The sequence below is a fragment of the Aotus nancymaae genome, unplaced genomic scaffold, assembly GCF_030222135.1.
Source record: "Aotus nancymaae isolate 86718 unplaced genomic scaffold, 86718_ANA_hifiasm-v0.15.2.pri h1tg000008l, whole genome shotgun sequence".
NCBI lineage: Eukaryota > Metazoa > Chordata > Mammalia > Primates > Aotidae > Aotus > Aotus nancymaae.
Genome location: NW_026988419.1, coordinates 46,264,306 through 46,408,484, shown reverse-complemented (window position 1 = coordinate 46,408,484; position 144,179 = coordinate 46,264,306). Strand labels below are relative to the sequence as shown.

General features: G+C 37.1%; 1 protein-coding gene across 1 annotated transcript; it reads left to right on the top strand.

The window, feature by feature from the left end:
• The first annotated feature begins 34,236 nt into the window (after positions 1-34,236).
• Positions 34,237-132,315, top strand: ITGAV (integrin subunit alpha V). Its single transcript, XM_064373276.1, has 30 exons — positions 34,237-34,704; positions 46,908-47,035; positions 69,263-69,354; positions 71,718-71,832; positions 76,862-76,923; positions 79,296-79,341; positions 82,309-82,434; positions 83,285-83,329; positions 84,481-84,524; positions 84,611-84,667; positions 87,336-87,388; positions 87,841-88,043; positions 92,725-92,916; positions 95,333-95,378; positions 97,482-97,589; positions 99,560-99,618; positions 101,135-101,289; positions 104,251-104,388; positions 115,278-115,345; positions 116,000-116,147; positions 116,619-116,711; positions 118,440-118,519; positions 118,893-118,973; positions 119,414-119,519; positions 120,467-120,625; positions 121,442-121,555; positions 127,054-127,167; positions 127,271-127,378; positions 128,275-128,397; positions 128,667-132,315. The coding sequence occupies exons 1-30, from the start codon at positions 34,520-34,522 to the stop codon at positions 128,760-128,762; spliced, it is 3,144 nt and encodes a 1,047-aa protein (XP_064229346.1). The 5' UTR covers positions 34,237-34,519; the 3' UTR covers positions 128,763-132,315.
• The last annotated feature ends 11,864 nt before the right edge of the window (positions 132,316-144,179 follow it).

The following is a 144,179-nucleotide window of genomic DNA, read 5'->3' as shown; positions in this document are numbered from 1 at the left end:
AAGCAAAAGTGATGAACAGAAAACTCATTAAAAATTAAATGCAAATGATCCACAAACGTATGAAAAGATACTCAGCCTCGTTTGTAACCAGAAAAATGCACATTGAAAAAACAATGAGACGTATTTTTTTTATACCAGATTAGCAAATACTTAAAAGTTTGATATTATTAAAATATGGGTAGGAAGTAGGGGAATCCTTAGTTTTTTAATATACTGCTAGTGAGAGTGTAAAGTTACCACTTTACAAATGGCACTTTACAAATGCCATTTGTAAGTATCTGCGATGTGTAAAATGTGTGCTCTTTGGAAGCAAATCTATGTCTTCTTTTCATCCTAGAAAATACTTCACATATGCATAATGAAGCATTTACAAGGCCGCTAACTGCAGCATCATTTGTATGACAAAATATGGAATAATACTTCTCTGCTGTCTTATTCTCCAAACTGAAATCAGTAAGTGCTAGCACCCTCACGTTCTAGAGGGATCCACTAATGACCCCAAAACTTGCTCCCTAAGGATACCTAAAATTGCAGGCATATAATATGGGGAGCATGATGGAAAATAGCCTAAGAGGGACAAGCAAACAAGCAGAGAAAGAGTCTGAGTCTTTCAGGATATCATTAAGCCAAAGATACTAAACTCTGAAAGCTGTACTACCTGGGGATTTCCTTTTTTAAGATCGTTGATGTCTGTTGCAGCCATTTTTATTAGGTTTCTAGCCTTCCTTACCTAGTCATCCACTAACCTCTAAACCTGATACCTTCTTCATTGACTTTTATGCCCCATTCACAGTCTTCCTCTCCACCTTCACCCATGTCAGTCTCCCATGGATAAACACTGACATATGAATCATGAAGATACTGAAAGTAACACTAAATAATAAAAACTAGACTTTGAGCCCTGATTAGGTGTCAGGTGTGAGACACTTCACATACATTATCCCATTTAATCCTCACAACAGTTCTAAAAGCCAGAAACTAATATGAACTTCATTTTATGCATGAGAAATCAGACATGGAAAAGTTTAGTGACTTGCACAGGGTCACCCAACTAGAAAGTGGTAGAGCTGGGATTCTGACTGCAAAGCTGACGTCTGTAAACACTGCGTCATATTCCTACACAGTCTTTTCTCATTGCTTTCTGGACTTCCTGAAATGGAAGCTCCGCACCTGTAGGCAAGACACACCTAGACTTACTTGATGTGATTTCACTTCCAAGATTTTGATCTCTGGAAATTCACAGTCTGACTTCAACTTAAAATACTTCATTTCTTCATGATCACTGAACTTGTTTTTAATCCTACTAGTGTTCGTTTGTGTCTTGAACTCTCTCTTTCCTTCAGGTTTTCCTCCGTTTTCTGGGTTTATTTTTAATATGAATAATATGCCAATTCATGAAGATATTGATACATCATCCCATTTAATTCTCACTCTTCACCACCACACAGCACCTTCAACACCACACAGTATCCCTTGCCATTTTCTTTCATTCCTGTTGTAGCATTTTCAAACTCGGTATAAAGAAAAATATGCTTTCTCTACTGCCACTTTCTGGACATTTAACATTCTTAGGGAAAGCGAATATGCTGAGTCTACCGCAATTTCAAGTGTCTAATTTTAGCTAAATCTAGCTCTCATTACTGCCCAGAAATTATTATATTCAGGTACAGTCAACTGTCAGCCTTCCATGTGGCCCTCCTGTCCTTCAGCTTCCACTCTATTTCTGGTCATTTCTCAGAATATACCAATCACTTTCTCGTTTCCCGGTAAGAGTCAACATATCAGATGTAGAAGTTGTGCAGCTTCATTCTCTCCATCTCAGTGTCTCTTGGTAATTTTAGTCCATTCGCCCCTTTCCTTTACTCTTGCCTCTAATGATGATGGAAGTCCTGCCTTTGTGACCTTCAACTTGGGCTCTATTCTCATTCTTCTTCATTTCCTTTAGGATCTTATTCCACCAAGGGCCTCTCTTGATGATGTTTTTATTTGCTCTCCGTTTGAGTTTCTAAAAATATTCTCTCTCCTTATAAAGATCCTTCCTTTGACTTTCTGCCCTCTCAGTTATTGCCCTGTGTTGTTTCTTCTCTTCTTTGGAAAACGTCTTTAAAAAGTAGGCTACCATCATAGCTTCCATTTTTCCTACCACCCACTCATTCCTCAGATCCTTGGAATTTTAACTCCACCCTTGGTTCTCTTTCTAAAACTATTCTCTTAAAGGTCAGCAATTACCCCATAATTGGAAAAGCCTACAGTTTTTCCCAGGCCTCCATGTACCATTCAGCACTGTTGAACATTCCCCTGTTTCTTGTAACTTCTTCCTTCTTTAGTACTGTGACTGGTATCATTCTGGATCTACTTCTGGATCACTAATCTTTCCTTACATGTCCGTTCCTGTCTTCTCTTCCTTCTTCCATCTGCAAAGCACAGACACCTAGTAAGGCTCACCCGTGCACCTTTCTCCCTATGTTTCCTCAGAATTCTTAAGAATGATCTCTATGCATACCATTCTAAATATACCTAAGGTCGCACGCAGTGGCTCATGTCTGTAATCTAAGCACATTGGAAGGCCCAGGTGTGTGATTCGCTTAAGTCCAGCAGTTTAAGACCAGCCTGGGCAACACAGAGAGACCCTGCATCTACAAAAAATAAATTCATTTAAGCTAAATTTTAAAATATATATATACTTAAAGCCCAGACACCCCTAAGTTCCTGATAGACATAAGAAACCACCCTCTATATATCTTCAGTTTATATTTTAAAATATCTATATCTAGCTATCTAATATCCAATTTTCTAAGTGAGATAGGTACTGACAAGATTCTTTAAAGAACCCATAGTGAATGGTGAGATGAGAGTCAATTATCTATCTAATATAATTGTAGTAGTTGTAGTAATTACAGCAATGAGAGCTAACATTTATTAAATTTTGGAATATATGCCAGCCATCAGGCTAAATGCTTTATATTTAAGAATTTATTAAATTTTCACAACAACTTTATGTGGGAGTTCCTAGTACTAGCCTTTTAAGAGGTTCTACACACAGATATCTCACAAATCATTACAACAACCATTACAGTAGTTATTCTTATTATCCTCATTTTGAAGATGAGCAAATCAATGTTTAGAGAGATTAAGTATCACATATCTGGTAAGTGAAGGAGCCAGTATTTGAACCTGTCTCAATGAGGATGATGACGATGGCTGTAGCTATTATTTCTTAGCACCTACCAAGTGCCAGGGCCTGTGCAAGGTAAGTACATGTGTTGGCTAACATTCAGAAATCTATGGGGTTTTCCTTTTGACATAATAGGAAACTCAGGCTAAGAAAGGTTAAATTAAATGTTCTAGGTTATAGAGCAAATAAATTGCAGAATTGGTGTTGTAGATATTAAAAATGGCAAAAAGAAATTATTTGCAATTCTTGCCACGAAAAGGTACAGTCTATTTCTCCACCACTAGAAGGATAGAATGGAGCCAGAAGTGGCTGGAGTTATTCACTAGAATCTCCCACTGGCATTTCAAACTCAGTATCCAAGTCTGAGCTACTTGTCTTAACACTTCCGTTGGTTATGTTTGTGTGTCAACCTGACTGACTACAGGATGGGCAGAGGAGGCATTACTTCTGGATGTGTCTATGAAAGAGTTTCCAGATTAGATTACCATTTGAATCGGTAGACTCAGTAAAGTAGATTACCCTTCCCAATGTGCGATGCATCACCCAATCCACTGAGAGTCTGAATAGAACAAAATGTGGAGGAAGGAGGAATTTTCTCTTTTGCTTCCTCCTGCCTGTCTGCTTGAGCTGGACATCTCACCTCATGTTCTCTGGTCTTTGGCCTAGGATTTACACCATCAGCTGCTGGTTCTCAGACTTCCAGACTTGGACTGAATTATACCACCAGTTTTCCTGGTTCTTCAGTTTGTGGTCATTCTCAACCTCCAAAATTATGTGTATATACATGTGTGAGAAAGTAGGAGACATGTATCTGTAAACTAATAGACACATATCCTCCTGGTAGTGTTGTTTCTCTGGAGAACACTGACTAATATATTTCTCTAAAATAAATCTTTTTTATGTGCTTTATTCTGATATATCATGGTTCAGAATTAAACAGATAGGGAACTAAATCTCTGCGGTACACCAATTATTCTCATCCCCCAGCCTTCTAAGTGAATCTGTATTATATACCCTTCCCTGGCTGATCTCCATTAAATGCAACTCTAAAGTTAGTGCCCTGTTCAAAATCTTTCTGTGGCTTTCCATTATATTGCCCAAACATGTCTAGCCTCTTCCCTACTACCTTACTTAAATTCTACGTTTCAGCCAGAATGAACTACTTGTTTCTCCACAACTATCTCCCCACTACCCTCCCTTCCCTAACATACATACTCACCCTTTTCTGCCTTAGTGGCATTGCACTTTGCTACTCCCACCCCATTTTAAATATCCTCTGTTTTAGTCTGTTCTGTGCTTCTATAACAATACCATAAATTGGGTCATTTATAATGAATACAAATTTATTGGATCATGGTTGCAGAGGCTGGGAAGTCCTAGATTCAGAGGCTGACATCTTGAGAGGACCTTCTTGCTGTATCATCCAATGGCAGAAAGGCAAAGGCCAGAAAGACCAAGAGGGGATTGAACTTACTTTTATAATAAACTCAAACTTCCAGGATAATGACATAAATTCATTCATGAGAGCAGATCCCTCGTGATCTAATCACTTTTAAAGGTCCCACCTCTCAATACTGCTGCATTGGGGTTTAAGTTTCTAACATATAAACTTTGGGGGACACATTCAAACTATAGCATCATTTCTTCCATGAGTTCTTTCTTTTTTTAAATTGATACTTAATAGATGTACATATTTTCAAGGTATATATGATATTTAGATACATTCATATGATTTGTAATAATTGAATGAGGGTAATTGAGATATTCATTATTTTAAACCTTTATCTTCTCTTTATGCTGGGAACATTCAAATTATTCTCTGCTATTTTGAAATATACATTAGATTACTCTTTACTATAGTCACTCTACTTATTTATCAAATACTAGGTCTTATTTTTTCTATGTACCTGTAGTTTTTTCTTTTTTCTTGAGACAGGATCTCACTCTGTCACCCAGGCAGTGGCACATCATGGCTCACTGCAGCCTCAGTCTCCTGGGCTCAAGGGATCCTTCTGCCTCAGCCTCCCAAAGTAGCTGGGACTATGCTCATGCACGACCATGCCTGGTTAATTTTTTTTTAACTCTTTGTAGAGATGGGGTCTCACTATGTTGACCAGACTGGTTCTGAACTCCTGGCCTCAAGTGTTCCTCCCTGTTCGGCCACCCAAAGAGTTGGGATTATAGGAGTGAGCCATCACACCCAACCACTACTGTAATTTTGTACCCATTAATCAACCTCTCTTCGTCCCCCTCATTAGTTTTTTCTTGATGTCTCTGGATGGCAGTCATTTCTCCTCTTTTTGAATTTTTCATAACACTTTGTTTTGCTTTTCTTGTTTTCATTATTCATCTTGTGTTAAAGGTATTTATGAAAAGTCATATATTTTACTAGATATCCACCTCTATATTGATATCTTAATCATTAGTGTATCATCTATAATAACCTCTCAGAACCGTATACACAATAGGTTTTGAAAATTTGGAAACCCAATAAATAAAATATTATTTTTCTTCTAAGTCAAACCCAACTGAGGAAAACATATTAAAGTCAGATTTATAGAGAAATATCAGTTTTATTACTGATAAAAATTCAATTGGAAAATGTGATTAAATGACTCAATATTGTAACTCTGAAAAAGTAGGCTTATCATCTACCCTGTCATGGAAGAGATAGACAAGCCAAAGTCTCCCCTAAGGTCCAGACCTGCCTGCCTGGTGGAGATCCAGACCAGAACATACCTGGTCAGCACAATGACAGGTCCACTGACCACACAGCCCAGTTCCTTCCCCCAAATCCATCAAAATAAGTCACCCCTCTTCTGAAGAAAAGTGAGTGACATGGGAGAGAGATCTGAGGTAATGGTCCAGCTGAAGTCCCTCCATATAGAAACATAAGGATTGGCCTTGATGAAGATAGTGAAACCTGAAAGGACAGTCTATCTTCAGCTAATATCCAACCAGATTTATGGAACAAGGAATAGATAAAAAGTGATTTAATCTAGAGATGCACATTAATGTAAAATGATGATAGTGATGGTGGCAACATAATTTTACATGAGTTAGGGCATCTAAGCCTTTTCATTATATTAACTCAATTATCACCCTATAACTATGAAGCATGTACTATATTATTATATCTTCACTTTATAGCAAAAGAAACTTGGATAAAGAGAGTTTAAAATTTATTCAAGTTCACACAGCTAATAAGTGTGAATTCAAAAACATTCTTCCTCTAGAACCGTTGTAAGCTGAAAATATTAATGACCCTTTTCAAATGTCTGTGCTGTATAAACCTCCCCAGCCCACACACCACTTCCCTGTCCCCAGCAATTTCAATAATTCAAGGCTTATCTTTGTTATAAGTAGGTTATTATTGCTTTGATAGTTTGCAAGTGAAGAATGTTATTATGTGGCCAACCCTTAGACAGTTGCATCATTAATGAAAACCCCAGATGCTTTCCAGAATCTAGATAGCCTTCTGTAAGTAACAAATAGTATCTTCCAGTTCTATTTTTCATTGACTGTTTTTCCATCATAAAATGTGTATTTATTTTAAGTGATAAAACCATCTTGTTTTCTGTTGCCTCTCTCATTCCCCAACCCATGTCGTATTGGTTTTATTTTCTAAAAAGTTCAGTGTACTACTAAGACTTTTGCTTAGCTAAGAAAACATGAAGAGGCTGTAGGGAATGAAGGTATTAACACAGGAATTTTAAAAATTCCCTGATGATTAAATTCAGGCCTTGAAGACTGAAGTGATTGTCTCTTGGGACACACTGAGTCAGCACTAATCAAGAGCGACTTGTTATGAAAAGAAGTACATACATGTAATAGTGATTGAGGCTGGTTGCCTGCTAAGCTGCTACCAGTACAAAGCTCCAGAAATTCACTCCACACGTGTCTAACACCAGGTAATAAATCCCCCCAACATTGATGCAAGTGGAGGATATGTGATTACATGCATTCTAGAAATCCCAGAGTACCCTGAATAGGGTGGGGTATGGTAGAGTAGGGGAAGCCGGACAGGGTGGAGAGAGCAACACACACAGACTTTTTATAGTGCCACAGTCATTCAGTTGCATTTTGATAGCTACTTTAATGAAAAGTTTAAATTATCTTTGGAAGTTGGACAAAATCTGGGCAGAATCCCTATATGCCTTGCTACATTTTAAGAGCCCCTTCTCAGCCACAGCCAGGGCGTTGGACACCCATAGGAAGTTAGCAATTTCACTTAGCTGCTCAGGGAATGTCTCTTGGTCTGACCCCAACCCTTCATCCCTTATTCCATTCACTTTATTTTGGCAAATCCAGTGTCATTATTATTCAACAGTATTTATTGAACAAGGGCCCTACATAAAATAATTATAGATTCTACCTTCATTAAAGCTGTAGTCTCAGAAAGGAGAAGAATACATTTTTCTGTATAAAGCACTTATCTGGTGCTTAGTGCATAGTAAGTGCTATATAGATATTAGTAACAGTAATAATGTTTCCTATTTTACTTGCCCAGAATCAGCCTTTCTTCTTATTTCTCTTAAATTCATGTCTTGGTTGAACTCAGATTTTGCTCCTTGGCACTTTCCTGTATCCCCTAAACTCCATGTTTTTCAGACAGTTGGCCAATTTCTGTCATTCTGTTTCTCAGTGTTCTCTCTCCCTGTCAAACACATACATAAACACACACACACACACACACACACACACACACACACACACACCCCTGCCTTCAGGATCAGAGCTCAGGTTCAGTGCCTCAGATTTAAATAGATACTTCTCAACATTTAAATTGGTGAGTTCACAAGATGGATAAAAGATTTAAATGCAACCCCCAAAACTGTAGAAACCCTAGAAGACAACCGAGGCAATACCATTTTGGACATAGGTCCTGGCACAGATTTCATGATAAAGACACCAAAAACAATTGAAACAAGAGCAAAAATTCACAAATGGAATCTAATTAAACTTAAGAGCTTCTACAGAGCAAAAGAAACTACCAATAGAGTAAACAGACAATCTACAAATGGGAGAAAATATGTGCAAATTATGCATCTGACGTAGGTCTAATATCAAGCATCTATAAGGAACTTAAACAAATTTACAAGCAAAAAATAAACAACCCCATTAAAAAGTGGGCAAAGGGGTCAGGCATGGTGGCTTGTGCCTGTAATCCTAGCACTTTCGGAGGCCAAGGCAGCTGCATCACCTGAGGTCAGGAGTTCAACACCGGCCTGACCAACATGGAGAAACCCTGCCTCTACTGAAAATACAAAATCAGCTGGGCGTGGTGGCAAATGCCTGTAATCCCAGGAGGCTGAGGCAGGAGAGTCACTTGAACCTGGAAGGCAGAGTGTGTGGTAAGCCAAGATTGCACCATTGTACTCCAGCCTGGGCAACAAGAGTGAAACTCCACCTCAAAAAAGAAAAAATTGTGCAAAGGACATGAACAGGCATTTCTCAAAAAAAGATATACATGCAGCCAACAAGCATGTGAAAAAAAAAAGCTCAACATCACTGATCACTAGAGAAATGCAAATCAAAACCACAATGAGGTACCATCTCACACCAGTTGGAAGGGCTTTTATTTAAAAGACAAAAAATAACAGATGCTAGCAAGTTTGTGGAGAAAAGGAAACACTTATATACTGCTAGTGGGAGTGTAAGTTAGTTCAATCATTGTGGAAGACTGTGGTGATTCCTCAAAGACCTAAAGACAGAAATGCCCTTTGACCCAGCAATCCCATTACTAGGTGTATACCCAGAGGTACATAAATCATTCTACGGTAAAGATACATGCACATGAATGTTCACTGCAGCACTATTCACAATAGTTAAGACATGGAATCAACCTAAATGCCCATCAATGACAGATTGGATAGAGAAAATGTGGTACATATACACCATGGAATACTATGCAGCTGTAAAAAAGAATGAGATCATGTCTTTTGCAGGAACATGGATGGAACTGGAGACCATTGTCCTTAGCAAAATAATGCAGGAAGAGAAACCTAAATACCACATGTTCTCACTTATAAGTGGGAGCTAAATGATGAGAACACATGGACACAAAGGGGAAAAACAGATACTGTTTGAGGGGGTGCTACTTGAAGGTGGAGGATGGGAGGAAGGAGAGTATCAGAAAGTAAATAACTATCGGGTACTGGGCTTAGTACCTATGTGACAAAATAATCTGTACAGCAAATCCCATGACACAAGTTTACCTGTATAACAAACCTACGCATGTACCCCCGAACTTAAAATAAAGTTTAAAAAATAAATTTAATGGAATCTTGTTTGTATAATACAGATTAACTTCATAAAGATTACATAATGATCTGTTACCACAGGATGTTTTAGGTTTGTAAAGTTATGCTATTGATTTGAACTATTCGTGTTTGCATAATTTTTTAAGGTAGATATATCATCACTAATGTAATTGATAGGTTTTTTCCTTGCATATGAGTTTATACCTATGTTCAAAGATTTTTGTTTACAAGCTAAAAGAAAATATTTAAACTTAAAAAATAAAACTAAATTCGTGAGTTTACACCTTAGTTATAACTGAAAGTGAAAAAAAAAAACACTTTCCTGTTCTGGAAAAATTATCTATCTTCAAAAGCATAGTAGTATTGGCCTATCTGCTAAAAACACACTGGTAAACGATCACACTTAATTACTTGAAATTTTGTTTCCATTTAAAATGCAGGTGCTGAATGAGCAATTGCTCTGTTGAGGGATTATATACATCTTTCCAGTCAGGAGGATGTTGTTCAAAATATGTTTCTAAAGAACATGAGTTATGATGATTTCACACTTGCCAAAAAGAATTATAATTCCTGTTTGAAAGCTACTGGAAGCTCAAATGCCTCTGACTGTGTCGGATCGGACTGGAAACAGAGCCCTTAAATGAATGAATCATTGAATAAAATCCGTTATTAATACTGACATTTCATCGGGAACTCAGCTAAACCCTTGCCTTACAGCAGCTTGCAGTATAATGAGGCGCTAGGACAGATGTATATATAAGATGAACAATACCGGGCGCGGTGGCTCACGCCTGTAATCCCAGCACTTTGGGAGACCAAAGCGGGTGGATCACTAGGTCGGGAGATCAAGACTATCCTGGCTAACATGGTGGAACCCCTCTCTACTAAAATTAGCTGGGCGTGGTGGCATGCACCTGTAGTCCCAGCTACTCAGGAGGCTAAGGCAGGAGAATTGCTTGAACCCGAGAGGCAGAGGTTGCAGTGAGCTGAGATCATACCACTGCACTACAGCCTGGGTGAGAGAGGGAGACTCCATCTCAAATAAATAAATAAATGAAATTAAAAATAAAGACGAATGCTAAAAATCAGCCTGGGTTATGTGCCAAATAAGTAGCATAGCCCAGTACTGCTGAGATATCTAAACTGGAGTGTGGAACAATTATTAGCACCTTTTTACCCATAAGGAAATTTCACACCTAATGGCAAAGCAAGGGCATGTTTTCTCAAGATTCCCACTGTGTATAACGTAGCAGCATTTCAGCAATGCCTACAACACATGGCAAGACAAAATTATGGGAAATTCAGTAAACTTATCCAATATCTGTTTACAACTTACACTTGGGAATTAACTCCCTCTCTACTTTCAGGCTATGCAGCTAATTTCCTAAGCAGCTAATTCCACTTCTAGCCCTGAAGCATGTTATGTGATACAGACGTGGCCAAACAGAGTATCATTTTCTATGGTGTTCATTACTAACTCACAAGCAGGTCAATCATAGTAATGAAACTGTCCCACTGTGTTAGAGCCATTAAGGTAGCAGACTCCTTTCCTGCTGGACTCGAACCAGAAAGATTGTGAAGATGAGGCTGTTGCAGCTCTCTCATCACCACAAGGAGTCTTAGAATAAAGCCTGATTGTAACATGAAGATTAAAGTTGAGCCAAGAGATGGACAGAAGCCAAGTCCTTCCTACTTCTGCATTTTTCAGTTATGTAAGCGAAGAATTAATCTCTTTCTTAAGCTTGTTTGTGTTTGAGGGGTTTTTGTTTTTGTGTTTTGTTTTTGTCTCACATAACTTGCAGGTTTGGTAAGTTTTATCTTAGGCAAACAGAGGCTAATTCAGGAGCTGGACGTTAAGGAAACTCCCTTCCTCTCCAATCTCCTTCTTCTCAGGAACCCATGAGTCAGGTGCCTACAGCCTCACTGGCAAAAAAGATCAGTGTGCCTGCCTTAATGGAACTTACACTATTAAAGTATATATTATACAAATAAGTGTTAATTTACAATTGAGATAAGTGTTTCAAAAGAGAAACTGATGGTCCCATTGATAAGGACCTATGACAGGAGAAGTGGCCCAGTGAGGGAGGCCAGGGCAGCTTTTCTTTAGGGGGAGACTTGAAGGAGGGTAGACATTTCCTAGATGAGGAGGGGTCCTGTGAGAGAAGAGGACACAGCACGGCCGAGGTTCTCAAGGACAGTGTGGCTGTGACACAGGCATCGAGGTTTGTAGGATCGTGTGGGACCTCAAAAACTACGTTTAGGATTTCAACATTGCAGGAATGAAATGGAATTAATTTGATTTCTGTTTTAAAGAAATAGGTTTCATTTATATCCCTGTTTCTGATCTTACTGTAACAGCTTTGAAGAAAAGCTTATGTTTGTTTCAACTAAGATTATCCAGTTCTTGATTCTATAATGTATCTGAGTACAAAATAATTTAAAAGAAAGAAGGAAAGAAGGGAAGGGAGGGGAAGGGAGGGGAAGGGGAGGGAGGGGAGGGGGGATGGGGAGGGGAAGGAAGGGAAGGGAGAAAGGGAGAAAGGAAGAAAGAAGAAAAGAAAGAAAAGTGGGGGTAGACAGAGGGAGAAAGAGAGGGAGGAAGGAGGGAGGGAGGAAGAGAGGGAAGGAGGGAAGGAGAAAAGGAAGGAAGGAAAGAAGGAAGGAAGGAAAAGAAAAAGAAGGAAGGAGGGAGTAAACGATATGTGTTTTAAGGTCAGTTATTTAAACCTTTAGTCCCCACATTTGTCTCCATCCAGATACTCCCCTACATTATTTTCTTTCTCATTCTCAACTTCTCAACTTCTTCATGGCTTCTACCTTGAATGCCCACACTCTCCCACAACCCACCTACATATACTGCCTAAGCCTGCCCTTCCTTACCGTTTGCTATGCTCTGAGTCATTCTCCAACTCTAGGTCCCAATGAAAACATATATATCTGTGTCTGATTCCTCAGGCCTTATTCAATTTTATAATCATATAGTTGTGATCACATTGTATAGATGTGGCAAAGACTGCCAGCTGCCTAGCTAATGTTCACTGGTCCCTTCTTTCTAAGTAGTATAATCCTCATTTTATTTGATTTATTAAGGTGAATCCTCTCAAACCCTGCTGCTGCCTTCTCAACTTTGTGGAATATTTTAATTTTTTTGTTGTTATGTCAACAATGTTCACAGCATCTTCATCAGGAGTAGATTCCATCTCAAGAAACCACTTTATTGCTCATTCATACGAAGCAACTCCTCATCCATTCAAGTTTTATCATGAGATTGCAGTATTTCAGTCATATCTTCAGGCTCCACTTCACATTCCAGTTCTTCTATTTTTACCACATCTGCAGTTACTTCCTTCACTGAAGTCTTGAACCCCTCAAAGTCATACACGAAGGTTGGAATCAACTTCTTCCAAAATGCTGTCCTCCCATGAATCATGAATGTTCTTAATGGCATCTAGAATGGTGACTTCTTTCCAGAAGGTCTTCAATTTACTTTACCCAGATCCCTTAGAGGAAACACTACTTATGGCAGCTATAACCTTACAAAATGTATTTCTTTTTTGTTTCTGAGATGGATTTTCGCTCTTGTTGCCCAGACTGGAGTATGATCTGAGCTCACTGCAACCTCCACCTCCCGGGTTCAAATGATTCTCCTGCCTCAGCCTCCAGAGTAGCTGGGATTATAGGCATGTACCACTACACCCAGCTAAGTTTTTGTATTTTTAGTAGAGATGGGGTTTCTCCATGTTGGTCAGGCTGGTCTCGAACTCCTGACCTTAGGTGATCCACCTGCCTAGGTCTCCCAAAGTGCTGGAATTACAGGCATGAGCCACTGTGCCCTGCCATATTTCTTAAATAATAAGATTTGAAAGTAAAAATTACTCCTTGATCCATGGACTACAGAATGTATGTTGTGTTAGCAAGTATGAAAAAAACATTCATCTACTTGTACATCTCCATCAGAGCCCTTGGGTGAGTGATTGCATTGTCAAGATCAGTAATCTTTAGAGAGATACCTTCCAGCAGTATGTGTTAACAATAGGCTTTAAATATTCGGTAAACCATGCAGTAAACAGATGTGCTGTCATACAGGTTTTGTTCTTCCATTTATAGAGCACAGGAAGGGTGGATTTAACATAAAAGGGCCTGGGATTTTTGAAATGGTAAATAAACATTAGCTTCAACTTGCAGTCACTAGTTGCCATCACTCCTTCAAGACAGTAAGCCAGTCCTTTGAAGCCAGTAATTAATTTCTTCTCTTTAGATAATAGCTATAATAATAAGTCCTAGATGACATCTTCTTCCGACATAAGGCTGTTTCTTCTACATGGAAAACCTGTTGTTTAGTGTGGCCACCTTCCTCGATGATCTTAGCTAGGTCTTCTAGATAACTTGCTGGAGCTTCTAAATCACCACCTGCTGCTTCACCTCGCCCTTCATGTTATGGAGATGGCTTCTTCCTTTAAACCTCATGAACCAACCTGTGATAGCTTCAAATTTTCTTCTGCGGTTTCCTCACTTCTCTCAGCCTTCATATAATTGAAGAGAGTTAGTACCTTCTTCTGTATTAGACTTGGCTAAAGGAAATATTATGGTTGTTTGGTCTTCTATCCAGATGATGAAAACTTTCTCAATATCAGCAATAAGGCTGTTTCACTTTATCATTTATGTGTTCACTGGAATAGCCCTTCTTATTTTCTCCAATAACATTTCCTTTGCATTCACAACTTGGTTAATTGTTCAGCAAGAGTCCTAGTTTTTGGCCTATCTCAGCTTTTGACATGCCTTCCTCACTAAGCTTAATCATGTCTACCTTTTGATTTAAAGTGAAAGACATGAGACACTACCTTTCACTTGAACACTTAAGGCCACTGTAGGGTTATTAATTGGCCTGATTTCAATATTGTTGTGTCTCAGGAAATAGGGAGGCCCTAGCAGAGGGAAAGAGATGCAGGAATGTTCAGTCAGTGTGGTGGTCAGAACACGCACAGTGTTATTTGGTTAGGGTTCTTAGAGCCTCTAAACAATTATGATAGCAGCATCAAAGATCACTGATGACAGATCATCATAACTGATACGATAATAATGGAAAATTTTGAAATGCTGCAAGAATATTGCAAAGTGAGCACATGCTGTTGGAAAAGTAGCAGTGATAGACTTGCTTGATGTGGGGTTGCCACAAACCTTCAATTTGTTAAAAAAAAATGCAATATATGTGAAGTGCAATAAAGTGAAGCCCAGTAAAATGAGATATGCCTATATAACATCAAGTGTTCTTCCTGAGAATTCCTGTAGTGTGTTTTAGTTATGTGGATGAATTTTGCTTGGGTCACTTAGGTACCTGAAGTTTCTGGACTCTCAGGTATCTAACTCTAGGCATGATCTTTTGCAGGGAGCTTTCTCTTGTTCATATTTTGGAAATCCATATCCCACTTTTCCTGCTTGTTCAAAACTACTTCCCAGGAGCTATCCCCATTTCACACTCTACTTTGCCTTGTTTCTAGATGAAATTCCTGAAGTATTTGGGCAATGTGTCCTACTAGGCCATCATTTATACTTCATACTTTGAAAGCTTCTTCCCCTACTCACTAAATATGACTTAACTTTTATTCTGGCTTTTGGATAACTGGGCTTCATTAGAATAAGTTTGTAATATTGAAATTTAGTTTCTGATATCTGGCCCTTTATTCTGGAAACTAAAAACTGGTCCTGATTTACAACTAATCTTGCTAGCTTTTTACCAACTCTCTTCCCTCCCTTAGTGATTCATTTTGCTTATTCTCAATTTGTCACCTTTACAAGATCAGGGATATTGGTAGATCCTCGCCCTCCAGGTCTCTCCAGTTTGCTAAGAGCCAACCATGACAACCAGAACTGCTATTACATCTGGTAGAGAGATAATCGCCAAGTTAATTTAGAGTTGTAGCAGACGCAACAAATTGTTGATCTAATAAAATATTAACAGCCATGTCGGAGATTAGTTCTAAGAGAACCCTAACATCCAGACCATAAAGGCTGACATTTATTATGCAGTTACTTATGTAGTTGACATCTCCCTAAGCATTTAAATCTCTATCTTATTTAATCTTACCAAAACTATGTGTAGTACAGGCTATCATATTCTGTATTTCACATATGCAGAGATAAGAAAATGGCTTTTATCCAAAAGACAAGCGATAACACATGCTGGTGAGGATGTGGAGAAAAGGGAACCCTTGTGCACTGTTGGTAGGGGTGAAAATTAACACAGTTTGGAGATTCCTCAGAAAACTAAAAATAGAGTAACGTATGATCCAGCAATTTCACTATTAGCTATATACTCAGAAGAAAGCAACTACATTGAAGAGATATCTGCACTCCCATGTTTACTGAAGCACAATTCACAATAGCCAAGATTTGGAAGCAGCCTAAATGTTCATCAATAGATGAGTAGATAAAGAAAATGAGGTACATACACAGTGGAGTACAACTCAGCCATAATAAAGAATAAGATCCTGTCATTTGCAACGACATGAATAGAACCAGAGGGCATTATGTTAAGTGAAACAATCCAGGCACAGAAAGACAAATTTTGTGTGTTTTCACTGATTTGTGGGAGCTAAAAATGAAAACAATTGAACTCATGAAGATAGACTAATGGTTACCAGAGAGGGACAGTGTGTGTGGTGGGGGTAGTGGAGATGATTAATGAGTACAAAAATATAGTTAGAATGAATAAGATCTAGTATTTGGTAGCACAACAGGGTGACTATAGTTCACAACAATTTATTGTACATTTTTAAATCACTAAAGGAGAGAATAATTGGAATGTTTATAATACAAAGAAACGATAGATGCTTGAGGGGTAAATACCCTATTTGTCCTGATGTGATTATTACATATTGTATGCCTATATCAAAATATCTCACATATCACATAAGTATATACAACTACTAGGTACCCATAAAAATTGAAAATTAAAAAAAAAGTTTAAAGTAAATATAAGAAAAAAATCAAGAGTGCCTTCTTTCGAGAAGTGTCTGTTCATGTCCTTTGCCCACTTTTTAATAGGATTGTTTGCTTTTTTAAATTATTATTTAAGTTCCTTGTAGATTCTGGATATTAGACCTTTGTCAGATGACTAGATTACAAAAATTTTCTCCCACTCTGTAGGTTGACTGTTCATTCTGATGACAGCTTCTTTTGTTGAGCGGAAGCTCTTTAGTTTAATTAGATCCCATTTGTCAGTTTTTGCTTTTGTTACAATTACTTTCTGTGATTTTGAATGGGTCATGAAATCTTTGACCATTCCTATGTCCTGAATGGCATTACCTGGATTTTCTTCTAGGGTTTTTAGAAATAAAGCTCAATATCACTGATCATCAGAGAAATGCAAATCAAAACCACAATGAAATACCATCTCACACCAGTCGGAATGGCAATTATTAAAAAGTCAAGAAACAACAGATGCTGGCAAGGTTGTGGGGAAAAGAGAACACTTACACTCTGCTGGTGAAAGTGTAAATTAGTTCAACCCTGGGGGAAGATGGTGTGGTGATTCCTCAAAGATCTAGAACCAAAAATACTATTTGACCCAGCAATTCCCTTATTGGGTATATACCCAAAGGAATATAAATCATTCTATTACAAAGATACATGCATGTGTATGTTCATTGCAGCACTATTCACAATAGCAAAGACATGAAATCAACCCAAATGCCCATCAATGATAGACTGGATAAATAAAATGTGGTACATATACACCATGAAATACTATGCAGCCATGAAAAGGAACATGATCATGTGCTTTGCAGGGACATGGAGCTGGAAGCCATTATCCTCAGCAAACTAATGCAGGAACAGAATACTAAACACCACAAGTTCTTGCTTATAGGTGGGAGATGAATAATGATAACATACGGACACAGGGAAGGAACAACACACACTGGGGCCTCTCAGCACGTGGAGTGGGAGGAGGGAAAGCATTAGGAAAAATAGCTAATGGATGCTGGGCTTAATACCTAGGCGATGAGTTGATAGGTGCAGCAAACCACCATAGCACTCATTTACCTAGGTAATAAGCTTGCACACCCTGCACATGTACCCTCAAACTTAAAAATTAAAGTAAAAAAAATCATGAAACTAGGATTTTAAATGATCTTACACAGCAAATAAAACCTGTAGTCTTGTGTTTTCTGCTTTTGTGTTTTCACTCATTTAGTTTTCCTTTTTGTGAAGCAACCAGGTCCAGGAAAATTTAAGGACACTAACTAAAAGTGGGCCATCTATTTACCCAGGCTGTGTTCAGCAATAGCGCTGAGCTTATCATGCACTCAAGCAGTTCTGGAAAAGGGTCTCTGCAGATATAGTCACTCAACAAGAGAAAGCAGTTTGGTCATCCTTTCAGGCCGTAATTATATTCTAGTTCACTGAGCAGTGGTAATTAATTGTACTTTGTGCCCAGTGTTAAAACAAACAAACACAATGGGAAGTGCAGTGTCTGGTAAATGCCACAGGCATTCTTAGAATTTAAGCTAGTTTCTTTGAATGGTGTAAGGGGAGTTAATGTTTCACTTTCTCCCACAATAGACCCAGGTTTCAATAGGCAGCAGACCTATATAACAGCGCTTTCACCCCACCCCCAAGGGAGACTTGAAATTTGAGAGCTTTTGATAATAAAACTGAAACTTTACCCCAAAAAAAGCATTAGCATTGCTTATATTCTGTCAAAACATAAGTTATTTGTACAGACCTATACAAAGCTTCTCCTAGGTAAGCACTTTGACAGAAAGGCAAATAAATGGAAATAAATACAAATTTTTTTTTTAACTCTGAGAAGACTGCCAAAGGAAATTTAACATACACATTTCCATACTGATGTAGCTAGGAAAAAAAATGTACAAAGCATTGAGGATACATTGAGTGACTGAGTGTGGAATCATAGACTAAAAGGCTAGAAGAAACTATTTAATTTGTGTTTGTTTGCTTGTTTGCTTGTTTGTTTTTTGAGGCAGGGTCTGCCTGTGTCACCCAGGCTGGAGTGCAGGGCACAGTTATAGCTCACTGCAGCCACAACCTCCTGGGCTCAAGCAATTCTCTCACTTCAGCCTTGAGAGTAGCTAGAACTACAGTCGTGTACCAACATGACTGGCTAATTTTTGTATTTTTTGTAGAGAAGGGGCTTTGCCATGTTGCCCCAGGCTGGTCTTGAACTCCTGGGCTTAAGCAAACCACCCACCTCAGCCTCCCAGAGAGCTGGGATTACAGGCATGAGTCACGCGCCTGGCCAGGTCACGTGCCTGGCCAGAAACTAATTTATCCTTTATTTCTTGATGGAGAAACTGAATTCAAAGAATGTGTGAGAACCTTCCTAGGGTTAGTCAGCGGCAGAGCTTGGATCCAACTTTCAGCTTCTGAAATTGTGTCTAGCGCTCTTTCTACTTCATAATACTTCCTCCGAGGAAAGAATGAGAAATAACTGTTTTATACTCTAGAAGCCCTAGCACAGAATTCGGCAGCGCCTAACATTCTGTTCTCTTCAGGATTAAACTTTTTATTTCTTTTTTAATTTAAACATTTTCATGCAGCTAGTGGAATTATGACTCCAGAGTCTTCTAGTTTTTGTTCTTGTTGGGTTGTTTAAAGTACTCTAGACTGCGACCATTGGCATATTACTGGCATGATTTTTGACACATCTGCATGTCAACTCTACCATGTGCTTTAAAAAAAAGATATGTAGGCTGGGCATGGTGGCTCACACCTGTAATCTCAGCACTTTGTGAGGCTCAGGCAGGCGGATCACCTGAGGTCAGGAGTTTAAGACCAGCCTGACCAACACGGCAACTCATCTCTACTAAAAATACAAAAATTAGCCAGGCATGGTGGCGGGTGCCTAGAATCCCCGCCACTTGGGAGGCTGAGGCAGGGAGAATTGCTTGGGAGGAAAAAGTTGCAGTGAGCCAAGAGATCACGCCACTAAACTCCAGCCTGGGCGACACAGTGAGACTCCGTGAGGGGGAGGAAGGTATGCAAATATAAATTTTATTTAAAAAGGACATATCTTCATGCCTAAATAAACAACAAAAATCATTTGCCATAAATAGAAAATAAAATAGAAATGAACAAAAAATAATGTTACTGTTGCCCACTAAAGCTCCTCAGCCTAAGGCCTACCTTTATTTGTTAAAAGATTAGCAAGGATGAGTAGAGTTGCTAATTCAAGTTAGCACCAATCTGAGCCTTTTCTTTTCTTTTCTTTTCTTTTTTCTTTTTTTTTTTTTGAGACAGATCCCTGTTGTTGCCCCAGCTGGAGTGCAATGGCACGATCTCGTCTCACTACAACCTACACCTCCCGGGTTCAAGCAATCCTCCTGCCTCAGCCTCCCGAGTAGCTGGGATTACAGGCATGTGCCACCACGCCTGGTTAATTTTGTATTTTTAGTAGAGATGGGGATTCACCATGTTGGCCAGGCTGGAACTCCCAGTTTCACCATGTTGGCCAGGCCGGAACTCCTGACCTCAGGTGATCTGCCCACCTCGGCCTCCCACAGTGCTCAGATTACAGGCATGAGCCACTGCACCTAACCCAATCTGAGCCTTTTCTTTTGTAGTAATCAGAAAGACTAAGAGAATATTGAAAAGAGAATAAAATTCTTACTGTGATTCATTATTATGTAATATCAAGTTTGTGTAATACTTCAGATAACCTTTTTAATCAGTTTTGAGAAAACTACAGTTCATGCATTTACCGTCATTAATATCTAAAACCAGAGTCCTTTAGAATCCTGTTATTCTCCAAGAGAACTACAAAAGGCAATACAACATAGTGGAGGCCCTAGATATGTTCAAATATACAGTAGCTAAGCTCTCTCACTCAATTTGTTTGGATTCACATCCTGTCTTTACCACCTGATTACATGTGTGACCATGGGCAAGACATCATTCTCTAACCCTCATTTTCTAAAATAGGGGTTGTTATCAAGTTTTAAAGGTCTAACTGCATATAAAAATTTACAATGTTGAATAAACATTAGTTACTATTTTGTTACCATATTGTGAATTGTTCTGAGTTTTAAGAGACTGCGTATGACAGGTATGGTGACACATGCCTGAAGTCCCAGCTGCTACTCAGGAGGCTGAGGTGAGAGAATTGCTTGAGCCTGTAAGGTTGAGGCTGCAGTGAGTGGTGATTGTGTCATTGCATTCCAGCATTGGCAACAAAGCAAGATTCTGTCTTAAAATTATAATATGATACGACACGACACGACACGACACGACACAACACAACACAGAAACTGTGTATAAACTTCCTATGATGGCAGGAAAGCAAACTACCATTATTTAGAACAAAAACATTTTTAGGCGGCTAACTTTGTATGAAGATTAACTTTTCCTCCTCATCTTGGGAGACTCATGTTGCATAAGAGATGCATTCCACTTTGCCCTACATCAACTCCAAGCCAAAAGTTTTCCAAAAGGCCCCCTAAGGAAAGAACCCATAGTTAAATGTTTGCAAAACAATTTGCCACTCACCCCTAATGGTCTTGCTTTCCTCTTCTGAGTCACCTCTTCAAGTTGGCAGACTTTCAACCTGCTGATGGTGCCACCCAGTATCAGAGGCATGTGTGGACTTCTTAAGATTGTTTCCCAAGGCATGGTAGCAGGTGCTGGAGTTGGTAACGGGGGCAGGTCATTTAAAAAATCTGGTCACAGGGCCGGGTGCGGTGGCTCACGCCTGTAATCCCAGCACTTTGGGAGGCTGAGGCGGGTGGATCACGAGGTCAAGAAATCGAGACCATCCTGGTCAACATGGTGAAACCCCATCTCTACTAAAAATACAAAAAATTAGCTGGGCATAGTGGTGCGTGCCTGTAATCCCAGCTACTCGGGAGGCTGAGGCAGGAGAATTGCCTGAACCCAGGAGGCGGAGGTTGCGGTGAGCCGAGATTGCGCCATTGCACTCCAGCCTGGGTAACAAGAGCGAAACTCCATCTCAAAAAAAGAAAAAAATTTGGTCACAGATTCTAGATTGCTTGGACACTAAAATACAAGACTGGCCAGCCATTGTGGCTCACGCCTGTAATCCCAGCACTTTGGGAGTCCAAGGCAGGTGGATCACTTGAGGCCAGGAGTTCAAGATCAGCCTGGCCAACATAGTAAAATCCCATCTCTATAAAAATACAAAAGTTATCCAGGTGTGGTGGTGTGCACGCACACACACACACACACACAGACACAACCACACAACACAACAAAGAATGTAAAAACTAAGATAAAGTACAAGACTGAGTGGAGAAGAAATAGGGGGAGCAGGCTAAGAACATATGAGAGAAAAGAATATATGATGAATGACGTAGACAAAGAAAAATCAAGATAAAAAGAAAAGAAAGAGAAAGATTCCATGGTGCAGCTCCCCATCATAAAGTACGAGATACCCTAAGGCATTTCTCAGTCTAAACAAGACCACAAAAAGAAAAGACTGGTGTAAGGAAGATGGTATAAAAATGGATGGCACCAAAGTGACAACAATTAGAGGAAAAAAGAGGAAGGTGTTTGGTTAAGAAACAAGGCTTATATAGACATTTCTTTTTATATTGTGTGTAAGTATGTGTTATATACATGTTATGTTCATATCAGTAGCTTTGAAAGCATACTTTTATATTGCCGACATGTCTTTATGTGAAAGCAACAAGACTTAAGGATTTGATTTTCTTCCGTAAGCCACATTCCTTGACTCTAGTCAAGCCTCACAGAGTAACGGACAATAAATTCCAGCCTTTTCCACACCAGTCTAACTCTGAGGCGGTAGCTGTTTGGTTTCTATTAGAAACATTAAGAGAAATAAATGATTTTAGACCCATGGAAAAAGTACTTTCCAACAATCTTAGTGTCACAGATATAAAATTTCCAAATTTGGAAAGTATTTAGTGAAAAATATTTATTATAACAGTTAAAATAATAAAAATCTATTGCTTTCTTGCCCCTGAGCTTAAGCAAAGAAAAAAAATCTGTTGCTTTTCTCAGTTGCTTAGAAAGCATAACTGTAAGTGGACACACTGAAAAGACTGCAGTGGAGATCCTTCAATTTCAGCCTCTGGAGATTATAGTTACTTACCACATAAAATATTTATCTACTATGTAGCCACAAAAGTAAAAAATAAAAAAACTGAAACAAAGATTACAGTTACTATGTAACAACTAGCGTACTCATTTTTTTTTTTTAAACGGGATTGTCTCCCACTAAGGTGATAACAACAAATAGTAACCAGTGTTGCAGTGAACTGGTTGGTCAAAGGCAGAAGGTCTTAACATTGGTTGTGCAGAGGAAACAACTGAGGTGCTTTGAAAAAAAATGCTGACACCTGGCCACTCCCAGAGATTTGGATTTTATTAGGTGAGATGCAGACTGGGCATCTCACTGTGGGCATCAAGAGTTTTAAAGCTCCCCAGATTTTTCTAATGTACAGCAAAATTTGAGAAACACTAAAAACGCTGCTACTGACCAGTATGGTCCATGGACCAGCAGCACTGCTATTACCTGAGAGCTTGTTACAGATGCAGAATGTCAGGCCTCCCCTCAGGCTGATGAATTAGAATCAGAATTTTTTTCAAGGTTCCCATGTGATTTGGTTTATATGTGCATTAATGTCTGAGAAGCACTGCTCTAAGGGAATTCTTGACACTGATTATTTTTTCTTGCTCTGATGTTAGACAGTAATTCTACAGTTAATAAAAGATGAAAGAAAAACAACTGAACTTTCATTCTCTAAAACTCAGGAAAAAAAACTTTCATCTGTGACATTCTGTAGCATGATAAAAGGTTGTTCATGTGAAATAAGATCCATATATGTAGGGTTGCCAGATAAAATATGGGATAGCCAAGTAAATGTGAATTTCAGATAAATGATGATTTTTTTTTTTTTTTTTTAGTGTAAGTATGTTTCAAATATTGTACAGGACCTATGTATACTAAAAAAGTATTCATTGTTGATTTGAAATCCAAATTTAACTGGACATTCTGTATTTTTATCTGCTAAATTTGGCAACCCTACATGTATTCCCAGGAGCCTCTCTTTGCTCTCTAGGCTTTCCTAGTTTGAACAAAAAAAAAAAAAAAAAAAAAAAGGAAATGATACCATAAATGGCTAAGTGGCTGTCCCCTAAGCTGTCTAGACTGATTGCCTGTAATGTTGTTTCTCATCCAGCCCAGACACAGGACTCTGACTTAAGGAAGCCAGGCTGGTGACTCATCTAACTGGGAAATTTACTTGCTGACTCAGGAGGACATAGTTCTTGGCCTCAGTATAAACCAAAAGGGAAAAAATATATATATAAGAGAATGTTAAATATAGGCGAATGTATTAGAACCCTTTAACTTAAGGCAGCAACTTACTCACGTATTTTCTTTCAGTTGATTAAATGAGTTTTTCATGGTTTCCTTTTTTACCATAGCTTATCCTAAAGTGATTTTTGATAACAACACAAGGTTTTATTTAAATGTGAAAATGGTAGAGAGAATAAGGATGAACTGAATTCAGGTACAGAGTATGAAATTCATCTCACTCCAGGAGGAAAGCCAGAGATAGCAGACTTGCCCATGGTTGCACTCAAGAGTCTGTTGTTTTTCTTAAGAATTAACTGCTATTTAAGTCCTCTCAGAGGCCAGTTTCCAAGAATATGTTTTAAATCAATTTTCTCAATATTCCATGTAGCTTGTGAATACAGTAGCAAATTCTTGGAGCAGAAATGTAGGTGTGGCTTGGGTGGAAGCCCACCCTTTGCAAGCATGGTGGAAGAGGAAACTAAATTTACATAACCAGTTCTGATTTTTTCATATTTAAAAAGTTTTTCATGGGAAAAATCTGAATAAAATAATTGTGAATATATGCAATTCCATTATATTAACAATTTTTTCTTAAATAAGTCCATAGTTGTTTTTGAGTAGGTCCAAAATGGAAGTTAGATACCAACTCTTTCTTTTTTTCTTTTAAGCTTCTGAATCTTTTCGACTGAGGTTGGACTCTCAAATTTAATGACTATTAGCCATGACATTAACAGTCCTGGTTTTAGGACTGGAAAGCAAACCAACCCATTTCTAGCAAGTACAGACAGAAATTTTCATTTCGAAGCAAAGCCCATAAACAGCATATCCCATAAGTTTCATAAACACAACAATCCCTGCAGATATCATGGAGAAGATACTAAGTATTAAAAACTATGGTGTACAGGAAAAACAAATACAGCCACAAATGAATGTATCAAGAAATTGAATCTATTTTTTTCTCTGCTTTGAACTTGGTTTGGCCATCTCACTTGCTTTGACCCAACAAAATGTGGCAGAAATGATGTACAAGCAGGCCTAGGCCTCAGAAAAGCTTGCAACTTCCATCTTTGCTGTTTTGGAGCATTGCCCTGAGAAGCTGCTTCAGCCGACTGGAGGATGAAAAGTCACAAGAAGAACTGAGATGCCCTGCTAACAGCCAGCAGCACTGTCAAATACATGAATGTAGCCATTTTGGACCTTCCGGTCTAGCCATGCCTTTACAGAAGGATGCTGCTTGACTGAGCCCTGGAGATGCCAGAAGAGAAACTGCAAGTGAACCCACATAGAATCATTAGAAAGAAGAAATCATTATCTAAAGCTACTAGATAATGATTTATTAGGGAGGAGTTGCTATGTAGCTGTAGGTAACTAAAAAGATGGAATGCCCAAACTTCAGTGTGCATAAAACTCCCCAAAAGAAACCTTTTAAAAAAGGATCTCAGGTCTCCACCCCAGAAATCCTGATTTAATTTTATACAAAGACCCCAGATGGCAGTGGTCCTCAGACCACCTTTTGGGAAACACACCCTAGCAGGATTTTCTTCACTACAGAGGAGGCTTGAGGCAGGTAGCCACATAGCTGTGCACTGCTCCTGCAAAGGATGCCACTGTAGCTGTACAGTGCAAATCTGTATCACCATCATCCTACGTAGTGTTCCCAGTACCGACAGAGTATTTTTGTTTATACATATTTAATTATATAATGGAAATTGAATAGATTATTTCTATTCTTCTTCACTTACCTAATATGGATTATTGGAGAGGGGGTTGAATGGAAGAGCAGAAATAGCATAGCCCCCTGTGGAAATGGGCTTGGTGGAGACTTTGACTGAAATTGATATGGGCTAAACTCATGATATGGGCTACATAGCGAAAATGCAGCTGAGTTGAGGCAGAAGTGGGATAAAATGTGTGCAGATGTTTTTTGAGTATTATGAAAGGGAGAGAGGAGAATAGGGAAGGCAGATGCTTGGGGAGGTTTATTTGAGTGGAGAACCATATAAATTGCAGGTGAATATGCTGAAATCACTATAGAAAGATGATACACCTATTATGTTGCAGCTATGATGAGGGCATCTAAATAAGTAAAAGACTCAGTCATTTTTCTCAAGCAGATTCATTTTCATCTTAATATAGTGCATATACAGTCATATGAAAAAGAGAAAATTTTATTTCGAACTCTGGTGCCAGAATCCTTTTCAGAATAATAAAACATTTTAAACTTAGGTTTTCATTCAAAATTTTGAGTCTTACAGTGTAAGTCCCAAACATGGTCTGAAAAAAATAGGGCAAAACAAAGAGAAGTTTTAGTTGCTCAGTATGAAATTTGAGAAAGATTTAGACATGACTGCAGCCCAGAAGGAAGACACAGGGGCCTAGGAATGAGGACAAGAAAAAAAATAAGGTCTGGCAGCAAGGAGTACACACAACACAATGGCAGACCAGGAGGGTGAGAAGGAGACACAGTCAACGCAACATTCCCATAGTAGGAATGGCTGAGGGTTGTAAATATGTCTACTATTCAACTGTAAGTGGTTAGCTGGTCTCCACTGCATTACCCTAAAATATTACCCTCCACCATCACCATCAGACTTTCTACAGAATTCTGCTACATGCAACCACCCCACCATGCATTCAGGTTCCTTTGTGGAATAAATGTAAAAGGGACCATGTTCCATTTTTCAGTTTCGATGAAGTATGTGCAAGGTTGAGTAAATAAACCAGATGCAGAAGGTGAGGTGCCAGTGAGATTGGAAACTTAATGTTGGCTTAAGCCCCTGTGAGAATTCTTGGAACACTGGCAAGAATCCTGGCAATAGTGGGAATTATGCACAGCCCACACACAATCTCAGATGAGCAAGTAACATCACATTATTTACATTAAAATCAACTTGATCTGACTCAGTATCCTTATTATTCCTTCATGACCCCATCAATTTCTGTGGCTTTGCTCCTTCCAAGCAGAGAAATATCATCTGCTGAATCTGGAAGTTCCTGCATTTAGGGTTTGTTGTCCACAACCCGGTACCTTGCCATCACATTTGAAGATGAGACATGTGTCCCAGAGAAGAGATATTGAAGGCAGTCAAAAGGAAAAGCAAGGTCAAAAATATTGATGCCAGAGCAGCTTCTTTTTTTCTTCCACTGCACTTGGCACACTAATTCTGTGATGATTAAATTAATGAATAAATGAATTCCTAATATTAAAAATAGAAAAATGTGGTACAGAGTGGAGCAGTAATGGAGAAAAAGTTTTCTCATTTATTTTTGCTGCTATGGCAATATAAAATTGGAAGAGACTTTAGAATATCAAATCTGATTCCTTAACCTCTGTATCAACACCGTCTATAACTATACTGTCCAATTTGGGAGCATTAGATACGTATGGCAATGAAAAGTATTTTTTAAATTTAAATTTAATTTTTCCATCATACTAGTCACATTTCAAGAGCTCAAGGGCCACATATGGGTAATACAAGTATTCAGACAGTATAGATATGGAATATTTTCATCATTGCAGAAAGTTATAGTAGATAACACAGATTTTCTATCCCTATCAAATGATCATCTAGCCTTAGTTTTCATTCTTCTTAATAAATGTCATTTACTATTGCATTTTAGGCCAGCCATATTGTTAGGTTGTTCTTAAAGTTTCTTCCATATATTTATCCTAGATATTTTAGACGTATGAAAAGATTTATTCTGTGTAGAGAGTACTTCATTAAAGCAACTGTTTAGAAATTTTGCTAATATTAAAGATAGTCTAAACTGAAATAGTTAGAACAACTAGACAGAATTAAAAAATTAAGTTTCTTAAGGAATGTCCTATAACTAAAGAATAGAATTGATTCATGTAACCATCTCCATACTAGTAATTTAGTCAAAACTCAGAATAAAAGAAATCCAACTGTAGAAATATCTTTATGCTTCACAAAAATGCTGAAATGCATAAAACCTTTAATTTTTTTTGTTTCTATGTACTAAATCTAATGCAATTATGGAATTAAGAGATGTGTATCTAACATCTTAGTGAACATAATTATTTTCTATTAAATCCAAATATATCCATAAAGACTGAAAGATGAAAATCTTTAACTAGTCTTCAGTTTCAGAGGAAGTAAGGGTGGAGAGTTTAGGAAACCTCCCAGTAGGAACAAAATTAGTGATGGCACAAGACCATCTGAAAATTGGAGTATTGCTCACAATGACTTAATCCATACTTGTTTTATTAATGCCAACAATTGGTGGAGCTTCCACGGAGCATATAAACACATAAAGACTCTAAAAAGTGAACTGACTCATCTTTCTGTAAATAACAATAACTTTGTGTCATCAAGAAAACTACCTGACAATATTTCTCTTTTAGCTATTCTTCTCTTTTAGAGTGGTCAGTATATTTAGAATAATTTCCATCTAAATAGGATTAAGAATAAAAATGTTCAGCACTCAAAATTTAAATCTTTGTGGAATTAAGGTGAGTATATCAGTTAAGATTAGGTTAGTCAAGGTATAGCTAAAAATCCAAGTCATAACAGCTTAACAAAGATAAAGGTATATTTTTATTCTGCATAATGCAGGTTTACAGTTCAAAACTGCTATGATGGTCCATGGCTATTAGAAACACAAACTTTCTGTTCTATAATTCTTAGGTCATGACCTCTATTACCAAGTATGGCTTCATGTTCACAATGTGCCTGCTGCAGCTCCAACTATCACTGAATGCATATCTTGGGCAGCAGCTATATAGAAACTGAAGCACAAAAAAGGTTCCTTGTGATAGTTAAGATAGGCCCCCTCTAACAACTTTCCTAGAAGCTCTACCTGACAATTTCTACTGACATAACTTGTCCATCTGTAGGAAGCTGGAAATGGTTTCTTTTTTTCCAGCTAGACCATTGTTGCCACCACATATGATAGGGGTTTTATTACCAAACAAGAAGCAGACAATGAATATTGGATAGCTAGCTAGCAGTCTCTGTCCAAATAAGTGAATTACCTTTTCTTTGTGCTAAACTTAACATTTTTGCACAGGCCATACTGTGTATACTTAGTGATACTGAAAACAGAGTTGTGTGGCAGTAGAGAGCATAGGATGTAATTAGGGTGATCTGTGGTCCAGTTTGCCCTAGAGAGTTCCAGTGTATAGCGCTTGTATCAATATAGTTATTATTAGTGTTTTTATTACTCTCTAAAGTATCTCAGTTGGATAATAAATTGTATAGTCACCTTAGCTATTGTAAACTGGCTAGAAAATCTCTAACACTTCCTAGCTCTGGTGACTTTAGCAAATTACTAACTTTTATAAACTTATTGTATTAGTTATCTATTGCTGAATAACAAATTTTATACCCCAAATATATCAGCTGAAAACAACAAACGTTTTCTCACAGTTTCCATGGGTCAGTAATAGAAGAGCTACTTAGATGGATGGTTCTGGCTGAGGGTCTCACTTGAGGTTCAGAGGCTGGCAGAAGCTGCTACCATCTAAGGGTCTCATTAGGAAGCAGGATCCACTCTGAAAATTATTTGCTCACATGGTGGTTGGGAGGAGGCCTCAGGTCTCATCACGTGGGTTTCTCCATAAGGCAGCTTGTGTGTCCTCACAACATGGCAGCTGGCTTCCCCTCCAGGAGAGAACAAAAGGAAGCGTCAGCGCTTTTTATGCCCTAGTCAACAAAGTCCCACACTCACTTCCTGTTTATTCTATTCATTAAAAGCAGTTCACTAAGTCCAGCTCACACTCCAGGGAGGACTATAGGTACATGCTACCATGCCTGGGTAAATTTTTTATTTTTTGTAGAGATGGGGGTTCACCATAATGCCCAGGCTGGTGTCTAACTCCTTGGCTCAAGTGATCTGCCTGCCTTGGCCTCCCAAAGGGCTGGATTACAGGTGTGAGCCAACACACATGGTCATGCTTTCTATTTTGGTGCTTTGAATCTCAGTTTTATCTATCTTCTATCATAGATTATACAAACTCTGAAAGATAAGTTTGAAAAAGGACTGTTCTGGAAATAAGACCACAAGGAAGGTGCTCAATAAATGTATAACTCTAGGAGGAAATATGGCTGGATATTTAAAATGTAAGTTTGACTCTAGTAGAAACACTAAGTTTTAATATATACTTATGATATATCTGTGTATGTATACATATATAGAGTTAGCAAGAGAGAGACAGGGTCTTGCTCTATTGCCCAGGCTGGAGTAGTGTGATCATAGTTCCCTGGAACCTCAAACTCCTGGGCTCAAGCAATCCTCCTGCCTCAGCCTCCCATGTTTGTAGGGATGGGGTCTCACTATGTTTCCTAGGCTGGTCTCAAACGTCTGGCCTCATGCCATCCTCTTGCTATGGCCTCCTAGAGTGTTGTGATTACAGGCATGATTTACCTTGCCTGGCCAATGTATATTTTCTTAATCTACTCATTAACTTTCTCTTCACACTTGAGTTAATATAGTGATGTCACTGAATTCCTGCTATGCTGCCCAGGCTGGTCTCAATCTCCTGGGCTCAGGTAATCCTCCCACTTCTACCTTGCAAAACAGTGGAAATATGTTAGTTATTATTAAGTCTCTGGACAATGGAATTAATTCCTAAGGTCCCATAAGCTCCGAGGATATAAAGAATATAAGGTATGGTTCCTAAGAGAACTCTTTCTAGGAGACAGGGTGATGAGGCGCCTGCCTTCTATTCTTTTCCATTCACCCAAAGAACTGAAGTGCTGGCCAGAATCTTTTCTGATACAGATCAGATAGGAAAGGGCAGCACTGGGAGTGGAGGTGGTTATGGGGGTGAAGAGAGACCAAGTTAATCTCCTTCATAAACAGCCAAGAGAGGAGTGGCAGGAGTGAGTAAGACAAACAGCAATAAAAATTCTAGGGCAGGGTTTAGTGGGTTAAAGGGTCCAGAGAAATGGAGAGTAGAAGAAGGGGATTTCTGAAGTTTCCGCGGTTTATGATCGGAATCTCCTTTGAGGTTCTTTGAGAGAGAGAAAATTTGCAATTCCTCTTAAATTATGGACTAAGTTCCTTTGCTTGCAGAGACAGAGCTGTGTGAAGCCCTGGTCTGATTATGATTATTGAAGGAACTGTTGAATAGACACAAGGGGAACTAAGAGGGAGTAATAATACTCATAAAAATTTACTATTGCTACTATGCTAAACTCTAGTTGTAAAAGTATTAATAGCAACAAGAACTGTTCAATTCTAAGAGACAGACAGTAGTATTATTTTCCTTTCACAGATAAGAAAACCGAGGCACAGACTGGTTGGATTGATTTGCCCAGGGTCACACAACTAGTACTTGGCAAAGCCAGGAATGCAACCCAGGTACATCATTTCACAGAAACCACTGGAATCAAGATTTTTACTAAAGTATAGAGTAGTAGAGGATAAAATTCAAAGTCAAAATTCTTTTTAATATTTTTTAAGAAAATGATTATATTCAATGGATACTTAATGTATACACAGTAGTTCTTGTTTTAAGTTGGAAGTCTGCTATAATGCAGTTTAAAGAGTAGTGTCATGGGGTAGGGGAGGGGTATCACCATTCTTTCATAGAATAAAACATTCTTTTCCCGCTCCCAAGCACACAGTACCAGGTGTAATGTGAATTCTGAATCAGCACTGGCTGAATTGACATGTTCGGTAATACAATTTGCAGGACACTGTGTGAGTGGCTGCTCAAGCATGGTCAGGCTTAAAAAGAGATGCCTGCATTTATAACCCCAAGCTTCTGAAGGCACTGGGTTAGTCTGCTTCATAGTTTCCTAATTGAAATGTATATTTAATTTTTTTGTTTTTTAGACAAAGTCTCACTCTGTCACTCAGGCTGGAGTGCAGTGGCCCACAATGCCTCAATATCTTGGTTCACTGCAGCCCCCACCTCCCAGGTTCAAGCAATTCTCCTGCCTCAGCCTCCTGAATAGAATGGGATTACAGGCGCACACCACCACACCTGGCTAATTTTTGTATTTTTAGTAGAGTTGGGGATTCACCGTGTTGGTCAGACTGGTCTTGAACTCCTGACCTCAGGTTATCCACCCACCTTGGACTCCCAAAGTGCGGGGATTACAGGCATGAGTCACCCTGCCTGGCCTGTTTGTTTATTTTTAAAAAACAAAACAAAACCAAACCAAAAATAAAACAAATTCCTTGATTTTCAAGACTGCTCATTCGAAATAAACATAAAGAATAGCTCAATAATAAGTGCTTTTAGTAGCTGTTTGTAGTCCTATTGGGGGTGTACTGTTCACTCAAGTTTTGGTGGGTCTACATATGCTGTCATTTCTTTAGCTTCTTCCTTTCCCTGGTCCTCTCACATTTCTTCACTCCACCCTGGTTTATTGGACACCTGTCCTGGGATCAGAAGTTGAGGAGTGGGAGACTTACTGGATCTAGCCAGAGTTTAAACTCTTCTGTCTTCCTTTCCTGGATGGATTTCCAGGTATACTGATTCTCATGTTTTTAATATATAAAATACCCTTTGAGTTTATGCATACATATCTATAGCCTCTTTGGTGTAATAGAAAAGAAGGCAAGAAATAAGGTGTATTTGCATTTATGTGTAAGGATTTGTGTAGGATTTCCTCTCTCAATCTAAAAGTAATTACTTTTAGAAAGATGCTGGACCATGCCTTGTAAAACATGCCAAAGGGTTTGCTGCATGATTTTTAGTCAAATTTTAAAATGGAAATATTTAATGCAACTTTTTTTTTTTTTTAGGCAGAGTCTTACTCTGTTGCCCCAGCTGGAGTGCAGTGGTGTTATCTCAGCTCACTGAAACCTCAGCTTCCCGGGTTCAAGCAATTCTCCTGCCTCAGCCTCCTGAGTAGCTGGGACTGCAGGCACATGCTGCCACACCAGCCTCATTTTTTTGTATTTTAGTAGAGATGGAGTTTCACCATGTTGCCTAGGGTTGTCTTGAACTCCTGAGCTTAGGCAATCCGCCCACCTTGGCCTTCCAAAGTGCTAGGATTACAGGTGTGAGCCACCGTGCCAGGCCTTTTTTTTTTTTTTTTTTTAAACACAGGGTCTTGTTCTGTCACTCAAGCTGGAGTGCAGTGACACACTCATGACTCACTGTAACCTGGAACTCCTGGCCCTAAGCGATCTAGCTGCCTTAGCCTCTGGCATAGCTAGGACTACAGGCATGCACCACACTCCCAGCTAGCTAATTTTTAATTTTTTTGTAAAGAAGAGGTCTCCATATGTTCCCCTGGAACTCCTGGCCTCAAGCAATCCTCCTGCCTCAGTCTCTCAAAGTGCTGAGATTACCACCATGAGCACCTGGGCCTGGTCCAATAAATACTATAAATTCAAATTAGGCATTTCACTTCCATTTATATATATATCCCTTTACAGGATTATTTGATAGTTATTAACGTATATTGTCATTGAATTTTAATAGTTACTTTGGGAAAACAGAAATCACTGTTCTAGTACTTACTTGTAAGTTGTTAAGGTCCACAGAATGCACTTAATCTTATTCAACAGATTCTGTAGCACATGAAACACCTGAAATGTGGAAGAGTCACTTCTCTGTGCAGTTTGCTCATTTCATCTGGTATTCATTCATTGATTCAATATTTTATTGATGGATTACTATTTGCATGGCAAGGTGCTAGAAAATAGGAATGCTAAGAAAAAGGTGAAGGTTCCTGTCCTGAAGGCCCTCTCTCAGTCCAGTGTTTTCAAGGCTTGGTGGAATACACCAGCGGCAAACAAGCACGAGTGGCCTTATTTCACTGGTGTACATTCCTTCTTCCAGCCCTGAAATCATGTCTATCCAAACGTTCTAAATCAACATATCAGTTTTTTCGAAATCATACAAACTGTAGCTAACAAACTGGGAATAAGGCTTCAGTTATTCTGACTTGATTTTAAACCATCATTGCCCATTCTTTGCCCTGCCAATCCTTTCTTTGACTACTGAAGTTAAGCTTTACACATCTCACTTGCAAGAGGCTATGCTGCCATTCTGGAAGTTTGTAATTAAGTTCAGTGTTTGCGTGTGGGGTGGAGTGCAATTAACGACCATTGATTACAGAGTTTCGTTCTTGAGAGCCCGCCAGGCTAAGTAGCAGAAACACGAGAAGTGGATAAAAAGCTTTCCTCATTTTTAAACAAAAGTCGCACGGAAGTTCCCGGCGGGACAAGGGCACGTGGGCGGCCCTTGCTACTCCCGTGGACGCGGCTGGCTTGGGACGCTGGATCGTGACCCCCCTCCCCCCGCCCCCCGGTCCCCAGTCTGAAGCCTTCGTCCAGAAGCGGAGCCGCTGACCCAGGCTCGGGCTAGGAGGCTCCGCACAAGCTCCCGGGCCTCGGGACAGGCGGGGACTGCACGCACGGAAGTGCGCTGGGCTCTCGTGGGTGGAAAGGCGCCTCTTCTCCCCGACTTCCTCCTCCAGCTCCGCGGCACCGCCTCCCGGGCGGCTCCTCCTCCTCCCCTGTCTCCTCCCAGTGCCGCCGAAGCTCCCAGGCCCGAGGTGCGGCGCTCCCTCGGCAGTCCCCAGCCTCGGACGCTGCGTGGGGCGGCGGAGCGGGAGGGAAGCGAGGGGCCGCCTGCGCTGCTGTCCCCGCCCCGTGCGCTCTGTGCCCCTCTTCCCTGGCGGTCGCTCCGAGGCTCAGTCCTCCTGCCTCCCCCGGCGCCGTCCCGGGCTCGCCGAGAAGAGAGCGGCTGGCAAGTTTGGGCGCGCGCAGGCGGCGGGCCGCGGGCACCGGGCGCCTCGGTGGGACGCGGGGAGGTGCCCGCCGCTCCGGGCTCGGCGTCCCGCGCGCACTTTGGCGATGGCTTCTCCGCCGCGGCGACGGCTGCGCCTTGGTCCCCGCGGCCTCCTGCTTCTCCTCTCGGGACTCCTGCTACCTCTGTGCCGCGCCTTCAACCTAGATGTGGACAGTCCTGCCGAGTACTCCGGCCCCGAGGGAAGCTACTTCGGCTTCGCGGTGGATTTCTTCGCGCCCAGCGCGTCTTCGTAAGTGGCCGCACTTGGAGCCGGAGCCGGCCCCCTCCCCCACCGCGTGCACCCACCCCGCGTTTCTCCCCTGGGATTGATTTCCGAGAGATCCCGGGGTCTGTCTGTCCTCCCCATCCTACCCCCTCAGAGTGGTTTATGTCCTGGGTGGAGGAAATATTTGGGATGATGAACTCCCCTTGGTACCCATCACCCAGTTACACCCCACTCCTCACCTCTTAAAATTGGTTAGGCCAGCGGGAGAGCTTTAAAGCAGACCTGTGCTCAAAATTCAGGGAAAAGTGGGAAATCAACAAAGGCTGGTCTTGCCGGACTCCCCGCCCCCTGTGCCATTGTCGAGGATTTGCAGTGAGGCTCTTAGCCTTTTTCTGCTTTACAGACTTATCGCCGGTTCTTTTCATTCTCCCTCAGCAAGCCCTCCCCCACTCTTTCTGCCTCTGTCTGATTTTGTTTCTTCTCACTCCTTTTGCAGATATTCTGATGACTTAAAATGACCATATTGCCCCACGGAATTCATTGTGTCTTATCTCTGGGACTGTCAGACATTTGCACATTTGAGGTTGAACAGATGAATTGAATGTGTCATCTGTTCTTTTTATAGTGATTCACTATTTAGGTCATTGTTCAGAAGGAACAAGGGTGTTTGCTGAGTTTTCACTCACTGCAGGTCATTGGAATACTGCAGCATTTAATAATTCAGTTATGTTTTCAAGTTGCCAACGTTCCGCGTTGCAGGGACCTTCAGATTTGTGGCAGTTATTGTCATTATTGTCACTAAGTCTCCTACTTTACTGAATGCTGATGTCATTCTCACCATTCCACCCCCATATTAGCGTAAGGAATACTGTTTTAATGAGTGTTCACTGGTTGTTTTATGATGTTTAAATCTTGTTTTCAAAAGAGAAACTGTTCTTAGGGTGGCATCTAAATGCTTAGAAATCTTAACAACATATTTTTGTTTCCATATTTGCTGTATAAGATATCCCTTCGGGGTGAGGTGGAGGGTAATCTTGACTGTTAGTACTTGGATAGGACCATTTTCCACTACATACATGCCTAATTTGAGGATGGTCTCGTTTTTCTATGACTGTTAGAACAGCAGAATTTAGCCCTAGTGTTTTTCTGAATGTTGCTGGGTATCATTCATTTTGGTAACAACCTTTGCAGCAACGCATAGATTGGATGCAGTGAATGGAAACTTTGTTAGTGGAGACATTATTTTATGTAGCAAGCTTAGTTTTTATTTGTTGTCAGCAGTTAGAGTACTTTCTGTGAGACCTGGGGCACAGATTTTCCAAAATGATAAAAATAATCATTAACTTTGGCAACATTCACCAATTTCATGTTCCATTAGTCATTTTAGTCAGCGTTACCTTTTTGTTTGTTACGGTTTTGAACCACAGAGGCGACAAACGTTATCTTTAAACATTTTTGTTTCCAGATACTTTCAAGTGTATACCTTTATGATACAGAACATTTTAGTTGCTCCCAAGGGTTCAATTTTAGATTTAATTTGTACAGAAATTCTAATGATTTTGAAAATATATGTCTTTTGTCAAAGATTAGCATTTAAATACTTCAGGCCAGACTCGGTGGCTCATGCCTGTAATCCCAGCTCTTTGGGAGGCCAGGGCGGGATTGCCTGAGCTCAGGAGTTTGAGACCAACCTGGGCAACACGGTGAAATCCCATCACTACAAAGAAATACAAAAAATTAGTTGGGTATGGTGGTGCACACCTATAATCCCAGCTCTTCGGGAGGCTGAGATGGGGGGATTGCTTGGAAGGTGGAGGTTGCAATGAGTGGAGATTGTGACACTACACTCTGGCCTGGGTGACAGAGAGAGAACTCTGTCTCAGAAACAAAAACAAAAACACAAAACAACAAAAAACTTTAAAGTTGATGCAGTGTTTTACAAATGTTACTGTTAATTCTTCAGCAATGCTCTGAGTTTAGTGTAAGATAGACGAGAAGCTGATAAACTTTAAGTGGTTTTTCTTAATGGAAAATGCAGTAATGTTGAACTATTCGTATTTGTTATTGCTGATTACAAGCCAGGGTGACTACTTTGGCCAGTCATTACAATCAATGAATATGTTATGACCTCACAGATTTACGTGACTTCACTCATACACCTTTAGTGGTAAGGTAAAATTGAACTTGGATTTGATTTCATATCATATTTTGAAATATTCATCAGCAACTTTGTTACTGATAGACTAGAGAGCTCTAGGTATAGATAACTTAAACAATGGAAACCAAGCTTGAGTTTTTTTTTTTTTTTTTAAAGTATATAAACAAAGGTTTTTACTTACTGAGCTTTTCAGATTTAACAAAGATTTATGTAAAATTATGCTGAATTTTCTAAAAGGGCACTTTATATTTATAAACAAGCATTGGAATCCAAGGTACATGGGATGCCATTTCCAATATGAATTTATTGTTATTTGGTATTATCATAAACTTCCAAAAGAAAAAGAGCCATATAATCAAAAAGTATTTGTCAATTAAAGGGCGCCTTTCTTTTTCTTTTTCTTTTTCTTTTCTTTTTTTTTTTTTTTTGAGATGGAGTTTCACTCTTGTTACCCAGGCTAGAGTGCAATGGCACGATCTCGACTCACTACAGCCTCCGCCTCCTAGGTTCAAGCAATTCTCCTGCCTCAGCCTCCTCAGTAGCTGGGACTACAGGCGCGTGAAGGGTGCCTTTCTTCTAAGGGGAGAAGATTCGTGAGGAGGCAATGGTTATGACGTCCACTTCTGTTGCCTTTTCCAATTTCGGTGTCCACATACCTTGAGGAAGCTGTAGAATTATTTTATGACCCTTTTTTTCTTTATAGAAAATTATTATTGAATTATCTTCATAGTTTTGTTGTAAAAATTAATATTTATGAAAGAGAAGGACAAATCAAACTCTAAGTAAAATGTTAAGGTGGCCCCTGAAAAAATCGCTCCAGAAATGAGTCAGATTTGAAGTCAAAATTCACAAAAATAGTGATTTTCAAAATTATGAAAAATAAAACATTCACATTTTTTTTCTGTAAGCATTTATTTATGCTACATTGTAACACTTACATAAAATTTAAAGGTTGGATGCAGGCCAGTAATTAAAGTCATACTTTTTTTGTGGAGACTAATTGGAAAAATTAAAAATTGCATCCTAGGTTTAATTATAATGACATCTTATGTTAGTAAACATATTTTATAATTTACTAAGCACTTATATCTCGTTTCATTCTATAGCCCAAACCATCAGGGCGAGTAAGGGGAAGCAGATACACTCATTCTTACGAGGAAATAGAGGCCGAAGAGTTTGCAGTCTAGTTATTTGAGTAGGTTGGTGTGAGTAGAGGGTAAGGAAGGGAGGGATCAGAAGACAGGGTCTGAAATCCAATACCACTTTTTTTATTCAAATATTGAAATTTTGAAGAAAATAACTTTTAAAATTTATTCTTTAGGTATATGTTATACAGTTCTCATTTTATGTATTTCTTTGTTTTAGAATAATACTAAAATGAATAGCACTGGATTCTTGCCTCCCCCGCCCCCATTAAACACTAATGGAGCCTTATCTTACAGTTGACAACTTGTAGAGGTGTGTGCCTTAGAAGCAGAAGGTCCTTCAATGGATCTCATTACTAACTTCATGTTTGCAATACCTAGAAAGTCTTTTAAATAAAACTCCTGCCCTGGCTGTATCTTAAATCTAAAAGTAGATCCCTGACTTGATACTCCAGTGGCCTAGCCTGTGAATCATTTCTCGTTGACTAGCCTGTCTTAATTCAATTTGACTGAAAATGAACTCTTCACCAAAATATGTCAGTTGCACCTCTGTTCCTATTCATGGAGGCATCCTTTCTCTGTTACCTTGGAAATAATTTCATTTTCCTCCTCTCATTTTCTATTTTTCTGTGTCTCTCCTACTTCACCACTTTGATATCAGTCAGTGATTAGTCAGCAGGCAGAAGATCCTAGAAATTTTTCCTTTTTAAGGTTTTCTTGATTCCATGTCTGCTTTCTACTCCTCATTTCAGTGTAGGTGTGACAAGCGTAGTCAGTGGCACTCAGGGCCTCCCCCATCCCTTTGCCCATCATTTGGCTCTGAGACCTGCAAAACACCTTATCTGTTTCTACTTGTTTTATCTTTCTGTAACACCCCTTTTCATCCTGGTATTCTGTTGTAAAAATTTTCATAACAATGCTTCCATTGCCAGAGAGAAGGTCCAAACTGCTTAACGTGGATTAAGGTCACTTGCAATCTGTCCCAACCTGTGTGTATTTTTAAAACTTCATGTTCCATTTCTCCTCTTACCGTTTTAACTGTTTTTACAACACTTTACAAAATGATGCTAGCTCATTTTTATAAACTTTAGAGTAGTTCTGGTTATACTGGTTGATTTTTCTCATCATAAATAAGACACATATATATTAGGGGACAGAAAATTATCTATAATCTTATTATTTAGAAAGCAAATCCTATATTGATTATTTCTAATTAAGGACATATAGTGTTTTATAGAGCATTACAAAAGACAAGGGAAAATGTACGAGAATTGTAGTTACTGCTTCTGCTTTACATCATGTAGTTGTTAACTGGCATTTTTATATTTTTCTTTTGATTCAAAGGAGCATTTTTTTAAAAAATGAAAAGTAAATCTGAAACTGGAATTGTAGCCTTGAAATAACATTCAGTGCTATTTCATACACATTTATTTCTATATACATGTATGATAGTTCTTCACAAGTTCCTTTTGGTGAAGGCTCATTGGTCAACTCAGAGTCAGCTAAATATATTAAACATAATTTATCTTAGAAAGGTCAGTGCTGAAAGCAGCCAAACAACTTAGTTTATTTGGAGGGTTTGAAAAATGGACTTGTCATTGTTTGGCAGGTTGCCCCGCCTTGGTTGTCAAGGTCACATTCCCTGAATCAACTGCCCTTCAAGTACACTTTGGATAGGGAGTGCATCCCGAGGGCATCCTCCTGGTTGGTTTCTTTGAGCCCCTTGTCTGTCTTTCTCTCACTTCCTCCTCTGATGCCTCTCCCTCCCTATCTCTGTCTCTTTTCTCCTTTTTTTGTCTCTTGTCCTTCCTCTTTCCTTTCCTCCATCTCTTTTCCTCCTTCCTGTCCATCTTTCTTTCCCCTCTTCCAAACTCAATCCTTTATATTTTAGCACTTCTTGGCATGGATGTAAACCCTAATTTTGAAGTCCCAGAAAGTTATTTAATGACAGCGTTTCCAGTCATTAGAAAAAAAATAGTGAGGATAGGGATTCTGATAATGTTGTTGGACATACTTTTTGAAAGGAAATGGAGTCTATCAGGAGAGAGTTGCAGGCATAGGAAATTAAGTCACTCAGCTTCAGAGTTACACTGCTAATCAGTGAAAACTCTTGTCAAACTTGCCTAACCCTGTGTATTCTCCCCACCTCTCCACCATTGGCAAGAAATGTTTGAGCCAACTTTTCTCCTCTTCTTCCTCTTTATCGCCTTCATTTCAGTTAATCACTTGACTGTTAATGGCCCTTTGAAAAAACTGAGGAAAGAAAAGCCCTTTTAGAGACAGAATTTAAGTTTTACATTTTCTACTCTTAGGGAATAGCTTATTAATGGCATCAATTGTTTTTAGGACCAATATGATGGTTAAATATATCACCTTGTATTTTTCGTGGTGTTTTCAGATTTTCTAAGTTTGTGTTTATTATCACCTTCAGAAAATTTTTTTTTTTTTTTTTTGTTTTGGAGACAGAGTCTCACTCTGTTGCCCAGGCTGGAGTGCGGTGGCACAGTCTCAGCTCACTGCAACCTCCACCTCCTGGGTTCAAGCGATTCTCTTGCCTCAGCCTCCTGAGTAGCTGGGACTACAGGTGCACACTGCCATGCCTGGCTAATTTTTTGTATTTTAGTAGAGATGGGGTTTCACTGTGTTGCCCAGGCTGGACTCGAACTCCTGAACTCAGGCAATCCGCCTGCCTTGGCCTCCCAAAGTGCTGGGATTACAGGTGTGAGCCACTGCTCCTGGGCAGTTTCTTTTTAAAGTAATTACAGTGGGCATTGCTATTTCCATTCGATAGAAAAGGGAACAGAGATACGAAGTGACTCCCTCAATTGATTTGCAGTGTTTGCAACTTTCAGTTCCAAACTGTTTCTATTAGACAGTGCTGCTTAGATCACAAACACTTTTTTTCTGGTCTGTCAGTTCTCTTACCCTAATTAAGCTGTTGTACATGTTCATTTTACATTCTTAGATGAACTTCAAGTAACAATTATTTTTATAGGGCATTTTATTAAATTTGTTTTCTATAGTATGTGTTGCTTTTTTTTCTTCCTTCTTTTTTTGAGACAGAGTCGCACTCTGTTGCCCAGGCTGGAGTGCAGTGGCATGATCTTGGCTCACTGCAACCTCCACCTCCGGGATTCAGGTGATTTCCAGCTAATTTTTATATTTTTAGTAGAGATGGGGTTTCACCATGTTGGCCAGGCTGGTCTCGAACTCCTGACCTCAGGTGATGCCTTGGCCTCCCAAAATGCTAGGATTACAGGCATGAGCCACCGTGCCTGGCCTGTGTTGCTTTTTATTCCTTAATTTTTTTTTATATAGCATCTTTTATCACTGTGTACCCAGTTTATTATGCAAATATTTGTTTTTCACTATACAACATCGTCATAAGACTTTAACATATGTCTAAGGTCATTTTACTTTCTCCATCTCTTCATTGTTCTGCTTTAAAAACTTAAATATCTTAATGATAACTTTAATATGAAGATGGCATTTTGGATGAAAAACTTCATTCCTCAGTTTTTCCCCTCAAATTTAGCATGTAGATACTGACACATTCCTTTTATATTATTCTGCCATTTCTGTGGCATTTCACCAGTATGCAAGTCTGCACCTGGAGGTATGCTTAGGAAAACTTAATGAACATTCATATTTGTATGCCTGATTACTATCATTTCATGCCTATAATGTGCACATAGCCCAATGAAAAGCAACAGACTTGTTCCTGGTCTTATCCAAGGGACTCAAGCTATGTGCTGCCTATAGAATGCTATTTTCATTCAGAGAACTCTCCTACTGGACTCTTTTTCTCTTTGTTAAATGGCCATCCCCTAATAACTTTCCAGCTCTCTCTGTCGTATAGTGCCAAGTAAAGAAAGTATCTGAAACCCAAAATTAAGTAGAGATGTTACATAAGGGAATTGTTTTAAGGATAATTGAAATAATTGGATGTTTAATAGGGGATGCTTTCTACATTTTTGAGGGGTTAAGACAGAGTGGAAATGACTTATTTATATATGGCTACTTTAAGATTGAGACATAGCTATTGGATTTGCTTTGATACTCCACTGTCCATTTAAACTTCTCTTGAGTTCTTATTATGTGGCAGGTGCAAAGATGAATTGGAGTACCCTGCATTCAAAGAAGCAATTTACCATAAGGTGGCAGAATACTTTTGACCAAAAAACTATAAAAGATATTGTAAGACAGGGGTCCCCAACCCTCGGGCCATGGACCAGTATGGGTCTGTAGCCTGTTCAGGATAATGCTGCGCAGCAGGAAGTTAGCAGCAGGAGAGTGAGCATTGCCATCTGAGTTCTGCCTCCTGTCAGATCAGCGGTGGCATTCGATTCTCAGAGGAGCAAACCCTGTTGTGTGAACCCTACTGTGAACTGTGCATGCAAGGGACCCAGGTTACATGCTTCTTATGAGAATCTAACTAATGCCTGATGATCCGAGTTGGACAGTTTCATCCTGAAAGCATCCCCCTCTGTGTCTGTGGAGGAAAAGGTTGGGGACTGCTGCTGTAAGGGACTATTTGAAGACAACCCAGAAATGATTTTTGCTTGTAGGTTTCCAGGCAAAGTCTGAGAACCAGTTCTCCTATCCTGACCTAGAACCTCGTATTATCCACAATGCTAAGAACGTGTACATACATGTGCTTGTATTACTCTCCTTAGGACTACTGTGGCAGTGACCCAAGCAAGCAGTACTCAAGATACTGACCCTGAAAAGCAAACTTACCTCTTATTTTGCTCTAGTAGGCACTCAAAAATCATTTAATTCTAATGAAAAGGGGTAGTTGTGTGATTTTGGGGGTAAAATTTTAGGACCTGTTGAAAGGAAAAAGCTTTTATATGTAATAAGTTTACATATTATAATTTACACACACACAATTTCACTGTGTTAACCAACTCTGCTCTAGAAAAAGAACCAATGGGGTTTTGATGACTAACGGTTCTCTTAGTCATGGGAGGTGTAGATTCTCTTACTCATAGCCTGTGTGTGCTTTTTTTTGAGACAGTTTTGCTCTGTTGCCCAGGCTGGAGTGCAGTAGCACAACCTTGGCTCACTGCATCACTGCAACCTCTCCCTCCCAGGTTCAAGTGATTCTCCTGCCTCAGCCTCCTGAGTAGCTGGGATTACAGGTGCATGCCACCACACCTAGCTAATTTTTTATATTTTTAGTGGAGATGGGGTTTTGCCATGTTGGTCTTGAACTCCTGACCTCAGGTAATCCGCCCGTCTCAGCTGCCCAAAGTGTTGGGATTATAGGCGTGAGGCACTGTGCCCAAACTTTTTTTTTTCTTATGAAAGATTTTTGCTGAATGGAAACTAAGTTCATTTTCTATCCAAAATCATTTTGCTGTGATGAGAGCCAACATTGGTGTTTTACTGATGCCAAACATGACTGCATAAAGCTCTATTAAACTGGGCGTGGTTTGGTTGGGAGTTACATCTTTATTTTGAATTTGTGGACTTTAACCTCAGTGTCAGAAAGCAGGATTCTTTGTAACCCTGCAGTTCGTACAGCCAACGTTTGTCTAGTGTAGATGAGATTTGGCAGCTACTACCCAGAATAAGAAATTGATTTTAAAATTTCAAATGAATACATTCTATATTTAAGATGTAGATTCCCTCTAATTTCACAAAAAGGTGAAAAGCAATTGTAAATGTTTCCTTTGCCAGAATAATTTAAGTGAATTAGTATTTAATGAAATGGAAAGATTATGGTGATAGCATTTTAGGGCTGTCTTTGTCTACCTGTATCCTCTTTTATTTCCTCCTATAATTTCAATCAGTTTCTTTAGAAGAAAGACTGAGAATCTTTTTTACTTTATCTTATTTCTCTTCTTGACTCCTAAATGTTGTTGTCCCTGAGAACTCACTCATTGCCCCTCTTCCTCTGAAGCTTCCCCTGGCTGAACTTCCCCATCTGTGTTCTGATGCAGCATCCTATCTCTCAGGCAGGGCTTCAGACTACAATTGGATGTCTCACAGATACCTCAAACAAACATATTAATAAGTGAATTCATGATTTTTCTGTAAATACTTATTTTGTTTCTTGAGATGGGGACTCGCTCTTTTACCCAGGCTGTTTGCTTCCTTTGTAGCACTTGTAATCACAGCTCACTGCAGCCTCAACTTCCTGGGCTCAAGCTGTCCTCCTATCTCAGCATTCCAGTGCCACCCACAGAATTGGGACCACAGGCTGATGCCATGATACCCAGTGAATTATTTCATTCTTTGTAGAGATGGGGGTCTTACTATGTTGCCCAGGCTAGTCTTGAACTCCTCTAAGTACTTAATCTGCCTTCTGCTTCTCTCCTCTCTAGGCTTTTCTCCCATCATTGCATTCAAGAAGGAAGCCTAGGTGGCATTTTTGAATGTCTTTGCTCTCATATTCAGGCCTCCAGCTATTGCTGTTCTACTCCAGATGTTTTTCCCATCTGTCACCTGTCTCTTTCTCCACCCACCCTCCTACTGCAGGTCATGCTCACCTGCTCCCTGAGCTGCTACCAGTCCTTTGCTTTCCTTGTTCCATTTTTGTCTCCCTCTCCCTTAACTTTTTCCTCATAAGGCATACAAGTTTTAGTTTTCTTTACTAGATGATTTCATTCTTCTCCATAAAAAACTCAATGACTTCACATGAACCTTGGGATAAAATACAAAGTTTAGCCATGGCCAAAAGGCCCTGTTTGACTTAGCTGTTGCTAAGCTCCCTGACCTTATCTTGTGCCACTCCGGGCTTGCCCTCTCCGTCAGCTATACCTCTTTTTTCATAGCTTCTGGAGACGAAATGCTTTCTTCCCACAGTCTTTCTACCTCTGCCTCGGGTATTCCCTCTCTCTCTTCATTCCACTTTCCTCATCCCCACCCCCAACTCCCTCCATCCCCATTACACAAACACTCCTAGACACCCTCCTTCTGATCCTGTACATCTTAATGTTCTGGTGAGTTCCTTAATAACTTCTCTATCTACTTTATCTAAAAGAGGACTTTCCTCCCCATTCTTTGAAAATGATTTCCTTAGAGAGACTTCCCTTTACCTGGAGAAAGTCTTCCCCCTGTCATCCTTAGAGATAAGTGCTCTATCTGAAGAAAGTCTCCTCTCCCTATTTTCGAAAATGTCTCTTGAAAGCTAATTGTTTGCTTACTTGGTAGCACTTGTAATAGTAATTTTATTTATTTATTGGATAGTTTCTTGCTTCTAAGGGAGTGTAAGCTAAATTCCTCCATTAAGAGCAGGAACCAGCTGGGCTCAGGGGCTCATGCCTGTAACCCCAGCACTTTGGGAGGCCAAGACAGGCAGATCACCTGAGGTCAGGAGTTCGAGACCAGCCTGGGCAACATGGCGAAACCTTGTCTCTACTAAAAATACAAAAATTAGGCAGGGTGGTGGATACCTGAAATCCCAGCTACTCGGGAGACTGAGGCAGGAGAATTGCTTGAGGCAGGGGTTGCAGTGAACTGAGATCATGCCATTGTACTCTAGTCTGGGTGACAAGAGCAAGACTCTGTCTCAAAAAAAAAAAAAAAAAAGCAGGAACCATGGTTGTTTTACTCATCCTGGTATCTCTAGTAGTCAGGACTTTGCTTTGCGTAGAGGAAACATTAAATTCATATCTCTTTTTGAATGAATAGAAAACAGCAAAGGCAAAGATATCTTTATAATTAATAATTTTACTCCTGATTATTGTGTCTTCAGTTTATTTTATCTTGATGACAAGGAAATTGAATAGTTGTCCTAATCTTTGACCAAGAATTGATTAGATTAATCTTGTAATAAATTTATTATTAAATAGTCAACTATCAAAAAAAATTAAGCCTTGCAATGTAGTGAGACCCCACACCTATACAAACTAAAAATTAGCTGAGCATGGTGGCATATGCCTGTAGTTCACCTGCTCAGGAGGCTGAGCCAGGTCGATTGCTTGAGTCAGGAGTTGGAGGTTGCAGTGAGTTATGATTGTGCCACTGCACTCCAGCCTGGGTGACAGAGCGAGACCCTGCCTCTTAAAAAAAGAAAATAGAATAAAATAAAAATTACAGTACCAGTTCTAATACAAGATAATTTTTCTAAATGGAAAAATCATAATATTTATAATTATCATACTTTGGAATAATTTATTTAGAATATATTTGTATTTTTTGCTCAACATTCAGGATATAGAAAATGCATAGCAGTTCACACACACACACACACACACACACACACACACACACACACACACAGAGGCATGCGCGCATACCCCAAAACAAAACTTTCCTGAGTCTGGGCAGCATACATTATTTTTAACAGCTTTTTTAATATACGTGACATTCAGGCCAGGCATGGTGGCTCACGCTTGTAATCCCAGCACTTTGAGAGGCTGAGGCGGGCAGATCACAAGATCAGGAGTTTGAGACCAGCCTGGCCAATGTGGTGAAACCCCATCTCTACTAAAAATACAAAAAAATTAGCTGGCCATGGTGGCACTTGCCTGTAACCCCAGCTGCTAAAGAGCTTGAGGCAGGAAAATTGCTTGAACCTGGGAGGCGGAGGTTGCAGGGAGCTGAGATCATGCCACTACATTCTAGTCTGGGTGACAGAGCAAGACTCCATGTCAAGAGAAAAAAAAAAAAGATATGTGACATACAATAAACTGTACATATTTAGAGTGTATGATTGACCTGCATAAATTCCTAAATGAATGTAACTCTGAAACTGCCTTAAAAAGTTATCAGGAAAAATAAATTCTATCAATTAGTGTATACATGCAAGACAGTACCGAATGAATAATGAAGAATATGCCCCCAATGAGTAGTGAATGGTTTTTTAAAATATTCGTGGATAATATCAAGAGAATGATTGCTCCTCATAAATCAGAAGATATTGCTTATGCTTTGTTTCATTTCAAGTTTTGTCTACCCCTTTTGTATTTTAGCCGAATGTTTCTTCTTGTGGGAGCTCCCAAGGCAAACACTACCCAACCTGGGATTGTAGAAGGAGGGCAAGTCCTCAAATGTGACTGGGCTTCTAGCCGGTGCCAGCCAATTGAATTTGATGCAACAGGTAAATGTTAATGCACAATTTTCTTTTCATTGATTTCATTAGATTTTTTTGAGCAATTGGTTTAGTTTAAGTGTAACCATTTAATAAGGTAATATATAAGCACCTCAGATCCACAGGGAAAATTATATAAAGACAAATGATTTATTCTATAATTTTTTCCTACAATTTTTGTGGTAGATGAAAGTATTAAAAGTACATTGTTTTTCCATTGGTTCAGATATCTTCTGCCATAAACTGATAGTATCAACCTGGAGAAATTTGGGGTAAATCTATTAAGATGTTTTTGTACCTTTCTGAGAAGAGGGAGATCATAGGCACGGAAAGGGTTTTTGCCGCCTCTCTGTCAACCAAATTGAAGCATGACTCACTGATTATTGTAGAAGATCAAATCTCTGATCATGAATATATCCAAGCCTTGGGTTGTGCTATAAAAAGCAGTTGAGGAATCTTTTGCATTCAAGTAGACTTAGGTGATGTAAACAACACTTATCCAGAGTTTGTTGGGAAACTTGTGTGTTATGGTTCTGATAACAGGAGAATTTTATCTTAGAGACAAATTTCACTGTCAGGATTTGTGGTAGCAAGGAGAAAAATAGCATGAGGAGGATGAGAAATAAGTTTTACGTCTTTACCAGTGAAATAAAATATACATAATTCTGTACACATTTATATTGGTATATTCATATATATTTGTGAAATTTGAGAGAATCCTTAAGGAAATAGTGTGACATTCTTCTAGTGTAGTAGTCTTACACAATTTTTTAATGATTCTGATTTGCTGGCTTTGACAGAGTGCTTTAAGATAAACCTGCACAAAATTAATTCTTTTTCCCATGTTGTTATTTCCTGCCAGTACTAAAGTATATTGATTCTGGAAAATATATCAGTGAAACAGGAATCATGATGTGGACTGTTCCATTTGACATTGTGATCAGTGCCAAAATGATTGTTAGTCATTAAGCCAGCTGTTAATGTGAACCAGATCACATGCACATGTTTTCAGGGGTTGGTTTTTTTTTCCATTTGAAATCATCTACATTAAACTCTGTTGTTGTATTTTTCCATATTTTTACCATAAATGGAGAAATACCTGTGATTCAGAATATGATGGTTCTAGGACATTTATTGTCTAACAAACTAATAAGACGAAACCACAATTTAGATTTTGATTAGGTCAAACTGTTCATATGTTTCTATACTTAACGCTGTAGGTTTTTGTGTATTGCAAGATAATTTATTGCTTTAGGTAATGTTTTGTTTATTGAAAATAACATATGCACATGGTAAAACAAATTTTTAAAAGTCTCAAAGGGTATACAGTGAAAAATAATATTCACCCACATCAATCTTCTTAGAGGCAATCACTCTTTTTTTTTTTTTGAGATAGGGTCTCACTCTGTCACTCAGGCTGGAGTGCAGTGGTGTGATCATGGCTCACTGCAGCCTCCACCTCCCAGGCTCAAGTGATCTTCCCACCTCAGCCTCAGGAGGAGCTGGGACTACAGATGTGTGCCACCAGCTTGGCTAGTTTTTATTTTTTTTAATTACTTTTTAATCTAGAGATGGGATTTTGCCACATTGCCCAGGCTGGTCTCGAAACATCTGGACTCAAGCAATCTGTCTGCCTCAGCCTCCCAAAGTGCTGGGACTACAGGTGTGTCCCACCATGCCCAGCCTGAGGCAATCAATCACTCTTAACAATTTTAGAATTTTCTTATTTCTATATATGTATGCATCCTTGAAAAAAAGGCAACTCAAAAATCTGATGCCTCCTCGCACTGTTCTAACAACTGAAATCTGTAGATCTTTCCTTATTGGAAAGATCTCATTTTTTTGTAAATCATTGATACCCTTCTATTGTATATATATACCTAATATGCTTAAATTTGCTTTCTACTAGTGGATACTTTAGTTATTTCCAGTCTTTTGTTATTACGAACACTGCTGTAGTGAAAATGTTATACACAAGTATTTGTACAAATATGTGAATATATCTGTATGATAAAGGGGATTTGTATATTTAAAGTTTTGTTAGGTATTATAAATTTTCCCTCACAGAAGTTTACCTCTCCAATTGTGTTTTTTGAAACCCATGTCTACCTCATTTATTACCATATTTTTAAAATCTTTGTCAATTTTATAGAAGGAAATAGTATGTTATGTTAATTTGCATTTATTTAGTTAACACTAAGACTGAGTGTGTCTTTACATTTGTTTGTAAGCCATTATTGGCCCTTTTCCTGTGAGCTACTTTTTAGTATATTTGTGCTTATAATCTATTAGTTTGTGATTTTTATAAAATGAATCTCAGTTCATGACATTTCATCCTTTTGGTGTTTAGGCCAGAATCTGGAACCATGTTTGACATTGAATCTGTCAGTAGGTCAAAATTTAACTGCTTCTCATCAGTCTACTGCTAATATTCTGGTCCAAGCCACCATTGTCTTCCACCTGGACTATTGCCCTAGTTTTTTTAATTAGAGCACTGCCAAGAACAAGATGGCACACTTAAATTGGGGTATTTGACTATTTACAGAGGACTGCGAAGGTACCTGGGGATTGATCGTACATCAGCACTAGTTAAAATGTGGCCTCTAGGCCTGAAGGCAGTGGTTACCAGAATCCGAAGGCAGATTACTAAGTGGAGAGAGCCAAGTGACAGGAGCTGTGGCTTTTTTCAGAGGGCAGGAGCCAGCTCAAAATGACCAGAGGATTAAAACCATGAGCTCACTCTGCTTCCTCCCTTTGATTCTCTGTGCTGTGCTGTGCCTCGTAAACAGTAGGCACATTCCTACCCAACCCTTGCCTGGGCTGTCTCCTGCCTGGCATATTCTTTCCCCTAAATGTCCACTGAGTATCTGCTTCACCATCATTTTGAGAATTGCTCAAATTTTATCTTCTCTGTGATGCCCTGACCATCTTATTTAAAATTCCAGCTCCCCCTTCTCACCTTGTACTTCCATCCTCTTCTCTGTTTTTCCTAGTAGTGCTTACATTGTTATATGTTATTTATTTGCTTTTAGTGAATTTCTCTTTCCGTCAATTAGAATGTAAATTCCATTAGGACAGTTTTTTTATCTTTGCTCATTGCTGAAACTCCAGGGCCTAAAACATTGTCTGGTGTCCGCATAACTTAATACCCAATAATGTATGATAAGAGGTTTTTGTATAGTAAGGAAATAACTAAAGTTCTTTGGTTGTCATAGATATACATATATATATCATATATATATCACATATATATATGAGATACATATATTTATATGTATAATGCATATATTCTTATATATATGTTTATCTTTTGTCCCTGTTTATGATATTTCTATAATCCTTTTGTATAACTTCTGAGACTTCCCCAGTGGAAAAAAAAAATTAAGAGTTCATTTTTTTACATTAATATTTTTATCCAAATGGTGTTTATTTGAATGTAAGAGGACAACATAGATTTAAATAATCCAGTCAAGAAAATGTATACATAAAACAGCCACATTAAACTATATTACAGCTTATAGCATCCTCCTAAACTTTCCTTATATCGCTCTCCCAAGGAATGTTCATCCCATCCTAGCCCAAACACATAAGCATCCCTACAATACAAATGTCTTCTCTCTTTTTTATCATCTCAAGGGGGACAGAGGCTGAGCAGATATGTGGGGTTTCTGAAGGCAGCCTGCCTGGGGCTCAAACCCTGGTTCTACCAGATACCAGCTGTTGACGTTGCATGGGTTACCCTCATCTCCCTAGTGCAGTATTCTCGTCAACCTGCTCCATAGGTGTGGATTACTCCCAGTTAGTTAATCTACCTATAGGTGAAAACATGTACAGTGCTTAGTACAGGGATTGGCATGTTGAAGTGGCTCAGTAAACATGAGCCGTTTCGTGTTGCTATTCCTCCCTTCTGCCTTCTCAGAGACCCTCCCGTTTCCTTCATTTGCCTCTGTATTCCCGCTGCATTTACCATTACTGTTTTCCTTTCTTCTCCAACTTTGAAGTAGGTTTCAAGTTTTTTTTTCCCAAAAAACTAATCAAAAACGGTTTTCCCTTGAACATGTATCATTTCTTAGTATCAAGAAGTATCAAAAAAGAGAGAAAATATTTCTTTCTCTCTTCTTTCCTTTACATCCATGGTTTTTGAATACATTGTGTCTTCATCACTTCCTATGCTTCAACCACTTTAGTGTGGCACCGACCCAACCCACCAGTGATTCTAACCGCAATTGTTAACAGCAGCCTATTTGCCAGCTTCGGAGGGTGCTTATGGTCCCTCATCTTTTTGGACTGCTCTTTTACAGTTCACCCCGTTGGACATTCCCTCCTTAAAGTTTCTGCTCTTTGTCTGCTTGAAATGATCACATCCTTTTATCCCTCCTAAGCTTCTTGATACTATTGTGGATTTTCCTCTTTGAATCACTCCATCATTTGTTATACCTCGTGGTGTCATGAAAAGAAATAGGCCTTGTAGTTCGACAGACTTGGGCTCAAATCTAGCCTCTGTCACTTTTTCTGACAATATCTTGGGAAAATTACCTGCCATTCTACATTGTATAATATATTCCTGGGGTGATCACAAAGAGTATATACATTGGTTAGTTTATTTACTTAATTGTGTTTCTGAGCCCAGAACAGATTTTAGTGCTTAAAAGTGCCCTGTCCTCATGTTTTTAATATTTGGGAAATAATTTACTTTATAAAATCATCTCAGGAAAATTAGCTCTAATCACAGCATTTCTTCAGTATTTCACATTTTTAAAACTTCTGGCAAGACCTTTGGTATGACTTTTTCTGGCCAAGAAAACATGAGCAGAAGTGTGTCATTTCTGGGTGGAAGGGTTTAAGAGCTGGGCATTATTCTGCCCCTTCCCAGATGTCATGGTGAGTAGTGATAGTTTCACTGGTAGCGCTTCTGTCAAACTGAGGCTTATAGTAAGGAAGACACAAAGCTTAGACTCTTACTCATATGTGCGTGTATAAAAAAAACCCATTGTCATTTTTAACTACTTGAGATTTGGGGGATGCTTGTTACTCTAGCATAATGGGACCTAAACTGAATAACACATATAGAGATGTTAAAATGGAATATTATCAATAATCAGCTGCTGGAAAATGGTCATTAAAACCACTTTCTATTCATGCCAGTTTGGTCTTCCTTTAAGTTTCTAGTCTGATTTACTGGGTATCTGAGTGACTAAATGACTAGGTATTGTTGCTTATGCTGAAAATGGCCCCTGATGGTAAGTTGCATTTGGATTTGGAGAAACTATAAAAGTACCTGATAGGGATATCATAGCTTTGGAGTTGCTTGAATATAGTGACTTATAACTGGCATGTGTCTTGTGGCAAATCTGGAAGCTATGGCTATGGAGCTGTTGCAAAAGCTATCAGTCATTTCTGCGGGGCAAGAGGCTTTGAAGCCAGAATGGCTCCTGTGTCTACCAGGTTTTAGTATCTTCATATCTGAGCCATCACCTGGCAGGGCAAAGAGAAGTACCCTGGACAGCTGGGTGGACAGCTGTATGGGAAAATTCGTGTAAGGATTCTCACCGAGGGGGTATGTTTGGTTCTGTCCTGCTGGAAAGCTGTGGTTCTGTCCTATATCCTTGTAAATAGACTGGTGCTGCAAATGGCCTTTGGTAGTTTTGTGAGTCTGAAAGTTTAGTTGAGCCTTAAGAAGCCCCAGGTGATTGTTGCATCAACATTTGATGTTTCTAACTGTATGAAATATTCTAGACAAGTTGTTTCATAGTCTGTTTATCCTTTGAAAAAATAGAATGGTAAATATATTTCTTCCGACAAAAAAGAATAAACCTCAGCTAGCTCTAGAATCACAATAAAAAAATGTACAGTAAAGTGCTTGGAGATGCTATAAATGCTTGGCATTAAATAATATGTTGTAAAATGGTTCTTTCCTCTCCCCCTTCACCTTTTAGGTCAGGTCTGCCGTATTGGTAGTCTTAGTGCACTGATTACAGTTCTCTTTCTTTATTAAATGAATTTTTTGTTGATTGTTTTTCTTACTGATGATATAGTATGTTTGTTTTCCTGAGTAGACTACAAGCTATTTAACAGCGGAACACCTTTATTTCCACTCGCCATTTATTCCACTTCTGTATGGTGGGTTGGCTGTGTGTATATTGCATGCAAGTTTTGGGCTCTTCATGAAGAGTAATAGAAATAGAACAGGAATTTATTGGAATGATGTTGGTAACTTAATAGTTATCTGAAAAAATAGGCAGGAAACAAGAGAAGCTAACAAAAGAACAACTAGTGGGTTTTATTGTTGCTGGAACTGCTATTGCTGAATGTGGAATAGCACCATGAGGATAATTTCTTATCCATCATGCCTCTTTGCATCATTTGCTAGAGATTTAAAGCTTTTATAGTAGTGTCTGTTTGGCTGGATCTAAGTCTCATATCTGTGAAAGACATGGAAAGTCTGTCTTATCTTGCACAAGTGAGAAAATTAAGAAGATTATGAGCTTGTAGAGGAAACTAAAAACTTAAGGTCTTTCAAGAGAAGAAAAGGTATAGGAATAAGAGGGTGCCTTTTTCTCCTTTTGCCTGGAAAACAAGGTAATAGGGAGGGAACATCCTTTGCAAATAACCCTGTTTATCTGTTGGTCTAATTAGTAATTCATAAACTAATTTTACTTTGTGTTTACCAGTGAGGTCCCTGGATATTAGTATATAATTTATTAAAAGGCAGTTTCACTGTTGCTTGTCACATGCATTAAGACATGCACTAGTAGCTAATTAAGAAAGTCTGGATTTTGCTTTTAAGGTAGCATAACACAACTTTCTTAGCTTTTGAAGAAGACAGATGAACACTTTTGATGTGCTTTCTTTCCTACCCAGTAGCATGATTTTGGTGGTTTGAGTTGGGGGTAAAGGAGAGGCTTTCAAATATAAATTTGAGAGACCAGTCTAAAACTTATTTCACTGTAATTCTGAATGGTGGACACAAATAGATTTATACCAAAATAAAGGAAGCATAACTGGAAAGGATCTAACTTTGCCTGGGGACTTTGGAGAAGGCTTCCTAGATTAGTTGGTGACATTTGAGCTAAAGAAAAATGAGATGAAATTCTTTAGATGTGAACAGGGTTTCAGGTTGAGAAAACAGTATGTCCATACTTAGTAAAAATGTTAGTGACTGAAAATCAAGTAATTCCATGTGCCCTATATATGTGTGTATGTGTGTGGGCATATGGGTTATACATGTATGGTGGTGGGGTTGTGGGGTTGAGGGCATGATGAGGAATAAAGCTGGAAGTAGCTGAGGAATGATCTAAATGAGTTTTTAAAAAGATATTCTAGATTAGAGGTCTAGCCAAATAAATTTACCATTAAAGCTTAATGCATATGGAATATTAGAAATAGAAGGATCTAGAGCTCCATAGGGACATCTTGGATTCCTGGTTCCTTGTAGATTTCACATGAACATTACAGATGAACTAATACTTTCAGTACCCATTTTATTAATTTTCCTAGTCACTTTTTTTGGTAGAATGATACAAGTTACATGAAATAATGAATATTATTATATACATATATTCAAAATATTATAGAAATGACTTTTAAAAATGTGGAACTTTGTGATATGAAGTTTAATTTAGTAGAAGTTTCAATCCAGGATGGAAAAGTTACTTGCTGCTTTGATTTTTGAATAATATTTATGCTTTATTGAGCCTTCAGGAATAAAAGGAAACCTCAGTCTAAAATTTAGATTTGCGAAATTTATCTCCAAAATGTGCTACACTGTTAGTTTTCTTTCAAGATCTCTTGCTTGTCATCTGTATTTTTCTTTTCCCCCCAAATTTGCTTGATAGAATGTATAAACAAAGCCACAACTAAGATGTTAAAAAAGTTTCCTATTTTATATATTTATGCAATGATGGAAATATTACAACTTGCCTTTGAAATGGCATTTGCCCTCCTGGATTTTTAAACCCTTTCATCCAGTGACTCTTCATAATTTATAGATTTTAAACAAGATCTGCATAATCATGGAATATTTTTTCCCCTAAATTGAAAGAATAATGTGAACTTTGATATGTGGTGGAATTAGTGCCAGTGAAAGAGTTATTTTGGGGTATGATTTCTTTGTTTTAGTCTAAGATGATTAACACATAGAAAACTCACAAGTGGATGTGGAAAAGTGGAACTGAAGAAAAGATTAATTACATGATTTAGTTTAGGGATGAATGATCTATGTATTTTCAGTAGTAAAGTTATTCCAAAACTATAATAGATTGCAATGCAAAACAATATCGAGACTATTGATGTAGCAAGCTAGTCTGTCCATGTAGTCTGTTATCTCGGTTTTGCCTTCATGGCCGCATTAGTTTCCTCTTGCTGTTGTCATCAGTTACCAAAGAACAAATTTGTTATCTTTAGATCTGGAGGTCAGAGGTCCACAATGGATTCACTGGGCTAAATCAAGGTGAGAAACTGTTTCCTTGCCATTTCCAACTTGTAGAACCATTGGCATTCTTTGTCTTGTGGTTCCTTCCCTTATCTTCAAAGCCAGCAATAGCTACTGGGGTCTTTCTCATGCTGCATTACTTGAACATTGACCCTTCTGCCTCCCTGTTGTGATTATAATGGGTCCACTCAGATAATCGAGACTTATCTCTTATTTCAAGGTCCTTAATTTGATCACCTCTGCAAAGTCCTTTTTGCCTCATAAGGTCACATATTTATGTGTCAGTTTCTGGGAATTGGAAGTTGAATATCTTAGGGACATTATTCTGTCTACCACAGTGCCCTTTTATGTATTTTCTTTTATAATTATTTATTATTTTTTTCTTTAAAAAAGAGAGATGGGGTCTCACTGTGTTGACCAGGCTGGTCTCAAACTGCGGCCTCAAGTGATCCTCCCATCTCAGCCTCCCAAAGTGCTAGGATTACAAGTGTAAGCCACAATTGATACTGGTTAAACTGCAAGGTATGCTGAGGCAATACCCATGCTTATATAAGTAGGCATTGCTGTCTCTCTTGTTCTGTGTCCCTTGGCAGCTTTGGTTATGAGGAATGTAAAGTAGATTTAGAAGATGTAGGCTCAGATTCAGGTGCTAATACTTATTAGCTGTGACCTGGGGCAAGCACCATCCTCAATTTCCCCATTTGTTAAATAAGCATAATACCTACCTCTCTGGGTTGCCATGTAGATCAAATGAGATAATGTTGGTCGGTCATGGTGGCCTGGTGGCTCATGCCTGTAAACCCAGCACTTTGGGAGACAGGGGCAGGAGGACTGCTTTAGTCCAAGAGTTTGAGACCAGCCTGGGCAACATAATGAGACCTCATATCTGACTTTTTTTTTTAAAAAAAGATGAAGTCTATGAAAGTATTAGGTTGGTGCAAAAGTAATTGTGATTTTTGCCATTACTTTCAATACTTTGTAAACAAGAAAGCATTATACAGGTGAAGAAAGAATTGTTTATGTTGTGCCGGTACCAGAACTGTACGGAACTAAATAATTATGGAAAGGGAAAGAAATAAAGATAAATATAGATATTCTTAAATGGATTATAGCTTGGTTTGTGTTTTAACTTCTATTATTGTGACATTTGTGAAAATCCCCTTATTGTAAGGCTGGTTGCGTCGCCAGGAGCTCGCGCACACCCCCCCACCCTCCCCGCTGCTTCCATCGCCGGGAGCTCGGACGCTCCCTGCACCTCGCAGGGAGCTCGGACCCACCCCCTTCCCTCTCCGGGAGCTCGGACACACCCCCCTCCCTCGCGGGGAGCTCGGACACACCCCCTCCCCTTGCTGGGAGCTCGGACACACCTCCTTCCCTTGCCGGGAGCTCAGACACACACCACCACCCCCCACTCCCGGGAGCCCAGGGGGAAAAAAAGCCCTGCCAGGACCTACCTGATAGCATTTTGTCCAATCCAGGCCCCACTCCCTGCCATTTTGTCCTATCTGGGCCCCACTTCCTGCCTACCATTTTGTCCTGTCTGGACCCCACTCCCTGCCATTTTGTTCCATCCGGGCCCCACTCCCCGCCATTTTATCCCACTCACCTTGGGCACAACCAGTCAAACACCTCCACTCCCTATAAAACCCCACGTCTAAGAGGAGTCCGCGTGACTTCTCCAGCCCCTTCTGTCGGACTGCAGAACCTCACCTGGGAGCCTGAATAAATTCCTTCGCATTGGATTTTTTTCGTGCTGGCCTCAGTTTCTTCGTTTTATCCTTGGCGAGAACAGACCTTACACTTATAACGTGTTTTCCTTTTCTAGGGAAGCAGATGTTACTGACAGACTGATCCTTGGCCATGTTTCTTAGTAGTGGTTTTTTTTTTTTTGTTTGTTTGTTTTCAAAAAGATAGACTGCTAATCTGCATTGAGAAAAGGGACCATATATCACCACCTTACCAAAGTCTCCTTGCTTAGAAATGTAGGCTTACCTACCTGTTTGTTAAGTATGTTTCTTTTTTCCTTTTTTTTTAAAGAAGAAACTCCTACCTTTATATTCCAAATACAATGAATGGATGTCACCTACCACTAGCCATTTCTGTCATACTGAAGGGTGGAGGTCAGATTACTATTCTTCCTACCCCAAACAGCTTGCTGGAATGCTTGCCATTTGTTCCTAGAAGGGCTTGGGTATAGGCTGAGAGCAAACCTTGGCCATGCCAGTTCTGTAGTTGAGAAAAATGCTGTGGAGTATTTTCGGGTATAACTAGGCTTTGTATTTACTAGAGAATATAAAACATTTAGCGGTTTTCTAGCCTGTGCTGTACAATTTCCATCTCATTGCAATTAAAACACTCAGGCAGACCCTAAGCTAACCTCCTTTAAGTTTTACTTCCTCTTAGTAGTGAATTTTCTGTCTTCCAGAGTTGTGTCTAGGTATTTCTACAGTTGCAACTGTCCTGTAAATTAAAAAGCTTAAAAAAAAAAAAAGTCTCCCTTCCCTTGTTAATACAAAAGAAATTTATATTAAGAAATTTTTTAAAATTAAAATGTTTCTCCTGATATAATCTGTCATCCCCTGTTACAGAATTACACAATGAGAGAGCTGGTAAGCACCTTAGAAATCATTTAGTCTAATCCCTTTATTACTAATTGACAGTCATACAGTCAGTATTTTAATGTTTTCAGTGTTTTACTGAAACTAAACTCACAAGCTCTTTTGAAGTCTATTTCTTTCCCTGCTCACTGTGATCTGACTCAGACCCGTTCTTTTAGGACTTAACATAGGATTGGCTATTTTTTTTTTTTTTAATCCACAGTAAAGAGTTTCTGTCTTAAAATGTTAGATGCTTTCAGGATCATTTCCTTTTCATCACTGGAAGGAAACAAACCAGCATTGATAAAGCAGTGAGTGTTTTGAAAAGGCCTGTATTCTTTGTGCTACACTCCAGCAGGACCATCAGAATTACTCATGGAAGGAGAGGGACATTTTGATTCTTTCTTCACTGTGGTAGTAATAACTAACTAACTCAATGAATACCAATCCCAGTGAAATGAGCTTCATCCTGTTTTCTTCTGGTTCTGTTTTCCGATTTTTTTGTTTATTTGTAGATAAGAGCTGTATCTTATTTTATGTAAAAGATGTTTCTGGATAGTTCTATATAAATTAATAACACTTGTGCATGTCCGTGGATTATGGTTGCAAAACTTATTTTTGTATATATAAGTGATTAATTTTTCAAACACTTTGGATTTGGGGACCTTGGTCTCATGGCCATTTTAAGTCAGTATAGGTAAGCTTCAAGAGACATGTGAAGATACTTTGGAAGTTTATAAAGCAAATTGTCCTTTCATTAATAGTACTAGTTCTAATATCTTACCACTACTTAAAAAATTAAGGAACTGTACTTCCTTACTAAGGCAAAGAAATCATTAACCATTTAATCATTTAAATGGTGGTGGTTAATGTTAGTCTTCAGTAGTATCTAGAATGTTTATTTTTTTAACTGGTTATTTTTTGCAATATTCTACTCTAATAGTTTGATTCCGTAACATAGAATAGAAGTTCCTAGAAAGGTTAATGCTTAAAAAAAAGAAGGAGGAGGTTCCTAGGAAGATTAATGCTTAAAGAAAGAAGAGCTTGCGTGATTAAAATATTTTCTTGTATTTTATTAACTAAAACTGTATGTATGAGATGAAAATGTAAACATAAAGTTAATTAAGAGGGGATATAGGAACTTCAAACTAAGCTTTTGAATATGAGAATTGAGGGATACTTATCCACACTACTTTTTTGAAAACCTTTAACACATTTTATAAATAATGCACATCCATTGATAAAAATATGAGAAAACCAGACCTACCTAAATCTCACCACTCAGGAAACTAATGGCCATAGGATATACTTTTGTGTGTGTGTTTGTCATGTACCTTGTGGCCTGTGTATATTCCATGTGTGTGTGTGTGTGTGTGTGTGTGAATAAATACACAAAATACATAAAATTATTTACTCTGTCTCCTATTCTGTTGTTTTACTATTATGATAAAACTTTAAACATGCTTATTAGTCTTAGTTCATATTACAAAATGGTTTTTTTAGCTAATTTTTTAAAATTAAATTTAGAAGTCAAAGAGATGTGTGTTTCAGGACTTCTGATTCATATTTGCCAAATAGGAAAATATTGACACAAGCAATCTTTGAACCAAATTTGATACTATCGTTCTTTGTCTGAGAGGTGAAACATATATCTTGTTTTAATTTACATTTCTGTCATTTCTGGTAAGCCTGAATCTTTTTTCATATGCTTATTAGTTCTTTCTGGGTTTTTAAATTTTGTTTTCTATTATCCATTTTTATTCTTAGTCTGTTACTTTTCTAATGCATCTGTTTTTAATTTTGTAAAAGTCTTTATTATATACATACATTTCTGTTCAGTGTTGCAGCTGCTTTTCCTCCTGACACATTTGTCATTTTTAAAAGCAGCTTTATTGACATATAATTTACCATAACATTGACCTGTTTTCAGTGTATAATTCAATGAATTTTACTATATTTATAGAGTTTTATAGCATTACTACTGTCTAATTCCAGAGCATCTCCATTACCCTAAAAAGAAATGTGACCAACATCAATCTCTCCTCATTTGTGCCTCCAGCCCTAAGCAGCTATTAATTTACTTTCTGTGTCTACATATATTTGGCTTTGGATATTTTATATAACTATAATTATGTGATACATAGTCATTCATATTGTAGCATGTATCAGTGCTGCATTCCATTTTTATTGCTTAACAGTATTCAACTGAATGAGTAAACTTTTTTTTTATACCAGTAGGTGCACATTTGAGTGTTTTCCGCTTCTTGGCTATTGTGAGTATTCATGCGCTGTGGACATTCATGTGCAAATCTTTGTGTGGACATATGTTTTCCTTTCTCTTGGAGAGACGTCTAGGAATGGAATTGCTGTGTCATATGGTAATCTGTATTTACCTTTTTTTAAACTGTCAAACTATTTTCAAAGTGGCTGCACCATTTTACATTTCTATTAGTAATGTATGAAGGTTTCAGTGTCTTTATATCCTTATTGACACTCATATTCTGTCCTTTTTATATTAAAATAACCATCCTAATGAGTATGAAGCCATATTTTATTGTGGTTTTGATTTGCATTTGCCTGATAGTGAATAAAGTTGAACATCTTTTCTTGTGCTTGCTAGCTGATTCTTCTTTGGAGAAACATCTATTCAAATTGTTTGCTCATTTTTAATTTGGTTGTTTTATTGAGTTGTAGAAGGTTTTTTTTTTTCCATATTATTCTGGATACAAGTTTTTTATACAGCATTTGATAAGTAATTTCCTCAATTTTTGGGTTGTCTTTTCACTTTTTAAATGGTGTTTTTTTATTTTTTTATTTTTTTAAAAAAAGGAAGAAAGAAAGAGAGAAAGAAAAAAAAAGAATGAAGAAGAGGAAGAAAAAGAAAGAGAAAGAGGGAGAGAGAACGGGAGTATTGCTTTATTGCCCAGGCTAGAACGCAGTCTAAAAATGGGAATTGAAAACCTCTTTTATGCCAATAATTGTGCTTAACAATGGAGACAGGAAGGAATAGGGAAGAAAATAACAAACAAGCAGCCAACCAATATTACATTTAAACCTATGAAATGCTATGCAATTATTGAGGAGTGATTTACTTCCAATTATGTAGTCACTTTTGGAATAGGTGTGATATGGTACTGATAAGAATGTATGTTTTGTGTATTTGAAGTGGAGAGTTCTATAAATGTTTATTAAGTTTACTTGTTCCGGGTCGGAGTTCAAGTCCTGGATATCCTTGTTAATTTTCTATCTCGTTGATCAGTCTAATATTGACAATGTGATGTTACAGTCTCTCACTATTGTTGTGTGGGAGGCTAAGTCTCTTTAGAAGTCATTAAGAACTTGTCTTGTGTATCTGGGTGCTCCTGTATTGGGTACGTGTATATATAGGATTGTTAGCTCTTCTTGTTGCATTGATCCTCTTTTGATCTTTGTTGCTTTAAAGTCTATTTTCTCTCCATTTGGTTGGTAAATCTTCCTCTGTCCCTTTGTTTTGAGTCTTTGTGTATCGTTGCATGTGAGATGGGTCTGGATACAGCGTACCGATGGGTTTTGGCTTTTTATCCAGTTAATAATATATATGAGTTTAATACTGCCATTTGATGCTAGCTGGATATATTTTTGGAAAGGCTGATACTGGTTGCTCCTTTATATGTATAGTGCTTCTTTCAGAAGCTTCTGCAAAGCAGGCCTGGTGATGATAAAATCTCTAAGTACTTGCTTGTTTGCAAAAGATTTTATTTTTCCTTCGCTTTTGAAGCTCAGTTTGGCTGGATATGAAATTCTGGGTTGAAAGTTCTTTTCTTTAAGGATGTTGAATATTGGCCCCCACTCTTTTCTGGCTTGTAGGGTTTCTGCTGAGAGATCTGCTGTAAGTCTGATAGGCTTCCCTTTGTGGGTAACCTGACCTTTCTCTCTGGCTGCTGTTAGTATTTTCTCCTTCATTTCAACCCTAATGAATCTGACGATTATGTGCCTTGGGGTTGGTCTTCTTGAAGAATATCTTTGTGGTGTTCTCTGTATTACCTGGAGTTGAATATTACCCTGTCTTACTAGGTTGGGAAAGTTTTCCTGAATAATCTCCTGAAGAGTATTTTCCAACTTGGATTCATTCTCTTCATCACATTCAGGTACACCTATCAAACATAGATTAGGTCTTTTCACATAGTCCCATACTTCTTGGAGACTTTGCTCATTCTTTTTTAATCTTTTTTCTCTAATCTTGACTTCTAATTTTATTTCGTTAAGTTGGTCTCCGAACTCTGATATCCTTTCTTCTGCTTGATCAATTCGACTGTTAAAACTTGTGCATACTTTGCGAAGTTCTCGTGTTGTGTTTTTCAGCTCCATTAATTCACCTATATTCCTCTCCAAATTGTCTATTCTCGTTAGCATTTCATCAAACCTTTTTTCAGAGTTCTTAGTTTCTTTGCATTGGGTTAGAACAAGTTCTTTTAATTCACAGAAGTTTCTTATCATCCACCTTCTGAAGCCTACTTCTGTTAATGGAACACACTCGTTCTCCATCAGGGCTTGTTCCGTTGCCGATGAGGAACTGTGATCCCCTGTAAAGGGAAAGGCATTCTGATTTTGGGTATTCTCAGCCTTTTTACGCTGTTTCTTCCCATCATTGTAAATTTATCCACCTGTCATCTTTGTGATTTCCGACTTTCAAATTAGGTTTCTGAGTGGACGTCCAACTTGTTGATTCCCAGCGCCAAAATCTGGGCAATCCACTGCGCCGGCCAAAACAGCGGTGTTAAGATGGATGGTGCTTTTCTGCCTGGGAATTGACCAAAAGGAGACCTAGTCCCGCTCACTCTGCACCAAGAACTGCCGCACTGAGGCGCCAGCAAAACCACTGCGCTGGCCACAAGAGTCGCGCTGGCGACCTGTTGGGCTCCTCTGCTGGGAATCTCCTGGTCTGTGAGCAACAAAAATTCGTCTGAAAGTGTGGCGTCCTCTCGTTCTCTGCACTTTCACTGGGAGCTACAGTCCCGAGCTGCTAGTAGTCAGCCATCTTGGATCTCTCTCCCCCTTAAATGGTGTTTTTGAAGCACAAACTTTTTAATTTTAATCGGCTAATATATCTACTCTTTTATCACTTAGGCTTTTAGTTTTCTAAACTGTTGCCTAACCCAAGTTCATGAAGATTTCTTTCCTTATTTTCTTCTAAGAGTTTTATAGTTTTAGCTCTTACATTTGAAAATGTCTGTAATCTATTTTGAGTTAATTTTTTGGTATGGTTTGAGGTAGGGTTCCAAATTAATTTTTTTGTGTATGAATATCCAGTTGTCCTAGCACCGTTAGTTGAAAAGACTATTTCTTTGCCACTGAATTTGCTTTTATCTTTGTCAAAAATCAGTTGACTGTGAATGTAAAGGTTCCTTTGATGTTAAAATATACTACTATTTATGTACGACTAAAAATGCTAAAAATGTCACCATTATGAATATGTCACCATTGACTATTGTACACATTCAGATTTTAGGCATGTTAGTATCTGAATATTTGCAGCTCTGAATCAATGAAATGTATTATTTCAAAATAACATTGGGTTACAAATAAATGCATGATAACAGTAGTTGTCTGACCTCTAAATTATTTTCTCCCAAATTTTCCTTATAGTATTTATGGCTCTCTGAAAATATTTTATGTAATTATGTATTATTTTTCTCCTTGAGAAACAAAGACTTATCTGTCTCACTTAATGGTATATGACTAGCATTTAGACATTGGAGGTACCCATGATTTATGTAAATAAATAATTGGATGCTCAAAGAGTTCTTCCACTAACCTGCCAATTTTTACATAATAAATAAGTATGCTTTGTTGGAAGATTTTTTTTTTTTTCCAAGCAAATTTGTTACAGGAAGTGCAGCTAAACAGAAGTGATGTTTGAAGTAAAGAGCTGCTTAAGAAAATCTGTGAATTGTCTATTCTACTAAAGGGTGAATAGAGAGTGGCATTGTTTTAATAGCCTTTTTTTTCTTTTTACTTTTTTTTTTAAGCAAAAAAGTTTTTTAAGGACCTGAATTATGTCATTATTCACACAAGTAATAGTAATGATTAGGAACCAAGTGACTAAAATCACATTTTAGTTTCGAAATGGAAGTTTGCTGTCTTGCTTTTCTGAGGCTTTAGCATTCTTGTTCATTTTGGCCTTTTCATGAAAAGGTGACATAATCTTGTTCCAAGGGATATTCTTTTGGTATGAAAAGAAGAAACAAAACATTTTACTTAGGATAAGAACGTAATTGTATTTTTAAAATAAGCATTGCCCATAATTGTCCAGCAAGTCGAATCCCGAATGTGCTGACAATGCCTTTGGAAACACCAGGGAAAAGCGTTGGCTGCTACGAAGGGTAGAGTCGAAAGCTACGACAATCTGCTTTTCTTTTTTGCTTCTGTCCTCAAGCATGCAGTCATGGGGATTTGATAAAATGCAAATGACATGTTTCAAAACCTGGAAAAGTAAACATGAAATTTTCGAGTCTGTAGTGATTTACTTGCTTATTAACTTCAAGTTTCTCTAGCAAAGTTTTCCTCTGTGTTTTTGAAAGTGATGGTATAGAGCCTTATGTTAATTTATATAATGCAGAGTAATTTCTTCTCAACTTGAGATTTAAAGATTATTAAATAAAATAATATTTAATATTTAGGTTATTTAAATAAATACTTTTATTTATTTAGATAACTAAATAAAATTATTTATTGTGTGAGATACTCTCTTTTTCTTTTTTATTTATCTGGGTGAACAGAGCTAATCTTCCAATGTGTTTTGTGATTATGGACAGAAATCTTTGTATTCTTGGCTGTTGCCTGAGGAAGCATTTCTTCCAGCCCTTGAGTTTCTGTAGTTGTCTGTGTCCTATTTCTTTTTCAAGTGTGTCAGAATAGGCCAGGCCGTCTGAGGAGGTCCAACATCATCCTAAATGCTGACTTCAGGGCTGTGATTCAAAATATTTGCTTCACTCATATGCCCCAGGATAGCTGCCAGTTTCAGCCAGGTCATGAATGAACTTCTTGTCAGTTTGTGTGGAGAGCAGTCTTTCTTTTGCTTTCTCTTCCCCCACTCTGTTTACACTTCCTTTGGGTGAAACTTCTACGTAATATTGAATCAAGGATTTTAAGACTTGATCTCCAGAAAAACAATTTTGATTAGTAAAGAAAAACTTCCTAATGAGCAAACATCCTAAAAAGATGGTAATTTGAGATGGTAATTCTGTTGCAGCTGAAGGCATTGAAAGCAGTGGATGATGTTTTTCTTTTTTAAGATCATTAACTAAGTTTCGGATGCCAATGTATGCCAATGCTTTATATCCAGTTATACTGGACTACTTTGATTTCCAAAAAGATATGTCAAGTTTGTATTGATTTTGCATGAATTTTCTAGCTTAAGTTAAGGCTGATGTCCACAAAGACAGATATCCATAACTGTTATGCCAAGGAATGTTTTTGATACTTTTTTTAAAAAAATAGGAAACAGAACATGGTAGCTGTGCAAGCCTACGCTGCTTGAGAGGGCCCAGCAGCATCTTGTGCTACCATATGCAAATTTAAAGAGAAGTAATGTTAGTTAAGAAAAGCATTTATGGAGGTAAATTTTCAAAGTGGTAGAGAGAGATTGGATAACCATTAACAAAAGAGAAACTTCACTTTTCAGGAATATAATAATTGAGAAAAAAGTACATAGCATAGAATGCAATTCAAAAAATCCCATAAAGCCCATTCTTAGCATGGCATAAAGGCTCTTGACAAAAGTGAGAATGTATATTAATGCAGCTACTATGGAGTACAGTGTGGAAGTTCTTCAAAAACTACAAATGGAGGTACCATATGATCTGGCAATCCCACTTTCAGGCATTTAACTAAAGGAAAGAAAATCAGTATATCAAAGAGACATCTGTGCCCCCATATTTATTGGAACACTATTCACAGTCACCAAGATAGGGAATCAATTCAGGTATCTAGCAACAGATGAATAGGTAAAGAAAACATGGTGTATGTATGTGTGTGTATACATATATATTCACACATATATATATCTACATATATATAGGGTATGTGTATTTATATTCCTGTGTGTGTTCAGGAATATGCATATATGCCTACACAATGGAAAAATGTGGTGTGTGTGCATGTGTGTGTTCAGCCATAAAAAGAATGAAATCTGTCATTTATGGCAACATGGATGGAACTGGAGGATATTATGTTAAATGAAGTAAGCCAGGAACAGAAAATTAAACACTGCATGTTTTCACTATATGTAAAAGCTAAGAAAAGTTGATCTCATAGAAGTAAAATACAAAAAATACTAGAGGCTGGGAAAGGTAGGGAGATTGGGAAAATAGAATTTGTTTAAGGACATGAAATTACAGCTAGATAGGAGGAGTAAGTTCTGGTGTTCTCTACCATTGTGGGATTATTATAGTTAAAAATAATGTATTATCTAATTTCAAATAGGTAGAAGGAAGATATCGAATGTTCCCAACCCAAAAAAGTACTAAATTTCAAGATGATAAATATGCTTATTACCCTGAACTGATAAGTATGCATTATATGTATTGAACATAACTATGTACCCCATGGATATGTAAAAGTATGTATCAATTAAGAAAAAAAGACTCTTCGCTGTGCAGGGTGGCTCATGCCTGTGATCCCAGCACTTTGAGAGACTAAGGTGAGTAGATCACCTGAGGTCAGGAGTTCAAGACCAGCCTGGCTAACATGGTGAAACCCTGTCTTTACTGAAAGTACAAAAAATTAGCCAGGTGTGGTGGCATGCACCTGTAATCCCAGCTACTCTGGAGGCTGAGACAGGAGAATTGCTTGAATCCAGGAGGCGGAGGTTGCAGTGAGCTGAGATCACACCACTGCACTCCAGCCTGAATGACAGAGCAAGACTCCATCTCAAAAAAAAGAAAAAGAAAAAAAGGCTCTTGATAACAACTCCCTTCCTGACCATTCTCTCTAGTTAAGCAACTCACAGTTCTCTTTAAAAATTCAAGATTATCCAATCTTCCATCTCTTTGCACAAGATTTTTCTATCGCCCCAGAAAACATTCCCTCACTTGTACTGTGCCCTCACTTTCCTGTAACTCTTTATGGGTTCTTGTACTATTTTCCACCGTAATTGTTTATTCCTATAATTATCTCTTGTGTTAGACAAATGTTTCCATAAGAGGCAGACTACCATTTCACCATGGGTTAGCATCGTGAATAGACAAACACACCTGAATTTTCAGTTAGGATTTGAATCCAGAGTGGAGGAAATAAAGTTTCTAGGCAAGAGGACCTTGGGCACAAATGCCTGCAGGTGGGAATAAGCATGACTTGTTTCAGAGACTGGGGACGAAGGATAAGAGAACTCTTGCACGTAAAAATAAGTATATCATCCCAGCACTTTGGAAGATTTGACCTCCTTGAGCCCAGGAGGTCAAGACTAGCCTTGACAACAGGATGAAACCCTGTTTCTACAGAAAATACAAAAATTAGCCAAGCATGGTAGCATGCACCTGTAGACCCAGCTGCTCTGGAGGCCGAGGTGGAAGGATTGTTTGAGCCCAGGAGGTTGAGGCTGCCATGAGTGGTGATCACACTACTGCAATCCCAAAATAGAAATATTCCTAAATTTGAAATTGAGGGAGATATGGAGATTGATTAAAAAAGTATTCTATGGCTGTATAATGGGATACTACACAACAATGAAAATGATACCATAGGTCTGCCTTTATAAGTGGCATATTAAGGGGGGAAATACACGTATATTTATATAATAATTTAATGTTATCTTAAATACTGACTTAATATCTTTTTTACATATAAAAGGACATGCATGTATTTATGAAACAAGACTTTAGGATAGATACTAATGTGTTAACAGAGGTAATTTCTTTATAGTGGGGTTTGGTATTTAGATTTATCTTTATTTACAGCTTTGTTTAATGTTTTAGTTTGTTTTGCAATGACTAAGGCTTTTATAATTAGAATAAATACATTAAGTGTTGGAAAGAAGGTACCATTGGTCTTGTGCATATGTTTTGTACTTGTTGATTGCTATGTTTTAAAAAATTATTTTGAAAATTTTCAAACCTATAGAAAATTTGAATTTCAGTAATACAATGAACATCAAACAATACACTGTTCACCTAGCTTCGACCATTGCTACAGGCGTTCTTACACTTACCCCTAAATAGTGCAGCATGCATCTCATATAAACTAGGACATTTTCTCGTATAACTACAATACAGTCATCACATATTAGAAATGAATCATTATGAATAATGTAATATTAATAGTAACAATGTAATTATTACTGAATGATATATTATTACGGTTATGTACTCTGCAGTTCACAATTCAAATTTCCACAGTTATTTCGATAAAGTCCTCTGTAACTTTGAAAAAAATTATTTGGACACAAAATTCAATCAAAATTCATCTTGCATTTGGTCGCTATGTCTTATTGGTCTCTTTCAATCTAGAAGTGTTTTCTGTTCTTTTTGTCTTTCATGATGTTGACATTTTTGAGGACTCTATCCCGTGTGTCCTGTAGGCAGGTATACTTGTATTGGGAAGAATATAGTGATGTTTGGTCTGTCCCAATGCAGCATTTTGTTTTTGACATTGGAGTTTTAGTGTACAGAAATAATTTTCTCCATAGTGAGGACTGAAGTAATAAAAATAAATGTTTGCGTATAGTGTGCCATATTGAATTCTTTTTTCTACCAACCAAATCAAGTCTCCGGGATTCTCACTCTTTCATTGTTATGTTGCAGGCCCACGTCTCAGTCTTGTCTTTTATACCATTTTATACAAAGGTGTTTCATAGCCTTTAGTTTCCATAAATACCTTTATGCCACAGAAAGAACGTCTGGGAATAGGTGACCATAAGTATTTGTTTAATAGTTAATTATCTAACAGTTGAGCAACTGGAAAACTTTACCAACAATTGCTTTTTCATTCATGTGTATTATAATTAATGGGGCCAATAATAACACTGAGACACTTCTGGATCATCATGGATTCTATGTTTCTGATTAGTTGAAAGTCTCTAATATGTATAAAGTGTATATGAGAAAAATAATCAGTAGAGTATTTGATTAATGAAAGGTGTACTATTTCTCAACCTGTCTGGATAGAAATAAACTGTTACATTTATTTCTAATAATAATTTTGTGTCTTACCCCTCACAATATTCTATTTTAGGTGATAGAAATTATGCCAAGGATGATCCATTGGAATTTAAGTCCCATCAGTGGTTTGGAGCATCTGTGAGGTCAAAACAGGATAAAATTTTGGTAAGTCTTCTGGATATCTACTCACAGGTGAGTTTAGTCCATTTATGTGAAGACACAGGAGATTTTATGTTTTCAGGCTGATAGTAAAATTCAGTGCTCAAGGGTGCTGCAGTGTATAACAGCATAAGATAGCTCGTATCAAAGGCCACTCTCTCCAGGGAGGTCATCTCTGTTTCCCTTCTGAACAGATTTTACTTCTTTTCACCCTCATTCCTACATTGTTTTACCTGCCCCACTTGATAGTTCCCATCAGTTTATTTCTACCCAGCTGATTATAGGAAGTGTGGCTTTGGTTGACGAATGCTTTAGTACTTCCTTTCTTTGAAAATACAACATGATGTTGAAGCAGGATACAGAACAAAGAAAAAAAAATTAGAACCTTCCTTCACCTCATCTCCCTCTATGCCCTGTCCATTCCTCTGCTCCTCTTCTCAGACACTTTCTGAAATGTTGTCTATGGTAGCCATCCTAGTTCTTCACATTCCCTTTCCTACGTCACCACTGACTTTCAGGTCACTGAAATCCACTAGCATTTATACGTATCTACATACATACATACCATAATGTTCTGTTTTTTCTGCCAGTATCTATTTTTATCTTTCTTGCATTCTCAGTATTATTCAGAATGGTCAACAACCCTCCTTTTTTAAGTAAATTGTTCTCTTGATTTCTGTGACCTGTATTTTCCTGGTTTTTCTCCTATTTTACTGACTGCTCTTTTGTAACTCCTTTAATGGCTCTTCTTCTGTTCAATTTCCAAATATTGGGGAGTCCTCGATCTCTATTTGGCCCCCTTTGCTTCCTTTAACTACAACTTTTACCTCGACGTTCCTAGCCTATCTCGTAGCTGTAAGTATGATGCCCAAATCTGTACCTCTAGCTTTTAATTCTCTCTGAATCCTTAAGGGCATATTTCGAGACTACGTTTTGGCTTCCAAATGAACATGGCCAAAATAGGACTCTTCTTTCCTTCCATCAAAGAAGAGAAACAAATAAAAATCTATTATTATATGTATCTTTCCCAATTTATTTGGAAGCATGGCTTTCCACCCTATTCACTAGTGAGGGCTCACAATCTGCCTCAAAACTACATCTCACATTTATTAGTAGATTTTCGTGTCCGCTATTTCTACCCTGCAACAGGCCACCATCATTACCCCCTTGAACCAGTGCAATGGCTCTTCCCATCCTGCTGCTGCTTCTCTTACCCTAACTGCAAGAAGGACCAGAGTGAACCAGAACATTTTACCTTCTTGATTAAAACAGCCAAGTGGCTTTCTATCACTCTCTGAATAAGTATGGCAAGCTCATCCTGGCTTAAAAACATCTCCCAAAAGAAGTCACTGGCTATGTCTTCAGCCTCCTCTCATTCCATCTTACATACTAAAGCCAGGCTTGTCTTTAATGCTTTCACATTCCAAATCATTTCAGTTAGTACCTTAGTGTTTCTGTTCCCTCTACTTGTATTAGTTGTCTTTATGATTTATACTTGGCTAGCCCCTTGTCATCCAGATTTCAGCTTTAATTTCCTCAGAGAGCCCTCACCCTATTTTAATTAACATAGTATTTATTATTGCCTTTATTTTTTAATCTAATTATGCTGCATATGGAAGGATTTTCATAGGGGGTGAAGTTTCAGCAGGACTTTTAAGGATGTGCCACATTTCAGCAGTTGGAGCTAAAGGATGGGGTTGAGAGTGGGGATATTCTAGGCAGAAAGAGGTACAAAGAAGCAGGAGTAAACAAAGGGAGCAAGCCACCCACTCTGGGGCATCAAGTACATGTAGAGAAGTAGCCACTATGACCTACCTTCACTGTTTTCAGGGTACATATAGAATAAGTCATTGTTGACGTTCTGCAGTGCTTATGTTAGCACTTTGCTTCAAAAAGTATTATAGAAAATCAATTAAGCCTTTTTCACTAAATGAATTGTTACACATTTGGTAGATTACTATGCTGTTAAAGCATTCATTACTGCTCCATGTGGTATTAAAATCTAGAATGCCGAAAACAAAAAGGTCACAGTCTGTTTGGAAAGTAAATAAGCACTGCACATTCTTGTACTCTCTTCATAAATTATCTGCTGTATAATTTACGGGGTTTATTCCACATCCATGAATGTTACTCAGTTCAAAAGCTAATTAGGTCTCAACCTTTAGCATAGTGTATTACATCAAGAAATATACTACCTGAAATAACTATTTTGCTATTTTGAAAAAAAAATTGCACTCCTGCCTGGGCAACAGACTGAGACCCCATCTCAAAAAAGAGAAAGTGATGTTATATTCTGAAATAGTATAGAGCATCTGAAATACTAAATTTTTAGAAAATCTTTATGTAATGGACCAATCCTTTGATTTTAGGCCTGTGCCCCGTTGTACCATTGGAGGACGGAGATGAAACAGGAGCGAGAGCCTGTTGGAACATGCTTTCTTCAAGATGGAACAAAGACTGTTGAGTATGCTCCATGCAGATCGCGTATGTACAGGATGTTGTACCAGCTTTTAAGAAGGGGGCGGGCAGCCTAGTTTGTTAAAAATGTGTGTGTGTGTGTGTGTGTATGTGTGTGTGTGATTAAAACGTAGACATACGATGATGATGAGAACAAAATAAAAACAATCCTACTAATGTAAAGAGATTATAAATGTGAAGTAAACAGGTTTGCTTTTTCTAAGAACTCATTTTTGTCTTTCTTTGTTAGTATGATAATAATTACTATCTGATTTTAAGAACCTATATTTTTAATTACTAATAGTCAAAAGATGCTCAGTTGAGTTTCTCTAATGGAGAAGATATGGACCTCACAACTAAAGATTCTTGCTCAGTAGGTTTGGGTCAGACCTGGGTACCTGCATTTTTAACAGATTCTACAAGGCAATTCTGATAGATACCAAAGTTTGAGAGCTCCTGTTTTATATTAATAATGATATTGAAATAAAAAATATTATGTCTTAAAGAGCCAAAGTTTATATTGAAAGATGAACACTGAACTCAGGAGTCTTGACTCTGAATTTTCCTGCTCTTAATCAGGATTTCTTTGTAAACCTGCTACCAAGCCCACCCCTTTTTGGTGATCCAGAGGATTTTATGCTCTTCACTAATATTACTTGAAATTCCAAAACGAATTAATATCATGGCTAAAGATGACTTCAGGCACTTATAATTTTGATTATGCTTTTCCAAAATCTGTACATCCTCTTCTATTTGGAGATTCCAATCCTTTTGTGCCCTGCTAGCCTTTGTTGAATTGGCTACTACTACAGATCTTCCTTGTACCAGAAGCATAAAAATAGATTACTGAAATGCAGCCTAGTGTTTATACCTAGAGCCCTTAGGCCATTATTTTTTATGTTCCACTGGTCACCACATAGTTTAGTAGAGAGAATTAGTAACAAAAGCACAACATGTAAGACTGTTACAACTACATTTTTTTTTAAATCCATGTTAAAGGACATGTGACACTAGGTCAAAGGGACTCTTCTGTCCTCTGTATTCTAAGTAATCGAACCTATGGGAAACTGCAGATTATTTCAATAAACACTTATTTTCTTAGCCCAACACTTTGATCCTACATGTTGTAAGTGGGAAGTGAACATTAAAAGAATGATGCCCACTCAGATCTGTATTGTGTGTTAGGAAAGAGAAAAAATTAGATTAGAATACACTGCACAGGATGGGGGAAATTGAGGCTTTATCCTCAGTGCTTGGATGCCATCTGTACTGCCATCTTTATGTTGGTATTTTGGTTATGGTACTGTCATCTTTGGTGGTATGTAGAGAATCTGAAGACCAAATTTGTATTTTTAGTTTCTATGTTGTAAGAATATTCCCATTTGAGAAGATAACTTTATAGCTATGAAGAATGAGCTAACCCTTGTGGGGCCAGGTTTGTTACTTATTATGTGATGTACACACATACACAATACACCCTTATTTTCATCTGATGCATGTGGGAACTGAGATTCACACAGTTGAAGCAATTTTATTTCCACATCTTAAGGTACTGAATGGTCAAATGAGGATTTAAACCCAAGTTTGTCTATTCCAAAGTAACCTTTCCTCTGCATTATTCACAGTAGAAAATGCTTTCCATTTCAGTTGCTTCTGTATTAAGCACAGCTTTTCTACAAAGAATACATCCTGATTTCATGACCCAGGTTTGGATAATTCCTGATATGTAAGAATACATGGAAATCTCCTGAAAACATACATTCTAATGATGAACAACAAGGGTTATTCACGTAATGCTTTTATTTGGTTTAGGCACAGAAATGATAAAGTTATTTAAAGCCATATTTTCTAAGGTATTTAACATCCAAATCAGGTGAACAAACTCTGGCTTGTGGGCCTCTTTTTGTAAATAAAGTTTTATTGGCATACAGCCACATGCATTTTTTTATGTGTCATCTATAATGGTCTAGTAGAGTTGTGAGAATTGGGTTGTTGCCACACTATGTGGCTTCTGGGCCTAAAATATTTACTGCTTGGCTTTTTACAGAAAAGGTTTACTGAACCCTGATCTAAATAATAATTCCTCAAATCTTAGGACAAGCTTAAAGAACAGTCTCAAAAAATGAAAAAGCAAAGGGTGTACCTTTGTTTCTAACAGGCTTAGTGCTTTCAGTAACCCTTGATTATTGTACATGCTTTTTTATTCAACCTTTGAAATATTAAGCCACCAATTATAGGCCTAAATTATGAGGGATATCTTGTTCAGAAAAGACGACTCAGGAAGGAAGTCTGAGAACCTGGGTTCTATGCTGACTTCTGCTGACAATCCACCTATAACTGTGGGTAATTCACCTAACCACTCTGGGCCTTTGTTTCATCATTGGTAAACAATAATTCTCAAAAAAATTTTCAGAGGTATAAATTTAGTATTTTTACCTGTTTTATACTTAAGTAAATTACGCAAACCAATCATTGGTTTTACGAGGTGATGCCAGTTTTGTAGGGCTACATTGCTGACTTCTTAATAACTTTGCTTGTCTTGGTGGCAGATTTTTGGTTGTTTTATTTGTTTGTTTGCTTTTGGATTTTGTTTATTTTTATTTTTTGGTGGTTGGTTAGTTTGGTTAGTTGGTTTGCTCTGTTTTTAACCTGACTTATATGGACACCCTAGACAAGGAACTTCACTGTCTGTCACTAACTTACGTTATTACTGATTACATTTGCTTTCAGCTTTTCATAACTGCATGACAAAAGCTCACATCTTAGGAAAGCCATAAGGAACAACCTCAAAAAACAAAAAAGCAGAGTTACTTAGGGAAATTAAGGAACTTGACCATGGCCAACCAGCTAGTAAATAAGAGTATGGACCTGACCCCATGCATGTCTACACCACTACACTGCCCTGTCTCAAATCAACGATATACTTATCATTTCCTGAGTAATGACAAAGGGCATTATGCAGTAGACCAGATGTTCTTCTGTTTTAAATTGCCTGAGCCACGAATCATATGATGTGAATACCATTTCCACTCCATGCTCAAATTGAATCTTTTGTTCCTTCTCTCTGCTCTCTGATGCTAATATTACTTGAATGTAGATTTTTCTCAGCAGTGATTTCTAGTTGGCTTTTCCTTTCCCTTTGTCATTACTCAGGGAATGATAAATATATTATTGATTTGAGCCAATAATCAATTGTCTCAAATTGATTCCCATCCTACTCTTATTTACTAGCTGGTTGGCCATGGTCAAGTTACCTAGTTTTTCCCTAAGCATCAGTTTCTTTAATGTCATGTAAAATGCTTTAGCATAATACCTGACTCACAGTCAGGGCTTAATAAAACCTAGCTGATCTTACTGTCAGAATCAGTAATATTACTATTTGTAATATCATTACCAGACTTAACAAATGGGAGAAGTATTAACCATCTGCAGCAATAAGTACCAGAACCTGTACCAAAATAGGTTATTTTTAACATGAAAGTCTTTAAATTGGCAGAAGCACTCAGTTTAATATATACCTGTTAAGAAAATTTTAAGGGACAGTCATGCTTTTTAGCTGGATACTCTGGGAAACCAAATAAAGTAGATAATTGTACAGTATGATAATCAAAACAAGAATGTCTTTATAGATAGCTTGAAATAGTTCCCCAGATGCAACTTGAATAAAGGAAATAAATAGCTGACTTGCTGTAACTTGAGGTTGGAGCAGAATTCCTTAGTCTGATTCATTAGTTGCTGGAAACCCCAGCCCCACATTTTCCCACTCCCTCTTGGTTAGAAAAATTTGCATTGGTTTAGCATTATACAGTTGAGGCTATTTTCTTTCAAAAAAAACTTTAAAAAAATTTAGATATTAAGTGTGTAATCTTGGGGCAGTTTCCATGATTCAAAAATGAGTTCAAAATTTCTGATGGGCTTATTTGACAGAAGTTCTTACAAGTTTGTCCTTATGACTGAAAACAGATTTTTTTGGTTCCTGTATTTGGGTGGCAAATATAGTAACAGTACAACTTTTTATGTGTTTGTGACATTGGCCACAATAAGTCTTTGATAACTGAAGGATAGTGTTTTCCATTGTTATCTGTTATCCTCAAAGTAAAATAAGGGGGAAGTGTTCAGATTCATCCTTAACATGTGTTCTAAGTACCATATTGCTCGTGATTAAAATTAATTTAAATTAATTGTCTAATTGTTCAAAATTAGCCCCTTTCTGTGAGAACTACTTAAAAGGGAACAACTATAAAAGAGCAAAACTATTGAGCCTACTGTGGTTGGAAAATACTTGAAAGGGTCTTAAAGATGGTTACTTTAATTAGATCTCCATACTAAACGTGTAAAGATAGTTTTATATTTTACTTTTTGAAGAACATTAAGTTCTGGTCTGTCCATTTCCTGAAATTCTGAGCTATGTTATTCATCTTTTTTACTGTTGGCTATAAAATGTATGTATAGGAAATGCATGCTTTAGGAATGTATGTATCTCTTTGCTGCTATTCGTAATAACAAAGGTCTTTGCAAAGAACTAGCAATCTTAGTGTAATAGGAAGAAAGAGGAATTTCAGATTGGAATTTTTAACTTGCAGATCACAAATTGTTAGTGTTTTATGAAATCAGTGTAGTGGGTCACAATAGAATGAAATAAAACGGAAGATACTAGAGTGTATTCTGTATAATAATAAAAATATTGTTTCATGAGATTTTAAGTTGTTATCTGTATGTTTTCTACACACAGTATATGTTGGGTTGTGATATAAACTATAATCTTTTTGTGGATTGTGGTCAAAAATGAAATGTATCATTTTAGTTTTTGTTGTTGTTGTTGTTCCCTGGTGACTGGTCCAGGTATTTAATCTATTTTCCATATCTGAGTAAATGGTGCTGATAAACATGCATACAAACTTTCTTGGAATGTGATAATAACCGAGTGCCCGAGTGAATGACCACTCTCAGAAACTAGTACATTATCTTGTGATTCTAGTGATATCAGGTTTTCTCATGTTTTGTTTTGTGTTATTTGTTTTTGGGTTTTTGTATATTTCCAATCTTTTTATTTTAGAAGATATTGATGCTGATGGACAGGGATTTTGTCAAGGAGGATTCAGCATTGATTTTACTAAAGTAAGTTCTCATTTAAGACTGAATGAGATTCAGATCTACCTTATTGATTAAACTGTGGTTAACAATAAACTGGCCAATACCTCAGCTCCTTTACAGCTGTTACCTCTTTAATGAAAACAGTTAATAAAACGATCCATTTATTTTGACATTCTTTGTCTTATATTATTCCCTCCCTAGTAAACATTGCTTATTTGAAATAGGGTGACATCCCCCATCACTCTGGGAATGGAGGAAAGTAGACAATCTCCTCAGTAAATGATAGGTAACTATTATGACTTAATATTAAAATTTCCAGTTATATGAATTTATAGCATATTAAAGTTTTCTATTTTTAATTGAAATTGTTTTTCTTACAAAAGCTATCAATGGGAGCTTTATTACAAAATTAGAGTTACATAAAAGCTGAGAAACATGGATGTTTGCCATCTATTATGTGTCTGTAAGCACTAAGTGAAGTTGACAGTGTGTAATAATTGTAAGAAATCTCATAGGCAGCTCTCTATGTATTTTTAACTAAATTAATATTCTCTTCAGAGTTGTATTTTTAATCTGTTTTTTGAAAATAAGAATTCCATTTGAATTTTCAAAGGTAAATTTTCTGAAGTACTTTATTTTCTTTTGTGTGTTTGTTTATTTTGGTGGGGGGGAGTATGCATATTTGAATATCAAATTGAGAATATTCCTTCTAGAGAAGTCTAAAAAATATGTTGATTGATTATATGGAACCCTTCCTTAGAAAGCTTATATGTAGGCTTTCTTAGAAATGTGAGCAAAGAGGAGTGCCTTAAATGTATGAAAATAACTGAAATTGAAATTATATGATGCAGAAGCACTAATAAAGCATTTTCTTATCTTTAAGAAATTTGTAGGCTGGGTGCGAAGTCTCATGCCTATAGTCCCAGCACTTTGGGAGGCTGAGGCAGGAGGATCAGTTGAGCCCAGGAGACCAGCTTGAGCATCATCTCTACAAAGAATTAAAAATTAGCCAGGCTTGGTGATACGTGCTTGTAGTCCCAACTATTAGGGAGGCTGAGGCATGAGGGTTGCTTGAACTGCAGTGAGTGAGGCTGCATTGAGCCATATTCATGCCACTGCATTCCAGCCTGGGCAACAGAGCAAGACCCACTCTAAATTTTTTAAAAAAATTATATTTTATCTGTACTTGTATTTTATTAATTTTTTTTTCTAGACCTAGGTACTGATAATTAATAGTTAACTCTCCTTACTAGGTAATTTGTTTTTAATACTCTAAATTCATACTATATTACTCAAAATTTAGAATGCAAGTAAGCCAAACAAAGAGAGAGAAAGTATATTGATAAATATCAGTTTAAGTTTGTATGATACTTTCTAAATAAATACTATATATTTTTAAAATATGTAATGTCCATCTTTTCTGTATTTATGCCTATACAACTGTAACCCCAGTAGTACTGTCATACTATGAAAGTCGTTGCCAAATTAGGCATTCACTTTCTTAAACACATTTCTGAGAAAAGGGTGTCTTTTTAGGGCAGATAACTTAGAAGTGTCTTTTACGTAGCCAAGGCAAAAGATTGTCTATTGAAAGCTTGGAAGGGTTATATGTACATTTGGAGGAAAAAAAAATTTCTTTTCCCTCCAGCAAGAAGAGATTTCTAAAATATTGTGCTCAAACACAATATAGCTTGTATTAGACACTTTGAGTTAGTTAAATGTAAGAAATACTAGGCAAGCAGAATTTGTATATGTAGAATACACCCTGAAAATTTTATTCTCAACTTCACTCTTGTTTAGATCTGAGATACTAAAAATGGCAGAAAATTCTTCAATGATTCTATAAAGAAAATTTGCTGTATATAGTCACAAATTTAATGTATAAAATTAAGAAGTGACTTTTAAAAATTGTAACCTAATACTTTGCATTAGTACCTCATTTCAAATATGTGAAGCAGCCAAGAGCCACAAAAAAGTTTTATATTTTCACATATTAAATAAATATAACTTTTCTTTTAAATTTTATTTTAGAAAAGACACAGTGAAAACCACTGAAGCTGAGTTAGATGAATTTGAGATTTATGATTTTGTTTGCTTTAGATTAGATTAGATTAGATATAAATCCAGCACTTTGAGAGGCTGAGCTGGAAAAATTGCTTAAAGCCAGGAGTTAGAGACCAGCCTGAGTGAGGGAAGACCTTGTCTCTCCAAAATAGAAAAAAAAAGTATCGTATTAAATTTTAAAAATGTAATTAACTTGGCAGTGATAAAGAAACAATACTGTATTGTTCAGTCATATATACATATACATATATATCTTATGTTTTGCATTGATTTCTATTTTGAGAGGTACTTGTTCTTAAATATGTATCTTTTTTGTGTGTGATTTCATCTAGGCTGACAGAGTACTTCTTGGTGGTCCTGGTAGCTTTTATTGGCAAGGTAGGTTAATATTTTTTAAATTACAATTAGTGACTATGTGTCGCTGATTCAGCTGGCTTACTGTATGCCTATGACATTTTACAAATTATTTTAAAGAAAGAAATGGAAATACAATTAAAGCATATAAACACTACATTTTACACAGTATTTTTTTAAAAGAATATAACATAATATGTATTAAATATATGTATATTCCTAGAAGAAAATAAAAACTGAATATTTAAAAAGTTAATACATACTTTTATGTTACATGTATTTTAAAAGTAATTATATAAAGTAATTGAATTTATTTTTATTGTGTGTGATATGTACTTCTACATGTCTGTACTCCAGGAGCCATGACATGGTCATTAGGTAGTGTGCCAGACTAATCTATATAGGCGAACTGTGGCATTCTAAAAGGCTTTGAAAGTATTTTGAAGTTGCTCATTAGGATATTTAAGTGTTTTTTTTTCTTTTTCTTTTTTATTAATTACTGATATTGGGAATGATCTCTTTAAGTGTTTGGGGACTTCTTAAAAATTGAAGATCTTGGCTTGGGTGAAGCAGCTTATGCCTGCACTTTGGGAAGCTGAGGCAGGAGGCTTACTTGAAGCCAGGAGTTCACAACCAGCCTGGGCAGCAGCAAAGTGAGACCCTGTCTCTACCAAAACAAAAACAAAAACAAACAAAAAAAAAGGCATGGTGGCCCACACCTGTAATCCCAGTACTTTGGTAGGCCGAGGTAGGCAGATCACCTGAGGTCAGGAATTAGAGACCAGCCTGGCCAATATGGTGAAACCCCATCTCTACTAAAAATACAAAAATTAGCTGAGCATGGTGGTGTGGGCCTGTAATCCCAACTACTTGGGAGGCTGAGGCAGGAGAATCGCTTGAACCCAGGAGGAGGAAGTTGTAGTGAGCTGAGATCATACTACTCTACTCCAGTCTGGGCAATAGAGCAACACTGTCTCAAAACTATATATAAAATAAAATTAGAAACTCTTACTAAGTTTTTCAAAAACATAATTAAACTGGCATTGATGTAAAGATACATTGTTATATTATTATATTCTTCAGTCATTCTGGGAGGCCTAATTAAATTACCATTTGAACAAATGTACAACAGATTTTTACTGACAGTTTCAAAATAGATAACTAAAACTTCTCTTTCTTTATGTTTCATTTATCATTAGAGATATACAATTATTTATCTCATTAATATATTGACATGTTTAGTTTCTGCTAAAAAGTACCATTTATGAGACAAACTATTGTGTATTAGCATTCTGATATTTAAGCATTGTCAGTGTTTGGAAGAATTGGAAAACCTTTGACTATATTGATTTGAAAGTTTCAAATTTTGCACTTGTATTCTATACTATGCTTTCCTAACTTGCTTCTTTGTAGAAAAACCCATGCTTGCTTTTGCCTTGTAGAGAGGGAAGCTAAAGAAAGAGATTTGCTGGAGGATGACGGATGGAAGGAGAATAAGAAGGAATTAAAAATAGGAATAAGTGAAAAGTTGGAAGGCAAAGGAGGGAATGAAAAAAAGAGAAAATTCAGAATTCAGGCATCACAGAAAGGGATCAGAATGTGAGACATAGCAAAACTGAAAAATTGGAATTTTTATGGATTATACATCTATTGGGAAATAAAATGATTTAGAAAAATTATAATTGAGTTTTACTGTTTTAAAACAAAAATAGCAGATTTAAAGTACATATGAGAAAATGAGGGATATGAATACTTTCTAGTTATAGAAATACCAATTTGTTTTTCTTCTTTATTACTGATTATGTCATTCAGTGGAGGGGAAGGAATTATCTGATGAGCAGTGTGCATGCCTGGGAACCAAAACTGTCAAGGAAGCTAAATTTTGTGATTCTCAGTTAGGACTACTTGTTAACTCTGTCTTTTAAGAGATACGCTGTGAACATATGAACTTTTTTTTAATGCCTTGGGTATTACATATATAGGACTAATATTAATAGGAATGTGGACATTCCTATTTATTCCAAATTAGGACAGAGAGGTACTATTAATATTAAATATATTAGAATTTTATTATTAGTGGTCTGTAATATATAGCTAAAAGACTCAGTGAAATGGCAGATAGTATTTTGTTTTAATAAGATTAAAATCAGCAGATGTCACCCTGGATAAGTACATTAGAATGAATTTTCCCACAGATTTCAGAATTGTTGTTAGAATGGAGAAAAGAATAATGTTTTATTCGGAAGAAATAATGAATTTTCCTCTGTTCTTTCATACCAGAAATATTTATTGAATTTCATATTTTCTTGGTACTGCTTAAGCCCAGAGGATAAGGTAGTGACCCAGACAGAGAAAGTGTTTCTGCCCTGTAGATTCAATCTCTGTGACTGAACAAATGGGAACGGGACTGAAAATGTTAGCTGTTACACATTTCTTTCTAAAACAGCAGAAATGATAAGACATTATTTTATCCATATTGTGGAGACAACATTTGATAAACCAGCTAACCTTTCTTGGCGTGGAGCGCAAGCTGATTTTTGTGTAGTCATCTAGATTTCTTGTCTGCCTAATAACAAGGTTGTGAACGAAAGTGAACTCATCCATTCAGGTTGTTTCCTATTCTGATTATAAAGATAACAGTATTTAATTGTTTCAGTAAATTTTTCATGTTTTAATGGATTGGTTGGGTGATAGCCTTTGATTTTATTATTCCATGTATTTAACATTGCTATCTAGTGATTTAAGACAAATCCTGTTTTCTTAAATTTTTATTAGTAGAGACTGATTTTTTTAAGTACTGGCTTAAACAGAAATAACTAAGTTAAGAATATCCATTTTCAAATTTAGTATGATCAAGGAGAGTTATGTAAGGCTAATAATTAGAAGTATTAATATCTAATATTTTCTTTCATGCAGGTACCATACATTATCTGCATCATAAAATTCCCATTAGAAGGTTACTTATTATACATTTATACATAATTTTTTTAGGTCAGCTTATTTCGGATCAAGTGGCAGAAATCATATCTAAATATGACCCCAACATTTACAGCATCAAGTATAATAACCAATTAGCAACTCGGACTGCACAAGCTATTTTTGATGACAGTTATTTGGGTAGGTAAAACCAAAATTTACTTACTTTTGAAATTGTGGTATATTTGTCTTATATCTGCATATGATCTTTTAAGTAGAAAAATATTTTATGCAAAATAGGATTTTTTAAAACATAAAGAATGTACAATTTCAAATTGTTTATGAGTACTTTGGTTATGTTACATTTCAGTAATTGCAATTAAAGAGTGATTATTTGTGCAGTGATAATAATGATAGCTAGCCTTTAAGATATGCTTACTGTGTTCTGGGCTTTGCTCAAGGTGACTTGGTGTGTATTCACTCATTTAATCCTCACAAGTCAAGCATACTGTATGATTCTCATTTTGTAGGTGAAAACACCAAGGCACTGAGAGGCGAAATAACTTGCCCAAAGTCACTCACTTGTAACTTGCTGTTCTGAGATTCAAATGGAGGCAGTTTAACTCCTCAAGTTTTTTTAATTCATGATGCTAAATAAAAGTTTTAGTCTTTAGGACTTATTAACATGTGCTCTCTCTTTAAATGCCTTTCTGGTATATTAAAACAAGTCATATATGACAGAAATAGTACTTGCTGATTGAGAGAATTTGTTGCTCCTTTTAGATGAGTTGTAAATTTACAGTTTTTAACAGACTGCTTTGTAAAGTTAATAAGACAATTTTAGTTTTCTAATAAAAACAGCCTATTTGAATATTTAACTCAGTTGTTTCATTTAAAATTCATTTATGTATGAGTCTGCTATGACTAGGGGACAAAATATTTTGTAATTAAAGGAGTTTCTTGAAAATATTTTCAAGGAACACTTATTCAGCAGGTCTGCTGAAGATAACTTCCTTGCCCTGATGGTTTTCCCTTTTGGTTTCCTGTTCAGGTTACTCTGTGGCTGTCGGAGATTTCAATGGTGATGGCATAGACGGTATGATGCACTTGAACTATATCTAATCTTTAAAAAAAATTAGATTAAGCATTTGAAACATGTGGCATTGAAAATTTTAAGCAGTTTGAGCAGCTGAGTGCTATGGCTCAAGCCTGTTATCTCAGCATTTTTGGAGGCTGAAGCGGGTGGATCCCTTGATCCCTGGAGTTCTAGAACATCTGGACAACTTGGCAAAACCCTGCCTCTAGAAAAAATACAAAAATTTAGCTGGGCATGGTGATGCACACCAGTGTCCCAGCTATTCAGGAGGCTGAGGTGGGAGGATCGCCAGACACCGGGGAGATTGTGGCTGCAGTGAGCTGCGATCACACCACTGCACTCCAGCCTGGGCAACACAGCCGGGACCCTGTCTCAAAAAAAAAAAAAAAAAGAAAAGAAAATTTTAAACAATTTTAAACCATTGTTATGGAATATAACAGAAGATATGAGGGAGATGTTAGCACACCGGCAAGAGTTCAGGCTAGGTCTATACTAAACTTCCTCTAGTGGCTGGTGAAATTGAGACAGCTGCACTTGGCTTCAGAACCTTTCCTTTCTGCTGCTTTTTAGCCCCCAACACTGTTAGTGATTTCTTTAGTGCCTTCCTCCTTGCCTTCAGCAAATTCATTCTTCTGGGAGAGGCTTAGTTTCTTCTTTCTTTAGGCATTCTTTGTTACCTTCTGGGCTATCTCTGTACAGTTAGTATCCCATCCTCTCATTGTCCATCCATCTTCCTTCAGAGCTCAATTTAGGAATCATAGTCTTTACCTGATTTTGATCACATTTCTGTGCCACAGCCACTTCTGCCCACTTCAGTTTGCTCTGTATTATTTTTCATTACTGTACATTTAGCTTTTCTTCATTCTTAACATTACTTTATCTTGTCTATTCTTGTTTGACAATATTACAAATGACTCAAGGGCTTATTTGCATTATGTTTGAGAGCCCGCAGGAATTTGTATTTTGTAAATTTTGATTTTATAGTTTTAAAATGGTGGGGCTCTTTGTTATGGAGTACCAATTTTTCTAAATCGATTGTTTGTTTTGAACTGAAGTAGTAAAACTTAGAGCTTGCCGACATAGTCACTTCTTTTTTGCAATTTCCAGTGTTGGTCCTAAAAATGAATAATTTGTTTGCTTGTTTGTTTCAGACTTTGTTTCAGGAGTTCCAAGAGCAGCAAGGACTTTGGGAATGGTAAGAAAGTTAAAGGTATTTTTAAAAAATCTGTAAGTTATCTTCTGTTTAACTGGATTTCATATACTTCTGATTTTCCTTCACAGGTTTATATTTATGATGGGAAGAACATGTCCTCCATATACAATTTTACTGGTGAGCAGGTATGCTTTCAAAATATAATCTCCCTCTCCCACTATAAAAGCAGTATCTACTCATTGGGGAAGATTTGGGAAATAAAAGTGTAAAAAATGAACTATAATCTCATCAAATAGATAATCCATCCAATTCTTATCATTTTGGTCAAACTATTATCATTTCTCTTTTGAGTGTGTGTGCATGTATATATAAAAACAAAAATTGGTTTACTCTTTATTTTTCATTTTGTCTTGCCTTTTTCACGCAATATTTTATTATTAGAGTTTCCTAATGTCTTAAAACTTTCCTTGGCAGTGTCAGAATGGTTTAATGATTCTATAATATTCAATATGATAGATATAAGATAGGCTTTAAATATTTCATCTTTGTTTTAACCAAAGTAATTTGGATATTTTGGCTTGTTGTTTTTTTTTTTTTTTCTATTTTGGCTTGTTTTTGTCTGCCTTTTTGTTTTTTTAGGAAATACAAAATCACATATACACAAAACCACAAAGACTTCTTTTTCTTTACTAGTAACATTAAATTCTCTTTTAAGGATGATCTATGCCTTATATTATAATCTTGTTAGATGTAATGCAAAGCGTGGCACAGCTGTGTGTATTAGCTATTACAAGCCAACTTCATTTGTACTACATGAAATTAGATATTTCTCAGCTAAAAAATGCTAGCACTTTTAAGTATTAGGCATTCCGCATTTTATAATATTCTCTATTATATGTCTCAGAGAATGAAAACATAAGTTGGTCATGATGAAGAAAAAATTAAACAGTAGGTAGAAAAAAAATCCTTCTCATAGTTTGCAGATCTGGGATTCAAGCCTTTTTGTTCAGTTGGAATTGTTGGGCTTTGGGATAGGATTGAGAGGGTGACTGGCTACACTCATGGTCCCCAGAAACCTCTTCCCATTTGTGTGGCAGTCAGGATTGATGTGCAACCTGGGGAGCCCTGTAGTTGACAGGCAGTTAGGGTTGCTGCAGAGGTGGTCCTTTTGTTCAGTTGTGACTTCTCCAGCTCAAGCAGCTTCTCCTGTCTGGTGCCCATGTACGAGTCTGGATCCTACTGCATGCAGTCAATGATACTTTATTCCTCCTCCACTATTAAGAAGGGGTGTGGCATGTTCTCACTCATAAGTGGGTGTTGAACAATGAGAACACATGGACACAGGGAGGGGAACATCACACTCTGTGGCCTGTTGTGGGGGTAGGAGGACTAGGGGAGGGATAGCAGGGCGTAGGAGGATTGCGGAGGGATAACATTAGGAGAAATACATAAAGTCGATGACAGGGTGATGGATGCAGCAAACCACCATGGCATGTGTATACCTGTGTAACAAACCTGCATGTTCTGCACATGTACCCCAGAACTTAAAATGTAATAAAATAAAAAAGGGGAGTGTGACTAGAGAGGAGTGGGAAACATGGCTTTTAGATGAGGACAAACATAGGTTTTCCATGCTCAGTCTGTTATTACATTGGATAAGGTATTTGCTGCTGAAAATCTGATTCCTTATTTATAAAAATAGGGATGCTGGCAACTTCCTCATGGGACAGTTGTGAAAATCAAAAGAAAACATTTCAATCATAGTGCCTGGGACAAAGCGTGTGTCAGTAAATGCCATCCTTTCTTTATACTTCCAAGCCAAACACCCTAGGTGACTAAGGCTCGTGAATATTATTCTTTTACATTCTAGTCAGCACATCAACCTCATACCCCAAACACAGTATATTCTATTTCACAAGCTCTGTTCTTGTCATTTAATACAGAACACACCTTTCATTTTCCCAATTACACTGTATCAACCCAAAATAGATAATGTAGGAATCTCCCTTATCATTCTCTCTTGATATCTGAGCCAATCAAATTTGGGAAGCACTGCTAACTCTCCGTTTTGGGTTTGTTGACTCATTTTTCACCTTTCTTTAATCTGTCATCTCTTTTAGTTTTGTTTTGCACTTTGAGCTCTCTTTAGAGCTTTCCTTTTTGACATTTATTTACAGCTAAGCTGCTCTCCCTATGAAAGCCAGTGGTCTCCTTTGGTAGGAAGAGGACATTTCTGCCTGTGCATAACAAGCTCGTAATAAACCCAGACACATTTGTACTGTGTGTTATTCAAAAGCAAAACCATGTGTCAAGTAATCTATAGAGATATGAGACAAAAATGAGCTCCTTTTCATATCTTTCCAAACAATAATTTTCAAACAATAGAATTAGTTTCACATAGGGGAGCCAATTATTATCTATTATTAATAATTATTATCTGTCATCCTCGTGACATAGGCATCCATATGTAATTTGTTGGGCTCAATCACAACATTTGTCTGTGGCTATATATCTTTGTTAGTGTGCTTGTGTCTGGTATGTTTTGGGAAATAGAGAGAAAGGGAGATAATAGAGTAAGCCTGTGAAGGAGAATTGATTGTCCTTGGACTGAAATGTCATGTATCAACAACACTGGAATGATGTACGTGTAATATATTGTGTCCATGATCTAGGAAAACAACAATCCTCATTACCTGATTGTCATTGTGTTGGTAGAATAAACAAAAGATGGATTGAAGCACTATATGCGGAGAAAAAACATAACCCTTTCTCTTTGGTACATATATTACAAATGTCAATTGTCTAAACTAATTGGATGAAATATGAACACCTCATTTGCATCTTTTTATGCAGATGGCCGCATATTTCGGATTTTCTGTAGCTACCACTGACATTAATGGAGATGAGTAAGTTTAAAAAAAATGTTTCCAGAAAGTTTTCTTCTCATGTTTATGAATACTTTACTCAAACTAAACATTTTTTTTCTGTTTCTCTGTTTTTTTTTTCTGTTAATCTTTCTGTTTAAGAAAACAATTTGAAGCAACCTTAATTGTGAATACTAGAAAACCTCTATGTTTGTTCTAATTTTTTCAGTAGCTTTTGCAACATGAACAAATAAAGTAATTTATTTGTTCATGTTACAAAAGCTACTGAAACAATTCTTAATTCTTTTAAAAACTATTCATAGAAAAGAATTAAAGGAAGGTTTGAATTTGGAATAACTGCTCTGGTAATCACTGGGTGTTTCACTGTGGGTGTGAGATGCAGAAAGAGGAAAAGTGAGTTACAATAAGAAAGAAAATGCCTTCTAAGAGATGAAATTTGATCTTGCTTTGGTGAGAAGATTCTGTTCTTTTAGTTATGCAGATGTGCTTATTGGAGCACCTCTCTTCATGGATCGTGGCTCTGATGGCAAACTCCAAGAGGTGGGGCAGGTCTCAGTGTCTCTACAGAGAACTTCAGGAGACTTCCTGACGACAAAGCTATATGGGTTTGAAGTCTTTGCACGGTTTGGCAGTGCCATAGCTCCTTTGGGAGATCTGGACCAGGATGGCTTCAATGGTAAGATCAAAGTTTAGCAGCTGCAGGTCCCTGGTTATCTGTGTCCACCTAGAAAAGTCCTGTAACCCCATCGGTAGAAGTCTACGCAAGCAAATCTCCTTCCTGAAAAGGTGGATTGTGTATCAGTGACTAACACATCAAGTTTAAGGGCAGATTGCTATTTTTCTTTAAAAATCAGAGCAAAGATTTCAAAAATCGACTCTCATGAGTTATTACCCACTCAGGTTCAAATTAGAGGGTCAGAATGATTACTTTCTCAAAGGAACCTTCATTGCCCTGGAGCCCACTGCCACTTGGTGGCTTTATGTGTCTCTGCATCCTGCTTAGCAGCAGTGCCCTCTTCTGTCCATTTGGCTACAAGTGTTAAAAAAAAACAACAAAAAAAAAACCCTTCCAGGCACATTGTCAAGGCAATGCTGACTAATGCGTACCTCAAAGGTATAATTTGGTATTAATATTTTTAAAGCCACAATCTTATTGTAGCTGTCCAAAATGTTCTGAGGGACGTTCTGTCTCCCTTCATGGTAGCATATAAAAAGTATAAGCCTGTTCTTTTATAATAGTACCATTTTAATAGTTGTTGATATCTTTCAAAAGCAATGTTGGCTTTATTGTAGAACTCTTTTCAGAAACGTGAAATATGGGTTACAAATTACCAAGATTTTTCTTAAAAAAGAATACTATTAAAAACCTTTCTATAGATCACAGGATAGAGAGTTGAACTAGTTTGTGTAATCAACGATATAGTAAGCATAGGCCCTCTTAAAACTTAAAGGAAAGGTATATATTAAGAAGAAAACTTCAAAAATACAGATGACTTGTATGCCTCAAATAGTAGTGGAAAGGTAAATGTTGTTTGCCGTCAAGGTTTCACACCTGTCTTGTGGGTAGGTGATGTCATTTATTAGGAGTGTCATCTCGAAGATTAACCCTAGATGCTTTTCTCTTTTTTTCTTTTGTGAGGCACTCCATCACCCAGGATAGAGTGCAATGGTGCCATCACAGGTCACTGCAGCCTTGACTTCCCAGGGTTAAAAGATCCTCCCACTGCAGCCTCTTGAGTAGCTGGAACTACAGGCTCCCAGTACCATGCCCAGCTAATTTTTTGGTTTTTAGTAGAGCTGAGGTCTTGCTATGTTGTCCAGGCTGGTCTCTAACTACTGAGCTCAAGTGATCCTCCTGCCCCAGCTGTGCAAAGTGCTGGAATTACAGATGTGAGCCACTGTGCCTGGCCACCCCTAGAAGTTTCAGTGTTAGTGAACGTCTACTTAGGGTCAGAACATTTGCTTCCTAAAACAGGCTTAAAGATTTTTACTAGTGAGAGAACTCAGCATAAATCAAATGGAGCTGTGGTATGAAGTTCATAATAAAATGTGAACAGAACACTATGGGACACACCAAATCATTACTTAATGGTAGCAAAAGCTACACAGGAAATACAGGGCTAAGTGTGAGGTTCCGCCATGAATAAAGTTAATGAATTCTTTGCCATGTAGCTGGGCCTCTGTCTCCCAGGTTTTCTGGGAAGCCTGGTCATGTTTGCTCTCATCTTGTCTTGGTAATATTCCAGTTACTTTTAAGAAAGTTTTCTCATCTCTTCCTGCTTTGTAAGTTTTTGTTAAAATGTATTATCTGTCACTACAACAAATATAGGCAACAGCTAAAAAAATTTGAAGTTTTAAGTGATTTTACAAAGGGGTTTTTACTTTTATAGATAGATACCATAGAGGATGATTATGGCTCTCCAAGGTTTCTCCTTGGGTCTTACTGCACCAAGTAGTAGATTGTGAATGATAACATTGAAAAATTATCTGAGTTATATTTATGTAGAGTATTTAATACATATACATAAATATAGTTACATGTACATATATATGTGCTATTTATAACTTGGATCTTTTGTTGTTGTTCATACTTGAAGACATTAAGTGTCATTGCTCCTGTATTCCTATATTCCTCTCTTTCCATCTACCCCCACCTGAGGCATCATCAAAAGGAATAATGAAAACAATAAGGCCAGGCTCAGTAACTCGTGCCTGTAATCCCAGCACTTTGGGAGGCCGAGGTAGGCGGATCACCTGAGGTCAGGAGTTCGAGACCAGCTTGACCAACATGGAGAAACCCCATCTCTAAAAGTACAAAAATTAGTTGGGCGTGGTGGCGCATGCCTGTAATTCCAGCTACTCCGGAGGCTGAGGCAGCAGAATTGCCTGAACCTGGGAGCCGGAGGTTGCGGTTGCACTCCAGCCTGGGCAACAGGAGTGAAACTCCATCTCAAAAAAATAAATAAATAAACGAAATAAAACAATAAAGTTATGTTTCAAAATTTTATGTAGCCCCAAGATAATTCTGTGCAGTTTTTATCAATACTCTTCCAGAAAAAGCAGAGGAAAAAAAGAAAAACAGGAAAGAGTAACTAAAGAGATCAAAGGAAGAAATCAATTGCATGAAGATGTAGGACTTTCCAGACTCAACAGATGATAGCTAAGAGAGAAGATGATTAACATGTATAAAATAATGAAGGGTTTAGAAAAGTTACAGATAAATTTTATTAAACAGTCACTCAACGTTGGAGCCATCTTTTGTTGGAAAATTATATTTTAACAAATTATTTATTTATTTGTTTATTGATCGATTGATTGAGACAGGGTCTTGCTCTGTCACCCAGGCTGGAGTACAGTGGTGTGATCACAGCTCACTTCAGACTCAATCTCCCAGGCTCAAGCATTTCTACCTCACTCTCCCAAGTAGCTGGGACTACTGGTGTGCGCCTCCATGCCTGGCTGATTTTTGTATTTTTTATAGAGATGGGGTTTTGCCATGTTGCCAAAGCTGGTCTCAAACTCCTGGGCTTAAGCAGTCTGCTCACCTCAGCCTCCAAAGGTGATAAGATTACAAGCATTAGTATTTATTAAAGTTTTAATGAATACTTGATGAATGCATGTGTCAGTATGGAAGTTATGCTTATCTTTTAAATCTTAAAGGATAAAAAGAATACTTTTACTTAACTTAGGTACTTATCTTTAAGGATAACAAATTCTTAGTTGGTGTTTACTACAGACCAGGCATTCTTCAAGGTGCTGAAAATGAGCATAAATCAGAGTCTACTCATGTCTTTAAGAAACTCAGAATCCAATGGGGACAGCTATATGTTAAAAAAAAAAAAAAGCACTGCAATATGATCATCACAGTGTTTGAGATCCCAGACATAATGGTCTCATGTAAAGGATGAACGTTCAAGGTATCCTTGGTGTTTCAAAGGAGCCACGAGATAGTGAGGCATGGCTTATTAAGGAGCTCTGAGACAGCTCATGTACATTAAGGAATTGATGCAGTTATGGCTGGTACATAGGGTCTGTGATAGGAAAGGTACGACATGTCCTTGCTCTCATGAGGCTTATGTTCTATATATGGCTACATAGAATAAGTAAACAATGGGGAAATCCAGATAGTGATAAAGGTGGTGGATTTTAAAGGCAAGGTGTGTGATAGAGAGTATCGGGATACAGAGAGCAATAGAGACAATAGGGGGTTGAGAAGGAAGGCACCCTGCTGCATAGGGTGGCCAGGGAAGACCTTGCTGATGGAATGACATCTGATAGATCATTTGGACAAATAGAAGGAATAGAGTTTTAAAAGCTCTGGAGCAAAAGCTCTTAAGGCAGAGAGAACAGCAAATATAAGCCCAGAGTTGGCAACTAGCTTGGTGTGTTTAAGAAACGGAAAAAAAGGCCAGGACTGCTGGAAAGAGTGGATAAGGGTAAACTGGATGGTGGGGCGGGTGGTGCATGGGGGCGGGGACAGGGAGAGGAATGAGATTTGCAAAGTAAACAGTGGACCACCAGATAGGGTTTAGAACTTACTCTAAATGCTTTGGGAACTAATTGAAGGATTTTAAGAAGTGGGTGGGTGTGACATGATATGGTGAATGTTTGGCCCTTTGGAAGAGAAAGTTATAGGGGCAAGAGTAGAAGTGGGAGGCCACTTAAAAGGCTGCTTGAGCGCAGAATATGGCAATGACTTGTTTAGGGTGGTCGCAGCAGCAGCAGAGAGAGAAGGGGGCAGATTGGTAATGTATTTTAGAGGTGGAAAAGATCATTTGGTATTTGAAGTTTTTTTTAAAGAATTTAAGACATTGTCATTTATCTTATTTCAGTGTAAGTTGAGAAAGATCAAGATGAAGTCAAACTTTCAAATTTCTGAGCAGATTGGCTTCGATTAAGAAAAACAATACCATCCACAAATAAATCAACTAGAATTTTGAGAGTGAAAATAAACTTTAGATCAATCTTTTGATGTGTCCTCCATCCATCCCCTGCACCCTAGTTTTAAAGAGGAAACATTTGTAGTCCAGAAGTTTAAGTGATTTGTTTGAGGTTAGAGCCAGATTATCTGTCTCTTAATTAATGTCCTTTCTGTGCAGTTTTGCCTGAGTTTCCTTGAATTAGATTATTGCTTGTGGATAAAGAGTACCCTACTGAACTTTGAATTAATGTTTATCATGATAAATGGGTTCTATAAATATTAAGATCTGTAAAAATAATTGGAAGTACTGAAACTTTCTTCTCTTCATTCTTGCCCTCTTCCCCCTCTTCTCTCGTTCCTTCCTCATTCTTCCCTTTCTTCTCCTCCTTTTTACTTCTGTCATTCTCCTTCCCCCTCCTCTTTTCTTTCCCCACAGATATTGCAATTGCTGCTCCATATGGGGGTGAAGATAAAAAAGGAATTGTTTATATCTTCAATGGAAGATCAACGGGCTTGAACGCAATCCCATCTCAAATCCTTGAAGGGCAGTGGGCTGCTCGAAGCATGCCACCAAGCTTTGGCTATGCGATGAAAGGAGCCACAGATATAGACAAAAATGGATATCCAGGTGCTTTTTTATCAATACATAGAGCCCTTAGATTTTTCAGTCCTAATAGCAAAAAGTGTTAGTTACTGTTCTTGATTTGTATTATAAATTATTGCAATTCAATATTTCATGTGTTTATCAAACCTCTAAAATATTTAAGGCATCTTTCCCATAACTGAAGGGGATATGAAGAAAAGTCAGCTCTCTTTCCTGGGAGTGTACAGTACACTCTGAGTTTCTCCTGAAGTCTTTAATAACATGTCAGAGAAGAATATTACTAAAGCTATAAATAAAAACTAAATGCTCATTCTAAGCTGTTTTATTGACTTTTTTGTTATTTGTTTTAAATTACATAGAGTTTATGGACTTGACTAAAAGTTGTGATTTTTTTTTTTTTTAAAAAAACAAGATATGGTTCTTTTGCCCAGCCTGGAGTGCAGTGGCACAATCTTGGCTCATTGCAGCCTCTACCTCCTGGGCTCAAGCCATCCTCCCACCTCAGCCTCCTGAGTAGCTAAGACTACAGGCACACACCACCATGCCTGGCTAATTTTTGTATGTTTTGTTAAGAGTGGTTTTTGCCATGTTGCCCAGGCTGGTCTCGAACTCATGAGTTCAAGCAACCCACCTGTCATGGCCTCCCAAAGTGCTGGGAATACAGGCATGAGCCACCGCACCCGGCCTTCATTAAGTATATTGTTTTATTTAATTCTCCCATTAATATGTGAGTTAATATAAGCTCATTTTTATAGCTTATTATTATACCATTTCTGAATGTGAAAAGAGACTGAGAAAGGCAGTTTGCCTAAGGTTGCCCACTGAGTGGGTCCAATAGAGCAAGCAAGACCTTTTTCTGGTTCGTATACACTTTGGAGTATTATAAATGGATCTAGAATCAAAATAGATCTTTTCTTTAAATGAAATATAGTGTAGAAAATTTAGATGACCTTTGTTGTTGAAATACTTAATATGAGCTCAATATACAAGTATGTTGATGTGTTTCCAGAAATAAGACATGAAGTTGATTCTCATAAATTAGTATTAAAGAGTTTTTTGTTATAAATGCAGTATATTTATTATAGAACTTTTAGAAAATACATCAAAGCATATCTTTTCAATTTTTTTCTATGCAGTCACACTTTTTTAAAAAAAAAGAATCATACTTTTATGTGCTGTTCATAGTGTGTTTTACTCAGTTTTGGAAAGATTTCTTCACTTTATTATTTTATTAAAACAGATTTTGTGTTTCCTTTTATAATAAATAGCTGTATGATATCTTATTTGCCTTATTTTGTGGCATCTTTATCTTTTTGTATAATTCTTGTGCACATCTGGTTATGTCATTAGGACAAAATTCAAGAATTGCTGTGTCAAGGGGTGCACTTTTTTTTAAGGTTGTTAATACACATGGTCAAGTTACCATACCACTCCCTCCACGAGAAGGTTTTTGTCAACTTTTTAAAGCACCCACCAGCAATAAATGAGTCATTGTTTCCCCACACTTGTGCCTCTTTTATAATAATTTTTAACTGTATAACAGGTGGACAGTGTGTTTTAACAATTTGTAATTGTAGAAATAAGGCATGAGGTTGATTCTTAACTATACATAGATTATTGGTAAAAATAAGCATTTTCATTTGCATGTGTGTGTGTATATATATAGTGTGAATTTCCTTTTTGTGTCTTTTTTTCTTCTTTTCTACTGGGATAGTATTTCTCTTTTCTTTCATTCATTCATTTTTTAAAAACTTTCACAATGCCTTAAATGTTGAGAATATTAACTTCTTAATTCTTGGACATATTTTCTAGTTTGTCACATTTGCATTTTGGGCATCAAGTTTCCAACTTTTATGTAATCGAATCTGTTTTTATGTTTTTTCATATGCTTTTCTGTTTAGAAAGGACTTCCTCAAATTTAGCTTGAGTATAATGTGAAATAGAGCTCTCAGTTGACTTTTTCTGAATCGTGAACCAGTTGAACCAGTGGCATGTGAAAACTAATGCGTTTCATTCTTGCTGATTTGAATGCTATCTGCTATCATATTTTATACAAACACACACACATATATATAGGAAATAGAAAAGAAATTTTATAATAAGATTGTAAAATCCACAGGCATCTATAAAGCTTTTTCCTTTGGCAGTATAGATGTTTGGCAGGTGTACACTTATCATTGCTACTTTTTACTAAATATTTATTTAAAAGATTTATATCCACCTAGATGAAAGCCTAGTTTATGATAAGCCTTTCCCACTGATGGTAGTTTGTTTACATTTTCATATATTTTAGCCTTTTATATGATGTCTTACAACCTCTTAATGAATAGTTTTGAGACTATGTTCAAGCCTTTTTATGTTCATTGAAAATTTCATAGAATGGTATATACATTTTAAAAACCATTATCGTTATTAACATATTTTTCCACTCTTTCTTAAGACTTAATTGTAGGAGCTTTTGGTGTAGATCGAGCTATCTTATACAGGTGAGCATTTTCTGTATCCTGTAATATAGGAATATTCTGAATTATTTGAACTTTTTTTAGTTAAGTGTCAGTGTTTGAATTTTAGTTTAATTTTTTGAAATAATGATGAAATTTATTCTTTCTATTCATGATTTGCTGCAGGCAGATAGTATTATTTTTATTGTTACATAATAATTGCACATATGGGGTACATTTGATATTTTGATAGATTCATACAATGTAATGATCAAATCAGAATAATTAGGATATTCATCATCTTGAACATTTACAATTTATTTGTGTTGATAACATTCAGAAGCCTCTCTTCTAGCCTCTCCTCTAGCTCTTTTTGTTTTGTTTTGTCTTGTTTTGTTTTGTTTTGGAGACAGAGTTTCAGTGCAATGGAAGCATCTCAGCTCACTGGAACCTCTGCCACCTGGGTTTGAGCGATTCTTATGACTCAGCTCCCAAGTAGCTGGGGTTACAGGCACATGCCACTACACCAGCTAATTTTTGTATTTTTAGTAGAGACAGGGTTTCGCCATATTGATCAAGCTGGTCCTGAACTCCTGGCCTGATGTGATTCACCCACCTCAGCCTCCCAAAGTGCTAGGATTACAGGCATGGGCCACTGTGCCCAGCCAGCTATTTTGAAATGTACAATAAACTATTGTTAATTGTAGTCATTTTATTGTGCTATGCTAGAATTTCTAACTTTTTTTTTTTTTGCCACCCAGTCTGGAGTACAGTGGCACAGTCTTGGCTCACTGCCACTTCTGCCTCCTAGTTCCAAGTGATTCTCATGCCTCAGCCTTTGTAGTATGCTGGGACTACAGGCATGCACCACCACACCTGGCTAGTTTTGTGTATTTTTGATAGAGACGGTGTCTTGCCATTTTGCCTGGGCTGGTCTTGAACTCCTGGGCTCAAGTGATCCACCTGCCTCAGCCTTCCAAAGTGCTGGGATTATAGATGTGAGCCACTGTACCTGGCCGGTCTTTGTCTTTTAAATTATGTTCAAAGGTCTACTCCTGTAGTTTTAATCTCTCTAAAATTGTATGGGTTTACATTTTCCTCTAAGAAGCAGGAAATTAACTTCGTGCTTGTGCCTTGGTATTCTCTGACCACAAGGGCAGTATGTAATGCAACCCAAAATAAATATTTTTATTAGAGCAATATGCATGAATTCATATATTTCTGTTTCCCAATTTCTTAATATATCTCCAGTTATTCTCTGTATTTCATCAATTTCTCGTGACTTAGAATATCAGTTGGCATCCCAAGTAGTTAAGATGTTCACATATCTGTGGTCTGAGTTTATACATGGTAGGAACACTAACATTAGTGCTGTGTAAGAGTTTGTGATGGGTCAACTTAATTGTAACTATACAATTCTTAACAGATTTCAGAGATTTATCATTTTAAGACAGGCACATTAATTGACTTGAGCCTGCTGTATTTTTATATAGGATTTAAACCTGTGTGTCTAAACTCAGGAAAACTATTTATTTTATTATTTTTAGTTTTTAAAATCGTTGTTAATGATATAATGCATGTGGTAAAAATGCGAACAGTTCATGAAGGGTATACAATAAAAGTGTTTTCCCTCACACCAGCTAATAATTTATTTATTTATTCTATTAGAAATATTCTGTGCATTAAAAATCATATCATGTATGTATGTACGTATATCAGTAGGCATCCTTTGTACGTTTGGGTTTTTTTTTTTTCTCTCCTGCTCAAACTGTACATTGGTTACGTCTTACTGATCATCCCACATCAGCACAGCTGGACTTCATGGCACTCATTTTCTCCATTGCAGTGCAGTGAACTCGGTAGATATCTCATAACTTATTTAGTTATTCTGCTTTAGTGACTGAATTCATGTAGGCCAGCCATTGTCCCACTTTGCCTGGAAATGAGCAATTTCTCAGGATGCTGGAGTTTATGTGCTAAAATCAGGACAGTTCTGGGCAACTAACACAGTTGATCACCTACATTTATGTTATTTCTGTTCCTTTTACCATTACAAACAATGCTTTTCATGAATATGAACCACAAATATTTAGATCAACCTAACTTTTTAAATAACTTTTTTCTTCATCTTCTTTTTTCCCCCTCTAGGGCCAGACCAGTTATCACTGTAAATGCTGGCCTGGAAGTGTACCCTAGTATTTTAAATCAAGACAATAAAACCTGCCCACTGCCTGGGACAGCTCTCAAAGTTTCCTGGTAAGGATATTTGTTTAATAATAGTTATTGTGATTATTGTTCAGGCATTGTAAGAGCAATTGAAAATGAAGGTGGTAGGGCTGAAATATTGCTAACACAGTTTCCGTGAGTATAGTGTTTTTTCTTTTCTCTTTTATTTGAGGCAAGTTCTCACTCTGTTGCCCAGGCTGGAGTGCAGTGGCACAACCTCGGCTCACTGTAGCCTCGGCCTTCCAGGCTTAAGTGATCCTTCCACCTTGACCTCTCTAGTAGCTGGGACTACAGATGCATCCCGCCACACCCACTTAATTTTTTAAATTTTTTGTAGAGATGGGATCTCCTTATATTGTTTAGGCTTGTCTTGAAGACTGCTGAGCTCAAGCAGTCATCCTGCCTCAGACTCCCAAAGTGCTAGGGTTACAGGCATGCATGACCAAACCTGGCCTTATACTCTATTTTCATGTTATAAATTAGATTATTAGAAATAGTGCTTCAAAAAAGATATCTAAAGGCTGTAACGATACTCTATAAATTAGTATGAAATTAATTTTTAAAGAGTTATGCATGATCAATGAGTATTTTCAAAAAGAAAGAAAAGCTAATAAGATCTCAGTTCATTTATGTGTAATTCTAAACAGCACCGTGAGCATTTACATTTTTAAAAGACATCTTGTTTTTCAGATTTAATATCTTTGAATAGCTATATGAAAAAAATTATTTTGCTCTAATGTATTAATTTTCTGCTTAGTCCTTTACTAGTTTCCAAAGAAAAATATAATATTTTTTATAAGATAAATGTCCGAATTCTTCTCTACTCCATCCTTTCTCTCATCTTTGTCATTTGTATGCTACTTTAATAATTTTTTGCTCTGTTTTCATTATAGGTATTCTTTAAATTGTCTCATGCTTTACTTCACAGTGTCTAAAAGCAAAATGTAGAAACCAGTATCTTTCTCATACATATCAATATAAATATAAAACTAATGAAAAATCTTGACCCATATAGTACTAAAATCACCATGAGTCGCCATTCATGAGTTCACACTTTTGGAAACACTGTTCATGTTCCTTACTTACAAAGAAAAATTGCAGAGAAAAAGAAAATGATTGGTACCTAGAAAAATTTTGCTTCAACAGAGCCAATTAGAGATATTTTTCCTGAACATTTTTTAATATTTTTGAATTATTGTTATAGTTATTAAAATTTTGAAATGGTCATTTCTTTAATTGGATTACATTAAAAATTCAGTAATATTTGATCTTCATTTTTATTGATTGGCAGTGAAGTTGTTTTCAAGATTTTGCAGTTACTTTTACTCCTTTTCTACCCTGCATGCCTCTGTGAAGTTGCCATTAATCTGCTTATAATTATGCTAGTAATTCAAAGGCCTCAAATGCACTAACTAGAGCTGTAACTTTCATATGATTTTTGACTATGGCACATAGTAAGATATACATTTTGCAGTATAATCCAGTAAACACATGTAAGTAGTTAAATTAAGTGTTTCAGAAAATCATACTTACCTTTGATACCTTAGTCAGTTTAAAACATTTTTTCTTAAGATGCTGAACACAACCCATTAAACTGATTTCAAAACCTGCTAATAAATTGTGAAAAACGCTACTCTAAAGGAGGTTGCTAATTAAAGGAAGCTATGGTAGGTTCGTTTGTCGATGAAACAGGTTTTAAAATCTGAACTGTCATTTCCCTTATTTAGATTTATCAACAGGTTCTGTAAGTTGAGAGGAAGTTAGGAAGTTCGTCTTTTTCTCATCAAGGTACCGTGAAAGGAAATGTGCTTAAATTACTGAAGGATGAGTTAGGTTAGTAGATTAGCATGTGTAGTTTCCTGTTTTTATAATAATACTAAGACATGAAGAAAGATTTAGGCTTTGTAATATAAATTACTAGAAATATGAGATGTGTATGATAATAAAGAAATATGTCTAAACTGGATTATAGGATTTATGTATGTTTTATTTTTCCACAGTTTTAATGTTAGGTTCTGCTTAAAGGCAGATGGCAAAGGAGCACTTCCCAGGAAACTTAGTAAGTATTCCATGAAAAATCAAATTACTTTAATGATACTGCATACACAGCACTTAAAAAATATTTTAGGATATTCCAATAGTTACTCAAATTGTTACTATAATTTTTTATTTGAATGCTTATGCTTAAAGACATTCAAGATTTCAGCATAATTGTAATCTTTGGTAATTCTTAAGCTAATTCAAAATATTACACTTATTTATGGACATTATAAGCTAAATAGTCCACGGAATGGTAAACATATGACCTTTAGAAGGTTAAGCAGTTACAAATGTGAGAGTGAAATGTGTTGGAAATATGAATATTATTGTTTACAAGAAGATGATCTGCTGAGAAGTCTGTATTTTGTGCCTTAAGGCAGCCCCCAGCAATCTCAGGAGTAGAGGTGGTTTAGAAATAGTGAGAAGGAGGAGAGAAAGTTTTGGTCAAGCAATTTAATTCACACAGCAAACTCTACTCTTCTTTTCCTAAAATGATTGATGTGGTCCTGAGAGCAAGATAGGAGTGTTAAATAATTATTGTCAAGGCTTGTCAGTATGTTAATGATGAGTGGTAAGGAATAATAACAAAGCAGAGAAGAAACTGAAACTGTTGGGTGTGTGTTTGTGTGTGAAAGTTTATGTAGGGCCGCCAAGCAAGGTCTCCCTAGAAGACAACTTTTCAGTAGAGACCTGAAGGGAATGAGATAGCTATGGGATATGTGGAGGAGTGTTTCACACAGAACTGGCAGTTTCAACAGGCCTGAAGCAGGATATGTGCTCAGTGTTTGAGAAACAGCATGGAGATCAATGTGGCTGAGTAGAACAGAACATGAAACAAAATAACCCTGAGTTTTCACCCAAATTTGAAATAAAGGTCAATGTTTAGAGAAACTTGCAATGCGACTTGTGGTTTTAAAGATTTGCACTCAAACTTAAAAACTACTTAAAGAACTCAGTCTTACAAGGCGGTAATCCTAATTGCTACATGTTTGTTTTAAAATGATTCTTGATGTATTTAACTCTGTTTGATCACTTGCTTTCTGAAGGCATATTCATCTGACAGTTTGATATGATAGCTTCACTGGAAGCAGGAGTTTCATGTTGGGCAAACTGTTCATTCATCATAGTGTTTAATATGATGACATGAGTACATATTAGCAAATACTTCTTAAAATAAGCAAGACTCTTGCTACTTGAATTTATGGTAGAAGTCTTAATTCACATTTCATCCTTTGGACTTCCTCCTCTCAGCTTAAATTAAAAGATAACATTTCTCCTGTCTGATCATTGGTTTACTACTATCATATTTTGGAATTATCTCTGACATTACTTTGGGGAAAGTTGGATTAATTAATTACTATTACATATTTTTTCAGAATTAATATGTTGTCTCATTACAATGTACTGACATTTTAATTAGAACCAATTTACTTCTTAAGGAGTAAAGATCTCTGTTTACATAAAAACTCTAGATATCTAGGATAGATAGGTGTCCGTAAAGAATATGTTGGTTATAAATCCTTTGATTTACATAGATTTCCAGGTGGAACTTCTTCTGGATAAACTCAAGCAAAAGGGAGCAATTCGACGTGCACTGTTTCTCCACAGCAGGTCCCCAAGTCACTCGAAGAACATGACTATTTCAAGGGGGGGACTGATGCAATGTGAGGAATTGATCGCATATCTGCGAGTAAGAGATAACTTTTCTACTACACTGTTGTTCCTTTTTAGTCATTAGTTTTTCTTTTTCATCTAAATGATTTTCACTTTCTGTAAATTAGTGTTCGATCAAAAGAAGAAACAGAAAATAACAAAGGAAATTTAGCTTTGTAAAGTGTCAAACCTGAATGGTGGACTTCTACTTCTGACAGATTGGATATTCCAAATGGCCTTTCTACAACAATACTACTGAACAAATTACGATAAATGTATTTCTTAAATGCAACTGGACTCTCAAGAAAGTAAAATAAATCTCCAGAGTCCAAAAAAGTTAGCAATCAGCCAGGCATGGTGGCTCACGCCTGTAATCCCAGCACTTTGGGAGGTCAAGGCAGGCAGATCATGAGGTCAGGAGTTCAAGACCAGCCTAGCAACACGGTGAAACCCTGTCTCTAGTACAAATAAAAAAATTAGTTGGGTGTGGTAGCAGGTGCCAGTTATTTCAGCTACTCGGGAGGCTGAGGCAGGACAATCACTTGAACCTGGGAGGTGGAGGTTGCAGTGAGCCGAGATTGTGCCACTGCACTCCAGCCTAGGTGACAGAGTGAGACCCCGTCTCAAAAAAAAATTAATTAATTAATTAATTTTAAAAAATAAAATAAGCATTCAACTAAAAAACTCCAGTGGCAAAAATCTGAATTGTGAGTTATAAGCAAATCTGTGAGCTAGAGTTGCTGGCAAGGATGCAGCCTGGGGAGAGGGTGGGTGGTAATTGCATAGGAATTCAGACGGTTGTATATTGCTAAGTATTCTCAGGACAGGGGTGCATCCTGATTCCAGCAAGAGCCAAATGTAAAATCTTGCTGAAGAGGAGCAATCCAATATGGGCCCCAGGATTTCCACAGGTTAAGTTTGATCAAATATGAATTCATTAAACACACACACACGCACATGCACACACACAAAGAAGCCACTACAAGAAGCAACAGATTTTAGACCTGCAAAGGCTAGTTACAGAGTACAAATCTGTATAAAATGTTTAAGGAAATAAAGAGGCAGGGCACAGTAGCTCAAGCTTATAATCTCAGCACTTTGGGAGGCCAAAGCAGGAGGATCACTTGAGGCCAGGTTTGAGACAAGCCTGGGTGACATAATGAGACTCTGTTTTTTTAAAAGGAAAAAACAAAGCAAGACAAAAACATCAGTAAACGTTCAGACAACAACATAATTAATGAACTTGATTTAACAGGCCTGTATAGAACCTATACCCAGCAATTAAAGAATACGAAAACTGACCATGCATAAGCCATAAAGGAAGTATAAACAAATTTTAGAAAGTTGTATTATAGAATACATGTTATCACAGTGGAGTTGTTAGAAATCCGTAGCAAAAGGATCAACTAGGAATTGGGAAGTATGATTTTAAATAACTTGTGGGTCAAAAACAAGATCATAATGGAAATTTACTTGCGGCTGAATCGTAGTGAAAATACAACATAGCAAAATGTATAGGCTATCACAACAGTAGAATGTAAAGATAAATGTATGGCCTTAAATGTTATTTAATTTTAATGAAAGATAAGAATAAATGAAGGTAAGAAGAAAACACTACAAAATTAAGAATTGAAAAGGGATATTACAGATAAGGGAGGAATTAACAGAATATTAAGAATAACCTTGGGCCAGCACATAAAAAAACTTTCAGACAAAATATGGAAATTCTTAGAAAAACAATACAACTCCCATAAGAAGAAATAGAAAACATGAATAATCCCCTAAACACTTAACAAATAGAATTCACAGTTAATCTGTACAAAAAGACAAAGCCCAGATGGTTTTATAAGCGATATCTACCAAACATTTGAGAACAAGACATCTCAATTTTAAATAAACTCTTTGAAAGAATAGAAAAACAAAATATTTCAATGTCAATCTGTGAAACTAGTGTAATTGGTTCCTGGACTGGTTGAGAATATTACCAGAAGGGAGAATTTCATTCCAGTCTTACAATAGATGTAAAATGATTAAGCAATTATAAGCAAATAAATCTTAGCAGTTTGTAAAAAAAAGATACATAGACCAAGTTGGATGTATCCTAGAGTGGGTTAACATTAAGTCTAAAAATGTAATTTACCACATGAATAGATTAAAGAGGAAATGTGACTGTCTTATTTAAGTACGAAAAAGGGTTTGGATGAAATTTTTTAAAAACTTCATGATTTAAGAAACAAGACAAATGCCTCGTTATGACTATGAAGAAATAGAATCTTACATTTAAACAAAGTGCACCAATACCTATTAATTGGTCAAGATGTGTATTAAGAATTCTTATACATTGCTGATGGCAGTGTGAATTGTTTTGAAGACTTTGAAAAATAATGTGGTACTACAGAGCTGGCAAATATGCTTGTCACTATGTATAAGAATAATCACAGCCATTTCTGTAATAGCAAAAACAAAGCCCATAAACAATCAAAATTGCCTTCAACAGAATGGATAAATGAATTGTAGTATATTTATATCATGAAATAGTACTCAACAGTACAAAATTAACATAGGTTACATATAATAGCATGGATGGATGTTAACAAGAGTGTAGGACAAAAAGTAAGTCACAGAAGACTACATGTGATCCTATTGAGAAGGAAGGCAGAAGGATGAAGATAAAGTAGTGTTTGGGTAGCTTAAGCCCTATCAATGTTCTTCTTATGATGTTGGGTATGTGTGTTTGAGCGCTCACGTTATTAACATGTCTCATGTACTTTTGTGTGAATCAAATAGTACATTGTAAAAAATTGACTAAAGGTTCTTACTTGATAAGGATAATCTTCTTTTGGGTAGTCTATTTCTACATAAGTATAATTTTCCAGAGAACTTTGTTAGAATTGAAGGTTCAGGGATGAATACAGCTGGCTTTGTAATGTGCACTTATGGATTTCTTCAGATAATTTAGGTTGATGTTATTATTAATTCAAAGCTTTTCCATTTCTAGGATGAATCTGAATTTAGAGACAAACTCACTCCAATTACTATTTTTATGGAATATCGGTTGGATTATAGAACAGCTGCTGACACAACAGGCTTGCAACCCATTCTTAACCAGTTCACGCCTGCCAACATTAGTCGACAGGTACTGTTCTCAATTTGCCACTAACGTGATATTTTGTTATTTTTTAAAAAGATCTTACAATTCATATTTTTAAATATTAGAGGAGATTTATTTTATCATGTTAACAGATGTTTAGTCAAAGTCAGAAGGTTAGGAATCTAAATTTTCTTTTTCTTTTTGCTTTTTATTGTTTTGGGAATCTGAATTTTCAAGTCAGATATTTAAAGCCACTCAACGTGGAGATATACAGAGAAAGACAGGATTATATTTCAAATACATGAAATAGGAAAATAATAAAAGAGAACAGCAAAGTGCCAGTTTGTTTAAATAGTATTTTAGTATTTTGCTAAAGATACTTGATGTCTATGTTATCTTTGATAGATTTTTAATTTTAAAAAGTACATATATAGTAAATAAATAATTCTTTTCAGAAAACCAAGAAAAGCAACAAAATTTGATAGATGGTATTCTAATTTTAGAAAATCATATCTACAATGTATTTAAATGTTAATTCTAGTTACCATTTCTTTTTTTTAAATTACATGTTCATGTTTTTACATTAATATCTCTTCTTCCATAGATCTCTTTGCCCTAAATTTAGGTTGCCTTTTTTTTTTTTTTTTTCGTCTTTCTAAGATCCCATAAGCTCTTTTTTTTGGTTTGTTTTCTGTTTTTGTAATTTGATAGTATAACATATGACAGTAGCAAAAGGCAAATTAAAATATTTAAGTCTTGGATCCAAGATGGCCGCTTAGGAGGAACTCGGGAATGCAGCTCCGAGAGAAAGCACAGAGGGTGAGTGGACGCCGTATTTCCAGACTGATTTTTACTGCCCACAGACCAGGAGATTCACACGCAGAGAAGCCACACGGGTCGCCAGCGCCACTGGTGCCGCTGGCTTGAACGGCGCAGCCGCTGGGCCGGCACCCTGAGGCAACGGCTCACTGTACAAAGTGAGAGAGTCTGAGTCCCCTATAAGCCAGCAAGGGGAGCTGAAACGGGGAGCCAGGCCAGCGCCACGAATCTCAGAGCCGCGGCTTTAGCCAACGCAGTGGCTCCGGAGGCAGATCAGATAAGACGGTGTCCCCTCTTACCCAGCAAGAAGACCTGAAACACAACTGAAACCGGGACGGTCCAGCTCTGTGGAGGAGGGGTGTTCTCCATAGGCACCCTGCTGTTCCCAGGGCAATCTAACAAGGCAATCCGCCACTACAGAGACTCCGTCACTACAGGGGCGGGCCAACATCGCGGAAGCAGTTCTAACTACACCCAGAAGTTCACACGGAAGCTGGGTGGAGCCCACAGCAGCTTAGCGAAGCCTCTGCAAACTGAGTGTGACTAGGCTGCCACCTTGTGGGCAGGGAAAACAGCAACCGCACAGGGGAACATCATAAAACCGTAAATCCCTGGGACAGAACACCTGGGGGGAAGAGCAGGGGGTTTATGAATTCTGCCACAGCAGACTTAAAATTACCAAAATCAGAAAGACAACAACTACAAAGTCAACAGGTGGATAAATCCACAAAGATGGGAAGAAACCAGCGCAAAAAGGATGAAAACACCCAAAACCAGAACACTTCTCCTCCTACAAGGGATCACAACTCCTCACCAGCAAGGGAACAAGACTGGATGGAGAATGAGTGTGATGAAATGACAGAATCAGCTTTCAGAAAGTGGATAATAAGAAACTTCCGTGAGCTAAAAGAACATGTTCTAACCCAATGCAAAGAAACTAAGAACCTTGAAAAAAGACTTGACGAAATGCTAACAAGAATGGACAACATAGAGAGGAATATGAGCGAATTGATGGAGCTGAAAAACACAACACGAGAACTTCGTGAAGCATGCACAAGTTTCAACAGCCGAATTGACCAAGCAGAAGAAAGGATATCAGAGGTCGAAGATCAACTCAATGAAATAAAACGAGAAGGCAAGATTAGAGAAAACAGGGTAAAAAGAAATGAACAAAGTCAACAAGAAATATGGGACTATGTGAAAAGACCTAATCTACGTTTGATAGGTGTACCTGAATGTGACGAAGAGAATGCATCCAAGCTGGAAAATACTCTTCAGGATATTATCCAGGAAAACTTCCCCAACCTAACAAGGCAGGCCAAGATTCAAGTCCAGGAAATACAGAGAACACCACAAAGATACTCCTCTAGAAGAGCAACCCCAAGACACATAATCATCAGATTCACCAGGGTTGAAATGAAGGAGAAAATACTAAGGGCAGCCAGAGAGAAAGGTCGGGTTACCCACAAAGGGAAGCCCATCAGACTCACTGCAGATCTCTCAGCAGAAACCCTACAGGCCAGAAGAGAGTGGGGGCTGATATTCAACATCCTTAAGGAAAAGAACTTTCAACCCAGAATTTCGTATCCAGCCAAACTAAGCTTCATAAGTGAAGGAAAAATAAAATCCTTTGTGAACAAGCAAGAACTCAGAGAGTTCATCACCACCAGACCAGCTCTACAAGAGATCCTGAAGGAGGCACTACACATAGAAAAGAACAACCAGTACCAGCCACTCCAAAAACACACGAAAAGGTAAAGAGCATCAACACAATGAAGAATCTGCATCAACCAAAGGGCAAAACAGCCACCTAGCACCAAAATGACAGGATCAAATTCACACATAACAATATTAACCCTAAATGTAAACGGACTAAATGCCCCAATCAAAAGACACAGACTGGCAAATTGGATAAAAAGCCAAAACCCATCAGTGTGCTGTATCCAGGAAACACATCTCGCATGCAAGGATACACAAAGGCTCAAAATAAAGGGATGGAGGAAGATTTACCAAGCAAATGGAGAGCAAAAAAAAGCAGGAGTTGCAATTCTCATCTCTGATAAAATAGACTTTAAAGCAACAAAGATCAAAAGAGACAAAGAAGGACATTACATAATGGTAAAAGGATCAATGCAGCAAGAAGAGCTAACGATCCTAAATATATATGCACCTAATACAGGAGCACCCAGATACATAAGGCAAGTTCTTAAAGACTTACAAAGAGACTTAGACTCCCACACAATAATAGTGGGAGACTTCAACACACCATTGTCAATATTAGACAGATCAACGAGACAGAAAATTAACAAGGATATCCAGGACTTGAACTCAGACCTGGAACAAGCAAACCTAATAGACATTTACAGAACTCTCCACCCCAAATCCACAGAATATACATTCTTCTCAGCACCACATCACACCTACTCTAAAATTGACCACATAATTGGAAGTAAATCACTCCTCAGCAAATGCAAAAGAACGGAAACCATAACAAACAGTCTCTCAGACCACAGTGCAATCAAGTTAGAACTCAGAATTCAGAAACCAACCCAGAACCGCACAGCCTCATGGAAAATGAACAACTTTCTCCTGAATGTTGACTGGATAAACACTGAAATGAAGGCAGAAATAAAGACGTTCTTCGAAACCAACGAGAATGAAGACACCACATACCAGAATCTCTGGGACACATTTAAAGCAGTCTCTAGAGGAAAATATATAGCAATAAGTGCCCACATGAGAAGAAAGGAGAGATCTAAAATTGACACCCTATCGTCAAAATTGAAAGAGCTAGAGGAGCAAGATCAAAAAAACTCAAAACCTAGCAGAAGACAAGAAATAACTAAGATCAAAGCAGAATTGAAGGAGATAGAGACACGAAAAACCCTTCAAAAAATCAATAAATCCAGGAGCTGGTTTTTTGAAAAGATCAACAAAATAGACAGACCACTAGCCAGACTAATAAAAAAGAAAAGAGAGAATAACCAAATAGATGCAATAAAAAATGATAAAGGGGATATCACCACAGATGCCACAGAAATTCAAACCATCATCAGAGATTGTTACAAACAACTCTATGCACATAAATTAGAAAACCTGGAGGAAATGGATAAATTCCTGGACAGCTGCCTCCTCCCAAGCCTAAACCAGGAAGAAGCCGAAACCCTGAATAGACCAATAACAAGGTCTGAAGTCGAGGCAGCAATTAAGAGCCTACCACCCAAAAAAAGCCCAGGTCCAGATGGGTTCACAGCCGAATTCTACCAGACATACAAAGAGGAACTGATACCATTCATACTGAAACTATTCCAAATAATCCAAAAAGAGGGAATCCTTCCCAAATCATTTTATGAGACCAACATCATCCTAATACCAAAACCTGGCAGAGACTCAACAAGAAAAGAAAACTACAGGCCAATATCCATGATGAACATAGATGCAAAAATCTTCAATAAAATACTGGCAAGCCGATTACAACAGCACATCAAAAAGCTTATCCACCATGATCAAGTAGGATTCATCCCGGGGATGCAAGGCTGGTTCAATATACGCAAGTCTATAAATGTAATTCACCACATAAACAGAACCAAAGACAAAAACCACATGATTATCTCAATCGATGCAGAGAAGGCCTTCGACAAAATTCAACAGCACTTTATGCTAAAAACCCTCAATAAACTAGGTATCGATGGAACGTATCTCAAAATAATAAAAGCTATTTACGACAAACCAACAGCCAATATCATACTGAATGGGCAAAAACTGGAAGCATTCCCTTTGAAATCTGGCACTAGACAAGGATGCCCTCTCTCACCACTCCTATTCAATATAGTACTGGAAGTTCTAGCCAGAGCAATCAGGCAAGAAAAAGAAATAAAGGGTATTCAATTAGGAAAGGAGGAAGTCAAATTGTCTCTATTTGCAGACGACATAATTGTATATCTAGAAGACCCCCTCATCTCAGCCCAAAAGCTCCTGAAACTGATAAGCAACTTCAGCAAAGTATCAGGATACAAAATCAATGTGCAAAAATCACAAGCATTCCTATACACCAATAACAGACTTAAAGAGAGCCAAATCAAGAACGAACTGCCATTCACAATTGCTACAAAGAGAATAAAATACCTAGGAATACAACTAACAAGGAATGTAAAGGACCTCTTCAAGGAGAACTACAAATCACTGCTCAACGAAATAAGAGAGGACACAAACAGATGGAGAAACATTCCATGTTCATGGTTAGGAAGAATTAATATCGTGAAAATGGCCATACTGCCCAAAGTAATATACAGATTCAATGCTATCCCCATCAAGCTACCAATGACCTTCTTCACAGAACTGGAAAAAACCACCTTAAACTTCATATGGAACCAAAAGAAAGCCCGCATAGCCAAGTCAATTCTAAGCAAAAAGAACAAAGCAGGAGGCATCACACTACCAGACATCAAACTCTACTACAAGGCTACAGTAATCAAAACAGCATGGTACTGGTACCAAAACAGAGATATAGACCAATGGAACAGAACAGAGGCGTCGGAGGCAACACAACATATCTACAACCACCCGATCTTTGACAAACCTGATAAAAACAAGCAATGGGGAAAGGATTCCCTGTTCAATAAGTGGTGTTGGGAAAACTGGCTAGCCATATGCAGAAAGCAGAAACTGGACCCCTTCCTGACACCTTACACTAAAATTGACTCCAGATGGATTAAAGACTTAAACATAAGACCTAACACCATAAAATCACTAGAAGGAAACCTAGGCAAAACCATTCAGGACATAGGCGTAGGCAAGGACTTCATGACCAAAACACCAAAAGCATTGGCAACAAAAGCCAAAATAGACAAATGGGACCTAATCAAACTCCACAGCTTCTGCACAGCAAAAGAAACAGTCAATAGAGTGAATCGGCAACCAACAGAATGGGAAAAAATTTTTGCAGCCTACCCATCTGACAAAGGGCTGATATCCAGAATTTACAACGAGCTAAAAAAGATTTACAAGAAAAAAACAAACAAGCCCATTCAAAAGTGGGCGAAGGATATGAACAGATACTTTACAAAAGAAGACATACATGAGGCCAACAAACATATGAAAAAATGCTCATCATCACTGGCCATTAGAGAAATGCAAATCAAAACTACATTGAGATACCATCTCACACCAGTTAGAATGGCAATCATTAAAAAATCTGGAGACAACAGATGCTGGAGAGGATGTGGAGAAATAGGAACACTTTTACACTGTTGGTGGGAGTGTAAATTAGTTCAACCATTGTGGAAAACAGTGTGGCGATTCCTCAAGGACCTAGAAATAGAAATTCCATTTGACCCAGCAATCCCATTACTGGGCATATATCCAAAGGATTATAAATCATTCTACTATAAGGACACATGCACACGAATGTTCATAGCAGCACAGTTTACAATAGCAAAGACCTGGAACCAACCCAAATGCCCATCGATGATAGAATGGACAGGAAAAATGTGGCACATAATACACCATGGAATATTATGCAGCCATTAAAAACGAGGAGTTTGCGTCCTTTGTAGGGACATGGATGAACCTGGAAACCATCATTCTCAGCAAACTGACACAAGAACACAAAATCAAACACCACATGTTCTCACTCATAGGCGGGTGTTGAACAAGGAGGACATATGGACACAGGGAGGGGAGCACTATACATGGGGGTCTGTTGTGGGGGAGTGGGGGGGGACAGCGGGGGGGTGGGGAATTGGGGAGGGAGAGCATGGGGAGAAATGCCAGATATGGGTGAAGGGGAGGAAGGCAGCAAATCACACTGCCACGTATGCACCTATGCAACAACCTTGCATGTTTTTCACATGTACCCCAAAACCTAAAATGCAATAAAATAAAAAAAAAAAAAAAAAAAAAAAAAAAAATATTTGTCTTTTCTAATTTTTATATTTTGATAATTTCATATTTCATTTTGTAAATGAATAATCATAATATATGTGCCATTTTCTAGTATTCATAATACAGAACTTATAACCATACTTCTGTGTTTATATTCTTTACATTTTTTATTTTTAATGAATGTACAATATTGTGTTGATTAATAATTTAATAATGACCATCTGCAACCTCTTGATGATGTCTGCCATTCAGTATTATACTTTCTTTGAACGTTAATTGTTACTTGTCCCTTTATATTATGTACTTTCATATATGGGTTAATGTTATTTTCTGTTTATAGTTTTAGAATTTTTTATAAATCTTTTATTATTATTGTTATCACTACTTTTGATTAATTTTTCAAACTTCCAAGCCAATCTCTTTAATGCCAGTACCCTCTTAAAACTAGCTAATCAAGTAGGCTCTTTTGAAACCCCTTGGAGGGCCAAAATAACTGCAGTAATATTTGACTTCCTTTTTTTCCCCACCTATTCTCATTCTGCATTGTTTGAAATATTTTTTTTTTTTTTGTCTCCTCTGTGTCCTACATTGTTCCATCAGTGTGACATTATTAACTTTTAGGTATATTTCTTTTTGCATTCTTAGCTTTGTTATTCACTCTTGTTTCTATGTTAATTACTTATCCACCATTATTATAACTTCCTTTTCTCTAAAATGGATCCTTCTTTTCATTGGTTATATTATAAACTCTTCTATATACTCTCTTTTTGCTGTCAAATAGAAATATAAAATTTTAATTGTAATTTTAAATTTGTAATTTTTAATTTGCTGGTTAGCAGCATTTTTTTAATTGCATTTTAGGTTTTGGGGTACATGTGAAGAACATGCAAGATTGTTGCATAGGTACACACATGGCAGTGTGATTTACTGCCTTCCTCCTCATCACCTATATCTGGCATTTCTCCCCATGCTATCTCTCCCCAACTCCCCACCCCGCACCGTCCCTCCCCTATTTCCCCCCAACAGACCCCATTGTGTGATACTCCCCTCCCTGTGTCCATGTGTTCTCATTGTTCAACACCCACCTATGAATGAGAACATGCAGTATTTCATTTTCTGTTCTTGTGTCAGTTTGCTGAGAATGATGGTTTCCAGGTTCATCCATGTCCCTACAAAGGACACGAACTCATCGTTTTTGATGGCTGCATAATATTCCATGGTGTATATGTGCCACATTTTCCCTGTCCAGTTTATCATTGATGGGCATTTGGGTTGGTTCCAACTGTGCTGCAATGAACATTCGTGTAGCAGCATTTTTTTTAAAAGATAGAAAATTTATAGGTGAAATTAATCTTCAAATTATATCTGTATTACTTTACTAGGGCTGTCATGACAGAGTACCACAGACAGCGGGGGCTTAAACAACAGAAATTTATTCTCTCCTAGTTTTGGAGGCTAGAAGTCTGAGATCAAGAGTCAGCAGGGCTAATTTCTTCTGTGGCCTCTCTTCTTGGCTTGTAGATAGTCACCAGTCACCTTCCTGTGTCTTCACATGGTCTTCCTTTTGTGCGTGTGTCTGTGTCCTAATCTCTTTTTAAGCACCAGTCATTGGATTAGGGCCTAACCTAGAGATGTTTTAACCTACTAACCTCTTGAAAGACAATATCACCAAATACAGTTCCATACTGAGACATTGGGGATTAAAGTTTCAACATATCCGTTTTGTGGGGGACACAGTTCAGCCCTTGACAATATCTAAAATATTGTCATTTTTACATGGAATCGCTTAAAAATTATTATTTTGCACTTTATTTCTTACTGGCTTCAAAATCCATTATATACTTTTAGCATATCAAAATTCAAATACTTAGGTTTTATTAGAAATTTTTTTGTATTTAGAATTCATGTAATTCACAGCTGAAAAAGTATTCAAATACTTAAGTTGTTCTAAACATACTAAAAGTTTTGCAGTAAGAGAATTAAGCACCAGCTTTTAACATAATTAAATTAATTAAAATTAAATAAAATTTAAAAATCAGTTCATCAGTCACACTAAGCCCACTTCCAGTGCTCAGAAGCCACATGAGACTTGCCAGTGGCTACTAGATTAGGCAGTGCAGCTCTAGCATTTCCTTTTCTTCACCCTAATCCTTTGGTATTAGAGATTTAGTGTTTTCTGCAGAAAGAGTTGGGGTTTTTTTCCCTTATTTTTTTCATTCAAATACATTTTAAGTAATTTTTTTTTTTTTTGAGATGCAGTATTGCTCTGTTGCCAGGCTGGGGTGCAATGGCCCGATCTCAGCTCACTGCAACCTCTGCTTCCCGGGTTCAAGCAATTCCCCTATCTCAGCCTCCCAAGTAGCTGGGACTGTAGGCACACACCACCACACTTGGCTAATTTTTTTGTATTTTAGTAGAGAAGGGGTTTCACCATGTTGGCCAGGATGATCTTGATCTCCTGACCTTGTGATCCACTCACCTTGGCCTCCCAAAGTGCTGGGATTGCAGGTGTGAGCCACTGTGCCCAGCCTCAAATACATACTAAGTTCTTACTTTGTGCAAGATATAACATATATAACTGTAGAGATTTGGTTGTCTGAGCATGGAAGACACTGCTTTTCCATTTCTGAAACTATCTTTCATGACAGCATATTTTAATACTATGACTACTTCAATGCCAGCTAAGTCCCCCTAAAGAGTGATGTTAACCAAATATCACTATATTACAGTTTTATTAATATTTTATACATATGTCTCATTGGAAACCTAAGATAGTCACCTAACATTCTAACTGGAATGTTATATACATACCTTATCACTAGTTAACTTGTTATTTGCAAAATCCACACTTTCTTCCTGATCTAATCAAGCCTTGATTTATATTTGGCATGATGGTAAAGAATCACCATAAAGTTCTTCTAATAGTCCTTTTTTTAAAAAGGCTTATAGCAACTGCTTATACCTAGGTAATTGAATTAATCCACATATATTTTTGTGTTTTCTTCAAATTAAAATGACAGTTAAGAATCTCTGTTATAGGGCTGGGTGCAGTGGCTTATGCCTGTAATCCCAGCACTTTGGGAGGCTGAGGCGGGTGGACCATCTGAGGTCAGGAGTTCGAGATCAACCCATCTCTACTAACAAAACACAAATATTAGCCAGGTGTGGTGGTGTGCGCCTGTAATCCCAGGTACTCAGGAGCCTGAGGCAGGAGAATCGCTTGAACCCAGGAGGCAGAGGTTGCAGTGATCCCCTCAAAAAAACAAAGAATCTCTGTTGTATAATTCTATTCCAGACATTCCTTGTGACTTGGAAGTGTACAGTCATCATCCTTTTTTTTTTTTTTTTTAAAAAGGACTCTTTTTTTTTCTTTAAATCCTTTTCTCTTTTCTTTTTATCTGCTACAGTGCTTGAAGTCCTTTGGATGTGAACAATAGACAAAGCAGAAATGGCCTCATCTTTTTTTTTCCATTCTTAATTTTTATGTTTCTTCTTTCACATCCTACCCAGCTCCTCTGCTTTTTCCCATTGTTTCTCTTTCGGGTTTTTTTCCTTTTGCTGTAGCTGGAACATTCTCCTGGCTAGATCTGGAGGGGAAAAAAGTTCAGGTCTTTGCTCTTGTCACTTACCCTGATCGACTATAATGCTTCAAGTTCCTTTTCCTTCATCTTTTTCCAAATCACCATGCAATGCTGGACTCATTTTATCCTGTTTCCTTTCCCCTGTGGTCTATCTGCCTGTCTGAATTGCTGCTGAATATCTCCAGCTCCTTATTCTTTTATCCTCTGCAGCCCTATTTCCATGATACTGGTAGAGGCACAGTCTGTAATGAGAGACTCTGGAAGGGAGTCTATTTTGCCCAACATGTCACAACTTAGGTGGCAGCAGAGTAAAAATGAACCCTCATTTATTGACTATTACTTTCTCTTCTACACCAGTCTTCATTCTAAAATGGCAACAGCTTAATTTGAGATAGAACTGAAAGGATCCAAGAAACCGTATTATATCCCATGAATCTTTATGTTCTTTCTCATTCTTGACTGGCTACACTGACCTGTTTAAAAATAAGTGGCCATGGTCTCTTTTGCATTCATGTATATAAACAAGCTGATGAGTATATGAAAATATATACATGTGTACATATATGTATAACCACATAGATATTGATATACACTGCTTATACAACCTGCATTGGTATTTTTCATGTAGAAAAATAAAATGCTTTTTTCTAGGCTCACATTCTACTTGACTGTGGTGAAGACAATGTCTGTAAACCAAAACTGGAAGTTTCTGTAGATAGGTAAGTTTTGCTTGAAATAATAAATAATATAATAAGAAATTTAAATGGAAGGGCACATTTTTCTATGCAAAGGACTAACATGTTTTAATAAGAATTAGTTATACTGGAGGGTATTGCATGATTTTCTATAATACTGAAACTATCAATATTGCCCTTCTAAAGAAAGTACCCACTGTGTTTTCACTAGTTGCCCAGGTTGATGGTTATTACCATTCAACTTTGGGTAATATCACAAAGCAATATTGTATCATTTTAAGGATACACTTCATTGTAAACATACTTTTAATTCAAGGGATATCCTTACCATTTTGTAGATATATAAATGTTAAAGAATATTGTGAGAATTATGACAGGTGATTAATTTAGCTTTTAGAAAAATATTGGGGAATTGCAAAGTTCATACAACTCATTTCAGTAGCAGATATGGATGATAGTGATATATTAGTGGTATCAACGTTTATTTTTACTGAGAGAAGCATTGGATTTGCAGCCAGTGTGCTATTTTCTGTTTTCTATCAAGCTGTGAATTAGTCTTAAAATATCTTGAGACACTGTTGAACATGTTGGTGCTGTGTATTTATCTCTTGTTTCTTTGAACAGTCATACTCTCCCATGTAGTCTTTTTCCTCAGTCTGGGTTTGTATTAACTTGTAGTGATCAAAAGAAGATCTATATTGGGGATGACAACCCTCTGACATTGATTGTTAAGGCTCAGAATCAAGGAGAAGGTGCCTATGAAGCTGAGCTCATCGTTTCCATTCCACTGCAGGCTGATTTCATCGGGGTTGTCCGAAACAGTGAAGTAAGCAGACTGCCTCTTTAAAAATCGAAATACAGTGACAGATCTCATTAACATTAATGAGCTCCTCTCCCATTTAGTGAAGCACAAGCTTAGCTATTCTACCTAAGGCTAAATTGCTAGACAATGGAGTGTCTATCTTACATAATTCCTTTTAAGCCTAATACTTTGCATAATGCACTGATATGACATTTTTAGAATTGCAAGCTAAGTGCCTGGAAACGAGGTTAGATAGATAAAGTGTCTAAGCCTGTCCATCAAATTACTTGTCAGAGGCAGTATGGTTATGTATCGCAGTCCTCTGGGGATCTTTCAGAAATACTTCCACATTTCCATGTGGCGGTTGTACCCAGTTCTGGCTTTTCCCTTACCTCCTGGTTTGCTCATAGATTTATTTGCTTAGTACAACAAGAAACTGAAATATCCAACTACATGATGTTTTACTTCCTTTTATATCCTTTTTGTCTATCAAAGGCCTTAGCAAGACTTTCCTGTGCATTTAAGACAGAAAACCAAACTCGCCAGGTGGTATGTGACCTTGGAAACCCAATGAAGGCTGGAACTCAAGTAAGACAATTTAATTAAACACATTTTTCTCCCCAGCAAATAAAAGAGCATATTGTTCTCTGGGCTCATGTAATTTTTAAAAATAAACACTTCAAAACAATGTCATTAAATTGGTTTTGATTTAACAGTAAAATGATTAGCAGAGTTTTGCTTAGTTTTAACTAAGATACAAAAACCATCGGTTGTGAAAGAAGAAACCATCTATTTCTTCTTTCCTGGCCTATGAACACAGCACACACTTTGGTTGTTAGCTTCCTTTTATCAAATCATTGTACCCAGTTACTAGACTTTCACTGTATCAACAAACATTTACTTTGTCATTTTTTAGAAAAGTGTTTAGTATTATAAGGAGGTATAATTATAATTAATAATTGTTGTTAAATAGGCTCTCTTATGGATTGACCCAGGTATCTTAAGTAAAATAGATTTGATAGAAAATCAGATTGCAACTGCTTTTTACACCTCCTTCGCTTTGGTAAATGGATGAGAAGGTTGTTTAAACTAAGGACTGAAATAATAATTTCTCTATTTTACACTGATACCTTAATGGATCCTCAGAAGCCACTCTGGCAACTACCAAGACTGTCAATCTTAGGTGAGCTAGATTGTACACAGGCCCCCGACTCCCACCCCCAGAGGATAAAAGTGAAGGTTAGTTGAATCAGGCTTCCTTTCAGATGATGGAGCAGGGCGTCCAGGAGCTTGAAAAGAAGCACCCAACGGCTCACTTTCTGTATGCTCTAAAAAGTAAACAAAATATACCTTATAGAATTCCTACTAGCAAGGACAAAGTGGCAGTATATTGCTGTGTGACTTTTTCAATAGAATTTATTTAATGACATATTGATATTGGTACTTTGAAGATCTGTAGTAATATAGGTCTAAATATTTCATGTTTCTTTAGTATGTTTTCTATTACAAGTCATTATTATTTCTAGATGTATGATATCTTAGGGAAGAGAACGTGAACAAATTACCCTAAGTTCAATTTTTCATGTTTTCAATGTTTTATTAACAATTAGCATGCCTTTTATTTTCTCATATTCTTATTCTCTGTAGCTTTCTGGTTATTACATGGTGTCTGTTTATTCCAAGTAGCCAGCTTCAGGCTTTGTGGAGTGGGAGGCAGTACCCAAGAAATACTGTTTTTACATGTCATTTATATGATCCCCAAGACACCTTCGTTTTTGTACCTGGTGGTTCATTTGTTTTATTTAAAGTCTACCAATTTTCTGCCTGTAGGAGTTAGGATATTTGGTGTTGGGAGTATTACGAGAGGTGTGTAGAGAAATTCTGGTTGTGGCCCTACTCATGTCTTCCTTAGACAGGTTCTCTTTCTGTAGTAAACCATCCATTTCTTTTTTCCTGGCCTTTGAACACAGCACACACTTTGGATGTTAGCTTCCTGTTATCAAATCATTGTACCCCGTTACTAGACTTTCGCTGTATCAAAAAACATTTACTTTTCCATTGTTTAGGAAAATGTTTAGTATTATGAGGTATAATTATGATTAATAATTGTTGTTAAATAGGCTGTCTTATGGATTGGCCCAGGTATCTTAAGTAAAATAGATTTGATAGAAAATCAGATTTAATTATCTTTGTTCAGTTTTACTGTAAGCTCAGAAAAACCCCATTTTAGAGCATTATTTTTTAATTAGACATTGGATTTGAAATTTTGCTAATTAGACATTGACTAACATTACTATCTTTTACTGTCTCCTTCAGCTCTTAGCTGGTCTTCGTTTCAGTGTGCACCAGCAGTCAGAGATGGATACTTCTGTGAAATTTGACTTACAAATCCAAAGGTGTGAAAACAACTTGTATTCACTTATAACTGTTGAATAACTATTTGTTGTAAATATACTATGTCATGTACTTCAAATATAGAATAGTACAGATTAAAATTTATTGCTTGATTATAGCATTTTAAAATCAGTATTTACATTGTAAGAAGAATTTTATTGTCAGGTTTGAGTTTGTAAAACAAAATTTTAAATCCAGAAATAAAACATTCATCTTCTTGGAATTAAATGTTAATGAAAATAATTATTTTGAGGTATAAGCTTTACATTTGTTTCTTCTGTTGTGTTAATTTTTAGTTTCACTGGGTTTGTCTTTGTATGTTTTTGGTGTTATGTGTAATTCATTCAGTTCTGAGTATTTTTTTTTCTTTTTCAGCTCAAATCTTTTTGATAGAGTAAGCCCAGTTGTATCTCACCAAGTTGACCTTGCTGTTTTAGCTGCAGTTGAGATAAGAGGGTCAGTATGAATACTTAGTCGAGTATCTCATTGTCACGATTGCTTTTTAAAGGTAACCATCAGGACTTAGCGTCTTCTGAACAGTAGACACTACACGTTTAGTGGTGGTTTTACTGGGGTATTAGCTTCTGTAGAAATAAAATCCTTGGTGTATTCAAAACCCCCAATACTGGGTGATCCTCAAAATGAACAAGACATAGCAACAACATGCACAGAGTAAGTTTATTGAACTTTTACACAAATTATCAATTCACCTGTTATGTGTATATTTCTTAAGAGCAGTTTTTGTGCATGTGTGTGTTCATTAGTTTTCTTTTAAACTATTTTTTTAAATTAGATCCAATTTTATTCATTTGAGTAATAAATAGAGGGTACTTTTGAAAATGAACTGACTATATCATTTCGATATTCATGGTAGGTTTTCTTTGGTCATTGTTTAGAGTCTCGAGTCCTGATCATATCTTTCTTCCAATTCCAAACTGGGAGCACAAAGAGAACCCTGAGACTGAAGAAGACGTTGGGCCAGTTGTTCAGCACATCTATGAGGTTTGCAGTTGTTGGATTTTACCCAAACCTAGTGAGCGAGCCAACAAAGAGAGGAACAACTAAGCTATTTTTACAAAAACAATTCTATGTAATTTTTATGTAAACTCTGCATTGGTTAAGTATGTGTCAGAGATTTCTTTGAGTATTTTCCCTATTGATAAGTTCATTTTTATTTGACAAATAGCTTTGTTTAAAGAAAGCGGTTTATATAATTTGTTATTTAAATCAATTAGTTCTACTTGCACAAAAGAAATAAATTATTGGTACTTTGTCTTGGGCATTTTATAGTTCTGGCTAAAATTTGAAAATACCTATGGCAAATAATCAAAACTGAATTTCTATAGGAAGAAAATTTTTTGTCATCTTTCATTAATAACTTTTTAACATTTTCCCCTTTTGTTTATGTATTTATATATATTTTTTGAGGTGGAGTCTTGCTCTTTCGCCCAGGCTGGAGTGCAGTGGCGTGATCTCGGCTCACTGCAACCTCCACCTCCCAGGTTCAAGCGATTCTCTTGCTTCAGCTTCCCGAGTAACTGGGATTACAGGAATGCGCCACCATGCCCGGCTAATTTTTGTATTTTTAGTAGAGACAGGGTTTCACCGACGGGGTTTCACCATGTTGGCCAGGCTGATCACGAACTCCTGACCTCAAGGGATCCGCCCGCCTCGACCTCCCAAAGTGCTGGGATTACAGGCATGAGCCACCTCCCCCAGCCTTGTTTATATTTTTATCATGACACACTACTCCATGTTAGAGACAAATGTTGAGTTTGATCATTTTTGCATAAAAATGATCATATTGCAATTAAATTATAGGTTAACTGTGGAAACCGTGCTATTATTTAAAACCTGTTGCTAACATGATTTCTAAAGCTGATGTAGGGGAATGATTATAGTATAGATTTTTGCCCAAGGTGTAGATACATTTTCTTTTATCTCCTTAGCTGAGAAACAATGGTCCAAGTTCATTCAGCAAGGCAATGCTCCATCTCCAGTGGCCTTACAAATATAACAATAACACTCTGTTGTATATCCTTCATTATGATATTGATGGGCCAATGAACTGCACTTCAGATATGGAAATCAACCCTTTGAGAATTAAGGTAATGTTCTTAGTAGCAGCTCTTCATTATAATGATATTTTATTGCCTTCTTTCTAAACCTATAAAAGAAATTCATAAAATAAAACCAACTCTGCAAAAAACGTTTTAGTTCATAAGCAGTACACTCTGGATAAGATTATTTATGTAATGGGTAAGAATTAATTCTTGATGTCCTAGTGAACCATATCTTCATGGAGTGCTTAGTGAGCCTCATGAGATATCTTTCAGTGATTCAGTTTGACCTTGGCTCCATCACAGTGTGGTTTGTTCAGGGTATAATATCACATCAAAGGTGTTTTGTTGTTAAAATTTCTACCTTCAGGATAAGCTATACCATTTTACTCATGATTCTTTTGACTTACATGACTCAGACTAATGTCATTTTATAGAATTATATATGCTTTTGGATATTGTCATCACCATCACAGATTTGCACAAGAAACTATTATACAATATGGTCCAAGGAAAGGTAAAAAAATAATAATAATAAAGAAAATTAAAAATATACCCGTGATTGACATCACAGATGTACTGTGGAATTTCAGGCTGTTTGTTTGTGTTTCGTCAGTTTCCACTCTAGCTAAGCAAGGGCTGAAAACAATGGCTAGGGAGAGCTAACTTTTTTGGTACATATTAAAGACTCTAATAATTTATTTTTTGTTCTTACTATTCACCATATATTGAGTGGTAAATATTCTGTCATACTAAATTTTCATTCACTATTTTTTAATCATATGTAAGAGTTTGTATCAAAATGCTGATGTAAAATGTTCTTCATTATCATTTATCACCATTTTATTCATGTGATTGCATTAGATCTCATCTTTGCAAACAGCTGAAAAGAATGAAACAGTTGCTGGGCAAGGTGAGCGGGACCATCACATCACTAAGCGGGATCTTGCCCTCAATGAAGAAGATATTCACACTTTGGTAAGTGCCATTTCAAGTATGTGCACTATAAACATTTAAAAATAAGTGATTATAGGACTGACGCCAAAGAACATTTCAAAAATAACAACAGCTGTGCTTGAACAACTACATTTATTTTTATACCATGCATTCCACTTACTTTCCTTTTTGCTAGTCAGATTAATGCCATATTTTCTTCAAATGATTTATTTTGTAGATGGCTATTAAAACTAGTTTATGTCCCAACCTAATTTTCCTACTCCATTCTTTAACTGTCTTCTTTCTTGACCTTCTCCAAATCTTTGAGGCGTTGTGTACAATTCTAAAAAATCCAGACGGTCCCAACAAAAATACACTGGAATAATAATTAGCATTTGATTAACCTTTGTTGACTTAGCCTATATAACGGCTATAATGTTTTAAAGATGATTGTTGTTTAACTTATTTTTCTTTTAATTAACAAATCTCTAAATCTCTAGTAGAGAACCTGGCATAGCGTTTTTTTGTTTGTTTTTTGAGACAGTCTTGCTTTGTCACCCAGGCAGGAGTGCAATGAGACAAACACAGCTCACTGATGCCTCGACCTCCCAGGCTCAAGCAATCCGCCTGACTCAATCCCCCAAGTAGCTGGGACTACAAGCACCCAGCGCCATGCCCAGATAATTTTTGTATTTTTTGTTGAGATTAGGTTTCACTATTTTCTCCAGGATGGTCTCATACTCCTGAGCTCAAGCGATCTGCCCATCTCGGCCTCCTGAAGTGCTGGGATGACAGGCATGAACCACCATGCCCGGCACTGTTACAGTGTTTATGTTCAATAGTGATCACTAGTGACTTTTACTTTGTGAAATTCTGTGGTTCTTGTTAGTCCTTATCCGGTTCAAGTGCTTAGTGACTTTGGTTCACTTAATCACTTCCTCCTATTGACTCTCATGGCTGTAAATACAATCTGGTGTAGATGCCTTTGATTTATATTTTCAGTCTGATCTTCAGCACCGAACTTCAGATTCCAACATCCAACTGCTTACTAGAAACTCCTTTTAAATATCTAATAGGAATCTCAAACTTAATTCTAAACATAAACCCTTGGGTTTTCCCAAGTCTGCTCTTTCCATAATGTTTTTAGTTGATTTTAGTAAATATCAACTTCATTCTCTGTCTAAAACCTGGACCCCATGCTTAACTCCTTTCTTTCTCTCAAATCTCACATCTTGTACTTCAGCAAATTCTGTTGATATTTACTTTCAAAATGCCCAGAATCTGGCTCCTTCTCAACAGTTTCATCACTGACACAACCTAACCCAGTCTGCTTTCCCTTCTCAATGGGACTATTGTCAAACCCCTGGTTGGCCTTTGTGTTTCTGCCTTTCTCCTTGCTGTACTTCATATGCCACAGAAGCCACAGTGATCCTTTTAAATATAGGTCAGGTTGTGTCACTCAGTGCCTTCCCATCTAATTCAATGAGAAAGCAAGAAGCTACAATGACCTTTAAGCCCAACATTGACAGGCCCTTCCTGCCTCTCTGCCTACATGTCCTCTCCTTACTATTCTGTTTCTCAAAATTTCTACCTTGCTTTTCATTGAACAGGTAGCCCCAAGCATATTTCATCCATGCTTTGAAAATTGCTCTTCCATCTTCCTGGAATTCTTTGTCCAGATATCCTTGTGGCTTATTTTCCCATATCCATCTGATGTCCTTAAAAGTAAAATTGTATCAGAGAACTTCCCTGACCAACCCCTGTGAAATAGAAACTGCTTTCTACCTCCCAACCCCACTTTTGATCCTGCACTTCTTTCCTCCCTAAGAATCTGTTTTTTTTTTTGAGACAAAATTTATATAAAATTGATCATTTTAATGATTTTAAAGTGTATAATTTAGCGTTTTTTAGTATGATCACAACATTGAACCACCATTATCGCTATAATTGTAAACATTTTTGTCACCCCAAAAAGAAATGCTGTCCCCATTATGCAGTTTATCCACTCTCCCCTATCATCAGCCCCTGGTGACCACTAATCTGCATTCCTACTGATTTGCCTATTCTGGACATTTCCTACAAATAGTATCATACACCATGTAGCCTTTGTGTCTAGCTTCTTTCACTTAGCATGTTTTCAAGATCTACGTTGCAGTGTGCCTTAATACGTCATTTTCATGGCTGAATAATACTCTGTTGTGTGGACACACCAACCTTTGTTTATCCATTCATCAGTTGATCAACATTTCAGTTATTTTTACTTTTTGTCTATTTTGAATAGTGTTGCTATGAACATTCAAGCGTAAATTTCCATGTAAACATGTTTTTCTGTTTTATTGAGAATAAACATAAGAGTGGAATTGCTGGGTCATATGGAAACTCTATGTTTAACTTTTTGAGGAACTGTCAAACTATTTTCCAAAGTTGCTGCGGCATTTTACAATCCCAACCAGAAATATATGAGGGTCGTATTTTCTCTGCAACTTCGTCAACACTTGTTACTTTCTGTTTTTGTTTGTTTGTTTTTAGATTTTTATAATCATCTTGGTTGGTGTGAAGAGGTAGCTCATTGTGGTTTTGCTATGCATTTCCCTATAGACTGATAACATTTAGTATCTTTCCAATTGTATATCTTTTTCGGACAAATGTCTATTCAAATTTTTTGCCAATTTTTAAATTGGGGTTTTTGCCTTTTATTGTTGAGTTGCAAAGTATTCTTTATATATTCTGGAAACTACCTTCATTAGATATACGATTGCACAGGTTTTGTCTCATTCTATGTGAATTGTTTTTTTACTTTCTTGCTGGTGTCCTTTAATGTACAAAAGTTTTAAAATCCAAAGTCCAATTTATCTGTGTCTTCTTTTGTTGCTTATATTTTTGTTGTCATATTTTTTAAACCATTGCCCAATACAAGGGCATGAAGATTTATACCTGGGCTTTTCGATTTTCTAAGTTTTACACTTACAGCTATTACATTTACATCCCTAATTCATTTTGAGTTAATTTTTGTGTATGGTGTGAGGTGGGGTCCAGACTTATTATTTTGTGTGTGGCTGTCCATTTGTCCAATCATCATTTGTTGAAGAAATTATTCTTTCCCCTTAAATAGTCTTGGCAGTCTTGTTGAAGATGAATTGATCATAAATACATGGGTTTATTTCTGGACATTCAGTTGTATTCAGTTGACCTATATGTATATCTTTAATGTGAGTAACAAATTGTTTTGATTACCATTGCTCTGGAGTTCAGATTTTGAAATAGGAAAATATGAATATGTTTTCTTCCTTTTAAGATTATTTTTGTTATTTAGAGTTCCTTGAAATACCATATGAACTTTAGAATCAGCTTGTTCATTTCTTCAAAGAAGGTAGTTGGAATTTTGGTAGCTATTTTCTTGAGCCTCTCTCAATTTGGGGAATATTGCTCTTAACATTACATATTTCAGTTCATGAACATGGTATGTCTTTCTATTTATTTAGTCTTCAATTTTTTTTTGTCTTTTTTGTTCAACTTTTTCAACAATATTTTGTCATTTTTAGTGCACTTGTATTGCACATCCTTGGTTACATGATTTCTATGTATCCTTTTCAATGCTATTTTATCTATCTATTTATTTGAGAAGGAGTTTTTGCTCTTGTTACCCAGGCTGGAGTGCAATGGCATGATCTCAACTCACTACAACCTCTGCCTTCTGGGCTCAACTGATTCTTCCACCTGAGCCTCCCAAGTAGCTAGGATTACAGGCACCCACCACCATGCCCGGCCAATTTTTTCTATTTTTTGAGTAGAGATGGGGTTTCACCATGTTGGTCAGGCTGGTCTTGAATTCCTGACCTCAGGTGATCCACCTGCCTCAGCCTCCCAAAGTGCTGGGATTACAGGCATGAGCCACCACGCCCAGCCTATTTTTATTTTTTAGAGACAGGGTCTCATTCTGCCACCCACACTGGAGGACAGTGGCAAAGTTACAGCTTACTGCAGCCTCGAAATCCTGGGCTCAAGCAATCCACCTGCCTGAGACTCTGAGGATCTAGGGCTATACATGCACCCACCACGCCTGGTTAATTTTCAGATTTCACTTTTGCAGAGATAGGATCTCACTATGTTGCCTAGGCTAGCCTTGAACTATTAGCCTCAAATGATATTCCCACCTTGTTCTCCCAAAATGTTGGAGTTATAGGTGTGAGCCACTGCTCTTGACTTCAGTGCTGTTTTAAAGGAAATTGTTTTCTTAAATTGTTTTTTGGATTTCTTATTGATAGTGTACTGAAATATGACTCATATGTGCATATTGATCTTTTGTCCTGTACTTTTTCTGTACTTGTTTTTTTAGTGTAGTTTCAATATGGATTATTTAGTGTTTTCTATATGTAAGACCCTGTCATCTGAAAGACATAGCTTTACTTTATCATTTCTAATCTGGATACCTTTTACTTTATTTTTCTTTCTTTTTTTTTTTCTTGAGACAGAGTCTTGCTCTGTCACCCAGGCTGGAGTGCAATGGCATGATCTCAGCTCACTGCAACTTCTGCCTCCCAGGTTCAAATGACTCTCGTGCCTCAGCCTCCCAAGTAGCTGGGATTACAGGTGCCCACCATCATGCCCGACTAATTTTTGTATTTTGAGTAGAGATGGGATTTCACCATGCTGGCCAGGTTTATCTCGAACTTCTGACCTCAAGCGATCTGCCTTTGTCAGCCTCCCAAAGTACTGGGATTACAGCAAGAGCCACTGCACCTGGCCTTAATTTTTCTTACTTAATTGCACTGGCTAGAACCTTCTGTACACTGTTGAGTAGAAATGGCATGAGTTGATATCCTTGTCTATTCCTGACCTTAGGGGAGCAAGAAGTATGAAGTATGATGTTAGCTGTGGGCTTTTTGTTAATGCTCTTTATCCAGTCAAGTAAACTCTTTTCTATTCCTGATCATCACTGAATGGTACCACTACTGGATAGCATTGTTGTGAGGTGTATACATGTGACATGTCTAATACAGTGTGCTCAGCGTATAGAAGGTGGAGAATATTTATTTCTTTTGGCTGCCAACCTTCAAGTTACTGATTAAAACATTAAATGTGTCAGAGGCCATCAGCATATTATTTGATTTCTATAGGCCCTGCATGGAATAACCATTAAAAATTCTGTTTTCTTTTCCACAGAGATGTTGTAATCTGGTTTTTAGATCTTAAAAATGTCACCATGTTTTGGATTTGCCTAAAGAATATTAAGTTCTAGTCACAGAATGAATCTTTTAATATTATGGATCATATCCTTCTATAACAAATCACATTAAAACCAACCCCTTCATTTACAAGGAACTACATGGATGGCAAAAGAAGAAAAAAGAAAAGAAACATACCAACCCCTTCACAATGCAAAGCATTCATAGACTCAACTATTAGCCTGTTTATTTACAAGAGAAAAGAATCTGTATAATCTCTCTGTGGCCATCACACAAAAAGAAAAAAAAAATGGTGAATTTTCTTATAAGAAAAAAATGACCTTTTCCTTATAAGTAAAGGATTTGTTTTGGCAGGGTTGTGGAGTCGCTCAGTGCTTGAAGATTATCTGCCAAGTTGGAAGATTAGACAGAGGAAAGAGTGCAATCTTGTATGTAAAGTCATTACTGTGGACTGAGACCTTTATTAATGTAAGTAGACAGGTGCAGCATTTGGCAAACATACCCAGTTTTTTTCAAAGAAATAAAAAAGGTCTGACATCTGTGAAATCATCTCATTGTTATTTCTATACAGAAAGAAAATCATAATCATTCCTATTCTCTGAAGTCATCTGCTTCATTTAATGTCATAGAGTTTCCTTATAAGAACCTTCCAATTGAGTATATCACCAACTCCACATTGGTAAGTTATTGTTTAGGCAAATGGAATAAATGTACTCAATTCAAATGCTGTACATGTTTTTATTTTGTTCCAAAAAATGACAGCTTAACTCTTTTGATACTTTAATGAAGTTATGTGATAGGATTATAACCTAGTTTAATATTATCATTTTACTCTTCTACCTCAGAATGTTTAAAGCTAGACTTTTTAGTTCAGCATCTTGTCCAGTGTAAGAGATTTCTTAGTATATTCTAAATTATATTGGGGAAATTTTAGGAATTTCCCTTAGCACAGTTAGAAAGTTGGAAATTAACTGCAACAAGTGAGGCATTTTGAAGATATTTAAAGAGTAAAAATGGGATCAGCACATCATAAACTGGATTGAATTATTCAAAAATCATTTCATGCTGGGCGTGGTGCCTCACACCTGTAATCCCAGTACTTTGAGAAGCTGAGATGGGCAGATCACTTGAGGCCAGGAATTCAAGACCAGTGTAGCCAACATGGTGAAACCCCATCTCTACTAAAAATACAGAAAAACTAGCTGGGTGTGGTGGTGCACACCTGTAATCCCAGCTACTGGGGAGACTGAGACATGAGAATCACTTGAACCCGGGAGGTGGAGATTGCAGTGAGCCAAGATTGCAGTGCCCCTGTACTCCAGGCTGGGTTATGTACAGTGTGAGACTCTGTCTAAAAAAAAGAAAAATCATTTTCAGATGCAATCAGGAGTCAGTGTCATTGGGAGTTTGATGTGTGTATGTGCATGCTATTGATACCAAATGTGAAACCACTAAATTATCATATGCAGGAAAAGAATATACTGTGAATTCCATTAAAATAAAATATATTCACTCAAATATTTGTTGATTAAGTCATGGACTGTTTTTAAAACTAAAACCTTTTTTCCTCGATAGGTTACCACTAATGTCACCTGGGGCATTCAGCCAGCGCCCATGCCTGTGCCTGTGTGGGTGATCATTTTAGCAGTTCTAGCAGGATTGCTGTTACTGGCTGTTTTGGTATTTGTAATGTACAGGGTAAGTAACAGACTTAGAGAGAAAGAGGGAGAGAGGGAAAACAGAAGAAAAGGAAAAGGGAAGAAGGAAAAGAAGAATGAAAAGAAGTAAGGGAAGGAAGAAAAGGACCTATAATGATGATACTTGATCAGCATTAATTATTATTTGAGGAAAGATAAATTGTATAAAATACAATTTAAATTTTCTTGGTGGCAATATAGTCACTCAAAAAATAATTTTCATATTCTACACTGATGTTGCAATAATAACCATTTTTCTTCAACTGACAGATGGGCTTTTTTAAACGGGTCCGGCCACCTCAAGAAGAACAAGAAAGGGAACAGCTTCAACCTCATGAAAATGGTGAAGGAAACTCAGAAACTTAACTGCAATTTTTAAGTTATGCTATATCTTGACCCACTAGAATTAGCAACTTTATTTTAGATTTAAACTTTCTTCATGAGGAGTAAAATTCTAAGGTTTTATTCCTGATAGTGCTAATTGGCATTAACCACAAAACGAGAATAATATTTGTAAATCTTCTCCTTATAAATAAGTTCAGACATACATTTGATAACATAGTGACTTGTGTTTTTAGGTATTTAAATAATAAAATTTCAAGGGATAGTTTTTATTCAATGTATATAAGACAGGTAGTGCCTGATTTACTACTTTATATAAAATAGTACCGCCTTCAGTTACTGTTTCTGATTTAGTGTATTGAACTTTATTTGTTGTTGTTATTGTTTTAAAGCAGTCCAGATTTGGACCTTAGCAATCATGTCTTTTGTTTAACTACTTAATGTTAATACATATTACACTACAGTTTACTTTTCGGATACTAAAGACTTTATAACTGCATCAACTTGGTTTTTTTTTTAACACTTACATGGTAGAACTTTAAAAAAAAAAACCACATACCTGATACCATCAAAATTCTTGCTTTAATAACAGAGGTACAATGTTTTGTTTTAATATGAAAATTGGGTAGATGCTATTACATTTTTGTTTATATTAAATCGATGATATCTTATTATATTTTAACTTGTATAATTTTATGTCAAATCCTTCAAGCCAACCTATACTAAAAATTAGTTCCATAATCACAAATGCCTCTTTTGTGTAATTGTTTAATTTCCCCTGAATATTGCAATGCTTAAAGCCATAGGGAGTTGGACATTATTTCCAAAGCATATTTATTCCATTGTTTTAGTCTGGCTATTTACAGTACCAAAAAAAAAAAGCATTTTTATTAAGATACTATGTTTGTAGTTCTTTGAGATAGTTGCTTATGCACATAGTAAGTAATACATTCTTAGAGGAGAGCAGAGGTTTTAGTTAGTATTAATTTATTTTCCCCTATTCATGTATTTTTCCTTATATTTCCAAAACTTACTGAGAATGGGTCAAGATCAATAAGGAATCTTTACAGTTGACAAGAACCTGGACCCCTCACTCCACCCTTATGAGTAATGCTTAGAATAAAAACTCTTAAGGTGACTCACTGATTTACTTCTAGCAATAGCATGATGTTACAGGAATATTACCTCAGTTTAAGCAAAGTAATGTGTAAAATCAGTCTCAGCTATCAGAATAACTTCTAAAAGGTATTTTTACAAGCAGCTCAAGTTATTGAAAACCTTTTAAATCTTTCTTAGATTTGTTAGTATAAATTAATTTTCTAGGATTTTTAATAAAAGCCACATAGGTGGCAAGTTGTAGTTTTATAAGGTTCTATAGAGTGGTGAACCTTCTAGAGGAATATATGTTTTATTCACAGTTCCTCAAGGCCTGGGGATGATGATCAGTTATACCTATTTTTGTGCAATTACATCATGTTGTGTATTAGAAATGGAGAGTTTAATAGCTCTTTAACTGCTGTCCTCATTAGGCAATGATAAATATTTCCCTTAAATAATTGACTATTATGCTGTTTTAAAAATAATTGTAATTTATCTTACCATATCTCGTAATTTCATGCACAAGTGACTGAGCTAATCTTGAGAATATATTCATAAAACAGAAGCTCATTTAGTTGAGGTATTCAGGTTAGGACTGAAGACTGTATATTTCACTTTAGTGAATTTCAAAAGTAATGGGTCTTGGAGTATAGATTTTTATTAGTAGCTTGAAAGAGCTTAATCATATGCAGTAAGTATTTTTATTACCAATAAATTTAAAACTTCTTAAGAAAATGTTTTTATCCTAGGGCCAAGTGTTGCCTGCCACCAGTCATTAAGTTAGTCTATAACAAATTTTACCTTAATAGTTTTACCATGTAGTAACAGTCATTTCTGAAAATATGTTGGATAGAAAGTCACTCTTTGACAAAAGTGTTAGGATTTGTTTTATGCCATCTATTCCTTTTATGGCATCTATCTTGCAAGCAATCTTGGATTGGAGATTGTAAGATGCTGTAATTTAGAAATTAACATGATTTCTTAAATTACCTTTATAAAATAGAGTTTTAAGTAATAGCATAGATTTTCCTTCAAAAAGTGAACATTTATATATCTACAAAAATATGGAGAAGTGTAATTTGAAAGCCTACTTTCTGAAGAAAATGTTGGGATTTTTTTAAATCATAATTAAATATCAAAAAATTATCCTATGAAAACTTTTAATTTCCAAAACATTTGAAATACTACCATATTTGTGATTCATTGAGAATTAAAATCCAGTTTGAAGTGTAAAAGTCTTATAATCTGATTCAGTTTTAGAGAAAACATGAATAAACTAGAGGGTATTAAAAACATGACATTGGTAAGAAATACTGATACTGGCATTGATTTTATATAGATATTTATTTCAAAGTTGATATTTTGAGAAAAATACATGAGTCATTTTTTCTTTTTTTACTTTTATGATTATCACTGTAATTTTTATTCTGAAAGGTTAAACAATTAGTCACATATTATTGCCATCATTCTACCTGTGTTATGACACTACTTATTCATAGTTAATTCCTATTAACACTTATATTTCCATAAAGAAAATTCAAGTATTAGTAAAAAGAGATTTTACTGGCTTAAGAGGGCCATGAAAGATTTTTGTTGGTGAATCATGACCCTAAGAGAGATTTGTGTGATCAAAGTATAGTATCCAATAGATCAGAGATTTTTGTAAAGGCAAACAGAATTTGTAAGTTGGTATATGTTCCTAAGTTGCAAAATGTAATGATTAGCTTGGTGGAGAAGGAGGAGTCATTTTTGGAATACCTGTGTGCAGCCACTACCCATCTCAGTGTCACCTTGTTTGTATTCTTAGATAGCTTGTATATGTAATAGTTTGATAAATAATTTAAACACCTAAAATTTGAAAAAGGTAGGATCAAAAAAGGTGGATGAAATTATTTAATTACTCAGTGTTTCTGAGAGTATCCCTTTCAGTTTATTGGTTGGCTGATTTGAACAACAGAAATATGCAGCATACAATATATGCTTATATTTCACTGTAACTTCTGATAGATAATGAGCTTCTTGGGAGAGGTACTGAATCTTTGATGTTTTTTGTCATTGTTCTCAAGTGCAATATAACAATGTAACCAAATCTAGATAATTTCAAAGTTGTCATTAATTTAGTAAGCCTAATATAAACAAATATTTGTATTATTTTGTTAGCAGGAAAGAGTGATTACATGAGGTTCTTTAACCCTAAATGCTCCATTCTGCATTTTATTTAGGGCTGGAAATGAATTATTCTTTGAAATATCCTAAGGTAACTTGGAAACTTTGTAGTATATCAAATTAATTTGCTACCTAATAACATAGAAAGTAAATATCTTTGTGGTCACCCACATTGGGTGAGACAGAAAATGAATCTGTTCTAAAATTTGTAATTTGCTAACTTGATTTGAGTTAGTGAAAACTGGTACAGTGTTCTGCTTGATTTCCAACATGTAACTTGTGACTGTATAATAAACTGAAGCATATGGTGCCACTTTTGTATATGAGGTTTATCATTTCTATGATGTGTTTATTATTATTATTATTAGAGAGGAAGTCTCGCTCTGTTGCCAGGCTGGAGTGCAGTGACAGGATCTTAGCACACCGCAACCTCTAACTTTCTGGTTCAATCAATTGTCCTGCCTCAGCCTCCCAAGTAGCTGGGATTACAGGCATGTGCCACCACACCCAGCTAATTTTTGTGTTTTTAGCAGAGACAAGGTTTCACCATGTTGGCCAGGATGGTCTTGATCTCCTGACCTCGTGATCCACCTGCCTCCCAAAGTGCTGGGATTACTGGCGTGAGTCACCACACCCAGCCTTTGTTTTTTAATTACATGAACTAGCAATAATATGCTAAAAGGATAACCTCAGAGAGGTAACTTTCTCTAAAACTTCAAATTTTGAATGTCAGTTATTTGAAGAAAAGAAACACAAAAAGAGCAAAATGTACCATGTTAAAATCCATCCTTAGAAAGACAAATATGTATTTCCTTGAAATATAATAATTATTTGATTTCTAAACAGACTTTTCAGCTGTTATTTTTACCTTATCAGATTGCCTTTAAAATGCACATTTACATCTTTCTTTTATAATTTTTAATTATAGTGTCTATATGCAGCTCTAATATAAAAATACCTATTTTTATAAATGAAAAGTACAGAGAAGAAAATGAAGTGTTGAGATGCTTGGGAAATTACACTGAGGTAGCATAATACACCACTGTAAAATCCTATGGAAATAAAATAGAGCAATGCCAGCATCTAGAAGCCCCCTCCTGTCTCTAATCATATCTCACCCTGTCCTGCAAAAGTAACCACTGTCCTTCTAACACTTAGAGTGATATTTCCCTTGGACCAGCAAGTCATAATTACCCCTATCCTGACTGCCATACTTGATACTTTGGCTCTAATTAAGATGTGAAATGTACAGTACCTACACATGGAAGTATTTTGAATGTGAGAATTAGGAAATGGGCAGAGCCTTTCTGTCTTGCCTGAGGATCAAATGAGATTGATGACATAATTTTATTTTTCTGAGACAGGGTCTTGCCATGTTGCCCAGGCTGGTCTCAAATTCCTGAGCTCAAGTGATACTCCTTGGCCTCCCAGAGTGCTGGGATTACAGGCATGAGCCACCATGCTCTGCCTGAAATCATTTTGAAAACTTCAAGCCACTTGGGTTCAAAGCTCTTCCCAGTCACTTACAAATTTACCCTCTGTGGAAGTATCTTACTCCACAGAGGGCAAATTTGTGAGGATTTTGTGAAATGCAAGAAAAGGGGTTATCAAAGACATATGTTAAGTGCTTATCAAATTAGTCTCTTTAATCATTTACTTGATTAGTCCAAGAAGAGAATTTTGAGCCATGGAGTTCTCTTCTCCCAGGTTAATTTTAAACATTTGTCAAACCTTCTAATGGTAATAAATCATTAATGAGTCAAGCCATTAATTAGAGAGTTGTACTAGTCCATTTTCACACTGCTATAAAGAACTGCCTGAAGCCAAGTGATCCCCCACAAAGACCAGCAAGCCGAGACCCACTGACTCGCAGCCAGCACCTGGGACAGTCTAGCTTGGTAGGGGAATGGGCATCGTCCATTACTGAGTTGGTTCTAACCTTGCCTGTTTAAACAAAATTGCAGGGAAGTTTACACAGCAGCTGGATGGAGCCTGAGGCAGCTCTGTGAGACCTCTACAGGCAGACTGTGACTAGACTTCCTTCTTGTTGGACAGGGCATCTCTGAAAAAGGAAGCAGCCCATCAGGGACTAATAAAGCCCCATCTTCCTGGAGCAGAACACCTGGGAAAAGGGGCCATTGTGAGTTCCACTTCAGCAAACTGAAACGTCCCTGCCCAGCAGTTCTGAAGGGAGCAATGGAGCTCCCAACATAGCACTTGAGCTCTGATAAGGGACAGACTGCCTCCTCAAGTGGCTCCCTGACCCCTGTATATCCTAAGAGACACCTCATACAGGAGAGCTCTTGCTGACGTCTGGCGGGTGCCCTTCTGGGATGAAGCTACCAGAGGAAGGAACAGGCAGCAATCCTTACTGCAGTTCTGCAGCTCCCATGGGCAATTTCCAGGCAAGCAGGGTCTGGAGTGGACCTCCAGCAGTCCTGCAGCAGAGGGGCCTGACTGTTAGAAGGAAAACTAAAAGTAATAGCTTCAACATCAACAGAATGCCCACTCAGGGACCCTATCCAAAAGTTACCAACTTCAAAGACCAAAGGTAGATTCATCCACAAAGATGGGAAGAAACCAGCACAAAAAGGCTGAAATCACCAAAAACCAGAACGCCTCTTCTCCTTCAAGGGATCACAACTCCTCATGAGCAAGGGAAAAAAACTGAATGAATTGTTGAATTGACAGAAGCAGACTTCAGATAGTGGATAATAACAAACTTCTCCGAGCTAAAGGAGCATGTTCTAATCCAATGCAAAGAAACTAAGAACCTTGAAAAAAGGTTAGATGAAATGCTAACCAGAATAACCAGCTTAGAGAAGAACATAAACGACACGATGGAGCTGAAAAACACAGCACAAGAACTTCAAGAAGCATACACAAGTTTCAATAGCCAAATTGATCAAGCTGAAGAAAGGATATCAGAGATTGAAGATCAACTCAATGAAATAAAATGATAAGATAACAAAAGAGAAAAAAGTGAAATGAACAAAGCCTCCAAGAAATATGGAATTATGGGTAAAAATAAAATCTACTTTTGATCAGTGTACCTGAATGTGACAGAGAGAATGAAACCAAGTTGGAAAACACTCTTCAGGTTATTATCAAGGTGAACTTTCCCAACCTAGCAGGACAGGCCAACATTCAAATTCAGCAATTACAGAGAACACCACAAAGATAGTTCTCAAGAAGAGCAACCCCAAGTCACATCATCTTCAGATTCACCAGGGTTGAAATGAAGGAAAAAATGCTAAGGACAGCCAGAGAGAAAGGTCAGGTTACCCACAAAGGGAAGCCCATCAGACTCACAGCAGATCTCTCAGAAGAAACAGTACAAGCCAGATGAGAGTGGGGGACAATATTCAACATCCTTAAAGAAAAGAATTTTCAACTAAGAATTTCATATCCAGCCAAACTAAGCTTCATAAATGAAGGAGAAAATAAAATCCTTTATGGACAAGCAATTGCTGAGAGATTTTGTCACCACCAGGCCTGCCTTAAAAGACCTCCTGAAGGAAGCACTAAACATGGGAAGGATCAACTAGTACCAGCCACTGCAAAAGCTTGTCAAATTGTAAAGACCATCGACACTATGAAGAAACTGCATCAACTAATGTGCAAAAAAACAAGCTAGGATCAAAATGGCAGGATCAAATTCACACATAATAATATGAATCTTTAATGTAAGTGGACTAAATGCCCCAATCAAAAGACACAGACTGGCAAATTGGATAAAGAGACCAAGACCCATCAGTGTGCTGTATTCAGGAGACCCATCTCACATGCAACACAGGCTCAAAATAAAGGAATGGAGGAAGATTTACCAAGCAAATGGAGAGCAAATAAAGAGCAGAAACTGCAATCTTAGTATCTGATAAAACAGACTTTAAACCAACAAAGATCAAAAGAGACAAAGAAGGGCATTACATAATGATAAAGGGATCAATGCAACAAGAAGAGCTAACAATTCTAAATATATATGCACCCAATACAGGAGCACCCAGATACATAAAGCGAGTTCTTAATGACCTACAAAGGGACTTAGACTCCCACACAATAATAATAGGAGACATAAACACTCCACTGTCAATATTAGATCAACAAGACAGAAAATTAACAAGGATATCCAGGTTGTGAACTCAGATCTGGACCAAGCAGATGTAATAGACATCTACAGAACTCTCCACCCCAAATCCACAGACTATACATTCTTCTCAGCACGACATTTATCTTACTCTAAAATTGACCACATAATAGGAAGTAAATCATGCCTCAGCAAATGCAAAAGGACAGAAATCATAATAAACAGTGTCTCAGACCACAGTGCCATCAAATTAGAACTCAGGATTAAGACACTCACTCAGAACTGCACAACTACTTGGAAACTGAACAAGCTGCTCCTGAATGACTAGTGGATATTAATGAAATGAAGGCAGAAATAAAGATGTTCTTTGAAACGAATGAGAACACACAACATACCAGAAACTCTGGAATACATTTAAAACAGTGTCTAGAGGGAAATTAATAGCACTGAATGCTCACATGAGAAGCAAGGAAAGATGTAAAATCAACACCCTAATGTCACAATTAACAGAACTAGAGGAGCAAGATCAAACAAATTCAAAAGCTAGCAGAAGACAAGGAATAACTAAGATCAGAGCAGAGCTGAAGGCAATAGAGACACACACACACAAAAAAAACCCTTCAAAAAATCAATAAATCCAGGAGCTGGTTTTCTGAACTGGTCAACAAAATAGACCACTAGCCAGACTAATAGAAAAGAGAGAAGAATCAAATAGATGCAATAAAAAATGATAAAGAGGATATCACCACCGATTCCACAGAAATACAAACTACCATCATAGATTACTACAAACACTTCTATGCACATAAACCAGTAAATCTAGAAGAAGTGGATAAATTCCTGGACACTTACACTGTCCCAAGACTAAACCAGGAAGAAGCTGGATCCCTGAAACCAGTAACAAGGTGTGAAACTGAGGCAGCAATTAATAGCTTACCAACCAAAAAAAAGTCCTGGACCAGATGGGTTCACAGCTGAATTCTACCAGAAGTACAAAGAGGAGTTGGTACCATTCCTTCTGAAACAATTCCAAACAATACAAAAAGAAGGAATCCTACCTAACTCATTTTATGAGACCAACATCTTCCTGCTACCAAAACCTGACAGAGACAAAATTTAAAAAATTTCAGGCCAATATCCATGATGAACATTGTTGCAAAAATCTTCAATAAAATACTGGCAAAAAGAGATTACAACAGCACATCAAAAAACTTATCCATCACAATCAAGTCGGCTTCATCCCTGGGATGCAAGACTGGTTTAACACATTCAAATCAGTAAACATAATCCATCACAGAAACAGAACCAAAGACAAAAACCACATGATTATCTCAATAGATGCAGAGAAGGTCTTCGACAAAATTCAACAGCTTTTTATGCTAAAAACTCTCAATAAACTAGTTCTCAAAGGAATATATCTCAAAATAATAAAAGCTATTTATGACAAACCCACAGCCAGTATTATACAGAATGGGCAAAAACTGGAAGCATTACCTTTGAAAACTGGCACAAGACAAAGGTGCCCTCTCTCACCACTCATATTCAACATAGTATTGAAAGTTCTTGCCAGAGCAGTCAGGCAAGAAAAAGAAATAAAAGATATTCAGTTAGGAAAAGAGGAAGTCAAATTGTCTCTATTTGCAGATGACATGATTGTATATTTAGAAGACCCCATCGCCTCAGCCCCAAATCTCCTTAAGCTGATAAGCAACTTCAGCAAGGTCTCAGAATACAAAATCAATGTGCAAAAATTACAGACATTCCTATACACCAGTAACAGACAAACAGAACCAAATCATGAGCGAACTCACATTCACAACTGCCACAAAGAGAATAAAATATCTAGGAATACAACTAACAAGGGATGTGAAGGACCTCTTCAAGGAGAATTACAAACCACTGCTCAATGAAATAAAAGAGGACACAAACAGATGGAAAAACATTCCATGCTCATGGTTAGGAAGAATCAATATTGTGATAATGGCCATACTATCCAAAGTAATTTATAGATGCAATGCTATCCCCAATAAGCTACCATTGACCTCCTTCACAGAACTGGAAAAAACCACCTTAAACTTCATATGGAACCCGAAAAGAGCCCACATAGCCAAGAAAATCCTAAGCAAAAAAAAAAAAAAAAAAAAGCTGGAGGCATCATGCTACCTGACTTCAAACTATACTACAAGGCTACAGTAATCAAAACAGCATGGTACTGGTACCAAAACAGAGATATAGACAAATGGAAAAGAACAGAGGCCTTGGAAGTAATGCACACATCTACAACCATCTGATCTTTGAAAAACCTGACAAAAACAAGCAATGGGGAAAGGATTCCATATTTAATAAATGGTGTTGGGAAAACTGGCTAGCCATATGCAGAAAGCTGAAACTGGACCACTTCCTTACACCTTATACAAAAATTAATTGCAGATGGATTAAAGATTTAAACATAAGACCTAACACCATAAAAACCCTACAAGAAAACCTAGGCAATACCATTCAGGATATAGGCATAGGCAAAGACTTCATGACTAAAACACCAAAAGCAATGTCAACAAAAGCCAAAATAGACAGATTTGATCTATAAACTTAAGAGCTTCTGCACAGCAAAAGAAATTATCATTAGAGTGAACCAGCAACCAAAAGGATGAGAAAAAATTTTTGCAACCTGCCCATCTGATAAAGGGCTAATATCCAGAATCTACAAATAACTTAAACAATTTTACAAGAAAAAAAAAGCAACCCCATCAAAAAGTGGGCAAAGGATATGAACAGACACTTTTCAGAAGAAGACATTATGCACCCAAAAAACATATAAAGAAAAGCTCATCATCTCTGGTCATTAGAGAAATGCAAATCAAAACCACATTGAGCTACCATCTCATGCCAGTTAGAATGGTGATCATTAAAAGAATCAGGGGACAACAGATGCTGGAGAGGATGTGGAGAAACAGGAACATTTTTACACTGTTGGAGAGAGTGTAAATTAGTTCAACCATTGTGAAAGACAGTGTGGTGATTCCTCAAGGATCTAGAAATAGAAATACCATTTGACCCAGCAATGCCATTATGGGGTATATACCTAAAGGATTATAAATCATTCTGTTATAAAGACACACACACAGGTATGTTTACTGTGGCACTGTTTACAATAGCAAAAACTTGGAACCAACACAAATGCCCAGCAATGGTAGACTAGATAAAGAAAATGTGGTACATATACACCATAGAATACTATGCAGTCATAAAAAAGGATGAATTCATGTCCTTTGCAGGGTTATGGATCAAGCTGGAAACCATCATTCTCAGCAAACTGACACAAGAAGAGAAAACCAAACACCACATGTTCTCACTCAGAAGTGGGTGAAGAACAATGAAAACACATGGACACACAAAGAGGGACATCACACACTGGGGCCTGTTGTGGGGTGGGGGAGCTAGCAGAGAGATAGCAGGGATGGGGGCTTTGGGGAGGGATAACATTAGGAGAAATACCTAATGTAGATGATGGGGGGATAGAGGCAACAAACCACCATGGCATGTGTATACCTATGTAACAGTCATGCACAATCTGCACATGTACCCCAGAACTTAAAGTACAATAAGAAAATTGAAAAAAAAAGAATTGCTCCAGACTGAGTAATTTATAATAGAAAGAGGTTTAATTGACTCATAGTTCAACATGGCTGGGGAGGTCTCAGGAAATACAAGCATGGCTAAAGGCAAAGGGGAAACAAGGCACCCTCTTCACAAGCCGGCATGAAGGAGAATGAATGCAAGAAAAACTACCAAACACATATAAAACCATCAGATCTTGTGAGACCTCACTATCTCAAGAACAGCATAGGGGAAACTGCCCCCATGATTCATTTACCTTCACCTGCTCTCTTTTGACACATGGGGATTGTGGGGATTATTGGAATTAAAATTGGAGGTGAGATTTTGGGTCAGGACACAGCCAAACCATATGAAGAACCATTCTTGAGCAGGCCTGAAATACCATAAAATTCAACCACCTGCAACCATGTTGGCAAAAAGTGGTAGAACTGTGTATTTTAGAAAGGGAAATTAAACCAGTTATTTCTAAGAAGTAGCTTAGAATGTAGTAAATACCCAGGTTCGTTTTCTCTTTTGTTTTTTGCTTTGGTCGTATGTCTATTATGAATAATTTATGTAATAATAACAGCTAATGTTATAGATACTATATTGATACCGATTGTATTGATTTGAAAATAAGCTCAGAGAGTGATTATCTAAGATCTCACCTAGCATGTGTTAGAGCTTTGGTATGTCTGCAGGCTGTTCTCTCTTAATGTGTTGTACAGTAGTCTCTTTCCTTTCGCAAACCACCTAGCCCCTCCATACCTCTTTATTATACCCTATATAATGGATATCAGAATAGCTACCTCATTGTGTAGTGTTATATTTGGAAATATTAAATATATGCAAAGTGCTTACATATATTAATATATTAACAGAAGACAGAATAATGGCTGGTAATATTTTCATATTACTGCCAAAATGAAGTGATAAGGGCCTAAATAAACCAGGCCAGTAACAATGGGATTGGAAAGAAGGAGAATATTTAGGATAATGTATGATGTAGAATCCATAGGTTTCTGGGTGGGGTGATTGGCTGGACTAAGAATTGAGATAGGAAATAGGAACAAAGGGACAGATTTGGGGAAGAGCAGATAATTTAGGAAGGGAAAAGGTACATTACATGTGAGGTACTTATGGCATATCCAGAATGAAATTTCCAGCAGATTCTTGTAAACATAAGCCTTGGTATTCAGGAGAAAGATCAAAGCCAGAGAAATAAAGTTCCAAACTATAATATAGGTAATAGTAGAAGCGATAGCTTTGGATGAGATTGTTGATGAAAAATGTGTAAAGTAAGAAGACAAGAAGAAGACAGTGCACTGAATTTTTACATTTGAAAGGAGGATGGGATGGCCAGGAGCCAGGAGGATTGGCTATAGAAGTGAAAAAAAAAAAAAAGTCAAGAGAGACTGACACCAGACTGTAAAGAACCCAAGTAAGAGGAATGGAGAAGAGGTTATTGGCCACCTTACAGAGAGCCATTTCAGTGGCGTGGTCAGGTACTACACCTAGATTCCAGTGGATCAAGCAGTGGTTAGGCATCAGGCTTGGCTTGGCTTAGAAAGGAAGAGAAAGGGCTGTAGTTTGAGGTGAAAGCAAAAATAGGAAAGTTTATTTTACAGATGGAAAAATACATGTGCAGTTTTATACATTAAGGGACAAAATACATTTTAAAGGATATGATGTAGATAAGGAAAGAAGGAAAACTTGAGGAAAGCAAATCTGGAACATATTGGTGTGAGGAGAGTCAGGATTAGCATCAAGAGATGAGGTAGAACAATCCTAGGGAATATCTTGAATCAGGAGCAGAATCACAAGTCACAAAGAGTGGCCTGATGCGTTCTGTTTGGCCTCAAAGGATTTTAAATGTAAATGAACTGATTGGCAGCATTAACGTATTATAAATATTTACCCCAAAGACGGAGATTCAGACTTCTAAGAGCCGCAATATACTTGAGGATAGGAGCCTGCATTCTTGCTTGGATACAGCATTGGAACTGAGTAAGGACTGCACTAAGATGGTAAGCAATTTTGGAGTTACCATAAATCCTAGAGAGACTTCTGTTTATTACACTAGACTAAGCTCCCATTACTCATTTGCCTAGTTTGCCTAGCCATTGTAGGAATTTGAGTTTGTAACTCCTGATTAAGGGCCTGCTGAAATCATGAATGGATCAGAATCACCTGCTGAGTTTACCATACCACTTTTTGCATTTGTTCAATCTGTTAATTGTACATAAGCTAGATGTAGAAACAAGGCAACCAGCTGGGCCGGTGGCTCATGTCTGTAATCCCAACATTTTGGGAAGTCAAGGTAGGAGGTTTGCTTGAGCAGGAGTTCTAGACCAGTCTGGGCAACATAGTGAGAGCCCCATCTCTACATGAAAAAAGATTTTTAATTAAAAACTTTTTTTTTAAACAAAGCAACTTGGTCACAGATATCCTTAATACATTAACATGCTTGATTAGAGAAAAAAGATTATAAATAATTTTAGTGCCCAAGAACAGAATCATAAATGTTTAAAATTTAATAGGGTTTCCAATGTCAATAATGGCAGAATAGCTTCTATCAGATAACAATGATAAATTCTGAACAAAATAGGGTAGAAAAAAATTCTTTGAAGACATTGAAGTTACTGAAAGCAGGCAGAAATTGGAGAGAATTTAACTGTTTAAAGAAGGCAGCTACACTTTCCCTTGAGGTTACTTTCTATGATGCAGATAGAATACAACAGAAAGCTGTCTTTCTTTCCTGGAATGATGAGACTGCCACTATGGCTAGAAATTGAGGAGAAAAATCCAAGAAAGGAAGCAGCCAGAGAGTGGGAGGTGGAAAGTATTTCCCTCAAATACTTGACTGAACCCAGCACTGAGTGAGGCTATAAGGGACCCAGAGGAAAACAACAGAGGGAAGGCTGAAAGAACAGAACAGTTATTCCAGCTACTACTGTCCACTGCAGGAGAAACAAGATGAAAGTTCACGTCTTAGTTACAGGGCCTGGAAAAACCCATCTTTCCATTGAAACCTCATTGGATCTTTGCCTTAGGAGTAAGTACTACATCTGAAAATTAATTAATTCACCCTAGGATGAAGGGCAAAACCAAAACAGGCCCACTCTAACAAAGCATAAAACCAAGCTTCCCCAAGTTTATGATACACCTCTAATTTAACTGACTGCTGGTAAAAACTTACTTTCAGAGGAAGATGACACAACTTAGAGACTGCAATGTATCACCCACAGTGTCATGGAGGGGAGGAGAGTGGGGAATAAAGGGAAGAAGCAGGAAAATACAAGAAAATATAACCCAGAGTTTTGAGACAAATCAGTCAATAAAAACAGACCCAAAAACAATTTGGCAGACTTGACTTTATTTATTATTTATTTTTATATTTAAAAATATTTTATCTTTCAATTTTTTTTATATCAATAGCTTTTGGAATACAAGTGGTTTTTGGTTACATGAATGAATTGTATAGTGGTGAGGTCTGAGATATCAGTGCACCCATCATCCGAACAGTGTACATAGTACCCAATGTGTAGTTTGTTAGCCCTTACTCCCTCTCACTCTCCCATTTCTGTCTCTAGTGTTCATTCTGTAGGTCTTTGTGTACCCATAGCTGACAGGACTTTAAATAACTCTGATGAAAATGCTCAAGATTCTGTAGGAAAACATGAACGTTATAGGTGAAGAGATGGGCATTTCAGGAAAGATTGGGAAACTAATAAAATATACTTGAATGAAAATTTTAGGATTAAGAGTAATATCTGAAATTAAAAATTCATTGGAGGGTGATCAAAAGTAGAGTAGGGTAGCATAGAATAAAAGATCAATTAATTTAGATTAACAGAATCTATCCAACCTGAAGTACAGAGGGGAAAAAAAAAAAGAAAAAGTAAGTCTTAATGACTTGTGGGACAATCTAGGTGGAAAAACAGTCTCAGAGAGAGAATGGGGCAGACAAATTATTTCAAGTCAAAAACTCCAAACTTGATTAGAAAAATAGCAACCTACAATTCTGGAAGCTCAGTGAACTTCAAGCAGGACACCTTTTAGGCACATCAAGGTCAAACTCCTGAAAGCCATAGGTTAGAAGAAGTTTACCTCAACCCCTTCATAATGTTAACAAGCCCAGAGAATTCATTACTTGACCAAGGCAGTTACTAGAAGGATTGAGACTAATGCTGACACATTCAAACTCCTGGTCCAGTATGCTTTCTGCTGTGGAACACTGCCTAGATTCCTAGACATAGCTCATAAAATAGGATTACTGTCATCCAGCGAATAGGTTGAAATGCCCGAATATCAATTGGTGCAACAACAATATTTTTCCAAGTAATGTGTTTATTCACTTTCTAAAGTATTCTTACTTTCCTACAGAGTTATTTCGTTATGGTTCCTTTTATACCATTTCCTTGTCAAACCCATTTTTCTGAAGCATAGCAAATATATAATTGGTTTTAATAAAAGTAGTGTTTAGGTTTTGA

Bases quoted from the DNA above. Each gene is read 5' to 3' on its own strand.
- ITGAV (XM_064373276.1), top strand. From the start codon at position 34,520: ATGGCTTCTCCGCCGCGGCGACGGCTGCGCCTTGGTCCCCGCGGCCTC. The intron at 76,924-79,295 runs GTAAGTTCTCAT...GATTTCATCTAG, and splicing joins TCAGCATTGATTTTACTAAA to GCTGACAGAGTACTTCTTGG. The intron at 84,668-87,335 runs GTATGCTTTCAA...CTTTTTATGCAG, and splicing joins ACAATTTTACTGGTGAGCAG to ATGGCCGCATATTTCGGATT.